Below are 105,194 nucleotides of genomic sequence, written 5' to 3'. Positions count from 1 at the left end.
AGAGCCGCTGGTCCCACTGGGAGGCAGGAGGAGGAAAAGCAGCTCATGGCCCTGGGAAAAGGGTGGAAATCCCTGGAAAAACTTAGGGAGCAGAGACAGTCCCCAGGGCAGCACAGACAGGTGGGCTTTGAGCTCCCCCTCTCCCCAGGACATGGTGCAGCCATAGTGGGAGCCATACCCCATCCTGCAGACCCCACTGGCACAGCCATCCTGTGGGACACGAAGCAACTAGGACATTTCTGTTGGTGTTGGATCCTGCTGGGTGAGCTGGTCTCAACCTCACAGCCCTAATGGCCCCAACGGCTTTCTCTTAACCAAATAAAGTTTTGCAATATTTAGGTTTTCACAGCTTCTTTGGTTTTGTAAGACCAGGCTCCCACTAAGGATGGGCGTTGCAGGGGAAAGCTGAGTGATGGCAGTGATGAAGGCTGAGGACCCTACAGAGAAATAAAGGCCCTCTCCAAAAAGTATTGTTTTCAAAAGCTGCTTTTGTTTTTTTCTTTTTTTTTTTCCTCTAGTTTAATGATTTTAGGAGGGACAGGGAGATTTATGACTTTCTGGGAACTGGCATTGGTGTAACAGCCTACTCATCAGAGGAAAATGTGAAAAATGGCTGGGCCAGAATTTTGGACAGAGAAGCAAAATGAGAGCTGACATGTCGAGGTGTTCTGGGCGGTGCAGAGTGTGGAAAGCTGCAGGGATGAAGCTGCCTCTGCAAGACCCCCATGAGGATCAGCTGAGTGCCTCTGGCCACAGAGATGCCTGGGATGCTACTGGGGTGCTGGGCTCATCCATCCCCATGGGACAAGCCTGGCAGCTCGGCACAGAGCAGCTGGTGCTGGTGCTGCCCAGCCATGTGGCCACTGGTGAGAAGGTAGGTGTTTGCATCTGAGCAGGAGCATCAGCACTGGGATGTCTCTCACAAGCAGAAATTATTGTCTTTCTAAGCCATCAATATTAAATATTTAATGATTAAATTAGATTATTTGGTTATTATCTTCCTGGCCCATCCAGCTGAGCTCTCTCCAAGCTGGCTGGGGCACAACCCTTGTGGGATGCTGAATCCAGACACCAGCTCCTGGCCCCACATGGAGGGATGTCCAAACTGCCCATGGGACCAGGTCTCCCCTGCAAAGTGTTTCAGCCTGAGGACTAATAGAGGTTTTGGAAGAATTTCAGATCTAATGAGGATTTTTGAAACATCCCAAAGATGTGGATGCTTTCTGCATGGCAGAGCTCATGCCAGGAGTACCAGGATGGGGGTAATTTCTCTGTGTGCTACTTAGAAACAGCTTTTCCATTTCAACTGGCCCTAAATACAGTGGAAGAAAAAAGGGAAGAGTGTTTAAGAAGCCCAAACTGAATGCATACCAATGCAAAATATTTTAATTTTGGGCTAAAAAACTCTTGGGGCTGAGGCGATGTCTTTTGGGTTTCTTTGTTTAGCCAATAGGACAAAAAAAGCCTTATTCTTTACGAGTTTGTCCAGCACAACATGGGAGCTGTTCATCTTCAACAGGGATGGAAAAGCTGTTGTGGTTTGAGAGCTGCTCAATGCCTTTGTGGAAATGAAGCAACACAAAGCCTTGTGCAAGATCCTGTGCACGGGACTGCTGTTACCGCAGGCAGAGCCTGCCTGCACCCATGGCACCTGCCATGCTCAGCCCTTCCCTGTTGATCCCAGCGCTGCCTGTGGCACAGCTCATCCAGAGCTTCCCTTTACCTCCCCAGCTCCACATAGAATCACAGAATCATAGGATAGTTTGGTTCAGAAGGAAACTCCAAAGGTCATGTAGTCCAACCCCACTGCAATGTGCAGGGTCATACTCAACCAGATCAGATTGCTCAGAGCCTCTCACATCACTCTGGGTACCCCAAGCAGTAAATACAGATAGAAAACATTTTGCCATGAAGGTGTGTGCAATGGCACAAGGGGGAAAGTCAGCCCATGCATCTGGTGCATCCTCACAGTATGGTATGGCCAGGTTTGTTTCCCTCGTTCCTCCCCATTGCAGACCTGCCCATGTTGCCCACCCGTGGTGCTGCTGCCTAGTTCAGATGTCTGCCAGGACCACAGCGGCATGACAGGGAAGAGCCCAGGGCTGAGATGGGGCAAATTCGTGTCACTTGTGACACCGTCCTCACAGGCAGGATGACATATGGCACCTGTGCAGGGTTTGGCAGCGTTCAAACCCTCTGTGGCAGCTCTGTTCTCACTGGCAAGGAGCTGGCTGGAGGCCATACCTGGGGACACAGGTCTGGGGAACTTGGGCTAGGATGTCCTGCTTGCATTGGGCTATCGCCATTGTATCTGAGCTCTGCCCTGTGTGTCCCCACCTGTGGGACACACAAACGTGGCCATGGTCATGACCCTTGCCCGGGGGCGGCTGCAGGATGCCCCAGTGCAGGCAGCACAGGCAGCCCTGCCTGCCATCAGGCTATTGATGGAAAGATTTGATAATGGTTTCTTTTTTTCTTCACAAGGAAAAGGGTCAGAGGACAACCCTACAGCCATCACATCCCTACTTGGCACCTTTTTGGGCTTGTAGACACCCCTCAGACCTCCTCCACAGGCAGGAGAATGTTTTCAGCAGTGAAAAGAAATCAAACCTACCTGCCTGGACCTGTCTGAAGACAGGGTGTCCCTGGCTGCCTGGGGTGGGGGACAGCAGATTTGTGGGGTGCCTTGTATGCTTGTAGGGATGCCCTTGGGGGAAATGTGGGGGAAATACCCTGGAGAGGCTACAGGGCAGCAGGACACACTGCTCCCAGTGCTGGCCCCTGGACCTGGCTGCAGCTGCAGGGCAAAGAGGTGCTGTGTGTCCTCCCTGGCCTGTCTTGTGGGGCCAGACTGCAGTGGGATGTGAGAATGAATGGAGAAAAAAATGCTTGGTTGTTGAAATCGTGCAGGCATGGAGCAGCCCAGGATTCCTGCCATGGGGACATGCTGGTCCATGTGCCCAGCCCTTATCTACAGCTGGGGAAACTGAGGCAGAGCAGTTAACAGTGTTATTGCACAGGTGGGTTCTGATCACTCCCTGGGGTGCGGCTGCAGCCCGGCCTCCAGTGCAGTCTTTCTGCCTATACAGCCATTTCTGCCCCTTCGGCTGCCTGTCCATGCTGAGGCATGGACCTGCCCAGTGTGATCCTATCATCTCTTCAAAAGGGTGACCAGAGGTGCTCTGATGGCAGGGCAGGAGGAGGGGACCACCTCCACCATGTCTGCACCCACCACCACACCAGGGTCCCATGAGGGGACACTGTGGGTCTAAGGGCACCTGCACAGCGAGTGTGGCCCCGCCAGGGTGCTGGCCAGGACCCCAGCCTGTGCTCTGCTCCCCGACAGCTGCTTCTCAAGAGTGAGGAAACAGGGCGGATATCTGCCACAGGCAGCTGCCTTTTTATGTAATGCAAGGCGTAAAATCATGGTCCCCATGGCACGCAGCTGCAGACTAAAACAGGAATTTTGGGAGCTCCACCCCTCCCACACTAGCTGTCCCCGGGAGGGAGCATCTGGCTTCAATCAGCTGTACCCTGGAAGAGGCTCAGTTGGCTGTGCAGGCAGCAGTGAGCACCTGCGCCAGGCTGGGGTCACGGCTGCAGGGAGACATCAGACCTGGCAGGATGCTAAAGCAGAATCAGGATCCTGTGCTTGATTTCCCCCATGATGGAGATGCTGGGGACACCTGACACAGTGGCCCCAGCATACCCCCAGGAATGAGCCAGGATGGTGCAGCAGAGGCCAGCCCACCGCTGCCCCTGCTCTGTACCCCTCACAGGAGAGGGCAGACCCGGTCTCTTGCCACCTGGGATTGGGTCCATTTGCTCCATTGTGCCTCAAGTGCCAGTGGAAAACTAAGCTCTGCCATGGCCGCAGCCAGGGAGGAGGAACAGAGAGAACTGAGCATGCACTAGGTAATGTTGCTAAGGCAGGAGGCAGTTTGATCTCTGCCAAGAGGAGAAAAGCACTGGTGAGCTGGAGCCTGCAATACAGGCAGGGCTGCAGCAACAAGGCACAGGGCAGAACACCTGCATTGAGGGACCAAGGGGATGAGCAAAAGGTACCAGGTGCCAGCTTGCAGGTCTGAGACGCACCAGGCACCACCTCAGCCAACACAGCCCTTCACAGCCCAGCTCCCTGTCCCAGAAAAGACCAGCTGCAGGACCTGAGGGCTTCTCCATCACATCATCAGTTCAACCCCAGGGATTTGCACTAGCAAGAGCAGGACAGTGGGTGCAGTGCATATGGGCTGACAGCGTGCTGGGCACTAGAGCTACTGCAAACCGCCCAGGGCAGCAAGGAGCTTCCCTGGGCAGAGCAGTTTCTGACCGTGCAGCACAGAAGAAAAGCAAGAAGCACAAAACATATAGGCTAGGGGCCCAGGATGTGGCTGTTCCTGCTGGCATTTTTGATAATTGCTCTGCTGGGAGAGCTGACCTTCTTTAAGCAGGGTAGTTGGCACGCAGCCCAGCCTCCAAGGGCGTGAGAAGGGCATGGAGCTGGACAGAAGAGAAACTACAAATAGACCTGAGTGACTGGATCCTTCCCAAACCACATGGCTGAGGACATAAGAGGATGAGATCCTGCATCCCCCAGGGTAGCCCAGGGACCTAACATGTGTCTGGGTTGAGCCCAGACAAGGGCCAAGCACAGCCCGCTCCTGATAACAGCCCCCTATCACCAGGCTCTGGCAGTGGGGACCCCTTGTGCGGGCTCACCCTGACGCCTGTGATAAGTGCCCAGTGGCATGAGTGTTGACTACATGGTGTTGCACCTGAGCTTGACAAACTCAAGCATGGAGGTGCCGAGTTGGGGTGGGTCAGCAGGAGCTGTCCTGGCTGGGGACAGCAGAGACCTGCTGCAGCTCTTCTTGGTGTGGACCACAGCTTCACACAGCAGTTTCCAGATGTGATCAGAGCCCTGGAGGTGCATTCACAGATCTGTGCAAACCCAGCTCTAGTGGGAACAGAGCCTGACAAGAAGGGAAGACGTTTACCCACGTTACCCAGTGCATCGCTTACAGACCTGGCCACAAACCCAGGTCTCATGGCTCCCAGACTGCCACTATAGTGGTACCAGCCCCCACAGTTAAAGGTGTCAAAGTGGACGCAGCCCAGACACGCAGGTGAGGATCAAGCATGTGCCAGACCCATCAGGGACCCAGAAACAGCATGGCCAGGCCAGGGCAACAGCTTGAGGTCAGTCCTGCAGCTCCCAGGGGGACCCCAATCCCAGGAGGCCTCTTGCAGTTTCAGAGCTCTACCGTCGCCAGTTCTGCAAGGAGGGGCCCGGGGGCAGCGCTGCTGGAACACAGCCAGGACATTCCCCTGGGCTGGGGCAGCAGCAGGGTGGGGGGAGAGCTGTCCCAGCTCTGCACAGAGTGGCATTGAGCGAGGACAATGATCCTCTCTTTCCTTTGAAAGACCTCACAGGCTCCACACCCAAGCACGGACATGAAACAGGAACCAACAGCAATTATTGTCCCCCCTCCTTGCCATGTCCAAGGCTCGTGGCTGCCCTAAGCACCACTTGAAAGAGGCTGCAGCAAAGCTCCCTCTCCCAGCTGCAGGGGACTTGGCTCCGGTTCCCCCTCCTGGCTCCTCTGCTGGCACTGGAGGCATAGACAGCTCACCCACAGAGGGCTCTGCAGCATGCAGGGGGTCCCAGCTCACCCCCCAGCCTGGCCGTGCCAAGGAGCAAAGAAAGGTGCCCCTGGCCAGCATAGAACCCCAGGTTCACCCCAAAGAGGCGCTGCCAGCCTCAGCGCAGGGCAGAGGGATGTGCACCACAGCATGCCATGCCAGCAAGGTCCCCTCCAGCTGCCCCTGCAGGAAGGAGTCACTGCAGAGCACCACGGCCGCTGCTGCCCACAGCCAGAGGGGACTTAAAAAGAAATAAGGGGTTGTGTAACACACCAGCATCACCTGAGGAGTATGAGCCCCACACAGCTTCTGGAGTAGCAGCCAGATGAAGCTACAAGCATTGGAAAGGAGGCAGGTGGCTTCACAACCCTGGTCCCACAGCAGTGGGGAGAGACCAGAGGGTCCCCAGCCCCAGAGCCCAGGGAAGCCAGAGGGGATGGGAAAGGGCATAGGAACGCAGCCTGGAACAGACAGGCCCTGGGCTCCTCATGCCTAAGCTGTGCTTGTGCAACCTCAGCTCACCCCACATCCCTGGGACAGGACAGTCAGGAACTTCAAGGCTAGCAGCTCATTTAAGCAGAGAGACGGAAGGATAAATTAAATAGTTCACCCCACTTTATTACTCCTACCAACAGGCGACCCTCCTTATAAAGAAGGTCACTTTTAATCAAACCTCAGGTAAAACAGGCACTGGATACCAGAGGTGGCATCATGAAAGAGATGGCAGGCACTGATGCCCAGGGGACAACTAACACCCTACTCCTGCAGATAGGGGGTCACAACTACCCATGGCCTTGCTCCTCCCTCTTCCTCCCTCTCCCTGGCACTCTGCTGATCCCCACTCTGGCATAGGGCAGCAGGCACAAGGGTAGAGAAGGGATTCGTGCCTTGCAGTGAGCTTCAGGTCAAAAATCAACCTCAAAGAGAGGAGCTGGATGGGACATGTCTGCACTGGACAGGTAAAAACAGGAGTGATAAAGGAATGGGTCTGCGTGGTGCCCAGGCCACAGCAGGGCAGGTCCAACACTTCTGCCCAGATCAGTGCATTGTGTCACAGCATTGTGTCAGGAGAGTCAGAGCCTGAAACAACCTTGGAAAGAAAGGTCCTGGTCTTGGAGCTACAGAGGGCCAGCCCTGTGCTACATGGGGATTCACAAGGCTCTCCTGTGAAAGTACCACAAATACCAAGTACCAAGCCACAGTGGAAGACATTGTTCAGCTCAAGCATCATCACTGAACTGGGTGGGAAGGAGGAGGTCTCCTGAGTTGCACCAGACTAACAGGACCCATGCTTAGACTACCACCAGGACAGGCAAAGCTGCTACTTGGAGATGTGCCCAGAAAGAGCCCATCAGCCTCTGCTCTGTCACTCACATTCAGTTAAATACAAAACCTTGTCCTAAAGGTCATCTGTGAAGTCAGGCTTGTGTTAGCATCCTCATGCTGTAGGACATCACCTCTCCTTTTAAAGCCATAATGAAAAAATATAAGCCTGGCAGTCATAAGGAAACACTTGTCAGGTCAAGCCAAATAAAGGGACGCAGAGATGTCTGCCTCAATCTGCAAGCAACCTGAAAGAGCAGCTCAGAGGTACAGGCTACCTCGTTTGGGTCTATGGCTCATTAACTACAGAAGCCTGTAGACATGTAAACAGCGACTATGGCATCACTACTGCAAACTGGAAAGAGGGATTACACCAGGAGGAGCACCAGTTCAGGCACTGCTCTGGCCCAGTACACTGTCACTGGCAGGCAGAACTCAGGCAGCAGAGAGGGGCCAGGCACGCTCCACTGGATTTTTCAATCTTGTCCTCCAACAGCAGGACAAGCAGGGGGCAGGCCACCCTCCAATGGCCAGGCTTGCCTGGAGATGACAGCTGGAATGTTGAAGAAGCATCATCTTTTTCTGAGAGCAGCCAGAATTCAGCCTGAAGTGAGGCCAAGGGACAGCAGCTGCCCCCGCCTCCCCCCTCCCCGGCAGCATAGGTAGCGGCTGTTTCCCCCAGCATGTTGGGGATCACTGGGCTGGGGGTACAGTCCCTGCAGTCTCTAAAAAGACAGAAAAGGAACAGCTTGAGAGCAGCACAGCTGGTAAGCCCAGCAGCAGAGCAGTGCGGGGATACTCCCCAGGCAGGGTCAGGGAAACACCTCCTCAGTTTCCTCCTGCAGAGATGCCACCAGCAGCTCCAGACCTCGAGATATGACACCTGGAGCAATGGGTGCAAGAGTCCCATGAAACCCCCTGGGAAGCTTGAGGACATAGAGTGAGGAGACAGGTGCAGGTGCTAGATGAAGGTGGAGTCCAGCTGGCTTGTTTCGTGGTTACTACAGGCACGAGCCTCAAAGAGCTGCTTGATCAGGGCAGATTTCTCCTGCTCCAGCTGGGTGATGCGTTCACTCTTGTCAGTCACCTCCTGCACAGGACAGAGGAGGAAAATGCTGGCATTTGCTGCACTGTGGGTGCTGCCATGTGAACCCCAGCAGTAAGCCTGGCCCTGTCAGGGGCACCACGGGTACCCCTTCCCCAGCAGCCCTGCTTGCAGATCCCAGCAACAGCATCTTCACCCTCTCATGACCTGCATTTGTCACAGTCTTTTCCCTCCAGCAGGGATGCCCAAACCCTGCCCACAGACCCTCACCCAGCAAACAGCTGGACACAGCTGTGTGACAGGGGGTCTCCAGGTGCAGCCCACACACCCTCCTCTGACCAAGGTTGGCCAAGCTGAAGGAACACTTCCCACTGCCTCGTATTTCTTCCCCATCCCAGCCCTCCTCCTCTCCCAGCCTCCCTAAGGTGATCTCATCCCCCCATACCCCCACTCACCTTGGTGAGAAGCCGGTTTTGCTCCTTCAGCATATTTATGGCTTGCTGTGAGCCTGCTGACACCGGGGACACCACAGGGACCAGCCTGCTCAGAGCTGAGGAGGGGTTCACTGACTGCAGAGAAGATGAAGAGAAGGGATGAGACATCAAGCATCCTTCCTGGTGGCCCTCCCCAGCCTTTCTCCAAGGCCACAGTTTCTGTGGCATATGTGAAATGGAAAAAAGCCCAGCACACGAGAATAACCCAGCACAGGCCATCAGAGTCTCCAGCAAGGCAGGCAGATGTGGAAATCTTTCCTGCCAGGACAGCCAGGTCTGAGAAGGCTGACTCAGCACCTCAGCAGGATGGTTTCCTTATTCACTTAACAATGGCTACATCTTTATGGGGATCTCCTTTAGTCCCCACATGCCTTGAGCATCCTTCATCCCAGCTGGGGCCAGCTATGCTGTCCTCTTGGCCATCCCCTATCTTGCCCATGGAGCCAAGCCACATCCCCAGAGCCCAGGAGAACTATGGCAGCTCCAATGTCAGCCCAGCCACCAGCATAAGACAGGGGAAAGGATGGGTCCCAAGCTCACACAACCAACCACATGCTGCTAGTCTGCTGCTCTCACCTTGCCAGTGGTGGAAAGGAGGTCAGCCAGGCAGCGGTTCACCTCCTGTAGCTTGGGGACCAGGTGCCCCAGGTGGCTCTGGCTGCCCTCAGGGAGGAATTCCTGGGGGATGGGAAGAAGAGGATGGGGGTTACCATGGGGCCGGCTCCAGGACCAGCAAAGTCCCAGCCCAGTTCTCCAAACGCACAGAGCAGCCCCAGACCCTCCCAAGCAGATGGGCACCCCAGACTCACTGCACTGGTTTTGTTCTTCCCCAGGAGCCTCTGACATTCCTGCGTGAACTGGATGTGCTGATGGTACCATTCCCGTGCATGCTCTACCAGCTCCAGACCCTGCAGCAGGAAATCCTTCTCCTGTTCCAGCTCCTTCATGTGCTTCAGCTGGAGGACAGAGTGCACAGAGATGTCACCCCCTCCCCACCAAGGCCTTGTCAAGCCCCAAAAGCTAGTTTCTTCACAAGGCACAGAGGGATATGGATACGGGCAGGGGTTTCAGCCCCTCTTCCCATGAAAAACCATGGAGAAGTAGGATGGTGGCTGCTGCCTTATGCTGCTTTGGGGGAAGAGTTCTCCAGTTTAAGAGCACAGAAGCAGGTGAAGGATGGTCAGGCCACCTCCACACTCCTGCTTCCCACTGCAGAAGCAGGTTTCTCTGCCTTGTATTTATCCAGGGACACAGCAAGAGCAGGGTTTGCAGCCACTCCCCAAACCTCCCCAAGGCTACAGCATCAGCCAGCAGCACAAACACACAGTTTTCAGCAAGAGGCAAGCAGCCAAATTAAACGTGCAGACTGGAAGCTGGGGGGAAACTTGCAGCACTGTTTCCCCAGCACCCTGCTCTCCTCCCTCCTCTGCTTTACCCCTGAGGCACCTGAGCTGAGCAGAGCACAGCATACCTTTCTGCTGAGTGTCTCTGAGTCTCTCAGGTTCAAGCACCAGCATCACCTGGAGAGGGATGCGGGGATGTTTATGTGCCCAGAGGGCTGCTACAAGGGTGCCTGGGACTTCTGCCCCAGACCAGCGCCCTGGAACAGGCAGAGCAGGACTGCGTGCGGCACAGCCAGGGTTGCTGCAGGGCAGGCAGCTTGGCCCCTCCATTGACAGCAGGGCTGGAGCAGCCATCTCTGCCCCACGGGACATAGAGTCCCCTGCTCTGCTGTCACCTTCTTCTGCAGCCCCTCAGCACTGCACTGCCACTAGCAATTGCAGAGGTGGTGAGAGAAGAGGGGACATCCCTGTGGAACACAGGAACTGGTGCAGTGATCCTTCCATCAGCCCTCACCCAGTCAGCCCAGGGCTCCTGCTCCCCTTCTCCCAGGCCGTGCCAGCCTGCTCCCCTGGCTCCATACCAAGAGCAACGGGAGCTGCCTGCCTTGCTGCCTCTGCCTTCTCTGCTACAACACAGCCTGGCCTCCACCACCCGCAGCACAGACTGGGCTCCAGGAGTCTTCTCCAGGCACCAGTGGGACTTTGGTCTTCCAGAAGCTGCTGGATGCTCAGGACCTTCTGCTACTTTTGAGAGCATCTGGAGGTGGACAATTCAGCTCAGAAGTGACTCTGAACAGATCCCCATCCCCAGGGACAAAGGAGACCATACCAAGACCTTCTTCAAGCTGCCAGTGCTTCCCATCCCCAATGCCAGCCCCAAAGCCTCCCAGCCACGCCATGCCAGCCACCCTTTACCCCAGGGCTGCTCTTGCTCATGCTGCTCCTGGAAATGCTGTTTGCAACACGATGTCCCCCCAACCCCCACCTCCCCATGCTTGGACAGAGAGATGGACCAAAGGGGATGTACCCACAACAAGAAGCGCAGAGCCTTGGTGCTACACAGGCTGTTGCTGAGGGGCATGAAGAAGGTGCTGTATGTGGCAAGGACCCCCACCCAGCTTGGGCTGCAGCCTGCAACTGCCTGGCCTGCCCTAGTTCCACCAGGCTTGCTGGCCAGCATGGTGACCAGAGGAAAAGGCAGCATCCCAGAGAGCAGTGGGACATCACCAACTCCGCAGGGTATGGGAACAGATGGCATTCACTAAGGATGGGATGCTCTGGGGGCAGAGGCAGCTTCTGGGTCGGGAGGAAGACAGAGCGCTGGACTTGGCTGGTGCTACTTGGGGTAGATGGGGAGGGGACAGTGCTGTATGCTGTGCTGCCTACAAATGAAGGCACTCAGCCTCTCACAGAAGGTCTCATCCCAGCTATCCCCTGTGGCTATGGGGAAATTGGGCCGATCTGATGATGGACTGGCTGAAAAACACCAGTTGAGCAGACACCGGCTATGGTGGTGCAAAGGGTCCTGGGGCTGCAGCACAACCCCCACACCTCTGCTTTGCTGCTCAGGATGAACTTGTCCCAGTGCACCCTGGGATGCAAGATGGATACTAGTGCTCCCATCCCACCATGGGCTTTAGGCAAATTAGCCTAATCACAGCCAAGTGCCTAGTCTCTTCCGGGGCCCAACAACCTCCCAGTATGGTTGGTGGGAAGGGAATATGACAGCACTGCCCTGCATAGAGGTTGGGTCCTTGCTGGACTCAAACCTGCTCAAACTGTCTCTGTATGCTCAGAAGTAGGAATGGTACCCAAAGGCTCCTGCCAGGGTGCCAGGGAAGGTTTCTCACCTGTGGTACAGGGACCAACACCCCTTCTCTGGAGGGAGAAGCATGCAAAAGGCAGTGCAGCACCCAGGTACATGGGGAGGGGGGAAGAACAGCAAAGGACCTCTCTTCCACTGCCCCAACAGCAGCTTTGGGAAACAGAGGCAAGGGCAACACAAGCCCAGAGCAAGAGCGCTTGTGGCAGAGCTGGGAACAAACCCCAGCTCTCAATGAGATATGCTGGCTACCAGACCCTCCTTGCCTGTACCAGGAAGGACCTTGAGCTCATGAAGTGATGAGCCCCAGTCTAGAGCTACACACAGTGGAAGAGCCTTGCCAGGAAAGGAGGGACATGCCTCTCTCTGAGGCAGCAATTCCCAGACACCAAAACCCTGAGGACGAGAGATCCCATCCCCATACGTACGCATCTACATCTCTTACTCTTTGCCAGCACCTCTCAGCAGAGACACCCTCAACCCAAGAGCACCCCAACCCCTTGAATAGCTGCAAGTCCAGCAAACCATATGTGCCCAAATCCCCACCTCCCCAGGTCAGGCATTGGAGTATGCTATGTCCCCCAAGGCCAGCACCAGGCTGTAACAGATGCTGCCTGCACCACCAGTCAGCCCCACTGGGTTCAGGGAGCAGAGTGACACCAGGGTGCGAATGGTGGAATTGCAGAAGTGACAGTCAGCAGCAGCAGCTCCAGCAACCAGCAAGACAAGCTCTGGACGATAGCTCATTCTGCAAGCTGGGTCCTGGCTCTCTTCCCAGGAAAATTCAGCTTGAGCTTGTGGGCAACATGCCTGGGCAGCTCCTCCATCCCATTTGGGAGCAGGGCAGATCCCTCCATCCTGGGCTGCCTGGCTAAATTCAATGCTGATTCCTCTGCATTACCAGCAAAATGTCTCCCAGGAGCAAGGAGGATCAGCACACTTGAGCTCCAATCTGCAGAGAACGTCTGACAGTGGACAGAGCCCAGCACCACAGAGCATACCTGACCTTTGCTGGAGTGCTTGAAAGGCCCAGAGACCCACCTGCTCCGACACCTACACATTTGCCTTTCCCTGCCCAAGTTTCTGCCCCCAGGGAAGGCACCCATGTAGTCAAACACTGGGTCCATGGGCTGACTCCACTTGGGTGGGGAAGAAAGGAAACATGTGCCTCTTCCCTGCCTGGCACAATTCGGGACAGAAGCACCTCAGAAGTAATGGCAGGACCTCCACATGCATCAACAGAGCTTTGCATCCAAAATACCAGGATCTGCCCAACACCCCATGGCTCACACATGTAGGGTGGGCAGGGGGGAGCCACAACCCAAACAGCTGGTGTCAGTGGTGAAGGGCCCCCACAACTGACCTTCCCCCATGGACCATGGGCCCCTTCACTGGACCCCACAACACGTCTCTCCCCTTACCATGCTGAAGTCTACACCATTGGTGATGGTGTGTCTCCGGTGTTCTGCACGTCCCCTCTGATGCCTCCGAGTGTCCCCAGCCCCTGAAAGGCTGCCATCTCCCTGGGACTGTCCAGCAGCCTTGGCATCACCACCTGTAACAGAGGAAAGGATGAGGCCTCCAGCCACTTGCAATGAAAACCTCCCCACAGCCATTTCTATGGGACTATCTGCGGGGTGGTCATGCAAATAGACGTGGCAGGGAGCAGCTGAGCAAAGCACCAGCCTGAGTGCTTGCTTGCATCTTTGTATGGGCAGGGCAGGCTTCAGCAATGACTGACTTACCTGCACCAGGCTGGCAACAGACCTCAGTGGTCGTCATCTGCAAAAAGCAGGCAACTTCCAGGCAATGCAGTTTCAGTCCCAGCACAGGCAATTAAACCATTAGTGATATTGCCTACCCTCATCCTGTTCTTGTCCTGGCTCCCGCTCAGGTGGCACAGGCTCTGCCAGGAACCTGGCTCCTCCTGAACGCAGCTCCTGCTTGGTGCTGGGCTTGGCCATGCAGATCTGCCCCCCAAGACCCCATGCCTGTGGTCTAGGCATATAATAAATCAGGCTGTATGTTTTCCAAAATTTTATTAAAATCCCAACATCCTATCTTACAAAAGACTGATCTACTACAAACACACAATGCTGATGCAAATCCATGCATAACCTATTTTTTGAGATTAAGTTCATACTGGCATGTTTCAGGCTGGATCAGACATCTCCCGTCTGTGCTGCCTGTACACCAAAGCAGGTATTGGCTGGGCACATGCAGTGAAGTCAGTACAAGCCCCACACCACCCACCCTGGAGAACTCGCCAAAAATACAGCCCTGTGGCCACGGCCAAGCCAGCCCAGATCCCTGCTTCTGGCCAAGCTGGCAGAGCACCGCCCTGCTGCTCCAAACCAGGGCAGCCAAGGGTGCAGCCAGCACCCTTCCCAGACATGCCCAAAAGGCAAGCTTGCTGCACCTCCCTTCTTACCCTGGTCCCCTACCGAGTCCCCAGCAGATGCTGCCTCATGCTCACCTCCTCGCTCTTGCGGCTCACCCTGCTCTCTGGGCACAGCTTTCCTCGAGAGTTTCCTTCCCAACCTGGCTTTCAAACAAGAACAGCATGGAGGTAGGCAAGCAAGGCCAGGCAGCGAGGCAGCTGGGGAAGTTGTCTCCTCAGGACTGCTCCCCACATATCTCCCAGGTACCCCCACCCATCACCACATCCTTCCCCCATGGTTGGGCACATTCCAGCTCCCAGGCACCAGAGCTGCCTGTTCCCTCCTGTGCAGGCATGAAGGGCTGTGAGTGCTGGGACAGGGTGTGTAGCGCTGCCTGGCCTGGCACATTGCTGCCCACTGCTCCAAAAGTCTCCTCAGCTGAGCATATTGACACTATGGAAGAGGGATATGGGACAAGCGAGGGCAGCCACCCTTCACCTTGAAGGCAACAAGGTCTGGAGAGTTGCACTATACTGGGGCTGCCTGTGCTGCCACGTTTGTGCTGGTTCAGCAACGGGACCTGGACTCAGAGTCACAGGGCAGCAGGCAACAAGTGCCTCGCTCAGCCTGTCACTTTGTGTCACTGGGGAAAGAAGGCACCATGGCACAGGAAAAGTCCTCATCTGATCCATCATGTCACCCTGCTTCTCCTACCAGCAAGTGCTCCGGCGTAGACAGGTCTCCAGCATCACAATAAACAAAGTCTTTGATATCACCTGTTCACGTTTGCCAACTGTCTTTGGTTTCACACACCCTTATCTAGCTGGGAGGAACCCAGTGAGACTGGTGCAACCATGCACATGTTCTCCTAGCAGCCCTGTACGACTTTCTACTTGGGAAGCTGAGGAACATCCCCAAACCCAGGGTAGCTTCAATAGGCAGAACACCAAAGCAAAGCCAGGAGCACCTCTGGGAAGAGCTGCAGGGTAGAAACCTGTTAAAAATATTTTTGCTGCTATTACTTGGAAGTGCCAGGCTGAGCTGAGCTGAACCTGTGGTAAGGCAGTGCTCCCTGGTCAAAGAACTGAGCTCTGTGCACCTGAGGTGACAATGTAGTGGCTAAAACAGGACCCCTGATAACGAGCTAGGATCAATTCTTCTTAGGCAAAGAGCAGGACCAGCTCACCAGAGATGGAAGAGGTCCTGTCATGAGATATGGGATAGCCTCCTCCCTCCCAGCGCCCCTCTAGGGCATGAGCCCAGCATTCACCAGCCAGAGCAAGTGCCCAGGATGGAACAGACACCTCATGGTCATTTTACATATTTATGGACACTGCTGTGACAGCCCACCTAGGCACCAGTGGTAAGGAAGCCATCACGGTGACTTCCATGCCCAGTGATGTCTCCAATATCAGCCTCACCATCCTTGCACCCAGCAGATGCTGTCAGGTCCCTAGTGACTGTGGCTGGCGCCCAGCAGTGGCTTGTGGGTTGCTCCAGCACCACCAGGCTGATGAAATCTTCTGAAATGCTGGAAGCTGACTCTGAGGAGGGACTTCAGCACTTCTGCCCATATGCTAAGGGATGTTAGCAGGGAAGAGGGGACAGAATCACTGTCCCACTGGCTCACTGCACCCCTGGATGTGCCAGGAGGATCACCTGGCCCCAAGCTCTGCCATCTTGCCACAGTTCACATCCAAACAACTTCTGATGCATGCAGAGGCCCTCTGGACCAGAAGGCAGAGCTAGGGTGGCATCCTGTGAGCGCCTCCTTCCCCCAAAACAGACAGGGAGAGCTTCCTCAGACCCTCTGCAGTCGATGAGCACCGATACACCATCTCTCTACACTTAGTTAGATTCTTAAAGCAGCTACTTCATGCAGGTGGAGGCTCTGAACAGCCTCAAGCCCAAACAATATAATCTTAATGGAGACAGGGCTTCCTGGACCCATGGGCAGCTCTCAGCACCCAGCACATTTCTCTACAACGAGGAAGAGCAGCATCCTGCCATGGCAGTGCCCAGCTCCCTTGCAGCCAGTTGAGGAGACCACCTACTCATTCAGCCACACACTGGGAAACCCCCAACAGTGGAAAGGAATGCTGGGCAGGATCTGGAGCTAAAAGATATAAAATAACTCTGAGCTATAAGGTTCACTAAGCTGCTGAATCAACCTGAAATTCAGGCCTGTTCCCAGAATACGGCCCTCTACTGTGGGAAGCTGGCAGCAAGGGCCTGCCCGCAGGCTCAGGACATCAGTACATCAGCCTATAATGGAAAGATCCTCAGCAATCAGAAAGTTACTGTAGTCATCTGCTCACTCCATTCCAGGGCAGAGCTTTCAATTTGCCGATTATTTACCAAGCAGGATTTTTTTCAGGTTTTTCCAGATTTACACTTGATGATAGAAGAACTAGTCTGCTTAATAATATTCCCTAGATGAAGCTTCAGTGATTAGTCTGGAGGCAAAATGGAAAACAGAGAACCTCAGCCATAGCTAAAGTTTCTTCTCCACCCAACAGAAGAGGGGACTGGGAGGGAACGAGTGGGAAGGGAAGGCAAACCAGCCCAGACAACTTGCCCAGGATAGAGGAAGTCATTGCACTCAAGTGTTGCAATAACAAACACCAGCTCCTCACACAGACCTTTGTGTCTGTAGATCTCAAAGTGCTTCACAAATCTAGATAAATAATTATTACCTACACCATATAAGCCCAGAAGCCTGGTTTCCTCCTAACGTCTCTTACTGACTAGTAAGAAATCAGGATGCCAGTGAAATGGTCTCCCCCTTGCCAAGGTCAGCATGCCACCCAGGGGCAGGGGGCCCTGGCAGACCCAGCACAGGGACCCCAGGTCCTGAGGAAGGGGCAGAGCCCACAGGGACCTGCTGGTGAGCTCTGCAGACAAAGCCCTGGCCTGGCCACCTGGACAGCACTTCAGGACAGCAAAGCAAATCTCCCTGATGCCACTTTCCTATTTAATTATTGCTTATTTATTTATAATTGTAACTAGTGCCGTGGAATTATCCAAACAAAAAAGTTGGATCAGCTTTTGTTTTTCTTTTTTTTGCCCAAAACGTGGATGAAATCATGAACGAAGTCTTTCTGAGGGTGCACTCCCAGCACAGGGCCCACCCAAGAACGGGGCTACCCCATAACCGCAGCTCTCACTCCGGCAAAGTCGCTTGGCTCTTGGACACCCCAGGGCCCAGCGACTCTGCAACATGACCAGCTGCGTCACCCCCTCCCCGAGCAAGGTCACCTCCTACCTTTGTGCCAGGGGACAACCACGGACACGTTAAGTAAAGCCCTTAATTCTTCTTGTCACGGCTATAAACAGGCTATCACCCACGCGAGGAGGGAAGTGAAGGGAAACTCAAATCCGAGACGCAGAGCAGAGCGGCTCGCTTTCCACTCCACTTTACCCGCAGCTTGGATCCAAACCCACCAAAGCAAAATTAAAAACAGCCGGAACTTTGGCGGAGTTTTGCATCAGCCCCGCGGGAAGAACTTGCTGCTGGTTTAAGCTCGGAGGAGGGAGCAGGTCTGCGCTGCCCAAGAACCGGAGCAAGCCGCGGGGTCCCAACCAGCCCTGCCTAGCTCCGCGGCTGCCGGCAGCGGGCCGGGCATGCTCCCGACCCGCGGCGCTGCGGGCCCGCCGGCAGCGGCGGCTCACCTCGGCCGCGGGGCTGGCCGTGCCCCGGCTCCCGTTGCCCGCCGCTCCTCCCGCGCCGCTCCTCGGCACAGCGCGGGCTCGGCGGCTTCTCCGCGCTCCGCCGCCCGCCGCTCTCCACAGGGCGGGCCGGGCCGGGCAGGGCGGCGCGCAGCCCCACGACGAACCGCTCGAAGGTGAGGTACCCGCTGGCCGGGGCCGCCCGCCGCAGCCCCTCCATCACGCCGGCGGGCAGCTCCCGGGCTTCCGCTCCCCGCCAGCGGGACTCGATCTCCCGTAGGTGCACGTAACCCCGCCGCCGGTCATCCAGGATATCAAAGAGAGTCCGCAGGCTCTGCAGGAAGGCCCGGGGAAGACCCTCCGTACCGGCGGGGAGCGAGCGGTCGCCGCGCTCCGGAGCCATCGCCACGGCCGCCGCTCCCGAGCGTTAATCGCCGCTCCGGCCCCCGCGCTCCTATTGGTTGGTGGTGGGAGGTCTTGCGCTCTCATTGGTTGGCTGAGGGCGGTCGCGCTGGCCATTAGCTGAGGGGCGGGACGGCGGTTTGAGTTCCCGGCGGCGCCCGCCCCGCCCTCAGCCGGGGGGCCCGGTCCCTGCGGAGGGGGTGGGCTCAGAGAGGTGCCCCTTCCGCCACCCCACCGCCACCCGAGGGCCGGCACCGCGGCAACGGCCCGGCGACCTCCGCCCGGGACGAGCCGCGCTGGCCGGTGTCCACCCGCCAGGGGCAACTCATTTCTCGCAGCGCAGACCCTCTCCCGCTGCTCCCGCAGCTGCAAATCTCGTTAGTTACCCGCAAACTCAGGGTACCGCTACCTGCGCCCAAATGCAACGGGTGCATCTGCTGCCGGTTGTAATAAATAGCTTCGGACGGTTGGATTTTTGCATCTCAAAGACACCGTAACCTCGCAGAAAGGAAAGTGGCTCTCTTTTTAAGCAGAGGTACCTGAAGACCTTATATCTGTGAAGTCTCCAGAGCAAACGTGATTAGTGAACAGCAAGAAAAACAAAACAAAACAAAACAATATGGTGTTCACTGTCACTGCCAGCTTTGCAAACACAGCCCAGAAGTGGCAGTCCATCTTCTCACCTCGGCAGCATCCCCACGTGAGAGGGACATATGGGTCTTTTACATCAGCACAGAGAGATCCTGTGTGCTCGACTTGCCTGGTGCTGTGGGGGAAGTGAATGCTTACAGGGGCAATTGAGTCCGGGCATCCCAGCGCTGTGGCTGGTGCACCACCAACAGCCACCAGCCGACAGGAGTTGGGGTAGGGGCCCAAAGGAACTATGGACACGGAGACAGGAGGAAAAAAAATATACCAGTGTTGACAAATGTTGGAGAAACAGGATTTGGATCATATTCATAAATTTAGTATGATCTGGCTTTGTTAAGAGAATGGGTTTCTCTAATTTATACCCGAATTTGCTGTTAGATCCAACAGCATGTTAGCCCTAATGAAAGGTGTTGTCCTCCTCTGCAAAATTCCTCCGTCAGATGGTGTGTTGCAACAGAGCAGAATGCAAAGCCCTGGTGTCACGATTCCCATGTCAACAAGCACCACGACTCACTTGAGGGGCCCTGGGCACCCACATGCCAGCACCTCCAGAGCCCCCATCCTGGATTAATGCTTGTAACGTTGAGAGAATGAGCGTCAGGGAGCGACCATGCTGGAGAAGGGTGATGGCCAGAAAGGATGATTAGTCACTGTCTGGGCGCTCAGGTTGTGAGGCTGCCTGTGCTATGGACATGGTGGCTCATGGCTTAGACAGGTACTCTTCACTGAGTAAAACGTGGCTGGATGGCCGAGCCCAGAAAGTTGTGGTGAACAGAGTTATATCCAGTTAGCAGCTGGTCACAAGCAGTGTCCCCCAGGGCTCAGTACTGGGCCAGTCTTGTTTAATATCTTTATCAATGATCTGGATAAGGGGATTGAATGCGCCCTCAGTAAGTTTGCAGATTACACCAAACTGGGTGGGAGTGTCCATTTGCTTGAGGGCAGGAAGGCTCTGTAGGGGCATCAGGACAGGCTGGATCGATGGGCCGAGGCCAGTTGTGTGAGGTTTAACAAGGCCAGGTGCCGGGTCCTGCCCTTGGGTCACACCAACCCCAGGCAATGCTCCAGCCTTGGGGCAGAGTGGCTGGAAAGTGCCCGGCGGAGAAGGCCCTGGCGGTGCTGGCTGACAGCCGGCTGGGCATGAGCCAGCAGTGCCCAGGTGGCCAAGGAGGCCACCAGCCCCCGGGCTTGTGTCAGCACTGGTGTGGCCAGCAGGAGCCGGGCAGGGATGGGGCCCCTGTGCTTGGCACTGGTGAGGCTGCACCTTGAACCCTAGGTTCAGTTTTGGGCCCCTCAGTACAAGAAGGACATTGAGGTGCTGGAGCATGTCCAGAGAAGGGCAACAGAGCTGGGGAAGGGTCTTGCCGTGGTTTAGCCCCAGTCAGCAACCAAGCACCACATAGCTGCTCACTCACTCCCCCCTGGTGGGACAGGGGAGAGAATCGGAAGAGTAAAAGTGAGGCAACTCATGGTTTGAGATAAGGACAGTTTAATAGCTAAAGCAAAAGCTCTGCGTGGAAGCAAAGCAAAACAAGGAATTAATTCACTACTTCCCATGAGCAGGCAGGTGCTCAGCCATCTCCAGGCAAGCAGGGCTCCATCACGCCTAATAGTTACTTGGGAAGACAAACACCATCACTCCAAGCGTCCCCCCTTCCTCTTTCTTCCCCCAGAGCTTTATATACTGGGCATGACGTCATATGGTATGGAATATCCCGTTGGTCAGTTGGGGTCAGCTGTCCCGGCTGTGCCCCCTCCCAGTGTCTTGTGCACCCGGCAGAGCATGGGGAGCTGAAAAAGTCCTTGACTTGTGTAAGTGCTACTTAGCAACAAATAAAACACCTCCGCATTATCACCGCTGTTTCCAGCAAAAATCCAAAACATAGCCCCTTCCTAGCTACTATGAAGAAGTTTAACTCTATCCCAGCTGAGACCAGGACAGGTCTGGAGAAAAGTGTGCTGGGGAGCGGCTGAGGGAGCTGGGGGGGTTTAGCCTAGAGAAGAGGAGGCTGAGGGAAGACCTTATTGCTCTCTACAACTACTTGAAAGGAGGGTGTAGTGAGGTGGGGGTTCGTCTCTTTTTGCAAGTAACTAGTGATAGGACGAGATGAAATGGCCTCAGGTTGCATCAGGGGAGGTTTAGACTGGATATTAGGAAAAATGTCTTTACTGAAAGAGCGGTCAGGCAAACGTGTAGACATTGCACTTCAGGACATGGTTTAGGAGGCATGGCGGTGTTGGGCTGATGATTGGACTTGATGATCTTAGAGGTCTTTTCCAACCTTAATGATTCTATAATCTCCCTATGCCACAGACACCTCCCTGTGCCATGTGCCAAGGGTGATTTTCTTTAGCTCTGAGTTGGCTTCAAAGGCAAAGGGTGTAAAATGCTTGGCCCTCAAGCCCTCCCACTCATGTGGCCCTTGCTCTGCTCCCCTCACCATCAGCTTCCCTGCCTGGGCCAGACTCCATCCTCAGGTGTCTTCAGCAGTGTTGTCCTACTCCTGGCCTCGCAGCCTGCTCTTGCCGCTCTTCCTCATGGAGTTTCTCAGCACTGTCAGACCCAAGTATATCACAACAGCCTCTAGAGACCCTCACTGGGCTTTTCTCTGTCAAGGACCTGGTCTGGCTGGTCTCCTCTGTGCTATGGCTGGGCTGTTCACAGCCTGCTTTTCTTTAAACCAATTATTTTCATAAATTTCCCAGACCTGTCTTACCCGTTTTGAGATCTCTGCTTGGCTTAGCCATGTTTGACTGAACAGGTTCACACCTGGGAAGGGTACAAGGAGAAGGAACCAGTGCATCATCCCTCCCTTTCTGCTGTATAAACAAGGCAGTGAATGTGATGCTGCTCAGCTCTGGTAGCATCAGCACATGGACTATTTTGCTCAGCAAAGGCTAAATCTTCAGGAAAATTAGTTTTTTTCTCTAGGTTCCTCCACATCTCTGCACTTGCTGGAACAGCCAGGAACAACAGGAGAAATTAAAAATTGCCGCAATGTCTCTTGTCCAATTTTCCTGCCTGGCAGGTCTATCCCACCAGGAAAGCAATCCAGAGATACCAGAAACAATTCCTGGCATTGACTGTGTCTGGTGGTTCAGCTGAAATACTCTTGCTCCTCCATGTGGAGCCTTCTGCTTTGGCACAGGATGCTGGGACACAACTGCCCAGTGCAGCTCTGGTCGTACTACACTTCCCATACCAAAGTGTCCTCAAGAGGCTGCTGTGAGACAGGCTGATGTTTTCCTCCTCGCGTGGTCGGGTGAATGAGGTTAGGGAGATCTTGAAAATTCTTGGAAAAGGCTTTTTGAGGTGGGTTTTTTTTTGCCCTTTCAGTGAATAGTTTATCTTGAAGCCAGCCCAGTCTCTTCTGATTGGCAGAGCCATCTTTGTTTTTTTAAATATAAACAACATAGTTATTCAGTTTTCCTTCCTCCAAGCTACTGGGAAGCACCAGCTGCTATTCAAACCTGGCCCAATCCTCCCTCACTGCTGGCCTGCAGATACTGGCAGTGACACTGACAGCTCTGGTGTGCTGGCACCCAACGCCCCAGTGTCGCTCTCTGGGGAGGGCATGGGGTGTCTGATGTCCCCTGGAAGGCTGGTGGCAGGACAGTGTGTCCCACCAACCAGCACTGCAACTCCTGGGAGGAGAGATTGCAGCAGCTGCACCAAACCCCAGCAGACCACTGGGGGAAAAGGGTGCTGGTGGTGGAGACTGGGGCACCTTCCTACATGACACTGACCACCTATGGGTGATGCTGTGTGACTGTGGCAGTATATTAAGCCCCATGGTGACTTCAGCAGCATGTAGGTGTTCACATGTGAATCCTGACTCAGCAGAGGACACATGGTGACTGCAGCCATGAGGTTGTCTCATGATGACCATTTTCAAGCAGATGCCCTGAGCCTCTGCTGCTGCATGCTGGAAGAGAGCAAGGTCTGGTGGGGGACCAGCCGCATGTCGGTGGGCTCAGTGCATGCATGCTGCTGCCTGGCATGCAGACCAGCTGGCATGGCACAGCCTGCTTCTACATACTGCACTGCCAGCCAAAACAGTGCTGCAGCCAAAGTGGGCTGTGCACTTGCACCAGCCAGTGCAGGTTACCAGACCATACCCAGGAGGAGTTGGTCGCAGCTTGGTTAAAACCAGACCAGGGCTGTGCAAACAACAGCCCAGACGCCAAGTTCTGATGCTCCCTGTCACTGTCTGATTCACTACAAGCAACTGGTGTTAACCCCTTCTTTCACCCCAAAGCTGAGGGGGTACAGGGAATCACTTCCAGTGGGGTACCAAAGTGTCAACCCAGAAATGCATCTGTCCCCAGGAAACCTCTGGGCAGAGGCTAAAAATGGTGAGGGGAGTGTGGTCAGGGAGACGCAGCAGATTTTCCCTTGGGGGAGGGTTATCTTGTTTGATCTTCCCAGCTCTGAGATGCCAACATGTTTTCCATCTTGCTGCTATGGGGCCTCCCGAGGACATGCTCTGTTTGCTTTGGAGGGGGCCGAGAACTTCCCACAAAGTTACTTTTCTTTCCTCCAGACTGTTTTTCCCCTTGGAGGGCCGGCGAGCAGGAAGTCTGGTGGCTGCCTGGCAACTCACAGGCTGTCACGAGGGCTGGCAGAAGGGCGGCCAGTGGGAAGCTAAAATAAGCTGTCCAGGGGGGTGGTGGTTTTGCTTGCTCGCTCGGCAACACGCCTGGGTCTGCAGAGCAAGAATTTGTGTTGGCAGGAAATGGCAGTCACTTGTGTCCAGTCTCACCCTCCTGCCCAGCCAGCTGATGGGGTCTCAGCATGATGAGTTTAAATGTCCCTATATTAATATCTGGGGCTTAAATGGAAGTGCGATAGATTCTGCAAGGCCTCTGATTAGAATCTACCAAGCAATTGCTCTGTCCTATAAATTCCACTCTGCTGCTGCTGCTGAAGCCAGCTGTCACAAGAGCAACTAAGGGCAGCATGTAGTAGCAGTCATGCCACAGCAATAAACTACCCAGCCTTTTTTTGTCTTATTCAGAGAACAACTGTAAAACTACATTTCTCTGGGGAACATATTGGTGGATACTTATATATTGAAGCCTGATGCAGCGCCCTAAAAATAAGAAGCTCTACCTCTCTCCTGGTAGCATATCTTACCGCGATGGATCAGTGTTTGCTATCTGTCTGCTTTTTTAATTATGGATTTCCTGTTCAACCTACATGTTTGTATTTCCTTTGGCCCAAGCGTACCTCTGTCCTGCTCTCTCAGGTTGTCCTGCCCAGTATATTTGATCCAGCCTGCCATTGTTTTTATTGCTTTACAGAAGAAAATTTCTACCAACACTGGTGTGATGAGCATTTTGATACATTTGCAACGAGTGCAAGACAGGGCGTAAGACTTTCGCAGGTACAAAGGTCCCAGCACCCCTGGGGTCCCTGGCAGATACATCCCAGCAGCCAAACATCTCGCCGGCACAGTCCACTGCAGAAAGGCACCCTGGCTGTGAATTCGGCCGTGGGGGAAGGCTGTACTGACTGCAGGCAGCCTGCCTCGCAGGGCAGGACAACGGGCAAGGACCGGGCAAGAACCGGGCCAGGCACCGGGCAAGGTGCAGACAGGCACCCCGCAGTGGCGGAGGGAGGCAGGGTCCTGCGGACCCGAGGAAGGAGCCGAGCTCGGGAAGTACGCGGCGCCCGGGCGGGAGCGCAGCGCCGCGCCCAGAGCTCAGGACGGGTCGGGGGCGCGGCTCCGGGGAGCGGGGCCGCCGTGCAGTGGCCCCGCCCACTCCCCGCCCGGCCTCGCCGGTGGGTCGGGGCCGGGGCCGGGGCCGGGGCCGGGACCGCGCCATGGGGCCGCCCGAGGAGGTGCGAGCGCGGCTGGCGCGGTGCGGGCAGAGCCACCTGCTGCGCTTCTGGGCCGAGCTGGGCCCGGCGCAGCGCAGGGCGCTGCTGGCGGCGCTGCCGCCGGGCCTAGGCGAACACTGCCGGCTGGCGGCGGCGGCCGGGGCCCGCCAGCGGGGGCCGCCGGAGCGCCTGGACGGCCGAATGGAGCCGCTCCCCTCCCGGCTGCTCGGCAGCGCCCGCCGCAGCAGCCCTGCCGCGCTGGAGCGCTGGGAAGCGGAAGGTGAGCCGGCCGCGGGGCCGCCCGGCCCGGCCCAGGGCGGGTGTCCGGGCTCTGGCCCTTGGTGCTCCTCCCCGGCCCTCGCCCTAACGCCCGGGGCTCCGGAGGGCGGCCGGGGCGAGGGCTGGGCCGGGGGCACAGGGTCTGTCCCAGCGCCGCTGGCCGCTCCCGGTGGGTTCCCCAGCGCGTCCCTGCCGCCACTCGGTGCCAAAACCACTGAGGTTTGTCTGAAACACCAGCGGGGCTGTCGTAAAACCGGCGGAGCGCGGCCCGGCACCGGTGCGAAGCGCGGGGTGCTCGGGGGGCACGACCGTTCCGGCGGCATCCCGCAGAGCCTGGGCTGGTGCCGAGCCCGGGGCTGCTCCTGGCGGGATCCTCGGGGCAGGGAGCTGTGTCCTGCGGTAGCACCTCTGTGGTGGCATCCAGCAGCCTGCAGAGCAGCACCTTGTCGCTTCAGGGGTGTTGGGTCCGGTGGGGGAAGGCAAGTGGGAGCCAAGGGTGATGGTGAGGCCGTGGAGAGATTTGAGGTTATGGCTGTACCGCTGGGCCCTGAACACAGGCAGCCAGATCCCTGGTGCACAGCAGTGGCTGTGGAGGCACTTTGGGGAAGACATAGAATTTTCACTCTTTGCTGTTAAATACTGAGGCTGGAGAGCGTGTGGTCGGCAGGACACGGGGTAACGTTGTGCCTTGCAGGTGGAGGTGATGTCCCTGGGGAGGGTGGGAGCAGAGGGTTTGCATTGCTGCCAAAACAGGGAGCTGCATCGGGCCATGTGGGTGGCCCCCACGACAAATTACGGGTGCAAAGGCAGGTCTCGTGCTGGTGGGGAGCCCCATCCAGGCTGTGCCATGTGCATTGCAGGAGGGAGATAGGATCTGGGAGCAGAGTGGCTGGGTAGTATGGAAGAAGCCTAGGAAAGCCCGGCATCCATGTTTTTTCAAGCCTGGTAGATGATGGTGGCTTTCCCTGGTCACCCTGTGGATGTGTGAAAGATGGGGGTGATGAGGGAGGTGGTGGCTGGTGTGGATTGCTGTGTTCCCTCCATAGCACCTATGTTTTAAGCAGGCATCCTGTCCTTTTTTTCTAAGGGCACGCTCTATTTCATTTATTTACAAAGGTTCAGATGCATGTCCTCTCCCTCTTTATAAAATATAACAGCACTGTTAAAAACTAATCATAATAAAAAAAGGAAGCCAGAAAAAACTAGCTGTGGTTTGAGACACACTTGTCTAAATTGTGGCAAGCATCTGCACAGCCTTGACCCAAACCTGCCAGCAAAGAGGTGGGAATGTGTGGGCAGAGGAGTAAAAATTTCCAAACAAAAGCAAAAATAGAAGCAGCAGGGTCACAGGGCAGAGGAGCTTTTCTGCCACGTCAGACTCCGCTGGCAGGGCTGAGCGGTGATGGAGGAGTGGGAGGAAACTCTGGTGACCCATGGGCCATCTGTGCTTGGTCCAGCCAGGGTTTCCACTAGCTCTATTAACATCTCCAGCCAAGCAGAGGAGCGTGTCAGTGCCCAGCCAGCACCACGGCGGCCACCCAGATGTAACCAGTGGGGTTGGTAGGGGACCCACTGGGATGGTGGTCGCTGTCCATTGTTTGAGGGTGTCGTGGTGAGGAGGAAGGGAACCCATGAATCCTACAGGCAGATGGATCTAGGTCAGGGCCACGTGGTTGAATTAATGATTTTACCAAACTGGGTCCTTCGTCTTCTGCCCTGCCAGGCCAGCGAGGAGCTGACATATTTGCCTTGAGTTGCTGTCTGCAGCAGGGAAGGGAAGGCAAACTGTGCAGTGCTGGCATTGCTTGCTGCAAGCAATGCTTGCAGGGGTCCAGAAGGTCTGGTGTGTTTGGGACCACTGGCACCATACACAAATCACCTGGCCCTGAAGTCCGGATGGCCCCAGGCCACATCAGTCCTGCAGGCAGCGTTTCTTAATTTCTACCAGGAGAGGGGGACGTGGTTCGTCTGTTTTGCTTTGATTTGTTTTTTTATGATCCAGTTTAATGCTGGAGATGGAAATCAGCCCTTGGTTTTATTTCCTGGAGTAGGACAATCAGGAGCAAGACTTTGTGCCACTGAACCCAGGCTGTGCTGGCATGCTGCGTGTCCCTGCGGATGTGGCCTCATCCCCTGGAGCATCCCTGTGCCCCTGCACAGCATTTCCTGGTGGAGCTGGTGTTGGCACAAGTTTTGTGGGGGGTTGTGGGTCTCTGAGGGGATGCAGGTGCTGAAAGGCTCTTGTTTCCAGTGAGCTGCTCGTGGTGTTGAGCTGGACGAGAGCAAGAGTGAGCAGTTCTGACCCACTGCTTGACAGCACTGAGGCTGCACAGCTGCTACAGCCCTTGGCTGCGGGGTTGGGGTCACCCCTCAGCTGAGCTTGCCTGTGCTCTGTCTGTGGGTGTCCGAGCTCCCACCTGCAGCGTGTCCTCTAGAAAACAAAGACTGAACAGCTGAAATGATGTCTCCCCTTTTCCCCTGCCCCCTTTTTTGTTATTAAAAAAAGATTGTTAAAAGAACTAGGCAACTCAAAACTTGGGAACATCCAACATACACTTTTTTTAACTGTTAAAACTTTATTGTCTCTGAGCTGATAAAACTTAGCCTGGTCAGATTTGCTTTTAGATCTTAAACACAAACATTAAGCGATCACATTTTCTAGGCAGCCTTAGGGGTGATGGTATAAATCGAGCGCAGACACTTTTACATTCTGTAAATGATTTATTAATGAAATTTAAGTCTTGGGCATGGGCTGCAGTGTAGTTCCCATTTCATCAGAGGGTTTGCTGAGCTGTTCCAGTTGTCTGACTGCTCTGTAGAATTAATTATTTTGATCTTGCTTTATTCTTCTCTTGCTGACTGCTGTTGTAATTGGGCTGATGCTCCTGTTCAGCAGGATAATTCAGTCTGATCTTGCAAGTTCAACCTGTTCTTTCTGCAAAATCTATTTTTGTGTTTTACTTTCTATGCAGAATAAGACTTACTGCAGCATTAGTGAGTATCTTAACAGCCAACACATCTTCCCTTTTTTGTTTGGTTGAACTGTTCATATTTCATATACTGCAGAAAACAAAGTGGTTTTTTTTTTTAAGAGGGATAAATATTTCCATTTACTGCAGGAATGTGCAGCAAGATGAGTCAGTTGTTATGAACTTTAGTCATGAATATTAGTAGTTTTACAGTTGGGAAGTCAGAGCAGACCTACTTAAATTTTTGGGGATATTTGTTTTCATGGTGACCTAAGATCAGAAACTTGGAAAAACTCTCTGGTAGTTGTAGAGTTGCACTGTAAACACTGGGAATACCATGAGCGATGGGAAGGAGAGTCCCCTTGCTGAGTTGTTCATGTGTGCCGTGGTCAGCCCTCTCCCGGGAACACAGCCCCAACAGTCTGCTGGATTTGGGGAAGAGAAAAAGAGAATGACATCGTTGATGATGTCAGCGGTATTGCCTTGGCCTCAGGTTGATCCTGCTTAGGTTGAGATTTTGTTCTCCGCAGTGAGAGGCCCCTCCGGGAGGTGGCTGTGAAATGGCAAATCACACTTGGGCAGATCCCATCCTCTTGTCACTGCGTGGAAAACTTCTGAGAACTGCCGTCTCCTCTGGGATGTCCCTGCTCAGTGGGGTGACGCCAGCCCTGGCACCCGTGTGTTGTGGCCAAGGATCGCAGCTGCTTGCACTGGATGCTGCATGACAAATGGGACCTCGCAGGCTTTTCTGATACAGCGTTCGCTCCAGAGCTTCATGTGAGTGATTCCCCTTGGTCACAGTCTATTGCTCTGCATAAACCTCTAATCGGAGGTCAGTCAGATGTGGTCTGTCGCATCAGGACCAGAGTGTGCGTATCGGTGTGAGCCCGACAGTGCTGCGGCAGGGATGGTGCAGGGTGAGCGCTGGACTTGGTCCACTGGTGGATGAATCTCAGTTGCACCCCAAAGCAGAATCCCCTGTGCTGCAGCGACCAAGACCAGCAAATGCGGAATTCAGACCTCAGAGAGCTTTGTTTTAAATCAGTGTGAAATATTTTATCTCAAGCCGTTTCAGTCCTAGATTATTTAGGTTTTGTAAAATATTTTTATTGCCTGTTTGAAACAGAACAGTTTGGAAGTGTCCCACAGGGGAACTTTTTTAGATCTTTTTTTTCCCTCATAATTTCTTCCCTCCCTTAATTTTTCTTTTTCCACTGGCATGTTTTCAGTCAGATTTGGTGGAAGGAGCACGCCAGCCTGCCACAGTGCTGCCCTGCTCACGTATGTGAGGCCAAACAGAGAAGCACTGCCTGCTCCAGCCCTGTGGTAAGGCAAGACTTCTATAAGGATGAGCACTAATGAGTACTCGGCTTTGGAGCATGGGGGAGTGTCTTGGTGGAGACAGTTGATGGAGGTAGGCAATGAACGTGCTGCAGATGCACCATGACTCTGGTTGCTGTTAGGAATGCAAGCATTCCTACCTTGAGTGTTCCTGAGTGGGATGTGGATGGGTACTTTGATTTTACTAACCACATGCCTTAGCCTTCAACTTCAGTCCAAGGCTGTTCAGATCTTTAGAGAGCTTCAGGTTTGCTTTCTTAGAGGACTGCTGGTCCTCTTGATGCCGGAGGAAGGTTGTATGTTTCCTTTCATGCTGCTGCCCTCGTGACCCTCCTAACTGGTGCTGTAGGGCTCTGGTGTGACACAACTGGTGCAGCTGTGAACGAGCCAGGTATTTGCTTGCATACTGAGGAGTAAGTAGCTGCAGCCAACTGGATTATGACATATATTTGTCTTAGCTCCTCTGCCCAGTAGATTCTGCTCACTGGGCTTGCTGGCCCTGCATAGCTGCACATGGTGGTCTCATGCTGCGGTCTTGTGGTACTCATTCAGCCCTGGGTGGCTGTGGCATGGTGACGTTCAGAGCCGTTCCCATTGCCAGGTCTCTGGGCCTGTGTCCATCTGCTGTGGGTTTTAAATGTTGTTGGTAATCATTGGAGTGTGACTCATCCAGTGTCACCCTTGGTTGTGGGAATGATAGCAAGTACACTTTTGCCAGCGTTCATGGCCAAGGGCTTCTCTTTGCTCAGATGCTGCTATTTATCTTGCTTTATGAGAGGTTTATCGTTACTGTGGAGAGGCCAGGATTAAGCTTGCTCAGGGATAGATTGTCCAAGCGAGAGGTGTTTCCTTGCGGAGTGGTGAATTGACTCCCTGCACTGGTTCAGCTCAGCAGGACCATGACAGCTGTGATTCCTTTTCCTGGGATAAAGCAGGTGAAGGAAATGGGCAGGATCTGTGCAACCACATCCTTGCTTGTGGTAGCACTCGCTGCTTCAGCTACAGCCATGCCTATCCTCTCTCTGCCCTGCTCCAGGACAGGGGGTGGCTGCCACAACAGAGTGATCCAAACTGAAGGCTTTGGATTTGATTTCTAACGGCAATCGCTTTCCCTTCCTCTCCCCACTGGTAGTTTTGTCATTGCGGCTGACCCCTCCGCTGGCCTGTAATTCCTCCCCGTTCCATCCCGCAGCTGTTGCTCCAAGGCGCGGGTGCAAGCAGAGGCAATGGTGGGGCTGGTCCTGATGGGCACGGGGACACAAGGGCCAGCTGGGAGCTGAGCACCCCTGGCTAGCCTGGTGCTGAGCTGTCTGTTGGCTTGCTGAATCTCTGTGTCTGTGTGGGCAAAGGAGAGAAAGGAAGGGAGAGTGGGCTAGTACGAAAGAAGGTTTTACCCAGGTTTGAGTTCCCCAGGGCTGTGTGGCTGCAGCAAGCCAGGCTCGTGTGCAAAGCACATGTCTCACCCGCACACTTCCCTCCTGCATGAGTTTGCTGCCTCTGCGCCAGGTCCTGGTGGGGGGGGACAGTTGCCACCCAAGCCAGGGCACTGGGAGGCCTGGAGCTATGCTCCTGTGGCCCTTCACTCTGATCATTCCCTTCTTCCATGATGGTGCTCTGAGCTGGCAAACAGCCTGCTGAGTGTGTGGTGGCAAACCATGTGCTGAGGACCAGAGCAAGTAATAGTGCGTATCTAATATCGTAGACCCCCTGCTCTGTGCTTTAAGCCTTTTATGATGAGAAGTTCAGTGAAGATGCAAAAGAGCCGTTAATTGCTTGTGGTTTGTTGCATAAAATTATGCTTATTCTATTTGCATCACCGTACAGCTCACACAATGCTATTGTCTGTGCCTTTTAAATTTCAAGTTTAAACCAATTCAAGCTTCCCCCTCTATCCAAGGACCTCCTGAAACTTTGAAATCCCAAGACTTCCACCTTCAGTGCAGGTTTTCCTCTAGAGAGCAGGAGGGTGGACTGCAGATCTCCAGAGGTGGCTTCCAACTGACACTTCTGTGGTCTTGTGAGCTCAGAGGCTTGCTCTGCAGCAAAGCAATGTCAGGGGTGCACAACTGTCTTCCTTCAGTGTTCCTGAGTGGGCATTACCAGCCTTTTCAGAAAGGGTATTTTTAGGCAGAAACATGGTGTTGCTGCTGTGGTGGAACTGAAGCTTCTAAGCATGGGGAGGTCAACATCATTACTGCAATGTCATGGATTACTTACATCTGCTTTTATTGCTGAAAGGTAGATTCTTGAACAGAATTAAAACCAAACCAGGTTGTTACAGCAGCAATTGGTATTTTCCCTCTATTGCTCATTTAAACAGCTAATTATTTAAAGATTAGCATAAAAACAATCATGGGGTTTTTTTTCTAATTCAATATCTTTGGTCCCTGTGTCTTTTAGTCCAAGTCAGGAATTTTTTAGTCCCAGGCATGGTTGAAAGTGGGGTGTTTGTCCTCTCCTCGGAGGTTGGGTTGAAGCATGGCCTGTCCTGGACTGCAGGGAGCAGTGGCAGGCTTTGTGATGTGTGGTGGACTTCTTGCCTTAGGTTGCAAAAGGCTCTGATAGAAGCAGAAGCTGTGGTTTTTGACATGGCCAGTCCCAGAGCTCACTGCTTTCCTCCAGGATCAGTGTTCCCTAAGGAAAACTCTTTCTTATGGTTGCCAGTCATCACTGTGATGCTGGATTGAGAGAAGGCAGGGAACAAAGACTGTGAATGAGCTGGGTGTTTATTATGCAGTCTGGTTCTTCCCCAAGTTCTGGACTTTCCTGGTTTGTCAGGAGAAATGATATTGTTTTTAATTAGATTGTGGGAGTTGTGGCTTCTGCAGACTTGGCTGTGTTATTAGTCCTATCTGCAGCAAGTACAGATAGTTCGTAGAATAGAACCATAGAATGGGTTGGGTTGGAGCGGACCTTTAGAGGCCGTCTAGTCCAACCCCCTGCAGTGAGCAGGGACATCTTCAACTAGCTCAGGTTGCTCAGAACCCCGTCCAGCCTGACCTTGGATGTTTCCAGGGATGGGGCCTCCACAGCCTCCCTGGGCAACCTGTGCCAGTGTTTCATCACCCTCATAGTAAAAATTTTTTTCCTTATATCCAGTCTAAATCTACCTTCTTTTAGCTTAAATCCATTACCCCTTGTCCTGTCACAACAGGCCTTGCTTATGAGGTTGCCCCCATCTTTCCTATAGTCCCCCTTTAAGTACTGAAAGGCCGCAATAAGGTCTCCCCGCAGCCTTCTCTTCTCCCTGCTGAACAACCCCAACTCTCCCAGCCTGGCCTCGTAGCAGAGGGGCTCCGGCCCTCAGGTCATTTTTGTGGTCTCCTCTGGACCCGCTCCAACAGTTCCATGTCCTTCTTGCACTGAGGAGCCCAGAGCTGGATGCGGTGCTGCAGGGGGGTCTCACCAGAGCGGAGCAGAGGGGCAGAATTGCCTCCCTCTACCTGCTGGCCATGCTGCTGGGGATGCAGCCCAGGCGACGGTTGGCTTTCTGGGCTGCGAGTGCACATTGTTGGTTCATGTTGATTAAGGCAGATTCCAGAAATTCTCATGTTTTACTGAAGACGATGAGACTGCTTATTTGGGATGTAGAAATGTTGGTGATAAGGGACATCTGGAGGTCTCTAGTCCAGCCCCTATTTGGAATAGGACTGTAGCCAGCCCTAGGTCAGGTCAGGCTTTGTCAAAGCCTTGAAAACCTGAAGGGAAGGACATCCCACACCTCTCTGGATATCTTTTCCAGTGCTGCACCACCTTCCTAGTAAAGAGTTTTTATCCTAATGTCCAGTTTGAACCCCCTAAGCTGCAACTCATGGCTGTTGTTACACCATCCACTGCTTTAGGTGAGTAAACTGCTGCATCAAAGAGGTGAAATGAATTTTTTAGCATTGTATGTGGCATCATATTTCTCTCTGAACTGCCAGCAGTGGGCATTGAAATGGCAGCTTCTGGCTGCTGCCTGAACTCTGCAGAAAGGCTCAGGAGAAGAGGACAGGGTGTTGGTGGCTTTTGTGATTCCTATGTTCCCTGGAGCTTCTTTCTCCTGTTCAGGCTTGCATCAGATCTCGCAGAACAAGGTGGCAGTGCTGCTCCTGGCTGGAGGACAAGGAACTCGCCTGGGAGTGAGCTATCCCAAGGGCATGTACAACGTGGGGTTGCCCAGTGGCAAGACCTTGTATCAGATCCAAGCAGAAAGAATCCGCAAAGTGGAGCAGCTTGCTGGCCAGAGACACCACTGCAACTGTGCCATCCCCTGGTAGGTGACCTGGAGCCACAGACCTACTGTGCAGGTGTCTGTGTCGCAGTCTTGCCTAAGTTGTCTTCCAGAAGCACTTTGCTGGGTGCTGTACAGAAAGATATCGGGGAGAGCCTTTTGTCGGCAGGATTTGTGACGCCAGCAGCACGAGGAGGGTGCGCAGGGATGGGAAGTGGCAGGTCTGTGTCTGCAGACCTGAGGGACCAAGCACTGTTCTTGAATCACTACCCTAACTGCTGTACTGTGCTGTCTTTTCAAGCACAGTCCCTGACAACGCTATAGACAGCACTTTTCAGTGCCTGTTTCAGATCCTTTGTAAGAGATCTCATCTGTTTGTGCTGTGCTTTCTCAGGTTCCTGCATGGAGGGAGAGATTGCCTAGAGCTCACCTTCCAAGACCCTCCATCTTCCCTTGCCCACAATTTCTGCCACAGTAAAAAAACCTCTTCCCCTCACAGTGGTAAATGCTTGTCATGCTCCATTTTCAGGCCACCTCCTGCTGTCGTCGTTTGCAGCTGGCTGCTGTCTCTCCTGGCTGCTCCTAGCTTTCAAAAGCCTCCAGGCTTCAGAAGAGACTAGCTCTGTGCAAGATGCAAAATATGAATTCCCTATGGGATGTGGTGTGTGAGAGAGAGAAAGGTGCTGCGGCATGCTTCTGGGAACGTTTTCTGCTAAGTGTTCTTTGTTAGACTATGAAGAAAGACCTTTATGAAATCACTGCCTTGTCTGAGCCAGGGTTTGGGAAGCATACACACCACAGGATACTGTAGTGTCTCATTTAACACTCTTGGGTTTCCTCTCTTTCATGTTCCATTTTTAGTTTTGTCTTTCGCTTGTGATTTTTTTGCTCATTGCTCAGCTCCCATTCCTACCCAGGTACATCATGACAAGTGAGTTCACGCTGGGGCCTACAGAGGAGTTCTTTGTAGAACATGACTACTTCAACCTGCATAAATCCAATGTGGTCATGTTTGAACAGAGGATGCTGCCCGCTGTCACCTTTGATGGGAAGGTCATCTTGGAGGAGAAGGGGAAGATTGCTATGGCTCCAGGTACCCCACTGTTCACCCTTACATGCTACAGTAATGCAGTATGCGTTGATAACTGCTACTACCCATCAGCCAGCCTTGGCACACAGAGTGGTCTTTGGAGGTCAACGTTAATGCTTCTGATTAGCATGGGAGGGTTCAGTTAAATTTTTCAGGCTGGTAATCAAGAGTGTATCAATCATTGTTTAGTTCTTCCTGGGGATTTGCCCACGGCACATGTTTTTTCAAAGCCTGGGAATATTGGCAGGATTGGGAGTGGGACAGCTGCAGGTTAGGGACTATATGCATCGGCAGGGCTGTGTGTGAGGCCCCTGGGGTGCTGCCTCCCAGGGGTGAAGCTGTCGGGATCTGGGCTCCTGTTCAAGGCTGATAGCTAGAAATGAGTAAAAAAGCAGCAAGAAGATTAACTCCAAATCCAAAAAGATTGCAATGTCTCACCTAATAAAGTTGTTCTCTTAACCTGGACATGGTAAGAGACTTGGTCAATGTAGCCTGGTTTGGGCCATGTTGCAGTGATGTGCTTTTGTGGCTGCAGAGTGGTTTTCCTGAGCTGATGGGGGTATCAAAGGAGGAACCATGAAAGGGTGATCTGTGATGAACAAACGTGCAGGTGTCTCTTGTGCAGCTGCAGTTCAAGCCTTTAAAAGGGCATTGTGAAGTTGCGGGGAAAAGATAAACACAGAATAACATTTATTTTAATCTTTTTCTCCAGGCTGAGTTTTAAATATGCTTTTGCTCTGCACTGGAGGAGAAATGTAACAGGTTTTTCCCACCCTTTGCGTAATGTTTTGCCCTCTAGTGTTTTCCCTCTAAAGATCTTGCAAAGTTTCATAAAGTCTCGTAATGCTTCTCTGTGAGGCGCTCTGCAGGTGAGAGAGCTGGGGTGTGGAGTGGAACAGGCTTGCCTGAGCTGTGTGGTAGGGCTGGAAATAAAATCTGGTAGCATGGACTCTTGGCTACAAAGCATTCCCTGCTCTGCTCTTAAGGAAAGTTTGGTCAGAACTTTTAGTTTTTGCTCTGTTAGCCACAATCCCCCTACAAAGTCACTAATTAACTGGGGCTTTCTCTTTTGTCTTGCATTATAGATGGCAATGGTGGCTTATACCGTGCTTTGGTAGATAATAAGATCTTGAATGACATGAAGCAGCGTGGAATCCAGTATGTCCATGTATACTGTGTGGACAACATCCTCGTGAAAATGGCGGATCCAGTCTTCATAGGCTTCTGTGTTTCCAAAGGGGCAGATTGTGGTGCAAAGGTGAGGTGGTGTTAATGCTGGGCCATTTCCCCATGGGGAGTTAAGGTCTGATTACGCTTGGAAACTGCTGGCTAGGGTGAGCTTAGATGAACTGGGGTGTTCGGGCCTCTGTCCAACAGCAGCTTGCTCCAGGCAGATTTAGAGGAGCTGCTTGCTGCCTGCGTTGCATTCAGAATCCCTACCTGTGGGTGTCCTCCTCCCCTCTTCCCAGACTACTGTGGAAAATAAACTTCAAGTAGAGCAGGGACTGTAACTGCACTGGAAACTACAAACTGGAATTGCTTCCCCTTTATGCCTTGCCCTTTCTACAAAGGCACTTTGGCTATCTAGAAGCCTTATTGGACTGGGTTGTGTTTTACAAATCATTAGCACTGTTTATGCAAACAGGAAGTTGAACGCTAATAGCTGCAAACATTTTTCATTTAATGCCAGGTCCCAGTCCTTGATAAGAAAAGTACCCTACAGTATGCTGATTTCTTTTTAACTGGTTTGTCTTCTGAGTAACTGTGGAATTAAGTGGTCCAGTACTGGGTTTTATGCCCAATTGTTGGGTAAAATATGCCTCCAGGCTACTCCATACACCCAGCACTGCCCTGCCCATGCTCCTGAGGTGCTGGAGGATGAGCGTGCAACAGCCTGTAGGGTCGTTTGTATGTGGGAGTTGGAACAGCACTAGAATTTTCTTCTTCCTTGTCATAGCCCTCTGTCCTGTGGCTGCAGGTGGTGGAGAAGGCCTACCCCACAGAGCCTGTTGGGGTGGTGTGCTGTGTGGATGGAGTCTACCAGGTGGTGGAGTACAGTGAGATCAGCCTGGAGACTGCACAGCAGCAAAGCCCTGATGGGGGACTGATGTACAGCAGTGGCAATATCTGCAACCATTTCTTCACAGTTGAGTTCCTGGAGACAGTGGCCCAGTAAGTGTCAGCACACCTGCTAGGCAGCTGTGCAGCCCAGAACTGCCTCCAAAAGAGGGTGTTCCCATTTTTCACTTTGTAATTTCAGTTATGGGTACTTCCTGATCTCCTCTTCACCTCCTCTCTCCTCCAGCCAGTTCAAAACAGCTGTGTGCCCTTTCTGACAGCCCCAGCATGCTTTTCAGGCATTACCCAATGAAAAGATTGAATGTTTTGCTGTAGCTAAATCGACTGAGAGATACCAGTGCATGACCTTCCTGGGCCTGCAAGGGTGAGCAGCCATGTGGGCTGCAGTGTGGTCAGTGATGCAGCCCCGCACTGAGGATTTTCAATGGGAATGTCATCCATGCCATCCCTTGGGACAACAGAAGCTGGGGGAGGGGGTGAAGCTGAGAATGACTCTGCACCTTGGTATTGGGAGATGGGGATGTGATGCTGGGCATTCAGTGAGCAGCCATACAACCTTCCTGAAGAGCTTGATCCACCCTTGTGTGAGGAATCTGCTCTGCTCCGCTGTCATCCTGATCAGATAATCTGGGTTACCTTTTTTTCATTTCTGCCTGCAATTTCAGCTCAATGCTAGGTCCTCCCTCTTGCTGTACCCTGTCCTGTCCCACTGGTACAGGGAGTGCTGCTAGCTGGGCTGCTCTACTTAGTGAAGTGTTTCCTGGATGTGACTCGGATCAGTTTGGAGACAGCAACACCCACAACAGTCTAGAGATGACCCAGAGCAGTAATAAGCCATCAGCTTCCTAGAAGTGTACTACTTTTTTCTAAGCGGGCATGAAGTAAATGAACTTATTTCTTCTCCTTCTGCAGGAAATATGAGCCACAGCTGAGGCATCACGTAGCCATAAAGAAGGTACCCTACATTGATGAGGAGGGAAATCTGGTAAAACCGCTAAAACCAAATGGGATAAAGCTGGAGAAGTTTGTGTTTGATGTGTTCCAGTTCTCTAAGTTAGTGGCAGAAGTGATTTTTTTTTTTTTTTTCCTCCCCTTCTCAATGTTTGTTTGAATGACTGTAGGTTGTAACTGGCCTTGCCAGGGAGCGCGTGGTTTGTGGGTGGCTTATTAGAAAGGCTGTTGCATCTACATCAAGCTCCAACACACCAGGCTCTGAGAGGTGCAGTCACAGGGTGCCTGGCAGTAGCCAGGCTTACTCTGACCATGTTCCCAGAACCGTTCGTTTTGCTGAGGATTTGTTGGCTGGCCCAACCTCTGCCAGCTCTGTCAAAGAAAGAAAGAAGGAAAAACAAAAGGAAATCAAGTGCAAACCCCATGTTTAATACAAGCCCATGTTGGAGTATTCAGACTCACAAAAATCAGATCTTTCAGGATTGTGACTTTCATGGCAACTGCAGCTCTGGTTATGTTTTTGGTGCGTGTTACGCCAGGGCTCAGCTCACACCCTTTGTGCTTGGAAAACAGGTTGCTTAAGCACTGTGGGCCCAAGTTACTGTTGCTGTGGGAACTATCAGTGTTGACTTGCCAAGCTCTAAAACATAGCTGAGGGTGCTGTGTCATAGTGTTAGCACAGTCAGGGGTGCTTTGTGCTTAGGGAATGTGGGATTTTAATAATTCAGGAATTTAGCATAAGTGTTCTTATAAAATCTATTTTTTGAGGTCTCAAATTCTGGTTTAGGCTGAAATAAATGGCAAGAAGAGACCTCAGGCAAACTGAATTATCTTTGTTTGGGGATAGTACGTTCCATTTTAGAGGCTTTAGTTTAGGATAGAGAGGTCAAGGTTTGAACCGGTCTCCATTTCCAGACATGTTCAGTGAAGAAGTATCATACCAAAGGCAAAACCAGTGCAATGGAAACAGTGCCAAGTTCTGAGCTTTGAAAGGACTCATTTGGAAGCAGTGATTCCTTGTGCTTTTTTAATAATACTGCAAAACCAGCTTGGCAGCTGCTCTTCACACATGAAATGCACAGATGCTGCTGTGGGATTTTTTAAATTTGCATTCCCATTTCTGGTAAACAGCTGTACTTAACGTTCAGCTGTGAATCCTCCCATATGCTTATTCGTCCCTGGGAACTGGTGTCCTCAGGTGATCATTGCCTACAGACTCCCAAGTGGAGCCGGGCCGTTTCTTGGAGCAGGGGTGCATTGCTCTGAAGTGAGTGGTGCAGCTTGGTGCTGTGTCTGAGCTTCAGGCATCGCTTCTCACTCCATCCTGACATGCTCTTAGCTGAGACTTTTTGTCCACAAGCCTCTTAGTACCTGGAGAGGTTTCTGTAGGATCTTTGTAGAACTGTTGGTTTTCCTCTCACCTGTGCACAGCTCTGGATGGTCATGAGGCTGCAGTTATGTGACCTCTCCCAAAGAGAACGGGCTTTTTTTGTTTTTCCGTCATACAGCCCTGGTACTGCTTTGTCCTTCAGATAGGATGTAGGCTTTCCTTAGCTTGACTGCAGGCTGCATACATCGCTGCTCCCTAAAATATATATGAGCCTTTTCCCATGAAAGTTCTTGCATTAACAGGGCTGATGGCTAGCTTTGCTTTTCATTATAATTTTCTCCCCTTCGCTGGTAGGAATTTTGTGGTGTTTGAAGTTTTGAGAGAAGAGGAGTTCTCACCGCTAAAAAATGCTGACACAGCTGACAAAGACACTCCTACCACTGCTCGGCAGGCCCTCCTGGCCCAGCATTACCGCTGGGCTCTCAAGGCTGGGGCCAGATTTCTGGACAAAAATGGTTGCAGGATACCGGAGAAACTCGGGTATGCACCTCTGTGACCTTCTTCACAGCTTCTCTGCCTGTGGCTGCCCAACCATGCTAGCTAGCTAATGACATGTACTGTGTTCTACAAAACCAGGCGTTAGTTTGATCACAGGGTGACTCGGCATGATTTTCATTGAGCTGGTCTTTTCTGAACATGTAGAGTACCGTCTATTAGAGCTCCTGCTCCATCAGTGATTGTGAGTGCTCTAGACAGTAATGCACAGTGCTCTGGGCTTTATCTCTGGCAAAGGTTCCTGCCCTTTGGGTCATGAGTTGACTTTTTAGGCAGGGGTAACCTTTTTCCATCATTCTGGATTTAGCCAGCCCAAGGAATTCTAATTTGTAGTCCTCACCAGCTTTTTCTGAATATAGCCTGTGCTTAAAAGCTCAACAAGGTTCTCAGGTGGGCTTAAGGATAGCTTTTATAGCAATTTCCAATTCAGATACTTCCTGCATCATGGTGAATGGGAAGCTGCTTTTACTCTGTGGAGCTACACTTCATCAACTCATAGTTTAATAAACCCACAAGCTGTTCATTTTACTTGAAAGCACGTCTGTAAAAGTGATGTTCTTGTTTTGATGAGAAATATCTGGGACCTGCCAATTCCCTTTTATTTTCACACTTTGTGTTCATATAATGTCTGGTGCACGTGAATATAACAAATGTTTTATCCTTCTGGATATCCTAACCTTTCAAAGAGGATGCACTGTTTTTTAAGCATAGCAAGAAATTAATCCTGTGTTCTCTTCTCTAGTCTCTCAGGAACTGAAGATCCTCCGGCTGTGTGTGAGATTTCTCCATTAGTGTCTTACTTTGGAGAGGTGAGAATAACTGTCTATGGAGATATTTTTAAGAGTGTGTAGGTATGCATCTGATTTCCTTCCAAACACTGGGGATTTCTTTAGCCTGGGCTTGCTGAGAAATGGTAAGATCAAGGGAACTCAGACTCGGGCTCTGTGTTACATTTGTGGTTCCACTGTGGTATATTCTTCAGCAGCTTGTTCACTCTGAGTTTTAGCCACCTTTAAAATGAGATTTACAAGGAGGCTGCACAGTTTCATTAAGACTCACAAGTACTTTGAGTTCTTCTGAACAAAAAGTGCAGAATATTCAAATTACAAAGTCCACAGGGTCACTGTATTCGGTTGTATGCTAATTTGTGCCCATCTCCCACAGTAAGTGAATACTGAATGAGAAGTGTGATATGTGCATTGGCTTTAGAGAAACCACATCTTAGAACAGATTTCTCAAGTTTGTCCCTCTGAATATAATTGGTCCTGGGAAAGCTGCTTCCATTTAGCAGTGAGAAGAGGAGCTTCCCTATTTTGGACAGACAGGGTGAGAAGTCGTGGATTGAAGGAGGATATGTGGACACTGTAGGGAAGGGCATCCATAAAGCCTCACATCTTGGCTAGGTTTCTGTGTGCACGTAGCGAACTCATGGCAATCGATGTATTGTAAGAACAGAATGAAAACAAGGCAATTTAATTTGACTTTTCTTTGCTAGGATTGTTATAACGTGAGTTAAAGACAGCCCTTCTCATGCCTGCCCCTCCCCAGGAAGCTTGTTTCTGAGATCCATTGTTTTATGGTTCATTGGAGCCTTTCCTTCATGAACCCCGGGCTTGGGGCTGAAATGCTTTCCATCTCTGTCACTGGGGAAACTGTTGCTGTTGTCTGTCTTTGCTGTGACCTTTTAACTTTTAAGTCAGTCAGTCATTCTTTGAGGACATTATATAGACTTAAAATAAGTGCAGGTAACCAGTCTGATGTGTTTATGACCTAATGGTGCTGTTTTCACATGTTCTCAGGGTCTGGAGGCGTACATGAAGAACAAAGACTTCTCTTCTCCCTTTGTACTTGATGAAAACAAAGGGGAAATGCTAGGAAATTCTTGAGGAGGGAGGCCTTTCCTCCTCAAATCAGATATCTGTCAGATCCATTATAAGAACTGACATTACTCCAATGTCAGTATGAAGTGCATTATAAAAAAAGATTGCTTTGCAGTATCGGGTCGATGCCAAATCCTTACAGCAGTCATGTTTACACACATGTGCGTGCTCAGCAGTTCTGTTTGGTAAATTTGAAGGCTATGCCTTTTACCTCAGTCTGTTTTGTAGACTTGAATGTGAATGAAGATTAATACCTTCTGGCTACCAAACGGATTTTATATTTCTTATTTGCTGTGCATACAGATATGTAAGAGAGCCAGTCTGGGCCTAATAAATCAGCTTTGCATTCAAGAAGATTAAATCTTTTCAGTGCCTTGTTAGGTATCTTGTTTGTGCTGGAGGGTTGGGGTTTTTTTGTTTTGTTTTTAAATTGTGTGCACAGCTGAAGAATCAGTTTGATCCATCTTTTCCCTAATCCTGTGCTGGTTAGAAGATCTAATTCAGCAGTTGCATACTCTAACCAGATCATACAGAGAAGTCTGCTGTAGGTAGGGATGATGCTGTGTTTAAGTGTTGCTTGAGGTTCGACTCCAAAGCAGAACAGACCAGTTTGCATATCGAGGCTCGCTGGTGCCATCCAAGAAAACATAAGTAAATACGCAGCTTAGACTGATTGCTCTTTACAGCTGTACTGACCTGTGTTTTTTTTAATTAAAAAAAAAAAAAAAGAAAAATATGATGAGAGTTTTTCACAACAACCCTCTGCTCTTCTTGTCTATAACAAATATTTATCTTACTTTTCATTTTTCTGTTTAATGTATGCTGTATCCCTCAAAGGGGACTCTTTTTAAAGTGCCTCAAAGTAATAAGAGGAACAAATCCTGATGGTAGAATTTAATCCTTAACCAAACCCAAAAAAAGGCTTAGTTCCAGCATAACCAGTGTACACAGTAAAACACCAGTCTCTACGTCTACAGTTTCTGGCCAGGTAGTTTTCCAGCACTCTCCACTTATGAAATAATTCTTTAGATGCCTTCCTTTTAAATATATTACTAACCATAAAGTAAAGATAAGTGCCAGCTAATTAAGGATGCTAATTGCCAAAACATATGTAGCATGTGAACTTGGCCCTGGCTGAGGGATCCCAGGGTGGCAGTGATCCACAAATGACTGTTCCTGTTCAGCCGTTTGACACTGCCCTGGCAGGCTCCAGCTGGGTGGGCACCTGTGTGCTTCAGAACCTGCACTGAACACACCAAAGTAATTTCAGCAATGGTGAGGATGCTTCAGGTGCACTGCTGGGTGGCCTTTGCTTGAGGAAGACTCTCCACTTTTCCTCTAAATCAGGTGTTAAGGAAGGTGGTGAGGAAGTTGCCTCATCTGGAATGTTATGTCATGCATCTGCTTCTACTGAGGAATTGCTGATGCTGTTATATTAAGCATAAATCTTTTCAATAACTTCAGTAGCTTTCTGTAATTCCTGACATGAACCTGTATAGAATGTTGGGGAAGTATAAAAATGGCTTTGAGAGTACATACAGTTTGTAAGTAGGCTCATGTTTTCCAAAGAAAGCATCTAAATGTCAATGGCAGGGTTTTCAGGTGTAAAGTGTGTCTGCATGCACATGAGTAATGCGCCTTTTGCACATGCAAACTAGCCAATGGCAGTTCTCCTTAACTCATTTTGCATGTGGAGGCATTAATTCCCATTTTTGATATAAATTAAGCGTTTGTCCTTGACACTCAGTTTTGTAACTTTTTTCGTGGTGTTTCTATGGGTCATTACATTCCTGTCGGTCAAGTTTTATATCTGCAAAGAAATTGTGTTGTACCTCTGTGAGTACTACCTGTTGATGCAGGTACATGCTCATTTTAAATCACACTGTGCTATAGAGAAAGGATATTTCTTTTGCTCTTTCTGAAGTGCGTTCTCTTTTGAAACTTCAGTTCCCATGTGCTTTAATCATGTATACACTGAGCTGCTCAGCAGTGGTTTTTAGAGGTTGTTTTCAAGGAGAAACTGAATTAGAATGCTGAATGCCTTGCCTGTTGGTTTTTTCCTATGACTCCTCACATTTTAAACTGGAACGTAGAAAGAATTTTGAGAGAACTTTTGAAAAACAAAAATCTGTCCTGTACGTTGCAAAGTAATTCCAGTATGCACTATGAAATGAAAAAAGTACCTGAAACAAAGGGAGGTCCTGTAGTACTCCAGAAACTTTTGGACACCTTATTAAGCACCTAATAAAGATGTTACTGTGATTTCTGTGTGTCTGTCTGTGTTTCCTGTTCATGAGGAAAATACACTTGTCTTTGTCCCTACACGTCATGGGTGTTGCCACTGCAGCTGTAGGACACTGGCACAGTGTCACTGATGGCATGGCTGGAGGCTACAGAGCCCACACTTCAGATGTACAGGGGGTGCGGAATTCGGCGGAGGGGTTTGACATTGTGGGATGTATTTTTTCATCAGAAAACAGAAGACACTGTTCTTACCTGCAATCTGTTTTGGTTTGGTTTGGTTTTTTTAAGCTTTTCAACTCAGTTTGCCAAGGGAAGGGAGTTTAATTGTGGGTGGTGTGTGCTTTTTCTTTAAAGTAGATTTGAGTGATCTGAATCTGAGTCAGGCTTTCACAGCTGTTGTGTAGGTAATGAGCACTAACTGTGGTGCAACTTTTGCTTGGCTTCCCGTTGACAGGCACTTTTAAAATGGGGCTTTATTTATAGAACAATCAGTAGGGAAAGTTAGTAATTTTTCATAAATGATAGATTGTCCTCTGTTTTGGGGGTTCACTGCTGAACCCAGCAAAGGTCAGAAGTAGATATTCTTCCACCCCAACTATCTCTCCTGGCAGCCGTATGAAGGCTGCTGGGGTTTTCAATGTGTTTTTAGGCTACATGAATCAGTAGTTTCCTGTGATAGGAAAATAAATACTAAAACTTAGTGTATGGTGCAGGCTTCTGTTAAATTGTTCCTCTGCTTGTTTTTGTGGAGTGTTCATATCTACCAGAGTTGTTTGCTTGCTTAGTGTTTCTAATCAAGAAATGCTCAGAAAACCACCCAATTTTCAATTTTATCCGGAAATCCAGTGTGAAGTGGATTACAAATTTAAAGGCTCAAATGATGCATGTTAACTGAATAGTTACACACAGCTGAAGGTTAATTCAGTGCCAGCACTTAAAGCAGGAGTCCATGGCTGCTTCAACACTTTCTTTTTCCTGTTGGACTAAGAGTCTGATGTAGAACTTATGGTTATTACAACACCCCAGTCATATCGTGGATCTGAATGTGTAGATCACTAAACGGTGCCCTTCCCTATTCCTCTAGCCCCACTGATAATGTCCCTCCTCTGCCCCTGGGAAGATGCAGAGAACTATTTGCACAGGGAGTGATGAAGGGCTGAGGGTCTGTGAAAAGGGTGAGGGAAGGAATTGTGTGGGACAAGTGGATCCTGCTGAGTACCTAAATTCAGTGCCAGATCTTGTGGAAGGGTTTATTTACACAACCGCTTAAGTTGCTTTTCATCCACTCACACACATCCTCTCACAGATTTCAGTTATCTACTCTCAGGCCTGTGTTCCTGTGCTGTCTGCCCAGGTCTATGTGTGTGTGATGCAGAGGATGAGGGGTGATGGCTGTTAGATGTGTCTCTGGGGCTCTCACTGGCAGGTAATAATGACATTAGACAGCTCTTCCCTGTCCTCTAGGAGTCAGCAGTCGTTTGGGGTTTTCTTTCACTGTGCTCACCTTCCAGGCAGGAAGAGCAATGGTGTCTGGTGTGCCCTGCTCTTGTTGAGGCACAGTGTCTTCTGCTGCGTGGCTGGTGCCTTGGCCTTGCTGGAGTGTTTCTTCGAGCTGGATGGGAACCGCGCCTCGCTGAGCTTGACTGACAGGAGTGCGGAGGCCCTTCTGTTAATTGTCGTTGCTTTTCCTGGTGCCCTTCCACGTGCACATTTCCATTTATGTTTCTTTCATGCCAATGTTTCTGTGACTGGTCTCTATATTATAATCTCACAACACAAGGGAGAAGTGAGGGCTCCCAGCCTCTCTTTACGTCTCATTTCCTGCCCAGGCAGCTGAAGTCCTTCCTGGGCAGGGCCTGGCTATGTGGTGAGAGCAGGTAAACTGAGGGCCAGCGAGGGGAAGGAGCGGCAGAAATTCAGTCCCGACACTCCACCAGCCCTCCGCCCGGCAGCGGTGCTTGTGAGACGATGACTGTGGCTTTGCTCGGGCTCGGGACTCGCCCAGGCCCAGAGCCGCGGCCCCCCGTGGCACCCCTAGCAGGCGGTGCAGGGCCCCTAGCGGCACTAGCGCTGCCTGAAGCGGCGAAGGCCGCGGCTGCCGCCTCCTTGCCCGCGGTGAGGCGGGTGAGCCCCCGCTCCCGCCGATGGGCGCCGGAGGCCGCCGCCACGCCCGCCCTGCCTTCCCACGGCGGGCCCGGGGCCCTGCGGCCGCTGTTGCTAGGGCGCGGCGCGGCGGCTGCTGCTAGCGGCGCCATGGAGTCCCGGAAGTGCTCTTGGGCTAGAGCGGCACCCGGAAGCGGCCGCTCCGTCCGCCCTGTGCTGAGAGGCGCCAGATCATGGCGGCCGGCGCGCAAGGAGAGGGGTGGGTGGGCTGCGGCCCCTGAGGCGCCGCCATGTACTCGGCCGCTGCCGCCGCCGCCTTGCCGCCACGGCGGGACTTCATCTCCGTCACCCTCAGCCCGGAGGAGGCGGTGGGGGCCGGCGGCTACAATAACAGCAAGGCCTGGAGGCGGCGCTCCTGCTGGCGGGTGAGGGCGGGCTCGGGGCTGTGAGGGGACCTGGGCCGCGGGGGCTCCGGGCCGTGAAGGGAGGACCCGGCCTGAAGCGGGTGGAGGCTGGTAGTGGTGGGTGCAGGGGGCAGTGAGGGAGCCTGTAGGACTGGGGAGGAATGGGCTGTAGGGAGCGGGCAGTGAGGGGTGTCCCTGGGCTTGGGCGCAGCTGGACTGTGAGTTGGGGGTCCTGACTTGGGACCCCCTATTCCGAACTGGGGAGGGCGTGAGAGCTTGACGATGGGGTGCCCTGGGCTTTGGGGAGGGTGGCCCCGGGCTGGGGGCTCTGGGAAGAGCAGCTCCCCACGTGGTAGGGGTTTGCGGAGTGCAGCCTGGTGGAGAGTGCTCTAAGTCATATCTTAATTTCTGAGAACGAAGTCGGGGTGAGGGGATACCGTGTACGTTTGAGGGGAATCCTGCCCTCTGCTAGTGGGCCTGTGCGGGGTAACGCTGTGCTTTCTAGGCAGGAGTGGAGGGGGTGTGAGATTTGGTCTTGGTGCCTTTGCCACCTGTTTTTGGGCTTGAAGGGGGAGCCCTGTTCTCTGCCCTAGGAGAGTAAAGGGAACAGTTCTACTTTTTGTGGGGAAGGCTGAGTGTGAGAAGAGGGGTCTCCACCAGAGCTGTGTGGAAGTGACCTCCTTGTCTGCTTGGTGGTAGGGAATGGGCATGCAGCTTTACTGGGGATGGGAGTCTTGGGCTGGAGAGGTAGGGTGGGAAAGTGTGAGACAAAGTGACAAGATAAGCCTTGTTGGAGGTAGAAGATGATGTATAGCCACCTGTAGAGGCTTTACAGGTGGCTGGATGAAGTGTATGAAGAGCTTGTTTTGGGACACAATATGGCAGCTCCTCTCCTATTAACAGCTAGAGAAATGTGAGGATAGGGCACAAGATGTTTCACCCTTCTTTTTATCCTTATTCTTTGTCAGAAAAAAAAAAAAAAAGATGGTAGTGAATGCCTTCCAGTATTCCTGTGTCATTCCTACCTATCCCAAGACACCAGAGTCAATGTCTCTTTTCCCATCCTGCCCTGAGGGAACACAGGGCTGCTGGCTTCAAGCATCCTTCTACAACTGGGAGATGATGGTGTGGTTGGCCATGTAGGTAGAGCTGAAGGTGAAGGAGTAGGATCAGCATCTTGTGTGCGTAGGGAAGGGTGTACAGTATTACTGTGCAATCAGCAGCATGGGAGGAAAATGGGAAATGTGTGCTGTGAGGCTCGGCAGAGTGAGCACGTTGACAGTTCTTCACTGAAACATTTGCAGCTTCTGGTTGTTTTTAAGAGGATGAGGACTATGGGAAGTGCTGTGGGGCATAGAGTGGTATGTAGGAAACTGTGGATTGTTCCCAAGTGTAGGATTGGCACTAAAACACCATGTCTGTACATTTTGATAGGGCTGTTAAAAAACTAACAAAATGGTAATTTAGCAGTTAATGTTTAACTCCAACTGCTTCCTCGCTAAATGGAGGAAACTGCTCTCTTGGGCTAATGTAGCATTTGCTGTCTAACTTTTAGTGACTTTGTTGTATATACTTCAGTTTTAAAAACACATTTTTGTCCACTACTAAACTTGAAGATGCTGTGGTTTTGTCATGTTCGTTGTTCTGGTTCTGTTTGTTTACTTTGTTTTCATGTTGCTGTGGGTTGGTGACTTTATTTATGGTGGCAGGACCTGTTCTGTGTGACAGTTCTACATAGGTTTGTCAGAGGCAGAGTGCTTGGCTTTTCTGGTCCAATGACTGGTGCTTAGCTTATTTTGAGCCTTTCTTCTTCGCTGTAGTAACATTTTCAGTTTTCCTACCACTTTCTTCTGTTTCTTATTTTGCATGAATGTTCTGCAGTACCTCCCCAGCCAGAAGGGAGTAAAGAAGCTTTTGGCTTATTTCGCAGTTGGTCTCTGGCCAGATGTACAGGCCAGCCAGCAAAGGTTGTGATGAAAGTCAGCATGCTGTAGGTGATGCTCTCTGGGAGTCTTGCACTTGGCAGTCTCTTTGGTTCTTGCAGCAAGTGGCTCTGAGGTTTCTCTGAGCCTGCTGTGCCATATGCTAGCATGTTATATTTCTGTTTCTCTGTCATCAAAGAAAATAAGCAATGGATGTCTGCAGTTGGAAACAGAGGGTAGAATTAAACCTACTCAGTTTTGTGCGGCTTGCTCTGAATGAACCGATAAGAGTTTATTTTTGACTGAGTAGGCTTTTAATGCCATGCTAAATATTCTTCCTTTTACTTATTTTCTCTCCTAAAGAAATGGAAGCAGCTGTCTCGACTACAGCGGAGCATAATTCTCTTCCTGTTTGCCTTTTTGGCAGTCTGTGGAGTCATTTCATACACAAGCATTGGGGAACCGTGGAAAAGTATGTGTTTCGTATTGCTCAGAATTACCGGACTGTGGTGTTACATTTAAGAGATTGTTGTAGTTCTTATAACTAGTTTTAATTTTTATTGACAGTGACTGGGTGTATCCATTAAAGCTGAGATGTGAGATGACTTTGTGTGACATATTTCAATGACTTGTTTCTGCTTAATCAGAAATGTTTTTGATATGCCTTTTCATTGTTTATCTTGCCTAGAGCAATGTTTTGTTTTAGTTGGTTAAGATTTGGAGGCTGTGAGTGTCCCTTTTATTATGTATGTAGATATCAGTAACCCAAACCTAAACAGTAGGATAAGGTAATCCTCTCTTGGTTTTGATTGTCCATCAAATTAGAAATTACAAGCTTTTCTACAATACAAAGGCTTATTTACCTTCGATATTATCTTACTGCCTGTATTGAGAAGCTAAAATAATAGCAATTAAAAAAAAAAGCATGTGCTGCCTATTTGTATATTAGGGAGAGTGTTAATACCAAAAGACACTTTGTATCTAACAACTAGTGTGTGTTTATTAATGTTTAGTGAATAGAAATGCTTTTTGGAGGAGCATCTAGTATGCGAATGCAGCAAATTTATATAATTTCTAGCTGGAGTCTAAACTGTTGATTCTTTGTGCTGAGCAGTTTTGTGTGTCTAGGTCTTACAAACAAATCATTGGATGATCAGAGAACAGAACCAGAAATTCCTGGATTAAAGCTGGCAAATCCAGCTGTTCTACCAGCACTCCAGAAAGCAGATGCCAACCTTGGAAACTACCCAGAGCTTTCACCTCAGGTACTATGAGAAGAAATGAGTGTTATAAAGCTACCAAAGAGTTTTTGCAAGCTGCAGATAGTGTTTGGTTCCAACAGTTGTTGAGGAGAAAGAATTATAACCTGGACTAAAAGTCTGCTCTGGGTAGAATGCTCCCTTTGCAGGAAGGGCTTTGGTATAGTATTTCTTGGCTTTACCATTTTATTTAAGTGATCAGTATACTATTTCTTAATCACTGATATACCTAGGAGTGCCAGTACTTTAGGTCACAGTGACCTCTTACTTGAGGCTTCACTTCCCTGCTGTGATTAATTTGTTTGGATTTGCAGTGCTCTGGGCGTCAGTCTTGCTTTTGTGAGGAGCCTAAATAGAGTCATGGTTGAATATGAGACTTAGGGTACAGTGTCACGATGAGTTGGAATAGCTTTTCTGGTAGCTGGAAAAATAGCAGCAAACAGAACAGATGTTAGTAGGTTTTGAAGGGTTACATTTGTGGGGGTTATGACGGGAAAGAAACATGAACTGGCTGTGTGGAGTAGAGGAATACTGGTTACTGTGGTGTTCTTCATGTATTTACCTCATGAATTTTGGGATTTCTAGTTAATGAATACAAAATTTTCCCTGATCGTGCACAAATATACATGTATATTGTAATAGCAATTCTTCGTATTTGCTAACACTGCATTTTGTAAGCTTTTTTATTTGGCATGTTTTTTGCTAATTCTGATAAAAACTTACTGTAAAAATGGAGTCAAATACCTTTACAATCCCTTGGCAGTGCCTTGTGTTAAATTAATATCTGGTAGCAATAGAGATAGCGTAAAAGTAATTTATCAGAGTGAACTTAAGAACTGGATAACTTTACCAAATGTTTAAAACAAACAAAAACCCAAGGTCTTTAGCATAACTTCCATTCAAGGCAGAACTTGCATCCTGATACAATACGAAAATATGATTTATTTGAAGTTATGTTAACACTAGAATGCTGTTGATTTATGGTATGAAATTTTACCATTTCTGCAATACACCAAGCACATTTTTTTCCTTTATTTTCTCAGAAGCCACCAAAACCACGTCATGTTCGGCGTGGTCCTTCCAATCTTCAGATCAAGCCACCACAGAGGGACGTGAGACTGAAGACCCAACATGATACCAGCAGGGTTGTAGAAGTGCCAGTCCAGGCTGATAAAGAAGTGAAAACGGAGAAATCTGTTATCAGGTAGAAACGTTTCCAGCAAGTTATGATTCCTCCCCCCCTTTCCCCTGCCAAGATCCATTGGATGTTGGAGTGAAAATTGTAAGGGCTTTTTGTTGTCTCTGTCTGAGGTTGATTTCTTTCCGTGCATATATTTTTCTCTCAGGTCTGGCCTGACAGCTGTTGATATTGCTAGGCTGATTTATTCAATTTCAATGAATGTGCAGCTTTTCTATTTTTACTGTTTGCATCATAGAACTGCAGAGGATATGGAGCCCTACAAGGCTGTTTGTATTTCTGATGTGCTTAGACACTATTAATGCTCAGGAGGATTCTTAGTGTCTCTAGGTTTCTGCGGCTTGTTTTGTAGTAAATATTGATGTTCCAGTATCAATATGATAATACTGTCACAAGTGTCTTTGTCCTAGGTCAGACTTGGAAAATTACACCAGTGTCTGTGTTGGTTAGGGATACGATGCCACTAGACAAAGTAAGCCCAAGTTGAACTGGCAGAAGCTGTAGACATGCATCTAGTTGTCTGTGTGTGTAACTGTACAAGATATGCTTACTCCTCTCTTACAAAGGATTAATCACACAGTTCAAAGACCCCTTCCGCAGATATAGTAATATCTTTTACAGAGGGTCTGTGCTGCTATGATTATATTTATACTAAGTTATTCCTAAGATACTATTGATTGAAATCTTTTGATTTGGGAATAACTGGAGGGATGTAACTTGGATATAGAAGAGACTACTACAAGTTCAGCATAGATTCTTAAGATTTGGAACTCTAGGCTTGGCTTTTTTGTATGTTTGTGTCCTTTGCAGCACCGGCACAGCTGAGTTGATCATAGCATCAGAACTGTGCCTGTGTCAGCATTTTGGCTGTTGGCATCATGTGAAATGTCTCAGAGGGACTTGGAAGTGTTTCATTCCTGTGCTTAGACTATCACTTGTAGAGTTAAACAGGTGGTAACAGGAAAACGTAGGAGAGCAATGAATGCATAGTGAAGACTAGGTAAAAATTTGAGCAGGGAAACTAAATGATGAGATTTATGTAAGTCATAAGGTATGCTGACTGTAAACAATATAAACTGTAAAGGTCCTGTAAGCCTGGTTCCCTTAGGAGGCATATAATCATAGAATCATTAAGGTTGGAAAAGACCTTTAGGATCATCAAGTCCAACCGTGACCCCAACACCACCGTGCCTCCTAAACCATTTCCCGAAGTGCCACGTCTACACGTTTTTTGAACACTCCAGGGATGGTGACTCCACCACCTCTCTGGGCAGCCTGTTCCAATGCCTGGCCGCTCTTTCAGTGAAGAAATTTTTCCTAACATCCAATCTAAACCTCCCCTGGCACAACTTGATGCCATAATGAACTCAAAGGCAACATATCTATATATTAAACAGCGTGGTTGAGATTGTTTGATCTTGATATGAACTTGGCTTGAGTCGAAGTCCATTCTGAAAGACTTCTTGAGGAGATTTTTCATAAATACCTGTAAAAAATGATTTATGCATCTCTGGTTGTAGGGAAGGCTTGTGAAGCCCTTGGTAGTAAAGCAAATACTTTAAGTAGCTAGTGTTTTGTTCTTAATCATGATTTTTTGATGATCATCATTTGTGTGGTACTATTTAGTGTTACTGGCTCCTGTGACCATTTCAGAACTGGTAGATAGCAAAATACTTCTAATGAGCATTCTCAGGTGTTTTAGTTATTTTTAGAAGTTCTTTATTAAATTCCATTGCCAAGATAATTTAATGAAATTCCAAGAACCTGTAAGACACATTTCTTAATTCAGTAAAGTTTCTCTGGTGCAAATTACTTTTGAACAGAAAAATTATCTAGGGGACAACATAGTTATTTTGATCCTTGACACAAAATCCAACTCCTGTTTTATCAAAGTATCATGAGAAAAAGGAAATGCAGAGTAAGTCTTTCTTACTTGCATGACTTTCTGTGATCAAATTAAGTCTTAATTACAATTCCTTGTATTTGCAGCTGGAGAGGAGCTGTGATAGAACCTGACCAAAGCACTGAATCTCCATCTAGTAAAATAAAGGAACCAGAAAAACCTTCATCTGTGGAAGCTGAAGACCAGAAGGAACCAGGTAAATAGTACAGTTAATGATACTTTTATTTCTGTTCACTTCTATGGCTGAAGTTGTGCAATTCCTCCACACGCATCTATTTTATTTATTTAAAGTAAAGGAAACAAAAAGCATAGGAAAGGTTATTTACCCAGATCATCCAAGCCTTTCAGTATCCTTATTCCACCATGACAACCTTCATGCTTATTAGCCTTCAGAATTTGAAAATAAATTTTTGTGATGAATCTTTGGAATATAGCCTCTAGGAGGAGGCAGACATTCCCATCTTTTCTCCAAGAAACGACAGCCTAAAGAGAGAGAGCTTGAAAGGGACAGCTTCCTTTTTAGCAGTGGTTTTCCTTTTGTTTGCAAATACAGGGAAAGTGTCTTCCCCCCTGAATTAAAGCAAACTATTTCTAAGGCTACCCAGAAAGCTGTAGAAGGTGTTTTTGCAGTTGCTGTCCTTGTGGAGTAAAGAACATGTTGTTCCGCTTTCTGGGCTCATGCGAGAAAGTGCTGATGCAATAAATGTGGCATGTTACAATGTGATGTATTGGGCTTTTGCTAGCTTCATATACATGGGGTTAGTCATGCTGCTTCGTGTTTCCCACTCTAGAAATCTTTGTTTATAATTTTGCAAAATTTCAGCTAATGGGCTTGTTTCACTTCCACGTTGGGTGTGTAACATAAGCTCAACTTTATGGCAAATAGCCAGCAAAAATTTCAGTAGAACTGTGGAAAAAGACATGGCTTTGCCCAAGATGGAAAATGCAATTTTTTTCTTTTTTGTATTAAATGAAAATTTAAAGAAATAATTTTGTGTAACTGATTTTAAATTTAGCAAAAGGCAATGAATGAGATGGGAGTCTTTAGTGATACTCATCTAACAACTGTGCATGTGGTTGTTTTAATGTTTTATTTGCAGAAGTGACTTTTTTTTTTTAACCAGGGAGAGATCTCTGTTTCCACCTGACTGAATTGCCGACCAGAAACACTGACTGGTTATTCTGCAGAGGAAAGGCTGTACTGAAAAGAATAATCTGAGGATTGTTTTTCCATTACACTGATCGTTTAGTTTGGAAGACACTTTATGTTGGGTAGAATGCAGCAAAATGGTGTTTGATATAGCTGCCTAACTGCCCTGCAGAAGTCTTGAACAAGGTGCTGTTTTCTTTTTGCAGTGCCCCTAAATGAGCGGCAGATGGCTGTGATAGAAGCATTCCGCCATGCATGGAAAGGATACAAGGATTTTGCCTGGGGCCATGATGAGCTGAAGCCTTTGTCCAAGTCCTACAGTGAGTGGTTTGGACTTGGGCTTACCTTAATTGATGCCTTGGATACCATGTGGATTTTAGGCTTAAAAGAAGGTAATATTTTTTCCCCTCTAAAATAATCCCTTATTTTCTATTCAGACAGTAAATGTTCAGAGTTCTTTGAAGGGAGCATTTACTATGTGTGGCCAATAGGTTTCGTTTTCCATGACAGTAAATACATATGTATATAAAAACAATATGTATAAAAATAAATAGTAAAAAACCCCAACTATATTAAAGGACACCATTTTTCTTGGAATAGAATTTTGAGCCAGGAAAAAAAAATATTCTGCTGTTAAATATAACAATGGATATATCTGCTAGAAGCTGAGGAATGTATTAATAAGCATCCTGATTTTTGTTTCTGTACTAAAACCCTAGTGCTATCTTTGTGCCATTATACAGCGACCGTAGGCTTTCTACCCATCTGTCTCAGGTAGTTAGCTCGAAAGCTCCTAGGCCGTGTTTTTTCACATCTAATATCAGTATTTCACATCTGGATTGAAGCAGTTTGTTTCTGTAAGGAATCAGTGGATGGAGAAGTGTTCAATACCTTCTTCCTGAACGGCTGTGCTGTCTGTATGTTTTCACAGTTACTCTGGAAGTTACTACGTTAGAAAACTTTCAAAACGATAAAAAAAACTAAGTCAAAAATTCTGCGGTTCTGTTGCCAAAATACTTGCTTGGAGAGTTGTTTGAGGCTTTTTGTGGTGCAGGTTTTTTTTAGTGGTATTAAAAAATTTCTGGAACTGTATCTATTTAGCCTTGATAGATAGCTACCTTTGTAAACTTTTCAATCTTGCATTTTTTTTGTGTCAAGATAGGAAGAACAGAGGTGCTAGTAAGGGGACAATAAACAGTGAAAGTCTTTCATGGTTCTGTCTGTTCTACCTTTGAAGTTTGTGTAAAATGTGTTCATCTGATTCGTGTCAATATGGAACTGTTTGTGCTTGTGTAACCGAGGGCCGTTCAGTTGACTTGTTAACTGTCTTAATGGTTGGAATGTTGATTGGCGATTTGTTGCTAACAGTGGAAGCATCCTGATACAAAGGGGAGTGCCAAGATGGGGTGGGGCCACAGGTCGGCCAGTGATGATGGCAGGGAACTTCTTGGCTCAGAAGGAGCTAAAGCATGAAAACTGGGGGAAAGGTAATTCCGGCAGGGGGAGATTGTGACCACCGACCCAATTCAGGTCCAAAAAGACTTGCCCCCCCACACCCGTAAAGAGTGCTAATGCGTGCTAATCTACATGGCAAGCGTAGCTAATTTAAATACGGCTGACCGACGGCAAGTGGGATGCTTATCACTGACCAATGAGTGTAAACTTAGGCGTGTTTTTACTAATTGTTATTAATTAACTGAATATAAACCCTGTAGTATTGTATGACGGTATGCACGTTAGGTGGAAGGATCCCCCGTGCATCCAGCGCTGCTTGCTTGTCTCTATTCAATAAATTGTAAACTTTATAACATTCTACCTTTGAAGTTTGTGTAAAATATTAAATCAAACAAAAACCCTGTATCATGTGTTTGCAGCTCTAGGCCTGAGCAGGCTATCTCAAAGTTTCATCAAGTTGACACTGTGCTGCTTCCCCCCCCCCCCCCCATAAAAACTTAATTGTGAACTGCACAGAGCTTTTAAAATAAATTATTAGTAATTTAGATGTGTTGAAAATGGGTTTTTGGTGCAGGCTTCTTCATATTTTATAGCAGTTCTTTTGCTGATTGCCTTAGAAAGCTCCTGGGGTTTCTTCTGAATAATAAACACTATATAAATCAAAGGTCTCTTTGAGGTTGCCAGTCTTATAAGCTGATGAACGCTCACACCTCTGTGAAAGAGGACCTTATCTTTTCTATTGTACTGCTAGATAGGGCTAACAGCTGACAGCAGAGATTTTTATGTGGCTCTTATCAGTCTACCCAACATCGAAGACATTTTTTTCTTGTGAGGACACAGATGCATTCTTTTGCTTTAGAGTTAATCTCCTGTGGAATACCTTCCATTTCTGGGACACTGGTTGTTCTTCTTTGCCTGCTCATAAGCTGGAGTTTCTAGATGGTGTAAGATAGTTTGAGGTAACTCATGCCTCTAACCGTGAAGGCTAAACTAACTCACATGCATCACGGAGTTAGACCCTATGCAAAAGCTATCATTGAGTGATGCTGCTGCTAAGCTGATTGTTGAATCTAAAAAGGCTTTTACATTCCTTTTTGAATTAGTAGTGTGATAACCAATTTTGTTTTTGGAGGAAAAAATTGCAGACTGTTGGGATTTCATGGGTTAAGTGCTGAAGCAGGAGGCAGGCTCCCCAGGAGGTTGCTAGACTAAAGGTGTTAATAGCTGTTAACTGAAAATGTTATCTGTTATCTTGGCAGAGAACAACTTTGGTTTAAAAAGATTTGATTAAAAATTTCAGAAGGCTCTTGTGGAAGTGTAACTGATTGTCTGACAAGTCAAATTGATGGACTTAAAAGATGTCAACTTCTGGACTATTTTAACAAAGATTTCCTCAATTTCTTCTTGTTTTTTAGACTATTAGCAACTTCATTTTGCTGGATTTTTCTGTCTGTATGCATCTGTGGTGCATGCTGAATAAGAATTAAGCCAATGGTAGTCAAACTTCTCCCAGCATATGCTCTTCATTTTAGTTTTCCACCTAAAATTATGATCTCTGTAGACAGATATAAGTAACTGTCATGGATATATGGAGTACTAATGTCTCTAGTCTAGTTGTTGGAATATTCCAGACGTTCATAACTGAACTAACTTTTATACTTTGCAGAATTTGAAGAAGCAAAAAAATGGGTAGCAAATGATTTAGTATTTGATAAAAACGTGGATGTGAACCTCTTTGAGAGCACTATTCGTATCCTGGGGGGCTTGCTAAGCACCTACCATCTCTCTGGAGACAGCCTCTTCCTGGAGAAAGCTGTGAGTGATTACTGTTACAAATGAAGCTGGGTTATGTATTGCATATTGGACAAAGCTGAAGGAAGATTCATCAGAAAGTTAAATGTTGCTGGTTTTTAAGTTTCATATTTGAAGTAGTGGGGAATAGATTTACGATTAATCTTTTAAGCCTGTGCTTCTTTTTGCTCTCTGCACAACCTCAGAGCCTTTCTGTGTTTTATCGGGTATTCTCGTGTGCCCATTCTTCTGTTGATGAAGAGCTGACCATAATAAAGTTCATGAAACAAAAGAGGAAATAAATGGTTGGCAAAGAGTCATGGTTGTTTTTTGTAAACCTTTCTGTGTGTTTTAACAGCATCAGCCACCTCTTTAGATTAGCTAGATGCAGTCAGTGACTTCTGAATTACATCATGTTGCGTAGGGATTGCAGGCTCAAATGAGGCATGCAATACTAGGAACCAGGTAAAAACTCTGTAGTCATTACTATGAATAAATCCCTGACCTTTTTTAGCTCTTGGATTTCTTGCATCGTCTAAGACTGCTATTATCTTTTTCTGTCTCCTTGGTGAGAGAAAATTTAAAGGGCTGTGCATGTGTGTATGTATTTATTTTTGTTTTGTCCTGTGCTCTTGGGTTTTCTTTAGAAAGACATTGGCAACAGGCTTATGCCAGCATTCAAGACCCCCTCCAAGATACCGTATTCTGATGTCAACATTGGCCGGGGCACTGCACATCCACCTCGCTGGACATCTGACAGCACTGTGGCAGAAGTGACCAGTATTCAGCTGGAGTTTAGGGAGCTCTCTCGTCTCACTGGAGATGAGAAATTCCAGGTAGGGAAGAATCACTTGATGCTTTTCTCTTTTTCCACCTCTCTACAGCTCCATCACTGACTCTCCATCAATACATGTGGTCTCTATAGTCTTTGTGATGTTAAATGAGTTAAACTCTAGATGTGGGCAGGAAAAGAAATAAAGTAATTCCAATTATATTCTTAAACACCTGAAAAGTAGTAGTGGAGGTGAAAATTATTTTTCTCCTTCAGAAACAGCATTTGATTTTTTTTTTTTTAAAACCAATCAACCAACCAAACAGAAACCCCCAAAATAAAGAACAAAACCAAACCACAACAAAACCAAAACGAACACCACTCCCACCAACCCCCAAACCCCCAGTTTTTACCATTGACATTTTTGTTTGAAAAAATATTAAGCTAAACAGGGGACTGTGCAACTGTGCCTTACTTGATGTTGTTAGAATTCTGTGTGCGGTTTCTTGATGCCATTATCTAAATACAAAGAATAAAACCTTGGTGTTGCCGTCCAAGGAACTAAAATGTGACTTGGTAGATACGGGTCTGACAGCAGGTCACAGGATAAAGAAAAGTTAGTTGAAATTAATTCCAAAGAAAAGAATATTATCCACTCATATTTTTGTTTGGCAGTGTTGTTTAATTGTTTTACGCTGTATCCACAGCTCAAGTTTTGAAGAGTGCAGTTGTTTAAAGAAGTTTTGGCTACTGCATGATTCGCATAGTTGTTATTTTAGCCGTAATTCTGCTTTGTACATATGAGGGTCAGATCATAGTCCTGTGCCATAGTACTGGCTTTTGAGTGGGCTTACTTGAAGGAAAGGAAATAGTTATAGTTATTTCAGAGTACTTAAATGTACCCAGAACATCAGTTCTGAGAGTCAGCAAGTTTTAAATCCTGTGTTTAATATATTGCATGGGTTGAACTTAATGTCCCTGATGTTAATTTGAGGAAGAATAGTTAAAGATATGTTATCAGCCTGAAGTTACTAGCCACAATTTTGTGCATCATTTATACCTGTAACTTGTGTTTGCTGTTTTCTTTCTTTCAGAAAGCTGTAGATGAGGTGATGAAGCATGTTCACACCCTCTCAGGGAAACATGATGGACTAGTGCCTATGTTCATAAACACCAATAGCGGGCAGTTCACTCACTTGGGTGTCTACACTCTGGGAGCCAGAGCTGACAGCTACTATGAATATTTGCTCAAGCAATGGATTCAGGGTGGGAAAAAAGAAAATGAGTAAGTTCTTTCCACTTCTCACATTGGTGTGAGAATTATGTGAGCCATAAAACTTTCTGTTGTAGTTTGCTGCTTAAAGAAAAACAGTGTACGTGCCGAACAGTCAACTGAAAATATTCCTGTTTTTAAAAGCAAGCTAAGCAAGCAAGAGGTACCTGTGGTATCTTGATGTAAAAGCAGTATGAGAGTTAGGCCTAGTCTTAAAACCCTGCAGAAAACTTTTCTTCCTCAGCACATCAGATATGAGGAGGGTTACAGACAGAAGAGGAGGATTAAGTCTTTGCAGTATGTATGGAGCATAATTAGACACTTCTGAAGTACTGACGATGTTTCATTTCACCAGCGATGTCTATCTTCTCTGGGTTTGTTAGGGAAAGGTGAATCCTACAAGATGGTTGAATTGGGAGATGTAATCTATAAAGAATAACTTTTCTTAGAAAGAAGAGGAGACTGAAGTTTAATGGTTGTGTAAACTTTGCTTTAGGTCTCTTATGTTTCTTTCATCTGCACTGGAAAATGGGAAGAGAATGTCTGCAAGGAGCAGAGGAATTAGAGATATTGGAAAATAAGGTTTCCTCCAAAACAAGACAAAAATCCAAGCAGTTTTTGTCTGCTTATAAGCTAATTATGTGGGACTTGTTCATGTCAAGGGGTTTAATGCATACAGAGCGACAATGTGCCTCTCTGAGGCATTTCTTTATATCAAAGTAGGTACATCTCTACAAAAAAAGTTTGCAAATCTGCTTTTTCCAAGCCATACCTCACTGTAAATGGAGAACTGTTGCCTTTGGGACCCCAGACAATGGCATTTTGTGAGCCTCAAAATGGAATTACTCATCAGGGTTTTTCCACATAAAAGTACTTTGAAACACGGGAAATTCTGATTAAATACTGTTAAACAGTATTTCACAATGAGAGTGGTCAAACATTGGAAAAGATTCCTCCAAGTTATTGAATCGCCATCTCTGGATGGGGAATGGCCATCTCTGGATGGAGATACTAAAAAATTGCTCAGATAAGCCCTTGGGCAACCTGATCGAATTGAATCTACTTCAGAGTAGAGGGTTGAAGTAGAGACCTCCAAGAAGTCCTTACCAGCCTAGATTTTCTGTGATTTCAATTACTGTATTTCTAAGGATTCCTGAAATAAAATCTGGGTACTGCCTAGAAACAGAGTTGGGGGTATGTCTTCTTTAATACATAAATTTAGGGTTTACTTGAAAAGTAAATCCAATATTGCTACATGGTAGCAATAACTAATTAATGTCCAGTTGAGGGTGACTTTGAGGTTTTTTGGTCAGTTTTCACATTTGGTTAAATATTGTTCTTTAGACTGAAATAATGGTTTCCAAAAGGGGATTTTGCTGAACATCAGCTATGATTAAATGTGTTCTGACTGCATGTATGTGAGCCAACTGGGAATGATTTTAATTCACAGACTGTTGGAAGACTATATGAGAGCCATAGAAGGAGTGAAAAAGCATCTTCTTCAGAAATCACAACCCAAGAAGCTTACTTTTGTAGGAGAGCTTGCTCATGGCCATTTCAGTGCCAAGATGGTAAGAAGTACAACTGCATTTCAAAACAACAATATCAAAAGAAAACAGAAAAAACACCACCACCACAAAAAAAAAAAAGCCAAATACGGACAGGCAGATGCAAAGCTTTTGTGCTGTCTTTCCCCATTCTGTCCTCCAAACAAAAAAAAACCCCACAACAAAAAAAAACATAGAAAAAGCCAAGACTATATATACAGCCAGTGTGATGGCACTACTGACATAACTAGTTTGTAGATACTAGTCACCTGTGCAAACTCTTTTTGAGTTACTCTAGTAGATCCATTTGCATTCCTCTAAGACGGAACATTTTGGTGCTGGAGTAAAATTTTCTTTCTCTGTTTTTTGGTTTTAGTTATAAAATTCCAGTGTCTGAAACTGTTGAGGCAGTGCCTGGTTTATGTATTATTTGTTTTCCATAATTTAAAAATATATGTGGATAGTTGCACACCTCACTTTTCACATTTACCTTCAAAAGAAGCAGGTGATCTAATATTGTATTACTGGCTCAAAAAAAAAACCCCAAACTGATAATTTTGGAGGGTTCTGTCCATTCATGGCATTTGTTTCTTTTCCTACATGTAGGGTTATTGAGTTAAACAGTATGCTGTTTGCTGTAGGGAAAATTGATTGATCTCAACACTGCTGCTAATTTGTGCATCCATACTCTTTAAAATGCGTTACGATCTTTCAGTTAAAGATCTCATGCAGGTGCGGGTATTGTGTGTGTGTGTGTGGCTTTTGTTTAAGATGAGTGGTGTATTATTAATGTATGTGTAGCCTTATGCATATTTTTTCAGTACCTGAAGTGAGTTTTAGTGAATTCTTTGACTTGTTTGGTTTCTTGAGGTAGAGTTTTTGACATGTTCCATTCTGGTTTTCAGCACGTACTTCTTGCATCTGAATTTCCCAAAGGCTCTCCAAGCCTGCTGTGAGTGAGACCAGAGTCTGGGTTTTGGGTAGAGGGGTCTTCCCATCCCAAGATAGGACAGAATTGAGTTAAGACAGATCTGCCTTAGGTTTCTGCATGTGTCGGTACGCTTGCTTCTGTTCCAGGGTGTCAGTGTTTTGGTATTTAATCAATTGGTATTGGGTGACAGTCTTGACAGGTGTCTTACCCTGGCCAACTGGAAAAGTGGGGGATGTTCATCTCCTACGTCTATGTTGACCTCAACCATTTCCTTTAGGACTGGACAAAGCTTCTAAAGGTCCTTACGGGTGCTGCTTGTGCACCAGAGTGTTTTTACTGTGTTTTTGGGTGATGAGACCTGAGCTTTCATTCTGAATGGTAAGAATAATTTGAATTTCTGTCTGTGACATTAATCTGTAATTCTTACATTCACAATATCAGTGGTGGATTAGCCCCTGAAAGACGACAACCAGTCTTGTGTTGCAAATTGGATTTTGCTGGAGATGAGTTTTCGGCCTTTTATACAATCTGTTTTCTGGTGTGTTCTTCAACTGACTTTGACCATTGACCTCTCTTGGAAAGTAAACTAAATTAATCTTGGTTGTTTAGAGTGTTGCACAGTTCTTGAAGTAATACCACTCCTATTTTCCTTTGAACAAATTGTTTGCTCTAGCAAGTAAAAACTAAGAAAGGTCCCTCCAGTTCTTTCACTGCTGCAGCTTTGTCTTGGGGAAGCAAGCTGGAATGTTCTTCATGTGGTCATCCACAGGTGTCCCTCTTCCATGCATACACAAAGAGCCAAAGATGCTCTGTTCATGGTGCTTGGTATCTGTAGCATTCAGCTGGCTGTAAACAAGAGAATAAGTCTAGGAGAGCTGGTGGTGGGCATTGGAGCCAGCTGAATCCCAGACTCTCTAGAAAAATGGTGCTCTTGTGTCTTTGGTACTCCATAGATGTGAGGGGTAATGGCTTTTTACTACCCCAAATAAGAAGGTTGCAAGAAAGGGGCAAGTTTTCAGGCAGAAGAATGCCTGAAAGCTTAATAGTGTTTTCCTGTTGTACCAGTGGATCTAATGGTCTCTGCGGATGTTCTCTCTTACAGTAATGCTGAGGTGATTATTTCAGAATGATGAAAATCTTCTGCAGCTGACCTCTCCCCCTTCTCCAAAGCTTTGTTTTCTATGGCTGACTCCCATCTCTGTTCTATTTTTAAATTTGAAATTAAATTCAGATGATCAGTTTGTCCCTTATGTCCCTTTAGGAGTGTCTACTGAGAAACTTTTAGGTGATGCTTCCCACCCTGCTTCATGAGTTGGTATGAAATGTATACTTCTGGTAAACCAAAAGACGCACTCTTCCCCCTTGCCCTGACCTGAGACCTTCTTTTCAGAAACTTGGCATAAAAACAGTGTCTTGTATATTTTCCGAATTAGTGACGCCTGCCTAATGCTGCATTACATCAGTTTGTTAAAAAGTTACCCTCAAGTTCTTGGTACCTGAAATGTGTTTTGAAGAAGAGAAAGAACAACAAAAAAGATGCACACACAGGGAAACAGAGGCGTGTGCACACACACAAATACCTAGTTGTTGTGTAATTTTTTCGCCGGTAAGAGTTGTCTTGTCTTGCAGGATCACTTGGTTTGCTTTTTGCCTGGTACTTTGGCACTGGGAGCTCACAATGGATTGACTGCTGATCATCTGAAACTGGCTGAAGCCCTTATAGAAACCTGTTACCAGATGTATGCTCAAGTAGAGACAGGCCTGAGTCCGGAGATTGTACACTTCAATCTTCATGCACAAAAGGGCCACAAAGATGTGGAAATCAAGGTGAACAGATAGCTGGCCTGAACTGTAATTTGATGATTTGTCTGTAATGCTGTTGTGCTGTTGAAACTCCCAGCCAGATATTGGTAATGTGCTTGGTGGTGGAGCAGCTTGTTCTCTGGCTGCCTTGCTTTCTAGGTGTACTCTAGCTTTTGTTCTTAATTACCTCTGTAGTGTATTTAGAAGCTGAGTTATGCATAAGAAAGTCTTTGGAATAGATGGAGATGGGAATCACTATTTTTCTTCCTGCATGTGTCCTTGAGGAAATTCCCTGTCTGAATTTTTTTTTTTAATGTCTTTCAGCCTGCAGACAGGCACAACTTACTGCGACCAGAAACTGTGGAAAGCCTTTTTTATATGTACAGATTCACCGGTGATAAGAAATACCAAGACTGGGGCTGGGAAATCTTGCAGAACTTCAATAAATACACACGGGTAAGGTCAGCTTATAATGACCATGTTCTGTCAGGACTGTATTCATCCACTTGCTCTCTAACAAGAACTTTGGAAACTTCCTAACTTTCAAGAGTCATCAAATACCTGTGGGGAAATTCATAAGAACACACAGAAAAAAATCCTTTCATGCAGTGCCTTACAGTTTGAGATGCACTACTTAATACCTTCAGGGAAAGAACTTATCGTAGAATCATAGAATGTCCTGAGTTGGAAGGGACCCACAAGGATCATCAAGCCCAACTCCTGGCCCTGCACGGGACAACCCCAAAATTTAGACCATGTGTCTGAGGGCATTGTTCAAATACCTCTTGAATGTGGTCAGGCTTGGTGCTGTGACTGGCTCCCTGGGAAGCCTGTTCCAGAGCTCTACCACCCTCTGGGTGAAAAACCTTTTCTTAATATCCAACCTAAACTTTCCCTGGCACATCTTCTTGCCATTCCCTTGAGTCCTATCATTGGTCACCAGAGAGAAGAGATCAGTGCCTGCCTCTCCTCTTCCCCTTGTGAGGAAGCTGCAGGCCGCGAGGAGGTCTGCCCTCAGTCTCCTCCAGGCTGAATAAACCAAGTAATTTTAGCTGTTTCTCATACAGCTTCCCCTCTAAACCCTTCACCAACTTTGTGGCCCTCCTCTGGACACTCTATAGTAGCTTTATATCCTTAATACACTGGCACCCAAAATGCACCCAGCACTCGAGGTGAGGCTGCAACAGTGCAGAGCAGAGCAGGACAATCCTCTCCATTGACCAGCTGCAATGCAGGGCTTGATGGACCCTGGGGCACGGTTGGCCCTCTGGGCTGCCAGGGCACACTGTTGGCTCATGTTCGACTTGCCATCAACCAGAGCCCCCAGGTCCCTCTGCAGAGCTGCTCCCCAGCCTCTCATTCCCCAGGCCGTCTCTACATCCAGGGCTGCTGTGCCCCAGGGGCAAAATCCGGCACTTGCCCGTGTTAAACTTCATATGGTTGGTGATTGCCCAGCCCTAATTTGTCTAGATCCCTCTGCAGGGCCTCTCAAGAGTGTCAACAGCTCCCAGTTTTGTGTCATCAGCAAACTTAATTAGTATTCCTTCAAGTCTTGCATCCAAGTCATTTATGAAGACATTAAAGTACCAGCCCTAAGATGTAACCCCATTTACTATGACTCTTTGAGCCTGACCTGTCAGCCAATTGCTCACCCATTGCATTATGTGTTTATCCAGCTGTCTGCTGGACATTTTGTCTAGGAGGAGACTGAGAGACAGTATTGAAAGCTTTACTGAAATCCAAAAAGATTACAATGACTGGCTTCCCTTGGTCAACCAGGTGGGTAGCCTTGTTATAGAAAGAAGTTAAGTTTTTTAAGCAGGACTTGCCCCTTGTGAACCTGTGCTGGCTGGGATCAATGACTGTGTTGTCTTTCAGGTTTTTTTCAGTAACTCCCAGAATAATCTCCATAATTTTGCCAGGCACAGAAGTAAGGCTAACAGGCCTGTAGTTACTGGAGTCATCATTGTTGCCCTTCTTGAAGACTGGGATGTTTGCCAGCTTCCAGTCAGCTGGGACCCCTCCAGATTCCCAAGAGCACTGAAAAATCATTGAGAGAGGTCTTGCTGTGACATCAGCTCTTTAAGTACCCTTGGATGAATCTCATCAGGCCCCATTGACTTACAGGGGTCCAGCTGGAGCAGCAAGTCCCACACAAGTTTGGGATTGATTGGGAGTTCATCATTCCCACAGTCATGGTTCCCTAGCCCAGGGCTCTGGGACCTCCAGAACCCACCATCAGTGTTGAAGACCGAGGCAAAGAAAGCACTTAACACTTCTGCTTTGTCTCTCTCCCTGTTTGTGAGGTGACCATGGTCATCAAGTAACCGGCCAATGTTATTTCCGGGCTGCCTTTTGCCATTAACATTTTAAAAAGCCCTTCTTATTGTCTGTCACAGTATTGGCCAGCTTCAACTCCGATTGAGCTTTGGCCACATGAATTTCTTCCCTATGGTGGTGAACAGCATTTCTGTAGACCTCCCATGTCGCCTGATCGTCCTTCCACTGGCCATATACGTTATTCCTTTCGCCTTATTTCTAGAAGATCTCCGCTCAGTCAAGCTGGCCTCCTGCCTTGCCTGCCTGACCTTTTGGAATTGCCTGCTCCTGTGCTCTTAGAAGGTGGTACTTAAGTGATGAGCACTGATGGACTCCAGCATCTTCAAAAGCTTTTCCCCAGGGCACCTTACTAAGCAGTTCCCTGAGCGCCCTGAATTCTGCTCTTGTCATGTCCAGAGTTGAGGTTTTGTTGGAAGTTTCCCTCCTGTTACCATAGATTTTAAACTTGACTGCTTTATGGTCACTGTGGCCAAGGCAGCCGCCAATGCCACTTCACTCACGAAGGCCTCTCTGTTAATAAGAAACAAATTGAGGAAGGCTCCTTTCCTGGTCAGTTCCCTTATTACCTGTACCAAGAAGTTACCATCCAGATGGTTTAGGAACCTTATGGACCTGTTTGTCCCAGCTGTGTGGTATTCCCAGTTGACATCTGGCAAGTTGAAGTCTTCCATAAGGACAAGAGCAGATGACTTAGAAGCATCCCTTAGTTCCTTAAAGAATAACTCATCAGTGTCATCCTCCTGGTGGCCTGTAGTATACTCCCACGACAACATTTGCATTATTTGTCTGTCCCTTAATCCTTGCTCAGAGGCTCTCAGCTGTGCCATTGCCAACTGCAGGCTGCATGCATTCCAGCTCCCCTGCCTTCCCTGCCCTGCTTATCCCTTCTGAAGAGCTTGTAACCATCCATCATGTACACCGCTCACAGGACTCATCCCACCAGCTTTCACTATGCCAATGATGTGATATCTCTGGGACTGGGCCAAGGCTTCCAGCTCCTCTTTGCTTGTTCCCCATGCAGTCTGAAGAATGTCACTCGCATGCAGCTACTTGAACTTTGGCATGCCATCCTGTTGCTTGTCACTGACTGGCCTTGTATTTTCCCTTTCCCCCTTCCAACCTAGTTTAAAGCTCTGGCTATCAGCCCTGCTAGCTTCTGAGCAAACCCCTTTGTATTACACTGATTAAAAAGTAAAATGCAGAAGCTGTATGCGGACTACCAAAGTGCCTCTACACCTTCTTGGAAGCTGCTAGAATCTCTACTGCGATCTTTTTCAGAATTCAGAAGCTAAGAAGGACCTGGCTGGGTTGAAAGAACCCTTTGGTTGAAGTTGCCAAAAAAAAATTGCCACAAAATGGCATTAATGCTTTAATAGAGGGGTTTTGGTATTAATTCTGACTACAGTGCTCATGGAGTTACCACTCTGATGTGCTTAAAAGTGTGGCCTAGATGCCAATGGTCATTAAATATCCATGGTCTGTAACTAAGAGAACAGGTATGGTACTTTGACCAACTCTAATGTAGAAATTGCACTAGTGACTTTCTGTACATTTGTCCAGAAATTTCAAGGGGATGTTCTTTGTGATACCACTTTAAATTAAGCATAAATGGGCATTTTGCTTCATTTTATCCTCATGATTTCTTTCAAAATGCAATGAGATTTTTTTCATAACTGAAGTTTTATATGTAAATGAAAACCAAATATGAAATAAAAACCATGTTGATCTGTTTCTTAGCACTTACTTTCTCAAAGTGCACCTGGATGTTAATAAGTGAAAATAATTTTAGATTATCAAAATATATAATATTTCTGCTTTTTTTCCTTTTTGTGGCACAGGTTCCTACAGGTGGTTATACTTCCATTAACAACGTCCAGAATCCCAGTAATCCAGAGCCAAGAGATAAGATGGAGAGCTTCTTCCTTGGGGAAACACTCAAATACATGTTTCTGCTGTTTTCAGATGATATAGACTTAATCAACCTTGACAAATACGTTTTTAACACAGAAGCTCATCCACTCCCGATCTGGGTGCCAGCATAGACTGGGTGTCAGTAGACCTTCCAACAGTGGCATTTTTATCTTCAAGTCACTTTACTTTTCAGGGTTTGAGGAGAGATGCTGTATTGCACCTTTTTTGGCTTAAAACAAACAAACAAAACCTTTGGGAAAGCATCTGTGGTTTGGAGAAGTCATGTAAGTCTTAAGTCTAATCCCTAGTTCTGGGATGGACGGGCTGTGCCATACTAAGCTGGTTTTCCTGGTATTAATGATGAGGTTCAGAGAATAACTATAGTGTGGACCATGACATGGGGCTCTGGTGAACCAGAACTCACTTATGTCAGTCTTACTAAATGCTCATTAAATATTGGGAATGCAGCAAGTTGTCTTAAAGCACAGGATTGTCCCTGGAGAGACGGAATAAGCCTACAGGTTTCTGGTTTACTCTGGATTCACTGAAACACTTGGTTGCAGCACCATTCTGTCGCAAGAACGTATAGTGTTTCAGGTGGTAAGTGGAATAAACAAAGAACTGTCACGTCCCAGGATGATGCAAAGCTGTCAGTATTGCTACTGATACTCTGATCTCATTCCAAAGATGCTATGCTGCATCACGTTAGAAGAAGGAAGGGGCAGCAAAGCATCTGTTGTACAGTGTCTTAGTTTTATAGAGCACTTTGAACGATCTGTTCAAGCTGTGGCTGAAATGAACGATGGAAGAGAAGAATTTGCTGCTGATTTGGCCCTAAGTGGTATATAATTTTGTAGAGGTATTGCAGTTTTTAACTGATCTGCAGGAATGCAGAAGATAATGTGAAACTACATGTGCATTTTATATATTATTTGCATCAGTTAGACTCAGGTATTCTGACTGAAAGCTGCTTTCTGAGGTTGGGCACTGGGAAAGTTTGTGAGCACATTAGGTGTAACTCAAAGTCAGCCTCCTTCCGTCCCTTCCTGTCCAGATACTGCATTGTAAGGTGTTTGACTCAAAACAAGCTTACAACTGTACAGCAAAGTTCATGTTATTCACAATTTTTTGGACTGTGGAGAAATTTTCAATTTTTTTTTTCTTTAGGAGTACTTTGGGTAGAAGTATTTTCATTAGTAGTATTAAAAGCAGACAGTCTAAATGTATTCCAACAATTTCTGGTCCCAATAGAATTAGTGAAATCTGTTCAGTTGCTTGAAGACAAAGCAGACCCAGGTGTTTGGGGTTGTTTTTTTAAGAATCTTATGGGAGCTCTGGGATCTTTTTATTTTTATATGTGCAAATATATTTTAAACGATGATTTTGGAAATCAGCTTTCTATACTGCTTTTCCTTTTGGTTTTGTAGCTACTTGGACAGTCCTGTACTCACATTCTCAGAAATGTGCTTGTTTGTATTTCTTAAAGAGGTTGTTGTCACCAAAATATCCTTTCTCCTCATGTTAATGGGAGCGGCAGGAAGTATGCAGTGCATGGTAGTAACAGTGAGGTACAGTCCTCTCTGAATCTGGGACTACTAAGTGGAACTAATTAAATTTGACTGTAATGGTTAATTTTCCAGTGACTATGGGGGGTATATGTATTTTATAGTATTTGTAAAGTAAGATGCATCTTTTTTTGTTTTATGCTGATCAATTCTGTTTGCTGGAGTCAGGAGTTACCCTTGGGACCACTATTTAAGTCTTTTAAAGAATCTTTATCATTCCATATACTTATGATGGCTTATGGAAATTGAGAAATTTTACAAATTATTTAAATGCACCTTCTTCTGTTATCAAAGGGACCCTGGGATTTGCAAGGCATGACAAGTTTGTGCAAAATGTTAATGTTCCTCCAGTAGCTGTAGCCTTTGTCTGCACAACTGATTTGCTCCCAAGATTTTTGTTTTCTTTGACATAACAGTGAAGAAGGAAAATGCTGTTGAAATGTGGGAGCAAACACCTTTTTTTGTGTTTTGTTTTTGTTTGTGGAGCAGGTTCATATTTCTAAGGAGCTGAGCTTTGGCTAAAAGCTGAAGGCTTAGAACTGGAGATGAAAAAGAAAAAAAAGAAATTCAGTGACACTCCCCAGGCCCTACTGACTTGGGTTGCTTTGGCCTTGTGCCTTCAGCTGAAGCTAGTATTGAACCCTTAATTAATAACTTTGGAAGTTTCACAATCCATAGCAGAGTTTGGCATTTCATCTATATGGCAGCCCTACTGAGGAAAACAAAGAGATTTAAAAAGTGGAATATATATAAATGCTCACCAAAAATCTTCTGTTGTTGAAGTCTTAGACTAGTCTTAATGTAATTGACTCTACAAATGGGACCATGGGAGTCTGTGCTATCATTTTTTTGCCTTATGATTGGCTTGAGAGTAATAATCCATTTCATAATTAGTTGAAGGAGAGAAGAATAAATCACCACTTTCCCAAACACACTTCTTGTCATTTAGCTGAGCCTGTTGGTCCAAATGGTTTATTTTCTGCCTAATTCTTCCTGGGAAACTGAATCTCTTTGCAAAGTGTGGCTTTACTGTCCTCATCCTTTAAATCTAAAGTTAAGATTGGTCAGCTCTCTCTACCTTTGAGAACAAATGTTTGTTTTGGACTCCTATATCACATGTGAAATGGCACAAACCTAAATAATCTAATAAAAGCTCATCTGCTTCTTCCTGTTCTTTTGCAAAGGTCACTTTAATTGCTTATTTATTTTTACTTCTTTAATATCATGTGTTGTGTCACGTAAGTCCCTGAGCTTCACAGCCCATCTGAATTCCACTACATGCTCCACAGCTACAGAAGCTTTGCACATCTTTGAAAAGTTTTCTTTTGAGTACTCCGTAGTTCTTTGAACCAAAGCCTTAACTGCAGGGTCCGTAATCTGTTTTGGTGTTTGAAAATACTGGTGTGCTTCTGATGCTTCTGTTGAATGTTGTGGAAAGGCAGTCTTTTCAGAGCTGCCTTGGTTTCTCTCCAAGAGCCTGAGTGCCTTGCCTCATGAAAATAAAACAAAAACCCCAGCCCCACTTACGCTTTTACTGAGAAACAACAACGGGTACAGGCACAGCCACGCCATGCTCAGCTCTAGGACTTGTAAGGCTTATACTCTGGGCTTTAAGCCACAGCTCAGAAAAAATACATCTGTTTGCTCGAAGAAAATTCAATAGATGGATGGGGCCATAGTTAGCATCTAATCCGTGAACCTTTTGAGAACTGAAGTGTCTCTACAGGTCTTAGAAACTGGCAGTTTCACAAGGCCCGTGGCTGACACGGGCCCCTCCATGTGTCACATAGCTTTCTTTTACAAGATTTTCAACATTACATGTCAAGCTCAGATACAGCTGTATTCACTCCTCTAAATACTAGGCAAAGAATCTGCTTCGTTTCCTATTCTATACCACTGTGACGCTGCAGTGATGAGGAATGCAGGTAGTACAGGTTTTTGCAACTGAACAGGTTTACAGTTTTGTGACTTTCTCCTGCCCTTTAAGACTACTTTTGTTCAGCTGTGCCTGTCTGGAAATGACCATACAGGCAGTTCAGCTCCTGATATCCAGTGCCATGCTTGGTATATTTAACAAGACCAGTAAAACTGACACGGCAGGGTAGCTCTGGGCTGCTGTCTGGCAAGCTTGTTGCTTCAGCAGAAGGGCTAAGAGTTTCCCGACTTTGGATTCAGGACGAATGGCTAGGGTTTTTTGTTGGGTGTTTTGGTTTTTTTTTTTTTGTCTCTGAAGTATTGCTAGAACTTACTGTCAAAGTCTGGAGGCCTCAGCTTCCATTAAAAACCAACGCTGAGATCTTCAGAAATGGATGACTTGTGCTTGCTAGGACAACTTTCTGATTTGCATGATCAGTTTTCAAGCTCTGACTTAAAGGCATGTGACCAGAGACACACTTCTTACTGTTTTGTGCAGTGCTCCCATCTTGGTCATACTACCCATGCTGGTACATGATGACAGAATAAATAAGACTTTCCTCAGCAGCCCCACTGGTACAAGACTTAGACCAGCACAGGGGCTGCACCCACGGGTGGTGCTCTGGGTCATCTACTCTCTGCTCGCCCTCCCATCTTCCTTCGGTGTTCCTTGAAGTTCAGCCGTAAGCAGCATTCCTGCGATGAGCCGTGACTGCTGCTCTTGGGCTCAGAGTGTTCCACACAACCAGGGTTTCCACTGAGATTCCATTCTTCCTTGCCCAAGGCTTCAAAACGTTATGGACGTGTGTAGCACTGGCTTCAGACTTCTGCCAGAGTGTCTGAAGCCTGTTTTTGTAATTAAGTTTAGCGCTGCTCATCTGTCATCTGCATGGAAGTCCATGTATATCTTGTTTCTCCCTTTGCCATAGTATCTGAAAGCCTTTAGTTCACCCTTCCATATAACTAAACCATTTGCGTCCCTGGCACTATGTGGATTCCTTCAGGGCAAGTACTATCTTGCAAGAGGAAAGGAAGAGATCGCTATAGTCCATTTTAAGAGGATTAAAGATCTCTCATCCTTCCCGAAGGTCAAAAGACATGTGGGCCTCTGTTCACTCGAAGGCCCAAAACAAGCCACTGGACAAAGGCTTGCAGGTTACTTTCCTAAAGACTCACGGTGAAGTTGGCTCCTTCAGTGCACTGCGTCCGTTTAGTTACGGTGCCTGCTTGCTGGGAGCCAACAATGGTTTTAGAAAGGTAATACAAGCGAGATGTAATCTCTCTTTCTGCAGGCGCATCCACTGATGTCTGCTTTTTTTAATGTGGTGTTAGTCCTGAATAATTGCTGGGATACAGCAAATCTAGATGCAGAGAAGTCAGGAGGGGTGTCTGCGTGGAAGGTGAATACCAGATTCTGGCCTCTCAGTGCAGCTGGAAGTAGCTTACACAATGCAGCCATAGTTTCAACAACAAACCTGAAGCCTGACTTTGGTAAGAGCAAAAGGGATTTTGACAGCGTTTAGCACAGGTGTAGAGGTTTTAATCATCACAAATGGAGAAGATATGGGTCTTACTGAGGATGTAGTTCCATTAACGGTCTTAAAGTGTTCTTCTATGGGGGAGGGAGTTTGACTAATCAGGTCTTCCATATGTTGTCCTTCATTTGTACATATCTGAAAGGTCTGATAAATGGACTTCATCTGCTCCTGCTCTTCCCACAGTCCTCAGCGGGGGTGGGGAGCAGAAGCTTTGGCCTTTTGTGCTTAAGAACAGTGAAGAGGTAAGTGATTTGTATGCAAAAACCCCTTTTGTCAGCACCTGAAAATTGTGAAATAGCCTAAGCACCTACTTGGTAGCTCTGAGAACCAATCCTACCATGAGGGCAGGGAGGACCCAGCAGTGCAAACACTTGACACAAAGCCTTGTTTGAGCGTGTAACAGAAGCTGAAGCAATGCTGTGACTTTGCCTGTGTTGGTAACTTAAGCCTGCGATGACCCAGCAGGCTCCTCTACTGACTCATAAAATCATTGTAAATGGATCAACTGAGGCATCCAGTTGATTACCAGGATTTAATATTTTTGCAATTATTCTAGTTTTTTATTGGTGTATAGGAATTCCAGTAGGTAAGAACCCACCTGTTTATGTGCAAAGATGAGTTTACTCCACCTTGGAAGATGAGAAGTATCCTTTTCTATCTTCTTTGGTTATGCTACCAAGCCATGAAATTGTATCACACACTTCAATAAACTTGTAGTTTATTTTAAAAATGTCTGAAGATGTCTCAAGTGCGAATGTGCTTTACTGATCACTAATATGCAGCTCCTGAGTGATGGCAGTAGACACTGGGATTCCTTTGTGTAAATCTCCAGGTCAGCTGGACATCTCTTGTGCAAGTTAAAACAAAAAACCAAAAAAACCAAACCCACAGCACTGGATGAGGCTGTCAGAGTCTTATTTATGTAACTGGTCACTAGTGGAGTCTCCTGTGAACCTGTGTAAGGAATGAGCCTACCTCTGCTTTTCCACTAGTCATAGTTACTTTTTGTCTAAAAATAATTCAGCTTCAACCCTAAGGTGCCTCCTACAACCATGCTGTTCAGTACAGTGATGATTCTTGGGCCTTCCAGGCAAGCTTTTATAAGATTTCCACCATTTGAAATGCCTCCTCATTCTGAGGAGGTGAGCAGGAAACCCACACAATATGGTTTTGATGTCAGGCATTTGGCCTTTTGCTTTTATTTTGATGCTTGATTAGGGGCAGGTGGGACACTTCAGAAAGGTGAATTTCCACTGTCACGACAGAAGAGAGAACACTTTCTCAAACAGCACAGGCACAGCTCAGCAGGCTACTGTCTTTCTGTATCCTGGTGGCAGCCTCGCCAGAGGCTGTGCATTCACAGCCGCCTGCCAGATGAAGCTGCCAAGTGCTTCTCCCATGCTCTTTCCATCCCTGCAGATTTCACCCAGCCATTGATGATGCTCCCTTCAAGCCTGCGCACCTCTGTGACGGATGGGGGGTCTGCTGGGTTGTGTCCTCTAGAGAAGGCAGAGCAGTGTGAGCTAGTTGGTGGGCAGCAGCTCTTTGCCTCTTGCCCAAGGAAAGCCAAGCCAGGGAACTGAAGGACAGAGATTATCTGTTTTGTACTTCATATTTATGCCCTGCAAAACAAGTGGGAGGCAGGCTTGAGAGCCCTGAGCTCTCCCTTACAGCAGTGGCTGCTGCCGTCTCTGCTTTGGGCCTGAAGGCTGGTGGCTAATGCCAAGAGATGCCAGACTACTTCCTGTGACCAATCACTACAGGCTATCACACACTTGTACCAGTCCCCGTGCAAGGGCATGTTCTAATGGAAGTGCGTGAGCTTAGTGCCAAGGTCTGCACAGCCCAGCTTTCCTGAAGGCTGTAAGAGCCCTGTACTGGGGAAGAGGATTGCTCTTCCACAGTTCTGCAGCAACAGGCTGGTATCCAGCCCTCCTGAAGTAAAGTATCTCCTGGTTCTCAGACTGTGGCTAGCTAGGATCAAACACCCAGGGCAGTAGGATTTTGTCAGTCAAAGGGGAGTTCAGTACTTACCGGAGATCTAGGTGATGAGCACCTCCTTTAATGGTCAGTGCAATTAGTGAAGGACTGAGGCTGCTATTTATCTGCAAGGAAAAGGAGCAGAGACAAACTCTCATCAAGTTACTGGGCAGAACGGGACATCAGTTCTGAAAACTGGAAGATGAGCTGGAAAGGACTGAGGAAAAGCACTGAAAGGGATCCTTGGTACAGCTGACACTGTGTGCATGGCTAACAGTCCTAATGAGCCAAGTGAAGGCTTCCCCCAGGATGAAAACTGTCAGCCTATTCCAGTACAGGTGGCTTGAACCAAGATGCTCCTTTGGGTCTATGCACCCTAAGCAGCCGGTTCCTCTTGCAGCTGGGCTTGCCAAACCAGCCTAATACCAAGAAACTCCTGCATTACTGTCAGGAGGACAACTACCTCAAAATCCACTTCCAGGTAATTTTTGTTTTTAAATTTTAAAATAGAGCTCTGCCACCACTCTGAAGTTTTGTTGAACCTCAGCCAAAGCATGCCCTGGTTTGAGTCGCTGCTTACAGCAACCACTTGGTCTCACAAAGTGTGCTGAGACTGGAGATGGCAAGGAGCACTCCAGTGGCAGCACTGAGTCCAAGTCTTGACACGGAAGCACAACAGATTGTTGTTCAGACCCCGGCTGTTGGGTAAGGAGGCTCCTGCTGTGTCTGCACTAGTGAAGCCACATTTGCTGCATCAGTGTCCCTGGCTGATGGACACTATTCAATGTGTCCATCATTAATGTCCTGAATGGTTCAGCATAAAACAGCCACTTGCAGAAACTCAAATGGGCTAAAGATGAATTGCCAGTGCTGCTTTGAAAGGGAGAGGAGGTGGTGTATCACCTAAAAGCTGTTCTCTGTGCTTGGTGCGCAGGAGTACACATGCTTACCCCACCTCCAGCCCATGGGTCCAAGTCTCCATTTGAAAAAATGATGTTGCTTGCACTTTTCAGGTCTGAAATTCAGAGAGAGATGACATTTGAAAGGCTGCCTTCCTGCCCGTTTACCCACTGCATTTGGCTAATGCAGCAAACATGGCCAATAACAGAGAATACAGGAGAATAAAACACGTTCTTGGCAGTTTTTAGGTTTTCCACTTCTGTCTCAAGGAGTTACAGAAGGGTCTGCTTGGCTCAAGTCAGCACAAGGTTTCTGCCAGGACTCGTTAATGTGCTGTGCCTGTCCCTACAGAGCTCAGGGGGGCGGATGGGGACAGGCAGACAACTACAGGGTAATCCAAAGGGATGAGCAGCCAGCACAGCGCACCTCCTCCCCAGAAGTTTGTCTGCAGCCAGTGTGCTCGTGGCCTCACATGCCACTTGCTCTGACAGTACTGCTCTCGCATGGCTTCCGTGAAGGGCATCTCAGGGAACATGTCAGTCACGTTGTTGCTGTTGAAAGTTAAGTTGATCTCAGTGCAAACCTAAGAGAGGCACAAGAGCTGTCATGGGGTGGGGGATAACCAGGGCAGCAGCTGAAACCTGTTGATGTCTCCAACATCTTACCTGGTAGTCCCAGGCCTCAGCATCCGAGCCAATGCCGCAGCCCGTGGGGTCAGCGCAGGACTGGTACAGCTGGTATAAGTCGTAACACTGTGCCGAGCCAGAGGAGTTGTAAAACACCCCTGCCAGGAGGGAACACAGCACAAAGCCAACCTGTCAGTACCTCTCTGTTGTCTCACCCACTGCCTCCTGCATGAGTCTCACAGCCAAGCCCAAGCAGAGGGGTAGCTATCTCAGCTGGGCAAGTGTGTAAGGCTGGGACAGAGCTAGTGGGGTCTGCACCAGTGTTAGGTTACAATCCCAACTTCATTCCAAAGCTTTCACATGGTCTCAAGCCTGGCTGCATGATGACCTTTGCTTCTGCTGTATCCACAGGGTAGAAGAGGATCCCAAATGCTCACTGCTGCTCTGCTTGTGCCAAAAGCCAAGTTACTGGCTCACTAGTCCTTGGGAGAGCCCTAGCCCCCAATCGTTAACAACAAACCCAGGAGCAGGGTGTATATGGGCCATTAGTTGAATGCTTCAAACTGAACAGGGCATAACTGCTGAGACCTGCCCACCCCTTCCCTGAAAGTAGCTGTTTGAATGCATCAAATTGAGTCACAGGGCCAAGGGTGGCACATCGCAGACAGGACTTTGTTTGACTGTTGTTCAAGAAGGGAAAGACAGCATGTGCAGGCTTGCCCAGATGAAAGAGCACCTGACCAAGCGGCCCAGCGAAGCATAGCTGTCGTGCTGCCAAAGAATGAGCTACTTTTTGTGTGTATGGGTCGTTACCAGATAGTAAGGAGGAGGAATGCAGCTATGCTGGTGACTGTCTGCTGCTGCCCATGTCACAGCCCACAGGCAAAACCCACAAACCCTCTGCGCCTACAAAGCACCAGCCAGAGGCCCCTGAGGGAGGCTGCTGCAGCTACTGCCTTTTGGATGGCTCTGTGGCACGGGTAGCACAGCCTCAGCTCCCTCGACACATGAAACCACTAGTTCAGCTGCAGAAGACCGCCCTGGAGATACACTGAGTGTGTGCGGTGAAGAGTCCTGGGGCTGCTCCAGGGCTACGCACCTTTCAGAGCAATGCTGCTCAGCTCGCAGGCCAGCACGGCAAGGCTCGTGTCAGACACCTACCCGGCAAAACTCATGGAAGGGCTTGGCAGGCTTCGCTCACAGAGCACGCTCTGCGATGTGACACTGGAGGCAGAAGGGGTTTGCTTTCCAGCCCACAAGATCATTTTAGCATCAGCAAGTAATTACTGCAAGATCCTGTTTGTTGGAAACTTGACAAGAGCAGGGAGCCTGGATGGTAACGTCCAGCTGAAAGCTGTCAGTGCTGCTGGGCTGAGGAATGTTCTCAACTTCATTTACTCCAACAAGCTAGACCTCTCATTACAGAATATCGAGGAGACCTTCAAAGCTGCAGAAACCCTCCTGGTTCGGGAGGTGATCAAGATGTGTTTTCGCTTTCTGGAAGGTTGTTTGAACTGTGAGAACTGCATGGATGTTCTTAACATTGCTAAAAAACTTGGCCCACTGGAGCTGAGACAGAAAGCCATGTGCTACATAGGGCAGCACTACAAACAGATCCTGGTTGATCCTCAGTGCTTGAAAGACCTGGACTTAGGAACCCTTTGTGAAATTTTACACAGGACTGATTCTGAGGGATGCAGCAAGCTGGAGCTGTTCAGAGCTGCTGTGAGCTGGCTGCAGCATGACTGCACACGTCTGAAAGATGCAGCAGATATTTTAAGGAGCATAAGATTTCCTCTCATTCCTGTAAGGGATCTGCAGAGATACATCCAGGAAATGCCTCTTATGAGGCTGGATTCAGGCTGCCACAGATACCTACAGGAGGCTCTAAATTACCACTCCCAGCTGTATGCTCAGCCAGTCCTGCAGACCCAGAGCACGAGCCTCTGCTCCAGTTCCACCATGCTGCTTGTCGCTGGTGGTAGAACTGCGGACAACTGCGTGTGCAGAGAGATCTGGGCTGCAGACCAGAGCTGCAGCACCTGGCACAAGGTTGGGGACCTCTGCGTGCCAGTGTACAACCACTGCATTGCCATCATCAATGACTTCCTCTTTGTCATTGGGGGACAGTGCAAATTTGATCCCATGGGAAAGCATCCATCAAATGAGGTAAGACACAAGAAAATTTTAGCCTTGAGAAAATGGCTGGGTAAGGGAGGGATGGAGGGAGTCATTCCTCTTGCCCACCACAGATCACCCACCTCTACACATTTCTTAGTGCTCTGTGCAGTACTGAAAGCCCTTGGGAATACGGCTTCCAAATTCTCTGGGAAACAATCAGGTCTTGCCCTGGTCTCACCTTGCTCCTACTGTAAATTGTCATCCTAATCTGTACACAATTTCCACAGTGCAGGTTCAGCCAGGTCCGTGTCAGTCAATGAAGCAGTCTCATGAATGCTACCCCCATCCCCATTGTTGGTGCTATGGGACTCAGGCTTGGGAGGCATGGGTAAAGCCTACCACTTCACTTGAGAACTGCTCCTTCCTTGGTTTTGCCCTTGAAAGGCAAATTTGCTTTGGCTCCCAGGACCTTCCACCTCTGCCTGGAGAGTAAAAGGACTTGTGCAGGATTTTATGGTTTCTTAGATTGCTTCACTGATCTTCCCAGAAAGAACAGCATATTCTTCTTTCCCATCCTCCCAGGGGGCTTATTTCAGCATTGCACTTAGCTCAGCAGTGCCCCTGCAAACAGCAACTCTCTTCTACTGCCCTGAAGGCAGGAAGCAGCAGGGCCGTGGCACTGGCTGTCAGGCTACAGCCCAAAAAACCCAGCGCTCACTGCATGTGGTTCTGCAAATACTGCCCTTGCTCAGTGACCTGGGCTTTCTAATGGGGACTGACCAAATAAGCTTGGGGAGGTGTTTACTACTGAATGTGAGTGGAAGCTGAGCCTTAGCAGAGGTGCTGTGCCCCTGTGGTGATGCCACCAAGGACGAGGGAAGGGGAAGCCACTCCTGCCTTCTCCTAGGCAAGAGCAGTGGGCAAAGCTCAGCTGCCCTCTTCACTACACACTCAAACAGTAGCAAAGATGCAAAATGTGCCTGTTTAATTCTCACTGAAACAGTTTTCAGCTGACACATGCTAGCTGGTGGTTGAAACAATATTATTTCATTAAGCCAATGTTTCACCTCCTGCTTGCTGCAAGTTGAGAGCACAACCTGTTCCCAGACCCCCAGAGAAAGGCCACAGCTGAGTCTCCTGTCCCATTGGGGAGGTACTGCTGTATCAGGAGGCTAGTACTGGAAGTTGAGCCTGTCCAGGTCAGAATATAAAACCTTCCTCAGCCCAGGAAAAATGTGTATCAGTTCTTGAAGCCACAGGAGATGCAAGCCAGCCACCTGCCTTCTGCTAACCATCACCTGTCTGCTGTACCTAGGTTTTCCGATTTGATCCCCGCAACACTTCCTGGCTCCAGGTCGCCAGCATGCTGGAGAGGCGGACACGCTTCCACGCAGATGTACTGTCTGATCGCATCTTCGTCGTGGGTGGTGGGACACTGCTGGGGTCCCTCACCCGAACCGTGGAATTGTACCAGCCTGCTGACAACAAGTGGGAGTTTGCAGCTCCTTTCCCCATACCTATTGCTGATCATGCAGGCACAACCCACAGGGGAATCCTCTATATTTCAGGTGATAGAGCTAGTAGAAAGCAGCATATTTTCATACAGTTTCACTGATTTTTTGCTGGCATCTTAATGTCACAGTCTAAGCCTGCACCCACACCAACACCACCCACAGCTCCAGTGTTCCTGCCCAGCCTCACTGCCCTCCTGAAGGGCAAGAATTATTTTCTTTCCAAGACATTCAAGGTGACATCATTTGCTTGTAATCCACAGCCCTGCTCGCCTTTGACCTTGCATTCCTGGCTAAATCCCAAAACTTGGCTGTCCAAAAAGGTAAACCAGGAGCAAGCTGCCGTAGTGTTGGGGATGGGATTAAACCCTGGTGTTAATCTAAATGGAAGATGTGGGACTAACCCTACAAGGCTGCTTTGTTAATCTGTACAAAAAGAAGTATAATTCAGTATCTTACACTCGTACCCACTGAGTCTGTACAGCTGTTGCCCTACAAGGGATCCTCAGCCATGGCGCAGGGTGTTTAACAATAAAGCAGCACGGGTTTAGACACTTCAGGAAATTGTTGTTGTAGTATCTTTAGCTTTTGTAGCTACTAATTTGGACTTTAAAGTTAATCTTCGGTTTGTCCTAGGAAAAGCACGGTGTTGCCTGTGCTACTCCCTTCGCAGTTAAAAGTCCCAGGCTATTGTGCCATCGCTGTAGGCTCCCTGCTTTGTAAACCAGTTATGGTCAGCTGGGATCACAGTACTGATCCAGTCCAGGTTAACTTCAATTGCACGGTTGCAAGGAAGGGCAATTTTCTGCGATGGACTGTACACCCAAGTCCCCAGGGGCAGAGAAGGCAGTACATGGGCTGCCCTACTCAGCTGTGTACCCCACCAACAGCAGGGCTCCTGCACTGGCAGCACAGATGCTGGGAAAGGAAGGATAATGGCTCAGCTGGGGGAATGGCTGAGGTACAAGTTCAAGTCCCTGGTTTGACTCAGCTAACCCATGGCCTCTGTTGGTCTCAATTCCTACTAGAGAGAAAGGACAAAATCGCCTCAGAGAGCTTCAACCATAGTGATCTAGACTGGATAACACTATATCCCTTGATATAAGCTATAGAATTCTATTTCCTTCTAAATAGTGAGGTAACTTCAAATTTGATTTGGCCAGCCTACAGCCAAGCAAACTGAAAAATTAAAACCATTACTTTGGTACAAGATTTAAACACAAGTTCCACTCAGACAAAGGGTCCATGCACAGAAAGCATCAAAACCCAGGTCAGCTGGGGCTTATGGCCAATTGATAATATCATCTTCCTTGTTTGCAAAGACTCTCTGCAGGCTGGAATGCAACAGGCAGGCAGCTGGAGGCATTAACTCTTCCCATAGCAGCATCTTCCTTCTGCAAGGAGCTTTTCATAATGCACCCCTGAAATACACAAGTGAGTGCCTAGTACAGAGAAAAAGTTGACAACAGCACTGGCAGACTGGCTCTGACTTTCTGTTGAAGATCCAAAGTTTAAAGAGCTTTCTTTCAGTCCACCATTCTGTGACTGTGTGGGCTGGAAGCAGATTCCCTAAAGCTGTTCCTGGTTACCCTTGAAATACCCCATGAGCTTTATTCAAAAATCTTCTGTGGAAACTCTTTATAGAAAGAGCTGTAACTGGTTAGTTATTTTTTTTTCTCTTTAAAATACCTAAGAAGCTCATGTTTTAAATTTCATACTGCATCAGCTCTGCAGAATGGTGTGAAATTTTAAACCAGAGCTTCATAAGTATTTTAAAGGAAGAAAATCAGCTCTGCTGATGTTTGCAGAAGGTTTGCTGAATTTCAGACAGGATGATGGATAGATTTTCAAGACTTCTGCTTTCCTTCTAGGGGGCTTCTCTGGCGGTAAAACCTTACGAGACACTTACAGCTACATCCCTCGCCTCCGTCGCTGGATTGGCAACAGTGCCATGGCTTTTACCCGCTGTGATCATGGGATGGCAACAGTCAGGGACAGGATCTTTTGCATTGGAGGAAGGACACTAAAAGGAGTAAGTTAACTTGCTCTTATAATCCCAAATCTGACCCAAAATGGTGTCTGTGTATTGCTAGGCTGTGACTGTTTCATTCCAACAGGTTGACCAGTAACTTCATTATTTTTGGTCTCTTAGCAGACTGGCCTGCCATTATAGTCATGTGCATTGGAAGCTGCTCTGTTGTCACACTCTATTTGCTAGAGTACAAAGGCTGTTTAAAGCATTTTTTCAACTAGAGAAAACATATGGTAGAGGCACAGCTTGCTAACACAGGAAAACCTAAGTGTAAGACTGGTCACGCACCTGCCCCAAACACAGTGACCACCTGATTTTCCTTGTTCGAGCTGAGAGTGGTGAAACACTGGCAGATAGGAAGAGGAATGGACTGCAGTGAGGACACTAGCTGAGATTTTAGGAAAGATGGGATCAAGTCCTGGAATGCAAATGAAGTCTCTTCAAACCTGGATTTCCCACCTCTGAAAGAGGAGGGAACCACTGCCCAGCATTCTGGGAAGAGATCTGACAGGGACTGAAAGTCTCACTCTAGGAGCATCCCATTCCCTGAAGCCAAGAGAACTGAGTTTTCAAAGATCATTCACCAATTCCATTTGAAAGTGTAAAGACCTGGGGCCTGGCCCCATTTTACCGTGATGGGTACAGTTTCTTTTGAAGGGATGCAGGCATCTTAGAGTACTTAATTGCTCACTGAGGAGGAAGGGATAGAAATCTATAAAGAGAAATTGTACACCAAGGCTGACATAAAATTCCTCAAGATGACACTTAATTATTGTCCACAATTCAATGCAATATAGCTCTCTTTAGATTATTTCCTTCGTAACATGTTAAATGTCTGGGCTATGCCAGTTCCAGCAGGTCCTTGTGGCACCTTGCTCAGCTCACGCCTCTGATTTTCCAAGAACAAAACTCCTTTAAAGCCATGCCATTCTGGCATTTTATTCAGTTCCTTTTGAGGCTCTGATTGCTAAATGTGGATCGAAAATCTGGCACCTTGAGCCCCATGGTATTCAAATAGATGTTGAGACACTGGTTTCCTTTATCATGAACCTGGCGAGCCTGACAGGACAGTAATGCCCACTCGAGGTGTGATGTGATGGGTGAGTGTTGGTATGGTTCTTTGCAGGCAGAGGAATGGATTCACGTCAACGAGTCGGAGTATTATTGTCCTGTAAGCAATCAGTGGACAACACTAATGCTATGCCCGTTCAGCTGCTGCCAGTTCAGCATCACAGCCCATGAGTCTACGCTCTACCTTGCAGGAGGTGCATCGCTGCAGCACATGCAGAAAGAAGACAGTGTTTTCCTGTACAACACAGAGGGGCAGGTATGGAAGAAAGCCAGTCCCCTGCCTAAAGCTCTGGTGGATCATGCCTGTTGCATGATTAAACTGTCTCAAGTGAATGCAGCTGGTGAGATGCAGAGAGGGACAAAGTGCCCCCCTGTGAGAAGGAGGAAGAAATCTGCCCTCAGCTTGTTCAACACAAAGAAACAAGAGTAACATTCTGCCTCAGGAAAGAAGTAGGATGTGACTAGATCAAGGAGATCTGACAGGGTTTGCCAAGACATAAGTATTTTCTAGTTGCCAGCCAAACATCTGTAGCAGTGATTTGGAATTGGTACACTTCTGACTTGGTGCTATCATGATGGCATGCATAATTTGCAAAAAAAATGATTAGTTCCTAATCCTACTAAGCTGATTTACACCCATAAGAATTCCTTATATAAATTTTTTGTCATTCAGAACCTGTTTTTCTGAATAATAACCAATGCAGAACTTTTTAATAAGCAACTTGAGAGATTTTTATGAGGGTCTTCAAAAGAGCTTTGAATTCTGTCTCTAATAATTTCCTTACAAACACTGCTTGCTGACAAATTAACTACTCACAGAGATAAATACACACAATGTATTTAAGACTGTCTTCCACTGGATTAAGACTGTAAGGCACTGTGATGACAACCTTGCCCTCAACAAAGAGACCAGAAAACTTCCTTCAGCGAACGTGCACTGAACCTATGACTCCTTGAGCCAGAATATGGGTAAACTTTTCTAAAAGAACCAAGTACCTTAGAAGTCTACATCTCACAGTCAGTCAACAGGTGAAGGGACTGCAATGGCTGAAAAACCTGACAAGTTTTTCAGTTTGTTTGTTTTATCATCATTTATCAGTTTGTATCATAAGTTTGGAAAGGTGACAGAATGAACCCATGGCCCACCATGGGACAATCCATCTGATAGAGCCAATATGGGGTAAAGCGTCCCAGTGGGAGATCGGAGTCATACCAGGTCCCATGATACACGACACACAAAATGCAACAGCTCTACTTACAGGTGCTTCTAGAAAACAGGGCATTAAATAAAAGATCAAACTGATATTATTAACTCACCAACAAGAGCAGCAAGGCCTTGAATTGGGTCTGTGTGGGCAAGGATTTGTTCACAGCCAACCTGGACGAGACACATTACAGGCAAATTGCAGACACGATAGGTAACAGCCTCTGCTCTGTGGAAGGGCTAAGCTGGAAGATTCATTAGAATTATCAACATTTTATGGTTCAGCAGCTTTCTACAGGCCTAATGCAATAGGTTTTTTGGTTTTTTTTTTCCTCCCTTCTAGCAACAAAATACACAGAAACAAGGAGACTGGGCTAGGACAAACAGTTCCTTTACCAAGTGAAGCAGCTGTGCAGAGGCCACAAGTATACACAATAGCTCCTTCCTCCTACAATCAGAATATTTTAACGCCCTTCTCAAGCAGGAGTAGAATAATTATTTCCATTTAACAGGTTGTTAAACAGACCCTAGGAGGGAACTGGATGCCCAGTGGAGCCAGAGACAGCATCTCCTGAGCGCCAGTGCAGTGTAGCCTGTCTAACCTCTTGCACAGTATGCATTTTGCTCCAGGTAGGACTCGAATGATAAATGCCACAAGGCCAGAGGCAAATAAAGTCCCGTTGGAGTGGTGTGCTGGAGTGCAGCAGAGAACAGCAGCACAAGGCTGACAGCACACCAGGCAAAACCAAGAACTGCAACAGCAACTAGTGATCTGGGATCAAAGCTGGGACCTTTCAAAAGCAGCTGGTGTCCGAGAAGTCTTTGGAACCCCCTGAGAACCAGGCCCCTTTCCCACACTTTGCCATCTCCAACTCTCTTGAAAGTTTACAGGTTTTCCAGTCTCCACAGCAGCAGGCTTTTCTCTGCATTATGCTCTGAGGTGTGTCATCTTCCTGGGCAATACTTAGAAAGGAGCCTGATTTTTAGATCTCCATCCATACCCACAAAGCAAATATATCTATGAAAGTGTTTTGAAGTGGGCTACAACAAAACTACCCTTTCTTTTTTAAAAGGTACACATTTTCAGTGTTCAAAAGCTCAAGTCAACAAGCCTGCACAAGCCTTTGTGTCTAAGGTAAAGGCACAGCAGGGTAGGAGTGGCTCCAGCAAACCCTCCCCACCATCACAGAGAAGTTTAAAATGTGTAGATTTACTGTCAGAGTGGAAGGGCTGAAATATCCACCGCTACCTCCCTCTGTCACCATCACTAATGGTATGTGCTTGATGGTGTGCCAAGCTGTGCAGTGCCCTGCGCTCTGGTCACTGAGGTGCACATCGGAAACCACTACTCTCACCTGGGTTCTGGTACTCACCTTCACTGGATTGGCAGGAAGGTGACCCATGAAATCGGTTTTGTAAGGGTAGTCCATCATGGCCATCATGGTGAAGGCATTTCTAGCAAACCCAAAAAGCTGGTAAACATCCTCCTTGTTAGAGATCTTATTGCATGTGGCCATTTTGCTGCTGATCTCATTGTAGGCTGCAGAAGGAAGGAAAATGAAAGGCACAACCTTCAGCAGAGGAAAATAATACCAGGCTTCAGCATCTTGTTCCACTCAGGAGTAAGGAGATACTGTAACAGACAGATGAGGTTTCTAGTGGTGAGGACACATTATATCTAAATTTACACACACACGGATGTTCAGGCACAAGCTTCCTGTGCAGCTTCATGACCCCACATAGCCTATAGCCTGCACTCTGCCCCTCGCGTGGCCACCGACACCTCTCGGAAGAGCCCAGGGGAATCAGCACCCACTAAGAATGAGTCCCAGCTGGCACAGTGAGAAGAGCAGCTTGGTACGAGCTCATTCTTGCCAGTGCCCTTCCTGGCTGCCTCTTCCTCCCCCCCACAGGCTCCCTTTCAGGGTCTGCTGTGCCCTGCAGGGCAGTCTCCCCAGGCAAGCTCTTACGCAGGAGTGTAGGGTACAGCATTCAGGTCCCAGGGTGACTCAACAGCTGGAAGAACTGTCAGGGAAAAAAACAAAACAAAAAAGAGCTCCTTGGGAGCTAGGTGCATTTGCAGTAAGAATTGCCAACGAGAATAGCCCTCACAAAGTCACAGACAACTCCTGAGATGTGCCTTCAAACTTCAGTTTGATGCAGAGAGGTCAGCTGGAGTCAGGAAATCCATCTCTGCAGAGATTCCTTTAAGATTCACTCATATACCTTTGCATTTCTGCTGGAGAAAGCTGCTCCCATCATTTTCATCCTCCGCATTCTGGAGTCATAGTTCCTGCCTGTCCCTATCATACACTACAAGCTGCCCGCTGGAGCCCAGCTGTCTTTACTTGGAAACCCAAGGCCTGGGACCTGCCTCTGGATACTCATTTTAGAGCCTAGGCCTTAAATACGACCACCTTATCCACTCTGCTGCAGAAGGTGTGGCCCCAGGCAGACCTTGAGGACCTTGGCTATTTAACAGTAACCTTTTTCCTGCTGTGACACAAAGCTAAATGGGGGTTTGGACCCCTGGGTCCTCTGGGCAATTCCAGGATTAGCTCCTGCAGCAAGGCAGTGACACAGCCCTTGACATGCGGTACCACAGTCCAAGCCAAGCCTTGAGACAGACCAAGAACCCACCACAGCTGTTCCAACACCACACAGGGCTCCCAGGAGATGCTGCATCAGCCCATGATATCTGCTCTGGCCTACTTAGGAGACATTGCTGTGATCTTCACCAGTCTCTATCCTTGGCTTCACCTAACTGTCCGAGGCTGGAGATGAAAGAGATGTCAATGGCTGCTTCAAGACCTAGATTGCCTTCCAGATATTTCTCAGATATGTCCAGTGAGCTGAGCCACACAGCTGTCATACCCATCTGAACAGTTCTCAATAGTGTGGGTGTTCAGGACAAGTATCTGGTGAAACATGAGGCTTTACCAGCATAAAATGCAGGTGCTTTGCACCTGCAGACGTTTTTGCACTTTGGTGCAGAAAAGACAGTTTCAGTAACACTGCGCAAGCCCCCACATAGATGCTTTCATTTTGGTGTTGGTTACTAATTTTAATGCTGACTGAAACTGTTCATTAAATCAAAAATCAGTTGTACAAGGAGAAAGAGGTAGCCAGGTAGGCATTTGCATTCATTTAGCTGAGCCAACTGAAGACCTAGCTGAGGTAAAACTGAATTAACTTTTTTTCCATGTGGCTGCGAATGCCTGCTGGCTGCCCTTGAGAAGCCGTCTGCAGGGCTAAATCCTTACCTCCACTCAGGCACAGATCCTTAATCTGCTGGAAGGCTTTGCGGACAGCTGTGACACAGCCTGGGCTTGACTTCTGAAAATTCTGACGGGATAGAAAAGACATGGGATTACGGTTGCACAGAGGAGATACATGTGGAGGCTGCACTAGGAAGAACTGCCAGAAGTACCAGGAGATGACAGCGGTCACTGACCAGAACCTCATCTGCATCTCTAAGAGCAGCGACACCAGTGCTTCTGCCTTGTTCTCCAGACAATCAGCATGTCCCAGCAGAAGCCAACAGCCTGCACAGCTCAGGCCAAGCAGCAACTGTTTCACTAGATCTCAGTGCGATGAGCTGTTAGACAACATTCTTTGCACTAGATCTCAGTGCGACGAGCTGTTAGACAACATTCTTTGCACTTAGTGGAACCTTTAGAATGAATATGAAGCAGCGAGAGGAGACACATGCCTTGGTATGTGAAGCAGATGCCAGGCTCAAAAGTTTTTTACAGAATACAGTCCTTCCAACTGCACTTTGTCTATGAGAAGGAGTCATGGAGAAGTCAGTTATGCATGGTGGGCAGAGCACTGTTTTAGGAACCAAGAACCTGCTTTTTTTAAGCCTTCCAGCAACCTGCCAGACAACCCAGAAGGCCAAGTCCTTTTTCTTGGGAAAAACATTACTGATCCTGAAAAAGCTCTTTAAGGTATGTTTGAAGAGCTGTGACTGGTTATGCTGGTGTAACAATTTGTTTTTGTCACTGAAGGCTCTAGCAACCCAAACGGTTTCTCTCTTCTGTCACCTTGTAAGGCAGTTTGAAATCTGCTGGCAACCAGTGCTAATAATAAGAATTATTAGGGCTCTTTTAAGGTCCCTTTACCCTGCTAAAGCAATGGTTAAGTAACCACAAATCACTAGCTGTGCATTTTTCTTACAAAGACACAGCCTTGCCTAAAAAGATTTGGGCCCTTTCTTTTATTCATAACTCTGCCTTTATCTGATAGTTAGGCTTGGGGAAATCACTGTGGAGATTTCCACAATTTACCTGGGCATCCCTTTAGGGGTTCCAAATCTCCTTCTGGATGTGGTAATTGATCTTCATCTACTAATGGCTCTAGTTGGAGTGTGGGAATGGATTGGCCTGGGACAGAGGAGGAGGTCTGCTCTGGCTGCCATGACAGCTGAGCTCCCCACTAAGCAATGAAGGACTGCTGTAGTGCATTGCCTAACACGCTAAGGAACCACCCCCCATTCTAGTTCTCCCCTCCCAGACCCTTACTGACAGGAACAATTCAGCAGAAGCAGAGAGGAGGCATTACAGCGATTCCAAAGAAAGCTGTTCCCCCTCCAGGCTACCAACTTTACTCTTTTGAATCACACCTAATTCAGATGTCTAACCTGATCTGAAGTTGATGGCCTGAACAGCCCCTGCAGCAGTAACTTTAGAGGAAGCATGCATGCAGGTTTGTGTGTAGTATTCACGCAGTGGCTTTCTGCCCAGCTGCAGGCAGGGCAGTTGGCATATATAGCCAGTCTTATGCAAATGCCTTATGCATAATCAACTTTCTGCCCTTTGCTTGCTTCCCCTGTGAGGTGGAAGTTTATGAAGTGAGCTGGAAAAGCTCAGTGGAAGTCACAGGGAAAGCTGCTTTGAGACAATGGACTCTGACTCATGTGAAGAGAGAGCCCCTGCAATAATTCATGAAAGGTTTGTGCCTTCCTTAGTATTACCAGCTCTCAGGGGTGTTTGCGCACCAAGAAGAGCAACTGAATTCAGATTTTGGGTGTACAGATTGCTTTTATGCAAACATGAAGGTAGAAGGAATTACTTTGAAAACAACACAAAGTACTTGCTTAGGATCTCAGCCCAGAGGTTGGCTTACTGCTGCAGAGAATATATTTTAAAATTCATTGGAAAGTTTTTTCACATGAAAAGGTCAAAGCCCTGATTTCAGAGGTGTGTAATGACTCACAGCATATTCACAGCTGAAGCAAAACAGAGCTACCAGCTGAGCAGGCCTTCTGAGAAGGCATTGGCTTCAACCAGGGAAGAATTCCTACTGCAGTGCCCATTAGATGACTTTTTTGTTCAAAATGTATAATTTTAAGAGATGTCTTTTATTCTCTTATAGAGTTTGAAATGCTATTGTGTTTATTTTCATATGACAGTCTCTTCTTTATGCTGACTGGTAATGCGATCTGTCGTGTAAGTCTTTACATTGAAATAAGGTTTTCATATATGTAAATCAGAACAAAAGGACCACAAGTTTCATACACAGGTAGTTCATGCAAAGCCATCCATGTCACCCAGATCTAGAAATTCCTGTTGAAAAAGAGGCAAAACAGACACCATCACAAGATTTCAGTACTAACAGGAGTATGTTTCTTTCCTTATAAACTAAATATAAGTCAGTTCTGAGCAATACCATCTTCTGATGGGTCTTATGTCCTCAAAGTGTGAGAGACATATTTAAATTTTGGTTTTAAGGGAATCCAGGACACCTTGTGTATTTTCAGTCAGTGAAATGACGATTTCCAAGCTCTTCATTGAAACACAACCATCTTGGGACTAAGGAGCTCTGTGAATCACTCACATCAATGCAAAGCACAGTATTTTGGGAGAGAATTTGAAAAATAAATTATCCGAAGGGGGTTCAGCCAGACATAAAGGAAAATTTTCACACTGTAATATGGTCAAGTCACTAGAAATGGGAAAGTGAATACTTAGTGGTACTAAAGGTGCTGGAACTGAGTTATGCTGCTCATCAGGGCCTTTGGGTCATCAGCTGCCACAGCTAAGGCAGTGCTTAGCCATCACATCTGCAGCTGCTGCTTTTCCTTGCAGGATCCCATTTAATTGCATTCCCTGCCCGGCACTGATGCTGTGAAGACAGATGTCTGTTTAAACACATGGAAAAGGAAAAAAAAAAATCCAGCCTTCTTAAAGGCAGAAAATAATGCTCCTGAAAAGAGATGCTACTTACTGCTGTTACATCTCTGAAGAACTGGGTGGGGTCTCCAAGCCCAGCCACAGACAACAGAGGAGCACTGGCAGCTAATGCTCCGGCCACAAGGTTTGGGTATTTCATCCTCATGTAAGCGCTTAGCATTCCTCCATAGCTGCCACAGAAGAGACAAAAGAGTTATTTCCTTTAATGGAAATATATAGTGGAGGCTTAACATAGTAACTCAAAAGTTCAGGCCAGCAGTCACAGGCTTGCCTAACACAAGGCAACAAGAAGCTTATGGATATTTAGTAATGGATGTAAAAAGATCCAGTTATGGTCAATAAGCAGCACACAATGTGTTCTTACTGGCATTTCCCAAATGCTCACACCAACTCCAGTGGGAACATAGCAGCCCAGTTTGCTTCTGCAGCCAAATGTAAATCCTGCCTCAGTATTTAACTCTGCATCATCCTGAGTGTGTCCTGACAGCTTCAGTGCTGAACTAAGTGGGGCTCAAGTGAAGCTGTCACTGTTCAATGGGGGAAGGAGACACATTTTGCATGCATGATTATAAAGACTAGCTAGGCTCTTAGCAAAGGGTGTCCCTGAACACCACAGAATATGTGGTTCTGGCTGACTTGTACATTGAAGATGCCTACAAACATTCAGTCAGTGGTGCTCCTCCAAAGCAATCACAAATCGAGACTAATTCTTGATGGGAGAGCTGATTGAGACCTGGTGATGAGCTCTTGGGAACTCAGACACAGGCATATTTGCTCTCTATCAGGTTACATAGGTTAAAGCTCTGCCTTTAGAACTTGCTTAAGGTCAATGAGAACACCACGACTGTGGCTGGGAAAGGATGCAGAGAAGGGAAGGAGCACATAAAACATTTACCTTCCTCCAAAAGCAATGACAGGGCAGTCTGCCGCACCGTACTGCTGCTTAAGCTCAGTAATTAGCACTGCATAGTCAGCGAGAGCTTGTTCCACAGTAAGCAGACCAGTCTTCCTCAGATGTGTTGACTCAAGTCCAAATGGAAGAGACTTCCCATAGTACCTCTGCAAGGAGAGAGATATGCTGAGGAAACACTGGTGTCAAGGTCTGGGTCTTCTCTGTTCTCACTACTGGGATAAGTGTGCACAAACAGGAAATGATAACAGAGGAAGAGGTGTCCTCTAACTTGTTTGTAACTGAGGAAGTGCCTTTTCACCTGCATCTGATAAACAGAGACCTTCAGGACATATCCTGTAAAGGATGGACAGTCCACAACAAGCTACTTCAGCAGGTGCCAAGTGGGCCCTTAGCATGTGTCTCTCCTGAAATCCCCAACTAGAAAAGGGAACAGGGTAATCTCTTAATGCACAAGTTGTAGAACAGTAGATTTAATAGAGTGGTGTGGGAAAGGTTGGCTTGGGACTTTGTAGGCTAGAGAGATTAAATATTATCCAAGTAAAATAACTCTCTAGTCCAATGTGGGGTTCAAGGCCTGCGGAAACTACTTAAAAAAGCACTGGCCTAAAGCAAATACACTATGGCATAGGTTTTACTGAAACAGTAGCTGTATCCTGGATTGCTGGTAGGCATAGTAAAAAAAAAAAAATCCAGAAGCCATGGTTAAGTAAACAAGAGCTGTTACCATGAACAGAAAGCTTACAGCAGGTATACCTCAGCTTCGCGGCAAGAGATCTTACTATTTTTCTTGTCCTGCAGAAAGCTGAATTCAGCAATATTGAATGGAACAAGACTCTATAGTATGCATAATGACTAAAATACTCACATGCTCAGCAAAAATCACAAGTGCTTGCTGTTCCTCTGCTAACTCAAATATAAAGTCAGAGTTCTGAGCAAAAGTCCAGATGTCACCTTCATTGCCAGTATAGAAAAATATAGGTCCAGATCCTTTCTTCCAGAACTTTTCTGAATGAGACAATTGACAGAAGCAAATTAAAAAAACAAAAAAACACACCAACAAAAACGATGAGCATGAAATGACTCTACTTTTGGTGAGCTTGGGCAGGAGCTTAACAAGGAACAACTCTGTGAACAGGCTGATCCCTGAGACCCCAGCTGGGGAATAAAGGTGTTAGAAAGGCCAGGCTACAGAAATCTCTCATTTGAGTGGGAGTAAATAAGAACTTACACGAGATCAGCACATGGCCTGGAACTTCTATTTCTGCCTGAAAATCCCTAAAATCTCACTTCTGCAAGGCATTTGGAAACAGCTGCCCCCCAAAAGAGCAATTTCCCATTTCTTTACCCTTTTCAGCCCAACTCATCCCCAAACACATGCACAGATCACTTTTCCGACAAAATGGACATTAGACAATCGCCTGTATCTTTCTGCTGCTCCTGCTGTGATGTATAATGTAGAGCCATGCTGTAAATCACATACAGAATGGTTTGGGTTGGAAGGGACCTTCAAAGATCATCAAGTTTAACCTCCCTTCTGTAGGCAGGGACATACTCAACTAGATAAGGCTGCTCAAAGCCCCGTCCAACCTGACTTTGAACACTTCCAGGATGGGGCATCCACAACCTCTCTGGGCAACCTGGTCCAGTATCCCACCATCCTCATAGTAAAAAATTTATTCCTTATGTCCAATCCAAATCCACCCTCTTTCAGTTTAAAGCCCTTGCCCCTTGTCCTGTCACTACAAGCCATGGTAAAAATTCTCTGTCCATCTTTCTTATAAACTTCTTTTATATATTGAAAGGCTGCAATACAGCCTCCCCCAAGCCTTCTCTTCTCCAGGCTGAGCAACTCCAACTCTTGCAGCCTTTCCTCACAGCAGAGGTGTTCCATCCCTCTGATCATTTTTGTGGCCTCCTCTGGACCTGCTCCAATAGGTTCATGTCTCACCAGTGCTGAGGATCCCGGAGCTGGACGCGGTGCTGCAGGGAGTTCTCGTCAGAGGGGAGTAGAGGGGAAGAATTACCTTCCTGCACCTGCTGGCCATGCTGCTGGTGATGCAGCCAGGAGATGCTGATGACGATATGCTGACATATGGTTATATACGTAACACACACATACATAGCTCTCATATGATATATCATATATATAAAATATATGAAGATGGGGTGCTTCATCCTCTGATCTGTTTATACCTGAAGGCAAATTGAGACTGGCAGGACAAGCTGACTCACAATGTCAATAATTGCTTATCTAGCAAACAGTTGCTTTAATGCTTGCTGACTTTAACAAACGTGATTTTAGCTTAGTCTTAAATTGCACAGGAATTAAGAGGAATAATAAGTAGCTTTCTTCAACAACAGACCTCAGACCGTCAGTTAAGCATTGATCTCAACACATTGCTATATCACCCGAAAGGGACCCCCCCAGTAGTGGTTGTCCTACGGACACCACTGCAGCATGTCACATGAGGCTATTTCCATTAACAGAAAGGCCTGAATTTAATTCTTGGCATTCTCAACACAGACTTGCTAAAGCATGATTTGGCTTGGAAATGGGTTTGAAACCTTCCATTAGCCAAACTGCTGCTCTTTGTTAACAAAGAGGCTGATTCTCTCTGCGTTTCATTTACTTTCGGTATCAGATAGGAAACTGAAGTGCTATCTCTACTCTGGCCCTTTTTCTGATACGCTTCATGGCTGCTGGAGTAAACAAACATTCACAGGAGCCAAAACCAAACCATACATGGTGCTTAAGAAAGGTATCGATTTTAAAACTGAAATCCTGGGGAAGTGCCAGTTAGCCTCAAGACAGTCAGATGCCTGGTTGTGAAATAGTCTCCTTCAAGTTCTCACTGATAATCTGAAAAGTCTCATATTGCAAAAGAAACAGTAAAGGGGAAAAGGAACTACTTACAGCAATTTTGAGTAAGAAACTATTTGTAAACCAGCAGAACTACAATGTTAATGTTTTGTTTCTCACAAATATTATTCAGCTCTGCCCAGGACACACAGATAAAACAGAACCCTTCAAAAGGAAAACAAATAAGAGTTATGCAATGCTTTAAACCAGGTCACCCCAAAGTTCTGTTCAAAAAGGGCTGCTTAATTAGTGAAATTTCAGCCTTGGGTGTGCTATCAAAATTCACTAGTGTCCCCATATCTTTGGGCTGAACTGATCCATGAATTCACACTTGGTGAAATGGATATGACTGGGTGCAGGTGCTGAACAAGCTGCAGAGTAACAGGCAATGTGAGGAAGGCAAGATGCTGCATATGCAGCTGCAGATGCGGGCAGTCTGCAAGGCAGCAGCAAGCAGGCACCAGGCTGGGCAGCACTCTGGGCTGGTGCTAGTCACAGCTCCACCTTTGTTCTCTCCCTGCAAATCTCTCCCCAGTTCCTCCAAGCACACAGGACTGAAAAACAATTGATGCTGGTTAACTGGAATTGCTGTCTTTTTAGTCACACACTGTTTAGAAAAGCCTCCTCTCTCTTCCTGTCTGTTGCACAGACGATAGCTCATTATTTGGCTAGAAGGGAAAACAATGCCGGCTCCTTGCTGGAAACCCTCATTGTTCAGCATGGCTTAAGCTATCTGAAGTTGCAGGACTTTAACAAATGGATTTGCACACAAAACACTGACCCAAAAGGAGTTTTTTTTCATTCCTAATAAAAATGGGTACAGAGTGCAAAGTTAGGGTCACTATTTGCTTTTCCTGCTGTGTTCAGAGCACCAAGTTGCACTTGTAAGAGATGCTGCGTACAAGCATAAATTGGGAGAGGAGTGGCTGGAGAGCAACCCTGCAGAATGGGATCTGGGGGTGCTGGTCAACAGAAAGCTCTATAGGAACCAACAGAGTGCCCTGGCAGCTAAGAGGGCAAACCGCATCCTGGGGTTGCCCAAATACAGTATAACCAGCCAGTCAAGAGAGGGGTTTGTCCCGCTGTATTCAGCACTGGTGCAGCCTCACCTCAAATTCTGTGTACAGTTCTGGGCCCCACCATTTGAGAATGATGTGAACGTCCTCGAATGTGTCCCAAAGAGGGCAACAGAGCTGGTGACAGGGCTGGAAAGCATGTCCTCTGAGGAGTGGCTGAGGACTTTGGGCTTGTCTAGTTTGGAGGAAAGCTGGCTAAAGGGCAACCTCATCGCTCTCTGCAGCTTCCTGAGGAAGGGAAGTGGAGAGGGAGGTGCTGATCTCTTCTCCCTGGGATCTGGTGATAGGACGCATGGGAATGGTTCAAAGCTGCATTAGGGAAGGTTTAGACTGGACATTAAAAAGTATTTCTTTACCAAGAGGGTGTTGAAACACTGGAATGGGTTGCCTGGAGAGGCAGTCAATGCCCCAAGCCTGAGGGTGTTTAAGAGGTATTTGGACAATGCCCTTAATAACATGCTTTAACTTTTGGTCAGCCCTGAAGTCATCAGGCAGTTGGACCTGGTGATCATTGTAGGTCCCTTCCAACTGTAATAGTCTATTCTGTTCTATTCTATGGCCCACTGAAGACACATATGCACAGAGCCAGCCCTGGTAAAGCCTAATGCAGCTACTGATCTTACTCTGCAGAGGCCAATCCCACATCTGCATCCTACACCTCATGGTGAGAATGACAAATTGAGGGGAAGGAGAGGAGGATATGGACAATGCCAGAGGAACTGGCTAGCTCACAAAGGGCAGGCACTCAGCTCAAACTGACTCCTGGCTGCTCAGCACAGCTCTCTGCCTCAGAACAGAAGCAGTTAAAGCTTAAGCAGACAGAAATTCTGCCCCAAGTCATTGCAAGGCCCTGCCACAGCCATGTCAGGGCTGGGAGCAGCCTGGCTGCTGCATACCCCCCAGACCTACCTGAGACCAGGTACCGCTGTGGGAAGGTGTCATTGCCACACGTCTCAAAGCTGAAGTGGTCCCGCACCTGCTGGAAGAACCGCTCCTCCAGGCTGGGCCCTGCTGCCTGGGCAGCTGGAGGGGGGACAGTCAGCACAGGGGAAACTGGCAACCGGCGCCGACACGCAGCTCGGCCCAGCCCAGCCCAGCCCCGACGACTGGGGCCCAGGGGATCCCGGGGAGCCCAGTGCTCCCCAGGCTGGCTAGGAGCTCCCGCCCAGGGAGGCTGGGTCGAGATCCCGGCCGGGGCTCAGGGAAGCCGGCTGGGGGGCCCCACCCGCGGCAAGGCCGGCGCGGTTCGGGGCTCCGGCCCGGAACACCCACCGGGAGCGGCGCCGGCCGGCGGCAGCAACAGCGGCGCCAGGAAAAGGAGCAGGAACGGCAGCAGCGTTTCCATGGAAACCACCCAGCTCGCGCCTCCGCTCCGCGCTCACCGGAAAGCCCTCCCGCGCGGGAACCCCAGGCCGCCGGTCACATGATTCCAGCGCGTTCGGTATCACGTGGCGACCTCCCTCACGTGACCCCGAGAACGCCATGCGTACCGAAGCAGTACCATGATGCCTAAGGGGACATTCCCTTGCAGCTATGCACCGCGCACAGCCTGAGGGTGCTTTTGGGGGTGCCGGGGCGGGCCAGGCCCCGCCTCCTGGGCCCCGCCTCCTAGGGCCCCGCGGGGTCTCGGGACTGGAGAGTCGGGGCAGGTCTAGGGATGCTGAGTCAGGGTAGGGGCCTGTGGTGCCTTGCAGCTCCCTGTCGTGTTGCCCGTGCTCTGATCTTGGTGCTGGGAACCCAGCTTATGGCACAGGGATGAGGAGAGTTGAGGCCAGCATTGCTCGGTGCTGGTGCTAGGCTGTCACCCCTGTCCTCACAGGTTTGGGGGAGCTCCTGGGCAGGGCATGCGGTGTCTCCACCCTGGCCTCGTTGCTGGCTTCTGCTCTTTGAAACTCCACAGCATTTGCCTCCTGGTGCTGTCCTTTGCAAGGACAAGTGGTGGCACCTCAGGTCCCCCCTGTGATGTGTTTGCCTGAGAAGGAGGAGCTGGGGAGGAGTGAAAGCCCAGCCCAGCCAGCGCACAGGGGCCATGGCAGCTTGGCTCAGCACCCAGTGGAGGTGGGGGAAGTGGGAATGTAGCACAGGAGGAAATCAGGGTGAGGATCCACAGCGGGGTTTGTTGGCTCATGTTCACATCTCCAGTGAGGAGTGGTGGGTGAAGGAGCAGCAGAAGAGACGAGGCCTGGAGGATGCTTCTCACTCTCAGCAGGAGGATGTGTGTGACAAGAGTGGAGTGTGTCCCTGTGGTGGTGATACAGTGTAGCCTTGTGGTTGGGCATACTGGGGAGAGAGGGAGATTATGCTGCTCTGAGAGTAAGTCAGCAGCAGCATGAAATAATTTAGTGGGTGATTTCTCTAGGTTTTTGGCTCCAGAGGGAGGCCCTAGCAGATGCGCCAAAGGGCATGCAGCTCTGAAGGAAAAGGGGAATGGAGAAAGTTACATTGCAAAGTGGGCAGGGCTGGACCTACTAGTATGACTGTAAGTAAAGTCAGCAGTATCTATGATCTAGCTTGATCTTGTTATGCCAAGTGCAGTATAAACATGCAAAAATGGCCTGGTTTTACCCAAAGGGTCAGTATATTGTAAGCTTATTCAAAATGTTACAGACACTTTGCAAGATGTCTGTGTCATAGAAGGTTGCATTTTGTAAAGTAAAGGGTTTAGCTTACTAAAGACCAAAGGAGCTGTTACAGGAATCATAGAATCATAGAATGGTTTAGGTTGGAAGGGGCCTTTAGAGGCCATCTAGTCCAACCCCCTGCAGTGAGCAGGGACATCTTCAACTAGCTCAGGTTGCTCAGAGCCCCGTCCAACCTGACCTGGGATGTTTCCAGGGACGGGGACTCCACAGCCTCCCTGGGCAACCTGTGCCAGTGTTTCACCACCCTCATAGTAAAAATTTTTTTCCTTATATCCAGTCTAAATCTACCTTCTTTTAGCTTAAATCCATTACCCCTTGTCCTGTCACAACAGGCCTTGCTTATGAGGTTGCCCCCATCTTTCCTATAGTCCCCCTTTAAGTACTGAAAGGCCGCAATAAGGTCTCCCCGCAGCCTTCTCTTCTCCCTGCTGAACAACCCCAACTCTCCCAGCCTGGCCTCGTAGCAGAGGGGCTCCGGCCCTCAGGTCATTTTTGTGGTCTCCTCTGGACCCGCTCCAACAGTTCCATGTCCTTCTTGCACTGAGGAGCCCAGAGCTGGATGCGGTGCTGCAGGGGGGTCTCACCAGAGCGGAGCAGAGGGGCAGAATTGCCTCCCTCTACCTGCTGGCCATGCTGCTGGGGATGCAGCCCAGGCGACGGTTGGCTTTCTGGGCTGCGAGCGCACATTGTTGGCTCATGTCCAGCTTTTCATCCACCAGCACCCCCAAGTCCTTCTCTGCAGGGCTGCTCTCAATCTCTTCAGAAGAAGATTTAAAGGATGTGGTCATGGGTGGGAAGCTGCAGAAGCAGTATTTTCACATCTGCTAATACCACCTGCAGCCACATAATGGCAACCACAGCATGCAAGATCAGTCTGGTTCCGGCAGTTACAAGATAAAAAACCAGGAGGAAGTCAGATCTAGCCTGTCTTGGCGTGATGAAAGAGCAGCACCAGGCCACAATGATGAGTGAGTGGCTCTGGCCAGGGCTTCTCTAGGGCTGACTTTGTACTCAGGTTCCCACCTGAGGAGGTACAGAGATCCTGCTTAATTCTTGTCTGAAACTTGCATAAGATTTATCCCTGATAGACTGGTCACTTGATCGAAAAAAATTTTTTTAGTCTATTAGGATTTAAACAGTATTATGCTTTCTTTATTAATTTAATAGAATGAAAACATTATACTCAGAGGAGTTCTGAGCAGTATTTTAATTACAGTATTTTAAAAATTAATTTCCTGCACTCCCAAGTTTCTGCTTTCAGTAAGGTTGGAATTCTTGATTTTTGGGGGGCTGTTGTTTTTAAAAGTCTTTCAGCTTGATCCTTCTCAGCAGGTTTATTTCTGCAAAGGATGAAGCACAAGCAACTCTCTTCCCACCTCCATAGAGAGGAGGAGACTGTAACATAGGAGGCTCTTCTACTTCAGAAACCACTGGGTAGTCTTCAGACATGTTAGTTTAAAAACTAAACACATTTGCAGGAAATTGTTTGCTTTTGCAGTGGAGAGGAAAAGCTGGAACTGGTCCTTGGAGTGGGTCCTATGTGGGCTCAGGGTGAAGGCTGTGCTGCACATAGCAGGATTAAGACTCTATTTTTAGGCTACAGCTTATCTAAATTCTGTCCCAAAGAGATTTACAGAGTTAGGCTACAAGTAATGGCTGAGGTGCATAATCCAGGGATTTAGGGGAGGAAGAAAGGATTTGTACTCATTGCCAAGCTTTATGAAGAGGTTAAGGAAATCCATGAGGTGACATGGGGAAAGACATTTGTTCTGGGGTGAGGAAAAGGTTTTTCACCAAAGCCTTTTGTGTAAACCAATCCTAATAAAATAATGCCTTTTAAAAGTCTCTTAGTATCTTTGGAAATGGAAATACTTGCTGGTGGATGGGACAAAATGCCAAAGGTTTACCAAGACCTGAAAAAAGAAAGAAACAGTCTGTTTTTGTCCTTCCCCTGTCAATAATATTAAACTCATCCAAAGATACTAACTGAGAAGGCAAGTCCTTCTTTGGTGGTACTTTGAGGCTGTCAACCCTGGGTAGCTCTAGCTTCCCAAGCTCCTTCCAATCTCCCTTGGTCTGATCCTTGGCCTTGGTGGGCTAAAAGAGCAGGGGCTGCTTGGAGTGACACCCGGACCCAAACAGTTCAGTCCTGTATTTCTGGATGGCTGCATTTGTATTTTGTCTATTCATTTAAAATTATGTAAATCCTTCTTCTGTCTGCCCCAGGTTAACTGTTTCTAAGTTCCTGTTCTGTGAAAGTGGAGAGATCGGGCATTTGTCCTGTCTGAATTGAGCATCGTGTCTTGCTCTAATAACCTGTTGCACTGTGCTGCCTTTCTGTGGATTGGTTTCTGTTGCGTGTGTCAGCTGAAGAACAGCTGGTGTCAAGGTCCCTTGGTTGTAGCTGGCAGGATGGAAATGGGATGTTCAAACATATTGAAAATAGGAAGAGGGGTTAAGCATATAATCAATTATAAACAGCCTTGCACATAGTAATTGTGTAACTTCGGTTTCCCTCTCTGGAGGAAGTAGGATCTATGTATCTTTGTTTACAAAAATTCCCAGAGCACCTTTGAGATCAAGCAATACCTGTTACATGCTCAAAGGCATCCCCAGCAGGTCTGTATCACTGCTTATTTCGGGGACTCTGTGGAGCAGCAATGGAGATGTTGGGGCAGCAGTGGCGTTTGGCTCCGTGGGTGGAAACTCAGCTCCCTGGTGAGCCTTGGCTGAGACTGAGGGCTGTCAGTGTTCACCTGTGTAACTCCTGAGCAGTGGCCAAATGAGAGTACAGCCTCACTGACTCCTCTGCCTGCTGTGGTTGTTCCTGGCAGACCTGTCTGCCTCCCCTTCCCTGTGCTCCTCTGTCTGCTTCCTGTGGCAGTATGGAACAGCAACAAGACTTGGAGCAACCTTGCTGCAAATGAGGATATAGTGTATTTGGACACTGCATCCTCTCCCTTGCTTTCAACTGACAGCCTGGGACCATCCCCAGAGGCAAAAAAATGCATCTTTATTTTGGAAGAGATCCCTATGCTTTAGCATGTGGAGCAAGTGGATTAAAATACAGGAGGTGGTGGTCAAGAATGCAAAAAGGGGAGCACTGGACGTTGGCCTGTGTACTGCTGAGGCCAAAACGGCACCAGAGGTGGGAAGCTGGCCCTGTAACTTCAGCGAGGCCAAGCTTACCTGGCCACTTGGAATTGTGTATGCCAGGTTGGAGCTAGGAGAAGGGGGCACCCGTTCCCTGATCAGGTGGTTGTCATGGTCCCTCCCAGACACAGGTTTGTGCTGTTGGATAAAGAGCAGGACTGGAGAGCTGAGCCACATTAAAAATAGTTTCCCGTTCCTCCTGATGAATTAATTTTCTGAGGGATTGGTCGCCGGGCCTGACTCACAAGGCAGTTGGTGCAGAGGCTGGCACTAGCACCGGGTGGAGGGCAGGGACAGCTGAAGCAGGGGAAAGGTGCAGGCATGCCTTCGAGCAGCACCTGGGTTTCTTCTGGATTGCAGAAATGGAATAGACCGGGAAAACACTGTGGGTCAGGTCTCTTAGCTCACAGAGGATGTGATGTGGAAGGCTGGTGTCTGGCTGGGAGAATGCCTCCCTGCAGAGGCTGTGCTTACCCTAACCTTTATTTGGCCTGGTGGTCATCAGAGGAAAGGTTTGACCTTGTCTTTAGCTGCTCCTATCTCTGTAAAACACTGGGTGGATGTTCCTGGGGCCATGCTAGCTGGTGCTTTGAGCCACAGGTCAGCATGGTGGCACTGGAGATACAAAGAAACCATGTCCCTGAGGAGTGCAGCGAGCTGGCAGCAGCGCGGTGCAGCGCTGAGCCTCAGGTGCAGCGAGGTGACCAAGTACTAATGTCAATCCATGTTCAGACTTGCCAACAGTCCAGGACAATCCCATTTCTGCACAAGGTGTGGCAGACCCCACAGCTTGGGAGCATGCCAAGGCACAATACGTCTGCCCCTGCTCAGGCTAGCAGGCAGGGATGTTATCGTTCCTCAAGGATGTTCAAGGACAAGTTCCGGGAGGCAGCTGGTGATGGGTGTACATGGCCAGTGCAGCTGTGCAGCAAGCTGGTGGGAGGGGTAAGTGTCAGTGTGAGACAGGCCTCAGCAGCAACCTCAGACTTGTTTGAAGGACCAAAGTAAGCCACCGTGCCTATGGGGTGACAGATCAACCAGATTTTTCCTACTCTGGGGTATGAGAAGGGTTTGTGCACACAATTTCTCAAGCTATAAACTTCCTCCTTCTGGCAGGACCCAGTTCTGTGGTGTTCTAGACAGTGTCAACAATCTCCTGGTTGTCCCATGTTGTCCCATGTTGGCAAGAGTACTTTGGAGGACATGGCTTTTCCATGAGTTTGGGTCTGAAAAAGGCAGGTTCTCAGACCTATCTCAAGTCTCTCTCTGTTCCTCTTTGTTACCCTGGTCTGCAGGCCCAGGTGGGAGTCCGGGGGGTCCCAGGGGTCCCTTGCCCAGGGACAGAGTGGCTCTCCCAAGACCATGACATTCACTGAAATGTACCTGGGCCTCCATCCGTACTCAGCGGATGGACTTCCCATATGCTGGGCCTTTTCTGCAAGGCTCTATTGCATTTGCCAGAGGCTCCTCTTCAGGCTAATGCTTTGTGAGCAAATCCTGGCTGTCGCTGTCACACCTGTGCTTCTGTCAGTAATATTCCAACATCTACCCACGGAGACCTCCAGTGTTTGGGACAGGCAGCTGTCACCTCACAAGTTCCTGATAGGGTGGTATGGCTGCTGGCTGGCCTGGAAATGCCCAGAACCTCTTGGTGTCCTGCGCTGGGCTTCAGCTGCTCAGTTCCTCCAGGGACACCCTTTGACCTTTATTTAATTACTTCAGTGACAGCAAACACACAGAAAAGAACATCCTTGACAACCTCCCAGGGTCTTTGATAATCCTAAAGCGATTGAAAGCAGGGGTGGAGGAAGGTGTAGCAAGCTTCCATCAGAGCAGAGCTGCTGCCTGATTGTGCTGCCACAGACATGTGGGAGCCCCTGCTGCTGCCCACTGTGCCTGGGGGCCATGGGCATGCTGGCCTAGGGGAAGCTGGGGCCACCAAGGAGGCTGGGAGAGATGGTGGCATTGTTTAAGGTCTTACCAGAGGTGAAAAGGACCTGGACAAGAGAAGGAAATTCTTGCAAGAGGAAACGTATGTCGCACTTTTACCTGGGTCTTGTGGTTTTCTGCAGAGTAATGCAGGTGCTTCTCAGCCATCAACATTGTGAAGTTTACAGCTGGAACTGTGTCTGCTTGAAAGCGGTGTTCTTGGTGAGTTGCCTTTCTGGTGTTCGTTTGCCTTAATGATGTGGATGCTGGGGCCACTGAGCCATCTGGCTGGTGTTGATGGGGCTGTTTGTGTGTCATTCAGCTGGATTGGACCTGAGCACAGGGACAGCACCTCTCTGCTTTGGCATCTGCTGATGATACTCCATAGCTAACAGCTTCCCTGGTAGCTGTAAGAGCAGACACCTGCTGCTAGGGCTGCTCTGTATGCTGCTTGTTGCAGGGAAAATGATCCATGCTCACAAGTGAGGTAGGATGACGTAGCAGGGTGCTTTGTGGAGTGTGGCTGGTCATGAGCTTGGCTGGGTGCACCACATGGGTACGCAGCCTGTGAAGGAGTGTCTGTGTGCTGAGAAAAGCGAAAGGGGAGAAAGGAGCTGGGATTCTCCTCTTACCTTAGCACGGAATATGTTGCTCTTGATGGATGTTGTAGAAGGAGCAGACAGGAGGGAGAGCAGGGAAAGCAGGGGAGCTGGCTGGACAGCAAGCTGGGCCAGCCATACCTGAAGGAGAGACTGCGCTGCAGTGAGGAGTGAAGTGCCTGGGACTGACCACTGAAGTGAGCTTTTGGTCATGGGAGCTTCACTCCACAAATGGACTTGCCTGGCTGACCTGTTGGATTTGCTGAGATCACTGACACCTGAGCCATGTGAATGGAGTGGATTTTAGTCCCTGTTAATCCCTTTCCCAGTTTCGCCTAAAGGAAATGAAGCCACGGAGCTGTGGGTACCCAGAGCACAGCCTGACTGATAGCCCTGAGGTGCCAGTCTGCGGATGAGCTCCTGATGCCACACACACAAATCTGCTTGTTCCCACTGCATTTGTGTTTTTGGTCATAACAAAAATATGCCTGAAATGTCACCAATTTGAGGGAGGAGTTTGTAGCCCAAAGTTGTAGCCTGGCTTGTGAGTACACCTGGGCTCTGCAGGTCACTGCTGCCCTGAATCTCTGCAATAACTGCCCAGCCAGCTGCTCTCAGATCCTGTGCTGCAGTGGAAGGACACTTCTGAGGATGGTTTCTCATTGTACAGCTGCATCTTAGCAACCGTGTTTACAAGATGGCAGTAAATATTCTTAAAGTCAGGTACCTAGAAGCCATTAAGAGCCGTAACAGCCAGTTATGCCTAAACGCTGTCTTTCTGTGCTAGAAAGCAGTTTGAAACTGCATCTTGTGTTGTGATCTGTGGAACCTACCTTTCACAGGGTCAGCATGACCCCTGGGCATCCCAGAGAGAAGGGATTTCTGTTGCTTCCCTTGTTGGCGGTTGTCATTGTCATGGGTTTAGCTGGGATAGAGTTAATTTTCTTCACTCTAGCTGGCATAGTGCTGTGCTTTGGACTTCGTATGAAAACAATGCTGATAACACACTGATGTTTTAGTTGTTGCTGGGTAGTGCTTGTACTAGTCAGGGGCTTTTCCAGTTTCCCATGCTCTGCTGGGTGCACCAGAAGGCGGGAGGGGAGGGGCACAGCTAAGAGAGCGGATTCAAACTGGCCAAAGGGATCTTCTATATCATGTAATGTCATGCCCAGTATGTTACCTGGGAGGAGCTGGCTGGGAGAGGGAGGCAGTAATCGTGGCTCGGGGACCGGCAGCATCGGTTGGTGGGTGGTGAGTGCTTGTATTGTTTGTGTTTCTGGGTTTTTTTTCCCTTTTTCCCTTTTCCTTTTTATTATATTATCACTATTGTTATTACTATCATAATCAATATTATAATAATTATTATTTTATTGTAATTATTAAATTGTGCTTATCTCAACCCACAAGTTTTTTTTTTGCTTTTGCTTTTCCAATTCTCTTCCCCGTCCCACAGGGGTGGGGGGAGTGAGCGAGCGGCTGCGTGGTGTTTAGTTGCCGACTGGGACTGAACCATGACAGTCATGTAGAAGTACGAGGGGCTTCAAGACATCATGTCTGGGGCCTTGGGGAGGTATGGGCAAAACCTGTGATCTGTAGCAACTAGACATTTCTCTGCACACGTCAGTGCCCTGTGCCAGGTCTGATGGAGGGGGTCTGTAGTGCTTGAGGGGAATAGGATCTGTGACACCCTAAATTGAAGTTTCCTGCAGTATCCAACTGGCCATTTTTGCTCCACCTGATTTCATTGTTACTGAAGGAAACTACCCAGGCTGGTTAATCCCTCTGCAGAGAGGATTTAAGGACCCTCACCCAGGAGAGCCTGTGTGGCTTCTCTGAGCATCTCCCCTGCAGCCTGCCTTGCTGTCTGGGATAAATGCTGGTCCTGGCTCCATGTGCCTCCAGCCGTGGCAGCATGGGGTGTTCCCGGGGTGCCAGCAGGTCCAGAGAGGAGGGCAGGGGGCTAACTGCCCCTTCTTGCCTGTGCCTCTCCCTGGCCCCTGCTGTTTGGTGGGGACAGAGGGCTGAGCCTTGGTCACACGTTGCTGTCCTGAGAGCCCCATCCTGCTCTGGAGCACA

At 48.1% G+C, this 105,194-nt stretch overlaps 4 protein-coding genes and 1 pseudogene across 11 annotated transcripts; 3 read left to right on the top strand and 2 right to left on the bottom strand.

Moving 5' to 3' along the window:
* Positions 1 to 6,240: 6,240 nt before the first annotated feature.
* Positions 6,241 to 18,163, bottom strand: SAPCD2 (suppressor APC domain containing 2). The gene is made up of 6 exons (XM_075112212.1): positions 17,724 to 18,163; positions 13,092 to 13,225; positions 9,315 to 9,461; positions 9,082 to 9,183; positions 8,467 to 8,580; positions 6,241 to 8,056 (listed from the first exon to the last, which is right to left on the bottom strand). The coding sequence occupies exons 1-6, from the start codon at positions 18,121 to 18,123 to the stop codon at positions 7,928 to 7,930; spliced, it is 1,026 nt and encodes a 341-aa protein (XP_074968313.1). The 5' UTR covers positions 18,124 to 18,163; the 3' UTR covers positions 6,241 to 7,927.
* A 6,328-nt stretch (positions 18,164 to 24,491) lies between these two features.
* On the top strand, positions 24,492 to 43,546 carry UAP1L1 (UDP-N-acetylglucosamine pyrophosphorylase 1 like 1). Of its 2 annotated transcripts, none has more exons than XM_075112208.1 (9): positions 24,492 to 24,877; positions 33,237 to 33,441; positions 34,317 to 34,492; positions 35,575 to 35,747; positions 36,468 to 36,661; positions 37,481 to 37,621; positions 39,204 to 39,389; positions 40,147 to 40,213; positions 41,204 to 43,546. In XM_075112208.1, the coding sequence occupies exons 1-9, from the start codon at positions 24,601 to 24,603 to the stop codon at positions 41,288 to 41,290; spliced, it is 1,506 nt and encodes a 501-aa protein (XP_074968309.1). In that variant the 5' UTR covers positions 24,492 to 24,600; the 3' UTR covers positions 41,291 to 43,546. The 2 variants fall into 2 exon arrangements, with proteins under 2 accessions (XP_074968309.1, XP_074968310.1); XM_075112209.1 differs by lacking the exon at positions 24,492 to 24,877 and adding an exon at positions 32,285 to 33,028.
* A 1,829-nt stretch (positions 43,547 to 45,375) lies between these two features.
* On the top strand, positions 45,376 to 70,038 carry MAN1B1 (mannosidase alpha class 1B member 1). Of its 2 annotated transcripts, XM_075112100.1 has the most exons (13): positions 45,376 to 46,056; positions 48,321 to 48,429; positions 49,086 to 49,222; positions 50,260 to 50,420; positions 52,404 to 52,513; positions 53,674 to 53,859; positions 56,589 to 56,737; positions 57,361 to 57,549; positions 58,580 to 58,770; positions 60,209 to 60,329; positions 62,866 to 63,063; positions 63,364 to 63,495; positions 67,218 to 70,038. In XM_075112100.1, the coding sequence occupies exons 1-13, from the start codon at positions 45,922 to 45,924 to the stop codon at positions 67,419 to 67,421; spliced, it is 2,022 nt and encodes a 673-aa protein (XP_074968201.1). In that variant the 5' UTR covers positions 45,376 to 45,921; the 3' UTR covers positions 67,422 to 70,038. The 2 variants fall into 2 exon arrangements, with proteins under 2 accessions (XP_074968201.1, XP_074968202.1); XM_075112101.1 differs by lacking the exons at positions 48,321 to 48,429; positions 49,086 to 49,222 and having other exon boundaries at positions 45,830 to 46,056.
* Positions 70,039 to 73,472: 3,434 nt separating this feature from the next.
* On the bottom strand, positions 73,473 to 96,398 carry DPP7 (dipeptidyl peptidase 7). 6 transcript variants are annotated; one of them, XM_075112107.1, is made up of 14 exons: positions 96,068 to 96,230; positions 95,705 to 95,818; positions 92,808 to 92,930; positions 91,725 to 91,864; positions 90,842 to 91,005; positions 89,981 to 90,116; positions 87,016 to 87,097; positions 85,126 to 85,292; positions 83,866 to 83,926; positions 75,853 to 75,971; positions 75,614 to 75,770; positions 75,238 to 75,302; positions 74,342 to 74,412; positions 73,473 to 73,929 (listed from the first exon to the last, which is right to left on the bottom strand). In XM_075112107.1, exons 1-14 carry the CDS (start codon positions 96,138 to 96,140, stop codon positions 73,923 to 73,925), a joined length of 1,479 nt encoding a protein of 492 aa, XP_074968208.1. In that variant the 5' UTR covers positions 96,141 to 96,230; the 3' UTR covers positions 73,473 to 73,922. The 6 variants fall into 6 exon arrangements, with proteins under 6 accessions (XP_074968208.1, XP_074968203.1, XP_074968204.1 ...); XM_075112102.1 differs by having other exon boundaries at positions 73,473 to 73,886; XM_075112103.1 differs by having other exon boundaries at positions 73,473 to 73,806.
* LOC142065691 (kelch-like protein 9) lies at positions 76,646 to 83,124 on the top strand (annotated as a pseudogene).
* Positions 96,399 to 105,194: the final 8,796 nt, after the last annotated feature.

This window comes from Phalacrocorax aristotelis, chromosome 17 (genome assembly GCF_949628215.1).
Source record: "Phalacrocorax aristotelis chromosome 17, bGulAri2.1, whole genome shotgun sequence".
Lineage (NCBI taxonomy): Eukaryota > Metazoa > Chordata > Aves > Suliformes > Phalacrocoracidae > Phalacrocorax > Phalacrocorax aristotelis.
Note: the sequence above shows the minus strand (reverse complement) of the source record. Positions and strands in the feature narration are given on the sequence as shown.

Excerpts from the sequence above, each read along its gene's own strand:
- SAPCD2 (XM_075112212.1), bottom strand. The coding sequence starts at position 18,123 with ATGGCTCCGGAGCGCGGCGACCGCTCGCTCCCCGCCGGTACGGAGGGT. Across the intron at positions 9,462-13,091 it reads ATGGTGTAGACTTCAGCATG|CTGAAGCACATGAAGGAGCT; the intron begins GTAAGGGGAGAG and ends TCTGTCCTCCAG. Across the intron at positions 9,184-9,314 it reads GGAAGAACAAAACCAGTGCA|GAATTCCTCCCTGAGGGCAG; the intron begins GTGAGTCTGGGG and ends CCCATCCCCCAG.
- UAP1L1 (XM_075112208.1), top strand. The coding sequence starts at position 24,601 with ATGGGGCCGCCCGAGGAGGTGCGAGCGCGGCTGGCGCGGTGCGGGCAG. Across the intron at positions 34,493-35,574 it reads GAAGATTGCTATGGCTCCAG|ATGGCAATGGTGGCTTATAC; the intron begins GTACCCCACTGT and ends CTTGCATTATAG. Across the intron at positions 36,662-37,480 it reads TTCCTGGAGACAGTGGCCCA|GAAATATGAGCCACAGCTGA; the intron begins GTAAGTGTCAGC and ends CTCCTTCTGCAG.
- MAN1B1 (XM_075112100.1), top strand. The coding sequence starts at position 45,922 with ATGTACTCGGCCGCTGCCGCCGCCGCCTTGCCGCCACGGCGGGACTTC. Across the intron at positions 57,550-58,579 it reads CTGGAGATGAGAAATTCCAG|AAAGCTGTAGATGAGGTGAT; the intron begins GTAGGGAAGAAT and ends TCTTTCTTTCAG. Across the intron at positions 60,330-62,865 it reads GCCATTTCAGTGCCAAGATG|GATCACTTGGTTTGCTTTTT; the intron begins GTAAGAAGTACA and ends CTTGTCTTGCAG.
- DPP7 (XM_075112102.1), bottom strand. The coding sequence starts at position 96,140 with ATGGAAACGCTGCTGCCGTTCCTGCTCCTTTTCCTGGCGCCGCTGTTG. Across the intron at positions 87,098-89,980 it reads TCTTCAGAGATGTAACAGCA|AATTTTCAGAAGTCAAGCCC; the intron begins GTAAGTAGCATC and ends CTATCCCGTCAG. Across the intron at positions 73,887-74,341 it reads GCTCATCACCTAGATCTCCG|TTCCCTGGCTTGGCTTTCCT; the intron begins GTAAGTACTGAA and ends TCTGTCCTTCAG.